This window comes from Hemicordylus capensis, chromosome 1 (assembly GCF_027244095.1).
Source record: "Hemicordylus capensis ecotype Gifberg chromosome 1, rHemCap1.1.pri, whole genome shotgun sequence".
Lineage (NCBI taxonomy): Eukaryota > Metazoa > Chordata > Lepidosauria > Squamata > Cordylidae > Hemicordylus > Hemicordylus capensis.
The window spans coordinates 308,717,367-308,861,545 of record NC_069657.1 but is presented as its reverse complement, the minus strand read 5'-3'; the positions used below and the strand labels follow the sequence as shown (position 1 = coordinate 308,861,545).

Genomic DNA, 144,179 nt, shown 5'->3' with positions numbered 1-144,179 from the left:
CCTCTTCCCCTCCTGCCTCTCAGAAGAAGGTGAGGAGATGGGGGGAAAGGGCACAACTTCACTTTTTGATCCAGGGCCCATTCCAACCTCACTGCACCCCTGGCAGTGGAAATATGGGCTGTACATATTATGCAATGAGAGCCTTCTGTGCACATGTTCAGCCAATGATTGGAAGTCAGGCATGCAGAAGGCCAGGGTCTACCATTATGATCTCCTCTACATGTCAGAAAAAGAGAGATAATATCTGTACAGAGCTTCTTCAAACCTGTTCAGGAGCCTGTGTAGTAATGCTTTCTGAGGTTTAGAGTGCCTATAAATCCACTAAGCAGCAAAGGGTTGCAATTAGTCTGGTCCTATGTGGTCCTAGACTGACATATAAAACATAGCTTTCAACTGACAGAAACTTGGCACTCACTATTGAGATTCCAAAGTCAGCCTAGGCATGCAGATACTTACAGTTAAGGATGTAGACTCTCAAACTGAGCTCTTCTGTGCAATGCCAAGGAGGTGTCTTTCAGATATATGCCAGAGAAGCATATGCTATATCTCCCATTAATATGGAATCATTTTCATGTTTATGGCACATTTAATGTGTAAAAATATGTATAAGGGCACTGCAGCTCCTGGCCATTATGTCAGATAGGGAGGGGGCCCATGCATGCCTCCTGTAGGATAATCCAGTCACCTCACTCGCTGACTGTAGACTATTTCTACTCCGAGTATAGGTAAAAACCGGTTGCTTACTTGTAACTGATGTTCTTCGAGTGGCCATCCGTGCATGCAGTCACCCATGAGCTCTGCAGCTGTGTGCAAAGCCTCATTCAGAACTTCCTGGAGCTCAGCCTGAAGAATGTTGGGATGAGCCAAGCCTTTATGGAGAGCACCTGCCCAAATGGATGTGCCCACAACTCTTTCCTCAGTGGAATGCCAAGAAAGCAAATCAAAAGAGAAAGTCACTGCAGAAGGGAGAAGAGAGCAGGGGCATAGCTGTAATTGTGTGGACATGTCCCAAAAGAACACAATCTGCATACTTGCGAGGAGCCGCCGAGGGCCTTTCTCTTGTTGCCTCCTGTGGTTGGAAGAGAGCACATGGCAATGCTCTCTTCCACTGCCAGGGGGGGGGCAGCACTAGCCCCTCCACCCTGCCCCCTGCCTTGCCACCATTTCCTGTTTCCTGTCTCCTGCTTGTAGCCTTCTTTACCATGATCTTGCAATAGATCCCTGCTAACTGGGCAAAGAGGCACCTTTTAACGTGGTGATTCTCTTTATTTAGCAGGGGGAGAGTAACTGGCCCTATTCACCCCAGCACAGTACCTCCAGTGACTGTCGCTGGTGTCTATCTTATGTTTCTTTTTAGATTGTGAGCCCTTTGGGGACAGGGATCCATCTTATTGATGTATTATTTCTCTGTGTAAGACACCCTGAGCCATATTTGGAAGGGTGGTATAGAAATTGAATACATAATAATAAATAAATAATAAATAATAGTTGCCTCAGAACCCATTGGGGGAAATGGGTATTATAGTAATGTGCTGGCTGGGAACCTATCAATACTGAATGGCTCTCCAAAATAAATTTCCTAACTTCAGAATAAGTAAATCTTGTCCCTAACCATTTCTCTGCTCACCATGGGCAAGCTAGAATTTTTGTTGGGCAAGTAGTGTTGGAATGTTGTTTTTTAACCTTTTCATAGCTTCAGCAGCACCAGGATGTGCTCAGAACATTCTCAGTGGCCAGCTGCTGCCAGTTGCTTTTTGGTAATGGGGTGGGATCTGGATTGATGCCATAAACAATCTAACACATCACAGGGTCATTTCCTGCTTCATTCTAGACTCAATAAACATGGTGACCAGCAGCAGAGCTCTTTTTAAAAAGTCTATAATGAGGCAGGGAATTATTCAGAAGTATGGTGCACGAGCAGTTCCTGCCTAATTCTAGATTTTTTTTAAAAAAAGATTCCAACTACCAGCATTTGGCCACTGGGAATGTTCTCAGTACATCCAGATGCTGTTGAAGTCCCTGCTGCCTGTAGTGGTGCACAGAAAAGGTAACACACACCACACAAACACACACACTACAGAACAGCTAAGCAAATCTGGGGGCAAGGGGATTACTGGTGGGGGCAGTTAGTATCAAGGCTGGAAGAAGCAGTATAATTTTGTCTTGACTCTTGCTTTTCAAAGTATTACCCCTGTAAATCCCTTTTAAACTTCTAGGAGTTTTCACTTTTAAGCAGACAGACATCTTAATTGCTCCTGTTATTGATGTTTTTATGGATATAACCTTACCTCACACATCTGAGGGAGATTGTGTAAAACTTTGTCCAGATTAAAAGAACATGAAGAATTCTTAAAAACAGGGTCAAATCTCAAGTTTCTCACTGACAGCCAAAGGTAGGCCTATTTCATTCTGAATGTAATCATTGAATTGGAGTGATATTCTTCTTTCTTTCACATCAGGAATATAATTTGTAGTGAATAAAATCTGATGTAGTTTTAAATGTCTAAAAGGGCTTGTCTTCCTGCAATATTCTGTTAATGAGCTAAGAGGTCAAAAGGAGGTGCTTAGCTAAGTATTAGTTCATTTGCATTTTGCCCAAGGCTGTGAAAATAATTTCTTGTGGGTCTACAGGACAATTAATCATTTAAGCATGTGAAGAGCTTTACATGTACTGCTACAGAAATGCTATTAGTTATGCATAGTCCAGGGGTGTAGCAGGGGAGAGGGGGCCCCTGTTCATCCCTCTTCCCAGCAGCCCCTCAGAGTGAGGGAGAGAATGAAGGAAATAGGGAGGGGTGGAGCTGGGGGGCCCTCAGGAGCTAAGGTGGGGGCTGGGTTCTTTGAACCCATCTGCTCAGTTATAGCTACAGCCGTGGCACAGTCCCTTCTCCTCACATTGACTGAAGAGGCTCAGTCTAGAGTGATTGCTGGGTAGGGGAAGAGAGTGGAAAGCACTTTCATTTGGATTGCCAGAGTCACAAAAGGTTTTGGGATCCATAGAAGTCTTTCCCCAATATTTTTCAAATGCTAGAACTAAGAACTAAGTTGCTATGAGGCTAGCACAGCCTATCTTTGTGCCTGCTTCTCCACACAAATAATATCTGCTCAAGCTTTCTATTTGTAACTGATTATTACAAAAATACAGCTTACATATATAATGTGCTTCAAAGGAAACTAATCCTCTAGCAAGTTTCCTGTACTTCGCATCACACTGGGAAGGTGGAGCTCAAAACAATTTGGAGTAGTTTGAGAATACATTTTTTCCATTTTGCAAAATCAGTGATTTAAAGCACACCTCCATTTGAATTGTTGTATACAATTATTAAATTCAAATTACTTTTAGATTGCCTTAAAAATGAAAAGTTCTTTAAATACAGCTGAAGGACATGGCCCTCTGCTCTTCCTCCAAGATGTCTGCGGGGAGAGTGGGCTTAGCCTGCTTGCCCTGCAGATGATCAAATGTATAGCCCTGGCCAGCCGGATCAGCCACCCACATGACTGTCGCCTCCATCGCGGAACCAGGGGGGCTGCGAGGATCAGGGGCCACGCGATCCCTGCAAGTCCAAGGATACCCCCGATACTGGGAGGCTGCTTGTAGTTTCCCAGTCAGGGGTCTACTTGTGTGTTGCTGCACGCCGCAGCATTACACGAGCCGGAAGATGAGGTTAACGGAGCGCCCACTCCATTAACCTCATTTAAGGGAAGGCTGTTTTAGGTGGGCTAGCTACCTTGGGAGCACTGGGCTCATCTGCGAACCCAGTGGTTCCCACAATCACTGGAAAGTGTTCTAAGCTCCCTTAGCCCTCTTTCCAGTGGTGGTGGGAATAGCCTCAACACATCTGAGCCAGCCTCACTCACCACACAGTTTGGATGTGCCTATTTACATCTTGCTCCACCTCCATGCCTTTCCATTTCCACTAATGGCGTAGGAGTGGTTCATCCAACCACCTGTCACATACGATGTATTTGAATCACAAATGATCCACTAACACTGCATGAGCTGAACAACATTTTGCAGGCATAGTGGGGAAGCGTGAGTTTGACAGATCCTCCCTTCCTCCTGCAGCCATCTGTGCCTCCTGGAAATATGATGCTGAAGATTCTGCAGTGTTCAGAGATATATTTTCAGGAGGCTGAAGAAAAAAAGAAGCTTGGGGAAAATCCCCATCATAGGGCATTCACATAATGGCAAATGCAACATTAGTTTGGATGTCAGCCATCATTTATAACCATTCAGTCAAATTTTACCTGGCTTTATTATTCTTCAAGAGTCAATTATGTATTTATTTATGTATTTATTTTAGTCTATGTCAATGAGCTTGAGCTGCTGACAAAAAAATCACCTACTGTACTCTGTTTTGATATTTTGTGCAGACAAATGTGTGACTTGGCAAGTGTCTCTCTCTCTGTGTGTATCATGAGCATTCATTAAATGATTCAAAATTTGCATCTCAAGCTGTGTGACTGATCACTTTAGTCACACAGTATTGTTTTAAATCCCCAGTGAGATTAACTGAATGTTACAAACAGGAATAGAGCCTGACAAATTAATTTTGGCTTGAGCCGGAAGATATGGAAAGCAGATCCTTAATTGCCACTTCAGCTTTTGAGAAGATAACCATCCTAGTACCTCAGTGCTTTCTGGGAATCGGATGAAAGGAAGTGTATTGGTCGGTGGGAGAAGGCTGGCAAAGAGGCAGACCTCAAAGATACCTTCAGTATATTTTTCTCCACATAAAAACTCAAAAAGGAGAAGAATTTACATTGCTAGTCTAAATTAGAACACAATATAAAATCATTTGTCAAGGATTCTTCCAGACAGTTAGTAATAATAGTAATAAAACTGTGCTGCAGTTATTTGTAATGCAAAAAACAAAACAAAACTGTTTTAGTATAGACTTTTTATTTATATAGATGATCTATTCTAAGAGCATTCTTTGTCGTGTCACACACTTGCTTTTACTACATTGTGGCCAACAGTTTCCAATGGGTTGTTGTTGCCTGGAGTTTATCAGCTGTCCTATCCACCTTTTCAATTCCAGTTTTTGGAAATAGGCAATTTTGTGTTATCATAAATAAGGTGACAGAAGCAAATTAATAGAAAGCTCTTTTGAGACCAATGACAGGACAACTGCCCCTCTGCCCCTAAAACATGGGCTAAAATTAGTAAAAGAAGATTACAAAGTGGGGGTTAATTTAGTCCTTTTTGTTGGGATTTTCTACAGACATTAAGGCTATTCTCACACGCACAGCAAAAATCGGGCTACAGAAGCCCAGCATGGTTTTTGCTGCATGCAAGAACCTCCGAGAGCCATGCAGCTCCCAGAAGTGGCTTGGCGGCAAGCCTGCCTAAATACCCACCCTTTTAAATGAGATTAATGGAGCAAATGCTCTATTAGCCCCATTTTCCTGGTCATGTGTTTGCCATGGCTGTTTGCAGCCTTGGCGGGCACACTCGGGGAGGGGAGAGGGGAATCCCACCACTCGTGCGGTGCATTACTGAGCGTCCAGGAGCACCTGAGCAAAGCTGTCACTCGTCTGAGCAGGAGATCTGCCTGCCCAGGGAGAAGGTGCCAATTGTCTGCGGGGAGGTAAGTACTTTCGGACTTCCTCCCCACAAAACAGGGTTGCCCTTCCCACATACATCAGCTACGTCCATTTCTAGAGGCGAATGACCTTAAAACAGTGGTATATATGCTGGTAACCTCCAGGCTTGACTACTGTAATGCGCTCTATGTGGGGCTGCCTTTGTACGTAGTCTGGAAACTACAATTGGTACAGAATGCAGCAGCCAGATAGGTCTCTTGGACCACATGACACAGGTTCTAAAAGAACTACACTGGCTGCTATGTTTCCGTATGAAATACAAAGTGCTGGTTAGTACCTATAAAGCCCTTAATGGCTTGGTTCCAGGCAAGAGAGCACCTCCTTTGTCATAATCCCTGCTGCCTGTTATGAGCTTCTGAAGAGGTCTGGTTACGGTTGCCACCGGCTCATTTGGTGGCGACCCAGGACCGGGCTTTCTCTGTGGCTGCCCCAAGGTTTTGGAATAAACTTCCTGCTGAAATAAGAGCATCTCCTTCTCTGTTTATTTTCAGGAAGAACCACAAGACCTTCCGGTTCTCTCAGGCTTTTAATTAGAATTCATTTTAATAATTTTTTTAACTTGTTTTAATAATTTTATTATATTGTTCGTATTGTCATGTATTTAAATTTGTGACTTTTAAATATTTTAAATTTTGTACACCGCCTAGAGATATGCATATCAGGCAGTATAAAAATATGATAAATAAATAAATAATAAAAATGATCATGGGAAGAGCTTCATTGTCTCAGTTCTTTATACAGAGCCTGCTTCTCTATTGAATGTAGTGGCTTGGGGATGGAGTCACAGTTTCTTTGTCTGCTCCTCACTTGTTGCCTTGAATTCAAACTGAGAGGTTCTCCCTCTCAGAAACTTTTAGGCCCCATACACATCTAATGCCAAAACAAAATTAAATGGGGAAGAGGCTGGAATTCCTGTGTGTCAAAACACATGGAACCGCTGTTTTGTGCCCAAAGTGACCTGCAGTTTCTCTCGCCAAGCTCCAATTTGAACCTTCAATTTGTAGTGAGTTTCACTGCTCCAACCCTGAGGTTTGGGGGCAGCAGCATTACGTCTGAACAGTAATGCCACCATGGTTTTGTGCTGTTTCTGGTACCAGCATCATAGCGAGGGTGACCCAGACCTGCCCAGGAATGCACCCGCTCCACGCCTGCCACACTTCTCAATGGCCGCCTCCCTGAGCACTTGCCCTGTCCCCGGTCTACAAGCTACTGAAGCCGTTGCCCAGCAACAGGGATGCCGCCACATCCCTTCCCAAGCTTTCAAGCCTGTCACAGAAAAGTCACATGGGTGGATGCCCACTTTGCACTGTGTGACTTGTTCCCCGCTTCTGGCAATCTGACATGAAGCGGGGGGCAAGACAGGCACTATCTGTTTTGCTCTCTGAAAATGAATCATTTTCATTTGAAATATAAAGAAGTATGCTCACAAGCACATGCAGTTGCAGTGGCACCATAAACCGGGCAACCCAATTAGATCGCAGCAAAGATAACACATGACAGGGCAATGATACCCAGTGTCAGGTTTAAATGGTAGCCCTATCCAGGAATTGATGGTTCAGCTCTATGTTTTGTACAATAAAGTTAGGGGGGACCAGCAGGATTTGGTGTCCCTGGACTGGTTTGGTGTCCCTGGACTGTTTAGACAGGCTCTGCCATCACAAGAGCATCTTTGATCACAGTGGACCAGACCCCAGGATCCTTTGCCCTCCCTCATATACACATTCCCTCCTGGGACATCCTCATGATCCCTTCCTGGAGTTACAGAAATATAGTGCCCCTTGGCCTTCCCCCATATGATTCAGGGTTAATAATAAGCAGAAGCTGCATGTTTCAGAGGAGTCACAATGTCTGGAGAACCTCTACCACCAGTTTCTTCTCTTTGCAAGGCAGGGGCAGGATGTGCAGGGAGGGCTGAATGCAGAGAGGTGAGTGGGACATGGCTGCTATTACCAGAAGGGACTCCTTTGGAGGAGGCAGGCTGGGCCTGAATGATCCAAATTCCATCATAAAGAGTAGATCACAGTGCCCAGCAGGGCAGCAGACTGGTGACATCATTGGCCCACACTGAGTATTGCTAACCATTCTTCTGACATGGAGCTTACCCCTTCCCTGCTACTGCCAAGCAATGTCCTCCAGTAATGGCAGAGACGCCTCCCCGTGATACTGCTTAGTGGTAGTGGCTGGGCAGCTTATTGAGCCTCTTCACCACAGTGAATGCACTGCCACTGCTGCAAGGATTCTATGAAAAGCTGCATCTCCACAATGGCAGGTGAGACCAGAGGATTTCCGCCTGATAAGGGATTTGTCCACGCTTAACTAAGCAAAATCTGAAGGCAAAATTCAGCATCATTATTATTTAAAATATTTAAGATGTTTTAGCTCCAGCTCCTGTCAGCTCTTCTCCTCGAAGGCGGAATGCTCCTTCCACTCTTGTTCGGGAGTATTCACAATCCATTTTTCTTTAGAGGAAACAACAGCATGACCATTCCTATCTATCACAACAAGATTATCTGTGTCTCATTCCTTTCTCTCCACCTCTACCTGCTAGTTCATTGTGGGTGGAAGAAATATTGTGCTAACAGGATTTGTGAGAGTATTATGGTGCTTGGGGCACGTGTTGCTAGATGGTGTGGGGAAACCCTCCACTGAACCGATTTCATAGGATTCTCTTGGGAGAATAAATGAAACAGTGTTAATAGATCTGCTACAGAGTACTTGGCTAGGACACTCCAACTATACTTTTGAATTAACAAGGGGCATCAGCTTGACTTTGGAGCAGCAGTCAATCAATCTTTGGTCTGGAAATGATGAAGAGGTGTATATGCAGTCTGTTTGTTTGTCTATCTATCTATCTATCTATCTATCTATCTATCTATCTATCTATCTAGACCCTATCTAGACTATTATCTAGACCCATTTCAAACTGGTTTTTGGGTGGGCTATGGGGTGGAGACTGCCTTGGTCGGCCTGATGGATGATCTCCAATTGGGAATTGACAGAGGAAGTGTGACTCTGTTGGTCCTTTTGGATCTCTCGGCGGCTTTCAATACTATCGACCATAGTATCCTTCTGGAATGTCTGAGGGGGTTGGGGGTGGGAGGCACTGTTTTACAGAGGTTCCGCTCCTACCTCTCAGACAGATTCCAGATGGTGTCGATTGAAGATTGTTGCTCTTAAAAATCTGAGCTTAAGTACGGTGTCCCTCAAGGCTCCGTAATTTCCCCAATGCTTTTTAATATTTACATGAAACCGCTGGGAGAGATCATCAGGGGATTTGGAGCTGGGTGTTACCAGTATGCTGATGACACCCAGATCTACTTCTTTATGTCAGCTTCTTCAGGAGCTGGCATATCCTCCCTAAATGCCTGCCTGGAAGCAGTAATGGGCTGGATGAGGGAGAATAAACTGAAGCTGAATCCAGATAAGACGGAGGTACTTATTGTGCGGGGTCAGAACTCCAGAGACTATTTTGATCTACCTATTATAGATGGGGTCACACTTCCCCAAAAGGAACAGCTTTGCAGTCTGGGAGTACTTCTGGATTCACACCTCTCCCTGGTTTCTCAGGTTGAGGCAGTGGTCAGGGGTGCTTTCTATCAGCTCCGGCTGATATGCCAGCTGCACCTGTTTCTCAAGATCAATGACCTCAAAACAGTGATACATTTGTTGGTAACCTCCAGACTTGACTTCTGTAATGCGCTCTACATGGGGCTGCCTTTGTATGTAGTCCGGAAACTTCAGTTGGTTGAGAATGCAGCAGCCAGGTTGGTCTCTGGGTCATCTCGGAGAGACCACGTTACACCTCTGCTGATGGAGTTACACTGGCTGCCTATAGGTTTCCGGGCAAAATACAAAGTGCTAGTTATAACTTATAAAGCCTTAAATGGCTTAGGCCCCAGGTATCTGAGAGAACGTCTTCTTCACTATGAGCTGCACCGTCCATTGCTGTCATCTCTGGAGGTCCGTCTCCAGTTGCCGCCAGTTCGTCTGGTGGCCGCATGGAGACGGGCCTTCTTAGTTGCTGCCCCAGGACCATGGAATGCGCTCCCTATTGCGATATGGTCCTCCCCATCAATTTTTTTAAAATTGACAATTTTTAAAAAAATATTTTAAAACCCATCTTTTTACTCAGGCCTTTTCAGCTCCTTAATAATGTATAGGTTTTAATTCTGTGATTGATTTTTAAATTGTTAGTTTTAAATCATTAGTTTTTAATTGTTTTTATGTCTTTTTACATGTGTTTTAACTGTTCTATCATTGTGAACCGCCCAGAGACACGTTTGTGGGGTGGTATAAAAGTGTAACAAATAAATAAATAATAAATAATATCTATCTATCTATCTATCTATCTATCTATCTATCTATCTATCTATCTATCTATCTAATATTTCTATACTACCTGATACAGAGATCTCTAGACAGTGTGCAAAATTAAAAGAACAAATTTAAAACAATGTAAGACAGTGAAAATTCACAAAACAAGTAAAAACCTCTGTAGATAAAAACATATTAAAAATTAAAAATTTCAGTTAAATGCCTGGGAAAACAGGTACATCTCTGGGGTCTTCCTAAAAACAAGCAGAAAAGGAGATGCTCTTATTCCAGAGCCCTGGGTCAGTTACAGAAGAGGCCAGATCAGCTTAAGGCTTGCTGCAGAAGGGGCTAAAATGCAGGCTTGAAGGGGGAAGAGAAGTGGGCAGGGAGATTTAGAGGGGCAGGAGGTTAGTATTACTCATTAGGGATGTGCATGAATAAGTTTGGGGGTGGTCTTTAGGGCACAGGGAGGGTGCTCTTACCTCCTCCACCACCACATTTTCCCCTCCAGTGCTCTCCCCAAAATCACTGCTACAGGGCTGCAGCATACCTCCTTGCAGCCCCGGTCAGCATCCTACTGGAAGTGGCTTACATGCATGCACGTGCATTTGGAGAGAGCGCTGGAGGGGAAAATGTGGTGGGGAAGGTAAGAGCACCCTCCCTGTGCCTTAAAGAAAAAACCTACCTCCAAACCGTCTCAAACACTGGACATACAAACTGGTTTGGTGGTCCGACCATAAAAGGACTGCTGAACCGGTTAGTGCACATCCCTGCTACTGATCCTGATCTGGTGGTGCATCTGGTGCACTTTTAGATGGGTAGTGGAGCAGATTTCCTCACAGGGAGAAGGCAGCAGAAAAGCAGGAAGAAGGAAGAGCAAGTGGCGTAGAGCTACCACTCGCAAACTTGAGAACCAGTATGGTGTAAATCCAGGCAGAGCAGTGTGCTGGTCCCAATGCAGGCTCCAGAATAGATTCCAGTACAAGTTCTGAGTGCATGTGTTTAGATCTGAGGTACAAGTAGGCAAATTCATGCCCTGGAGCCATGCACAGGTCATGCGGCCTTGCTGGAGGGGATGAAATTTAGGCTGAACAAAGAACTCAATGTTTGCATGAACTGATCAACTTGGGTGTAAACTCATTGAACAAAATAAATGGCTTGGGTGAAGGGTATGTGGAAGTTTGAATGGGTGACTTATCTGAGAACTGGGATGTCTCTCCAGATGGAGAGATAATTTTTTCTTAAGTCTTAACGACTTCACTCCTTTGTCTTCACCAGCTCATTAGGTTGAGGACAGTGGGGTGGCTATCTGAGTTACTGCAAAGGAGAGTTATCTCTGGCAGGAGGGAGTTAACTCTTCCCTCTGAGAGTATGTTTTCAACCTGAGGTCTACTTTGCTAGCTTTTCCTTCTCTTTCAAGGTCAAAGAGAGGTTGTGAAGATGATTCCCTTCAGTCCTTTTGTTATGGTGACCTAGGGCTGCACTGCCCCATGCTTTGCTTGTGCTAAGTGACTGAATTGCTTAGTTTGCCATTTGTGGACATGTGCAGAGTTCACGAGCCCATAAGCTCAGGTATCCCCAAAATGGAAGCTGTAGTCCCACAGTTCCAGATCATATAGAGGGGTGCTGTTTGCAGCTCCAAGATAAGCTGTTTTGGCAACAAAAGAAACTGTAAAACATTGGAGAAAACAAATAAAACAAATTTGCTGTGGTATAACTTTTAATATTTTTAGTTCCCTCCGATATTATTTATTTATTATGCATTTATTTAACATATTTATATACCACCCAAAACGCAAGTCTCTGGGCAGTTTACAACAAAACAATACCAATAACAAATAAAAAGGTTAAACCGTTACAATAATTTAAAATTTAAAGCAACGTTAAGACTATTTAAACAAGCAACATACTATTAAAACAATGAGGCGGGTCTCACAATCAGTGAGACCTGCTTTGTCCAGGATAGCGGGGAGAGCCCTGCCGTGACGGAGCTGGCGGGGGCTTGGGAGTTCAGGGGCCGCGTGGCCCCTGGAAGCTCCAGCACGCCCTGCACAAGGGCACAGGGCATGCTGGAGAGACCCCCCAAGCCGGGAAGTTGCTTTTGAGCCGGGAGCCGCGCCGCGGCAACTCACGAGCAAAAAAACTGGGTTTGTGGAGCGCTCGCTCCACAAACCCAGTTTAAGGGGAGGGTTACTTGAGCGGGTTATCCGCTCAGGAACCACGAAGGCTCGCAGCCGAGCCCGGTGATTCCCATGGTATGCAAAAGTTGGGCTAGACTCCCTTAGTCTGATGTTTGCAGACCGTGTGAATAGCCTCAATATTTGATTAAAAGCCTGGGTGAACAAATGTGTCTTGATTGCCTTTTAAAAAATTGTAAGATATTAAAGTATTAGCCCAAACACTAAATTAAGCACGTGATGGGAACATGGACCTGTCTTGTACTGTGATTAAGAAGAGAGACAGAGGTGGGATTCAGTGGGTTAGTTCAGCCCTGTAGTTAAGAGATGATATGCCCCTCAGGAGGCAATTTACCTTTGCTTCAAAAGTTTATGTCTTCTGTTAAAAACAGATAAGTCAGAAGCCTTTTAATAAAAATGCTTTCCTTGAAAGACAGGGGCTTATATGTGGCTTTGAAACATAACATGTAACCTTTTGGAAAATTAAAGACTGAAGAACATATACATCTTGCCAGTCTAATACAATCAGAAACAGGGGAGGGAGAGATTCCCCCTCTTATTTCTGCAGAGTCAACATGTATTATGGGTGACATGTGAGCACCAGCAAGCCAGATCTCCCACCATTTCCTCCCCAGTAATGTGCAGTTGAAAAAATTAACAACTTGACATCATAGGAATGTTTCTCCTGCTCTTCCTCAATTTATTTCACTGCTTGCTGCTTGCGGGAATCAGGAAAATATTAGTACAATTAGGTAACATCACGGCAGGTTACTGTGGAGGTGTGGCAGGAGGGGGGGAAACACAGATGACATGTAGTCTGGGTTTTAGAGAAAAGGCAGTGCTCCCTTATGTTTTTTATTCCCCTCTCAGTTTAATATCCCATGCATGAGATAATAAATGGGCCTATGGTAATATATCAAGCATGAGATAATAGAGTGCAATGTAATGCATTCAAATGAGTTATTTAACATTACACAGTGGAATTCTAAGTCTATTTTTGTTTCTGTGGCATCAAGATAACTTGGAACTGTGCACAACTTTCCTGTTACTGCACCTTCTGATAGCAGAATTCAATGTCCCTAGATAAGCAAAATTTAAAAATGACCCACCCAAAAGTTGTCTTAGCTGTTTTTACATAACATGGAAATATTTGGCTTTGTTCTCTTGGAATTTACAATGCTGCATCAAAACATAAGTTACTATTAGAACAGCAACCAGGTTATTTCCTTATTGATAATAGGATGGCAAACATTGTGAAGGATGTAGGCACAGTCAATGCTCTTCCAGAAACATAGCGTATACTTGAACAGTATATTGCTGGCCCACATGGCACACTGAGGCTCAGCCCATACATTTCCTAAGCAGCAATAGGAACATAGGCTATATCCCATATTGCTCTCTTTCAACATATTGTTATGTGATTGAACAGATCTGTTCAAACAGATCTGTTCAAACCTTCCCCCTTAGGTGATTCCTGGTCATCTGACAAAGAAATGCTAATATTTCTGAATGGCTGAGAAGGAAGATGTGTGTGTGTCAGGGGCGTATCTATGGTGGGGCAGGCAGGGCATGTGCCCCGGGAGCCACTTGAAGGGGGGGGCGCCATAATGGCCACCAAACACAAAATGGCTACTGTGCATGCTCAAATGGCCTCTGTGAGGCCTGGCATGGCCTAGGGCCTCACAGAGACCATTTGAGCATGCACGGTGGCCATTTTGTTTTCAGTTGCCATTTTTTAAAAACAAAATTTATTTTTAAAAATGGCCACCATGCATGCTCAAATGGTCCCTGAGAGGCCCTAGAGGCCAACAGGGGGAGGGGGAACCTTTGCAGAACCCCATGGCCTTTGTGTAATATAATATAAGTGTAAAATGTAACATAATATGTCACTGTACACATATTTAGTTTGGCAGTATGTACAGAGAATCAGGGCTTGTGAATACTGAGCTGAAGCTCATGAGCTAGGATTGTATTCATTTGCTCTTACTTTGATTCTTGTGATAAACGAGTTAAATGTGTTGTCTCAATAATATGGCTATTAATGGTGAGTTTGCCTTTGAATCAATGTGATATCCTTAGTATTAAAGCCCACTGGGAGTTTCTTGCTCTCTTTCTCTCATTTTAAGTGTCTTTCTGAAATACTAGAATATATTCCAAGCAGTGACACAGTTTACTCTGCATATCCTTTAATTATTTTCAGAGTATCTGGGAAAAGTCAAATCCTCCATTTATTTTTAAAACTTATGTAATAGTGATGCTACAATGCATAGTAGAGAATTAGACAGGCACTTCTGTTTAGTTTTCCAAGTACACCTCCACATAGTATTTGGGTATTTCATGAGCCCCAGAATACTGAAATTTGTAGTTTTCCAGCATTTTTTGGTCTGGCTACATCCACTGCTAAATAGTTTTTGAAATATTAAAAGATTAATGAGCTTGACTTGTATTTTTCAGCTGATATTATGGTAACATTATCTGAAAGATGGGTGTCAGATGTTTGGACAGGGGGCGCAATTTCAGTGCTTGCCCTAGGCACTATTTTCCCTAGATGCGCCTCTGTTTGGAGTACATAGAATATTACATAGAATTACATAGTAGATAGAATATTACCGGACTACTTTACAAGACATTCTGTCCTATAGACCTATGCCAAGTTAGATATGCCTCTGGGGTCTCTCTCTCTCTCTCTCTCTCTCTCTCTCTCTCTCTCTCTCTCTGTGTGTGTGTGTGTGTAAGAAGAAAATAAGCAAGTTGGAACAGACAAGCAAGGCCCCTGCATCTACATTACATCTGATAATAAAAGGTCTATGACCTCCTGATTTTAGTCTGACCTAAAGAAGTTTTGAGTCTTGATTGCTGAAAGTTTTATAGGACACTGGATGTTTCTGTCAAGCACACAAAGGTTATTGTCTGTTATGATCAAAGTTTGCTTCAAGCTGGAAGTCTCTTCAAAGATCTTTTTGTTTGCTGATGAGAGATTGCTCCAGCTCTCCTTTCAAAAGTTATTGCCCGATATGGAAGTGGTGAAGCTACTATTGAGAGATGAGACACTGACAGGGAAACGACTGAGCTTAGAAGTTGCTACTGATAAATTAATTAGGATTATTAGGAAAGATGATTTTCTCAACTTTTGAACTATGTTTTAATTTAAATTTGCCAGTGCCACTACAGTTGCTTAAGGGTGTGTTAATGAACCAACAGTATATCTTAATCATTGTTCATTGGGTTGATTGTTTCTTGCAAATTCATATGTACTATATAATTTGATATGTAGCTCAAATGTTGACTCATGTTCAAACCAGGTCATAAGCCTGGAAAATAATGGAAATGTCTCCAATGTAACCCTTTTTCTGCAAATTGTAAATTGTAAATTGTTTTAACTTTTTTAATGTTTTTAGTACCTTTTAAAATCTATCTATCGCTCCCCAGTCTCTATGGCATGTATATGTGAATGTGTATGCATCTAAATTTTAGCAATCTCTATTTTATATATGCCTGTATTGGGCAGGGTTTTATATTGGGTTTTATTGGGTTTTAAATATTATTATTTGATGATGATGATGATGATGATTTAATATTATTTAATTATTATTATTTGTTTGTTTTATTGGTTATAAACTGCCTAGGGCTATTGGATTAGACGGTACAGAAATATAATACAATAAGTAAGTGTAAGCCTCTGATATCACTGACCAAATTCATCTGCTATCAGAAGTCTTTTTCTGAACATCTGTCTCTAGCCCTCTTCAAGCATAATTAGAGAGCTAGATGAATGTGGGCTTGTCCTATGTGTGCTCATTATAATGCTGATCCCAACAGCCTGCCCTTTCCCATTTTCACTGACCCTTTTGGGTAACCATCCAAGAAACTTGGATGAATTATTCAGGATGTCGAGCTGGATTTCTGCTGATTTCTGCTCTTTCAGCCCCCAGACAAAAAGTGCCACATTTCTGGGTGGTGGCAGTGGCAGTGGCAGCAGCAGGAGGAACAGTGCTGCAAGTGCTGCTGTTCTCTCCATCAGCTGCCATTTATTTCTTACAGACTACAGTGAGTATCATTCACAGGACCTACTGTGGTCACATTATTAGTATTATTATTGGTAGAGGGAGAGAACAGAAGTAAACCTTCTCCACTGTAAGCTGTTCATCCAAGTTTTTGACACTCTCACAAAACTACAGGGTTTCATTCCACCATGGAACCCCATTGCAGTGTCCATCTGTTCATCAAGATTATATTTAGTGAATATATTTCAGCAGCATAACTTCACTAAAATATGTGTACGAGGTTTCCATGTATGGGGTCCTAGATTTGTGTGTACAGCTGTGTGCAAGCTGGCTCCCTATACATCATCAAATGAATACACATAGGTCAGAAGGAGCATCTTCCACTATGATGTCATTTCTTCCTCCATGCATTTATTTAGCCCTTAGACATCTTCTTAAGAGGGCTTATGCCTCCCATTTGTAAGAGGGGAACACTGTGGCTAACTTGAGCAATTTAGAGGGCCTCACATATCAAGAATGTACCTGTGTTCTTTTTTTTGACAATTGCAAACTGCAAAAACAAAAGCACAGGTTGTAGTTTGCATGAAGATCACTGGATCCAGATGGGAAGATGTTCATGCAAACAACTTGCCATATGTAGTAGCATCCCTCTGTGTGTGTGTATAAAGCAATTTGCATGTATTATGAATCATCTATAAGTGTTTTCTATATGGAAATTAGGAAATTGCTGTTTAGCTTATGACAAGAACAATTACAGATGCTCCTTGCAAGATGCTTCTTGACACCCCTCAATGTGTCATGTGATTCCACCCCTCTTGCTCACCACAAAGATGGTGTTTGTCTTAAGAGATAAATGTTGTACTCAGGGAAAGATGATCCTTTTTGTTATTAGAAATGTTGGTGCCCCAGAAGCGAATCTCCCACAGGGAGAATCTGTCCTTGTGATGAGCAGGGAGGCGGGCTTATGCGATGTGTCAGCATGGGGTGGGACTTACAATTAGCATTTGTAACTGTGGACACCATGCATAGTTACAGAACAGGACTAGTAATGCACATAATACATCCCATTGCAAAAAAAATCAGTATTCCAGATCATATTGTAGAATTCTGATGTTCAGGGGGCAGGGGGAAGTCTATCAAAATAATAATATGCACACAGACCTAAAATGAATAAAACACAAGATTTTCAAACCAGCTGGCAGATACTATTAAGTCAGTATATAGGGTCATTTTTCTTCAGTCATAATCAAATGTTGGAGAATAATGTAAAACTGCTACTGATTAATTGACAGTAAAGACATACTTCCAAGACAAACTCCAGGTCAGGAACAGAAATGCCTTCCTCTCACCAACAGTTGATTTCCAAACAAGTTTATGCTTTAGGAAGCTTCAACAAAACATTTAAAATATGATATTTAAATAAAGGCTTTGGAGAGGTGTTTGTGTGTTTGTGTGTGTGTGTGTGTGTGAATTGCATACTCAGGAAAATGCTAATACACCATTCCAAAAGGTCAAATACACATGATAGGAATATATGAGTTGAGGGATTCCCCAATAGACCACTCAACTGAACAAAGTAGACTTACTCCACTAAAGTGCTGGTAATTATTTCAATTAAAAAAAAATAACAGCCAAGGAAATATTAAATCAGTTGCCAAGTCTAATGTTTGCTTTCCAACTAGATAGGCTTATTTTGAAAGGAAAAGGAAAAGAGTTCTACTCATTTTGAAGAGATTACATTTTTACAGAGGGTGGGCAATCGTTTTATAGCACATACAGTTCAGCACCTGCTGTGTGGGTAAATCCTCTGGAATTTAGCATAATCATACCAATGACCTATTTACCAGCTACCACCAAGTGAAAGAGCTCACTTTGAGTTGGTCTTGATCCTGTGTGGAGCTCAACATGACCACCCTAAACTTAAGCACCACCTATAAAAAGAAGTGATCTGTGCTAGTGCATAGGAGGAGGTTTAGAACATGTACCAGTTGGATTACAGAAGTACTCTCATTTTATCAGTGTATATCGTTGTGAGCCAATCCAATCTTTGCACCCCATAGAAAGATGAAACTCCCACGTCATTGCTATGAAGTCCAATTGTGAACCAGCATGGAAGGCATTATTATGCTATTTCCATTTGCATAAGGAAAAATAATCCACTATTGCATTTTTTACCTGATCTCTCCAGAGAGAGAGAGAGAGAGAGAGAGAGAGAGAGAGAGAGAGCATGTGCAAAAGAGCACTGTCCTCCTGCCCATGAACCGGTGAGAGGATACTGAGTGTGTGCCTAATCTGGTGAGTGAACAGTTTATGTTGCCTGTTTCTGGACACAAAAGGTATGTCCATATGCAAAACATATTTTTGTTGGATTGTTTCATTTACTGCCATGCAGATAACACAGTGTTGTTACTTTATATCACTGTGAATGCAAGAAATCATGTGTGTGTGCACGCACACACACACACACAAAATTGTAATTTAGAATTAGATACTATGGTTTTTGAAGGAGAAGCACACCATTCACTTGTTTTATCTTTATATGTCCTGACTTCTGGCTCCTTATGCAAGAAAGGTTTTTGTTTTTAAACAGATGCACTTATACTAGCTGACATCCCAAGGACATGTGCATGTTAGTAGTGTCTGCAGGGAGACAGCGGGAGCCTTGTGCACTTCCCCCAGTCCTCTTGCTCCTGCACAAGAGGGCCAATACTTCCAAGCCCTGCCCGTGCTCTGGAAGCATTCTGGAAATATGTCACTGACCCCCCCCCCCCCGCAACAGCGCAAGCACAAGAGGACTGGGGACAGTTGCATGAGAACTCCCATTGCATCCCTGCAGACCCTACTAACATGCACACTTAGTTAGTCATGATATCAGCCCTTGTGAGCAAGGGTAACAGCTCTCGCAGACACCTTAAGTAATATTTTGAACTCTGAGAAAGGCAGTCCGCATTGGTTCCATTCCATTACATACTCTTTATCAGCTACCCCCTCCCATTCGCCAACATGCTTCCAAACACAACCTGGACCCAGTTGTTTAGGTAGGAATAATTATCCTGCCACCTTCCCTAGTAAAAACCTTATGTGGCTACTGGAGAGACAGACCACGAGGGAGTCTACAGTTAGCTTAATCCTGGCTCAAGGAGAAAATGATGGGGAAGTTTTTCTTCTATAGCTCCCAAAGGCTGGCAGCTGCTGTGAGGTCACAGGATACCATGCAGTCATTTTAAACTATTTAAAATGTCCCCATTGTCATGGATGGATCAACAACTGGTAGAACTTACAGCCACAACTCACCTCTGCAGGGATGGAGGACCTATTAGATTGTTCCGCCCGAGGAGGTTATTGGATCCAACAAGGTTCCCAGAAGCCTTGGAAGTGTTTAGGGTAGGCTCTGCTAGTAATTCTGTCAGTACTCTAGTGCAAACATGGAATAATGAACTCACTAAGGCAGCAGACACAATCGCTCCTAAGCGTCCTCTCCAACCTGTTTTAAAGACAGCCCCGTGGTATCTGGATGAACTACAGGAGCTAAAGAAGTGAGGTAGATGACTAGAGTGAAAGTGGAGGAAGACTCAGTGTGAGTCTGATCAGGCACAACACAGAGCACATTTGAAGAGCTATGCAAATAAGCAGTTATTTTCTGCCCACATTACTTCCACAAATTCACGTCCAGCTGAGTTGTCTAGGGTTGTGAGGGGGCTAGTATGTACCCCATAAGAACATAACAACAGCCCTGCTGGATCAGGCACAAGGCCCATCTAGTCCAGCGTCCTGTTTCACACAGTTGCCCACAAGAAGCCTCTGGGGAGCCCACAGGCAAAAGGTATGTGCATGCCTTCTCTCCCACCATTGCACCCCTCCCTCTTGAATTTAAATTTAGAACCATTGGTTACCTGCTGTAACATTTTAAATGACTTTTTTGCAGATAAAATCTCTCAGATTCAGGCTAAACTGGATTACACAGTTCCTGCAGGGTCTGTTGTGGAGGTGTCCAGCAACTTCTCTTATGGGGTTAGATCAGATCATTTTCAGTTTGTGACTCCTGAGGGTGGACAAACTGCTTCGAACTGTGCGCCCTACAACCTGTTCTCTCGACCTTTGCCCAGCTTGGCTGATTTCATCTGGTAATGTCTGGTAAATATTATAAATGCTTCTCAGAGGGAGGGCAGGATTCCTCCTTTTTAAAGGAGGCTATTGAAGAAACCTGCATTGGATCCCTCGGAGTTAGCTAATTACACACCTGTTCCTAATCTCCCATGTTTGGGCAAGGTGATTGAGCAGGTGGTGGCCTCTCAGCTCCAGGCAGTTTTGGATGATGCCAGAATATCTGGACCCACTTCAAGCTGGCTTTCCTGTGGGCTATGGGGTTGAGATTGCCTTGGTCAGTCTGATGGATGGCTATCGACAGAGGGAGTGTGACTCTGCTGATCCTTTTGGATCTCTCTGCAGCTTTTCGAGGTGGGATTGGGAGGCACTGTTTTGCAGTGGTTCCATTCCTACCTCTCTGATAGATTCCAGATGGTGTCGCTTGGAGACTGTTGTTCTGCAAAGCAAGAACTAAAGTGTGGAGTTTCACAAGGCTCCATACTGTCTCCAACCCTCTTTCACATCTACATGAAAACGCTGGGAGAGATCATCAGGAGGTTTGGTGCAGGGTGTTATCAATATGCTGATGACGCACACAGCTTTACTTCTCCATCTCGACCTCATCAGGAAATAGCATATTTTCCCTTAATGCCTGCCTGGAGGCAGTAATGGGCTGGTTGAAGGATAACAAACTGAAGTTGAATCCAAATAAGTCGGAGGTACTGATGGTGGGGTCTTGGGACCTGAGAGATGATTTAGATCTGCCTGTTCTGCATGGGGTTACACTCCCCCTGAAAGATCAGGTTGTTGATTGGGAGTGCTCCTGGACACAAAGCTCTCCCTGGTTTCTCAGGTTGAGGCAGTGGCCAGAAGCTCTTTTTATCAGTTTTGGCTGATACATCAGCTACATCTATTTCTGGAGGTAAATGACCTTAAAACAATGGTACATATGCTGGTAACCTCCAGGCTCAACTAATATAATGTGCTCTATATAGGGCTGCCTTTGTACATAGTCCAGAAACCATAATTGGTACAGAATGCGGTAGCCAGATTGGTCTCTGGGACAACATGAAGGGACCACATAACACTGGTTCTAAAAGAACTGCACTGGCTGCCAATATGTTTCCGGGCAAAATACAAAGTGCAGGTTATCACCTATAAAGCCCTTACTGGCTTGGGCCTAGGGTTTTTAAGAGTGTCTTTTTCTCATGAACGCTGCCGCATGTTACAATCTTCTGGAGAGGTCTGGTTATGGTTGCCACTGGTTTGTCTGGTGGCAAGCCGGGACTGAGTTTTTTCTGTGGCTGCCCCAGGGATTTGGAATATGCTCCCCACTGAAATAAGAGCATCTTCCTCTCTGTTTGTTTTTAGGAAGGCCCTCAAACCTCACCTGTTTTTACAGGCTTTTAATTAAAATTAATTTTAATAATTTGTTTTAATAACTTGTATGCTATTGTTTTTATTGTGTTTTGTAGATTTTAATCTGTGATTTTCATATTGTTTTTAAATTCTGTACATCATCTAGAGATGCATATATCAGGCAGTAAACAAACCAATCCTACTTTGTAAAGATGGAAAAGGTTGTAATTTGGTTAAGCTAAATCATAGGGATGGAACCTACACAATTCTTCATCTTAGGCACAAATACAGTTACACAGGGAGGGAGGGAGGTGTGTGTGTGTGTGTGTGTGAGAGAGAGAGAGAGAGAGAGAGAGAGAGAGAGGGTGGGTGCGTGGGGTAGGTGGGAGAATATATATAACTAGCTGGGCCAGGCGCAGAGCACCTGCACATCTAGTTCTCGGCTCCTCGTTATCAGCCCTCCCCTCGAATGTTTTTCCCCCTCTGATCAGCCACTTGGCCAACCACTTTTCAGCCACTGGCTCCCCCCCCCCCACTTTCTTCCGCACTGGCCACCGCTTTCTTCACCGCACCCCAACTTTCCCCGGCACTGCTTTCTTCACCCGCCTGGCGGCCTTCTTCTTTACCCACCCCTCACCGCCACTGCCTTCTCGCTTTCCCCAGCCAGCACCACTCTCTTGCCCGTCTGCCCATTTCTGCCTGTTCTCTTTTCCCCCCAGCAGCTCACTCGGGAACTCTCATGAGAGCTGCCATGCATGGGATTAGCAATGGGTACATTTAAGAGAAAAAATAATAGACAGATAGCTAGTTTATGAATATAATCTGCCTATATGAAGGACCCTATGACATGAAGGACTCTTTCACGCTTATACTCTGCTCTTGGAAGGCGTCCCTGCCTAGTTTTCAATAGTCCCCCAGCCCCAGCTCATGTGCCCATTCTACCCCATTCCTGGAGGCCCCCCCCCCAGCAACCCTTAGGAGCAGCTTTTTGGAGTTCAGGAGGCCATTGTGAGAATGAGGAGGGTATCAGAAGGTTCCTTTGTATGAGTTTCCTTATGCAGATGTAGAAGCCATCTATACATGCCATATATCACTTCTGTCTTGGAAATATGATTTTTTGATGCAAGCACATGGCATCTGGCAATAATACATATTATTCCAAAACAGCACTCTAAACTTTTAAAACATATTCATCTAGACAACAGCCTCACAGGGACCATCTCAATATTTTTTCTCTCTTTTTTCTGACAAACAGAGTGAGCACAAGGGAATTAAATGTTCTGTAATTATTTTAGTACTAGAATCAAAATGTTGGTCTTTCATTTTGCTTTCCAGCCATTGGTCTTACATTTGCTTTCAAATCCGCCAACAAGCATAAGCAATTTGTTTCTAGAGATCTATACTGCCTGCTTTAGGTCATTCTTTTAACTCTGCTTAGGAAAGCTGTAAATAGAACCATATTCTCCTTAAGATAGTATCTATGTTTTACTTTGCTTATATAACTTTAATAAGTTTTCATGCAGGAAAGCCAAGAAGTGGACTGCTGAACAGTGATGGATCACCAGACGGAGTGTAAACCACTCTACCCCCTGATGTGAATATAAATAGCAGGCTGCACCCCCAAAACTGCCAGACAGCATGCAACATTTCTCTGATTATAAGACAGGTTTATCTGTGGATTATCATGGAACCTAAGGACTGCTTTCTATATTATGTTTTTATATATGCAGGCTCACACTTGTATATTACAACATGTCTATTTTGTAATGAGATTATAGTCATGCAAGTGTGTTTTTGGCCATCCAAAAGCAGAATTGGAAGAGTGCACTGCACCTGGATCAAACACATCGTCTGATACTGAGGCACAATATCCTTTCCCTAAGGTTATCATACCTAACGTTTGTTAAAACCATTTGCATTTTACATTCAATGTTCTTAAATAGCCCAATGCTGGCATGATGGCGGCGGCCGGGGGACCCTTTAGAAGACGGAATACTAACAACCATGTCAATATAATATAAGACAATATACACTGCAGTGGAGATAATATGACACTATACACTGCAATGGAGTTAGATCTTGATTACAAAGTGAACCTTGTAGCAACACTTGGCTGAAGACATTTTACCCTCCACCCCCACCCCACCCCTCATGGGGTAAATTATCATTCCAAACTGATAATGTTAAAAATGTCAACTTATTACTCCATTTTCCCTCAAGGGCAGAAGGACTTCTTTCTTCATGGCAGCCTTTCAAATTGCCCCCTTGACTAGCAATTTAAATATATTACTCCTTGACATTCCCTCAAGGGTAGTACAAAACAGTTGGTTTCCTTATTCTTTATGAGCACCTTTCAGAGACTTCAACAATACGGTGCAGTATTATTTCCCCACAAAACTGAAATAAACTTGCCCATTTAATTCAAAATTTCCTCATAAAATGTACATTGCAGGCCACTTATTTTTGCTTCTGCTGTCTAGTTTTCCTGAAAAGAGAGCAAGTAGCAATAAAGCTGCCCCTACCTGTTTCACATTCCCTGTAAGGCTCCTTTACTGAAAATATTCCAACTTTCTCTCCTTGTGTAGTAAATGTTTCAATGCATGGGAGAGGTTAGTTTACCACTCCTACTGATAGGCGAATTCCAACTACTGCTGGTTTTTTATGTTGTTCAAAATCACAAATTATGAGCCAAAGAAAACTTTATATTGAATATTGCATGCATATATATCAATGATGCCACTTTCCATGACATTTTAATAGGGTAATTTAGATAGCAACAATTTTCTTATTGTAGCACAAACATAACATTCTCTTTCCCATTAGAAAATGCATCCATCGTCATATCCTTCAGTAAACACATACCAAGCAATCAGCACAATTAGTAAATGTACTAGTTTGCCACAGCAGGCACCATTCTGATTTGGGATGTCTTAGTGTATTGGGTACCATCCTAGTGTATAGGGTATGTCCTAGAAGGAACCCGATGGTTATTTCCAGAAATACACTAGAACAGGGGTAGGTAACATGTGGCTCTCCAGATGTTGCCAAACTACAACTCCCATCATCCCCAGCTGTAAAAAATTGTGGCTGGGGGTGACAGAAGTTGTAGTTCATCGGCATCTGAAGAATCACACACTGCCTAGCCCAGTCTTAGTGTATTTCTGGAAATAACCATCAGGTCATTTCTTCCATAGGGACCTGCTTTCTTCCATAGCAGTCTTTTGCATTGGATTTATCTTTTCCTTTCCTTTTCTATTTTTGGTATCATGTGTATTTTATAATATTTTTTCATTTTTAGAAAAAAATATTGCTTTAATATTTCATATGGAATCTCGGCCTTAGGAGCAAAGCCCAGATTCTATGTTCATATGTGGTAACAAAACCCAAACAAATCGTCATCAGCAATAAAGTTTGTTTCATTTTGTTTCCTGTCTCATTCTTTTAATCTATATAGAGCAACAAGAAATGTTTAGTTATTTTATGAATGAATGAATGAATGTCATCATTGTTTATTAATCTCATTCCATAAGCCTGAGGCCTCTTCCCATATAAAAAAACAACAATGGGCAATATGGACTATATGCAGCCAGCACACTGGATAAGGAAGCAGTCATGGTGAGAGCACACCTGCTGTGATGTGAATGGAGGATGTCCCAATGCACTCCTGACTTGTCCCTTTATGATATGAGGGAGCTGTACATCTGAAACAGCTCCCTCACAGGATAAAAGGACATGTTGGGAGCCATTGGGATGTTCTCTGCTGATGTCACAATGGGCACACTCTTGGTACAACCCCTTTCTTATGACATGTGTCAGGATGCATATCACTCATACTGGCTCGGTTTAAAACTGTTAACATCCAAAATCAGCAACAGCTTCTTAGGAACACTATCAGAGATAATCAGAACATCAAACATATAAGGACAGAAAGAACAGCCCTGCTGGATCAGACCCAAGGCTCATCCAGTCCACCATCCTGTTTCACACAGCAGCTCACTAGATGCCTGAGAAACCTACAGGCAAGAGGTAAGGACAGGAGCACCATTAAGCATGGACCTGGGGGCCCAGGTCTGTGTGCCCACACCCCTAGGGGGCCCCATGGTTTTCCCCAAGGGAAAAGAGGGTACCTTTTATATTTCTGGAATGGCTTAAATTTGGCACAGAAGTACAACAGGTTATCAGGACTGTGTGTATTGGTTTTGAAGCAGACTAGTCAACCTGTTGATTTTTAAAGATTTTTTGATATATATTTTTAAATGAAACTTCAAAAAAGTCAAAGTTCTATAAGTGGCTTGTTTCATGGCAGAAAATTACAAAATACCTCTGAAGGCCCCCCAACCCACACCTGGAACATCATTCCACACCCATGTGAAGGAATCTGCCCTTTGCCTTCATAAGAAAAGTGCAACATCCCCCAATTTTAACCAACCCTTTACATTTCCAGAATGATTGTGCTCGGAGTTCTGAAATTGGGTACATATGTAGTCCAAGATTGCAGGACTCTGTGTATTTTTAATTTCAAGGAAATTGGTAAATCCTGTGATTTTTAATGGATTTTTCTCTACTGCAGTAAACAACAACAACAAATATTTATATACCACTTTTCAACAAAAGTTCCCAAAGTGGTTTACACAGAGAAATAATAAAATAAATAAATAAGATGGATCCTTGTCCCCAAAGGGCTCACAATCCAAAAAGAAACATGAGATAGACACCAGCAATAGTCACTGGAAAGAGCTGCCAGAAAAAGTTATTTATGTCTATAGAGTACCTCATAAATGGTGAAATATATATATACAGAAAGGATAATATAAGGAAATACACCACAACTTCAAACTAGCAACATCTCCTCAGCTAGTTCCCAAACCTTTTGCCTTAATGTGAGCCTTGTACTACAGTACACACAGTTAAGACTGCTTTGGTTCAGAGATACAAAACTGTACATCCAGAAGACTGTGTGAATTAAAATTGCCATATTTCTAAAGTTTACAGACCTGCTCTCAGAGCAATTTTTTTCCAGCTCAGATTTCTTAATAAATTCAAATGTGCACCCATGGAAGTTAATACCCATTCTTATATCACTCTTCACTTCTGAAAAATCCAACAAAGATAGTATGAGATGTCTTTATGCAGCCTCCTCAACTAACTAAGGAAAACTGATTAACGCATCTGCACTCCCCAAGGTAGTAATGTTCATTATTTTGTTTTTATATGAAACTATTCCCATAATTGAACTGGAATACAAGGCAAATGATTTTTTTTTTTAAAATAACAAACCCGATTATAGTGCTCATTCTATACAGAAACTGTAACGACTCTAAAGCCTCCATAATCATACAGACTTATTAATTCATAGACATACATTATTAGAATGGGAAGCTGAAGTGAAGAGCATGGAGCTTGGGGAATAACAGAAAACAGATTTGTTAAAAGGAGCTCAAATAAGGAATAAGCCCATCCATTGTACAGTGACATAGCCAGTTTGGAGTAAAATGGGTTTGAGAAGTAGGATCAGGCCCAGCTCTTTTTCTGCTAGTGCCTTAGTACTTCTAATTGCTAATGCAACATAACCCTCTAATCCTGCTTTGTAGATATATCTAAAGCTGCTTGTGATATTTTTAGAACCTGTTTAATGAGTGGGGTCAGATATACAAAAGATGAAATGTCAATACAATAGCCAAGTGAAGAGGGAAGGGGTATTTTTAGGGCTGCACTAGTCATTCAAGCGGGATCAATTTCATGTTAGAAAACAGGATTTGTGGGAACTTGTGTTTCCCAAATGGTCCTCAGCTTACCTTTTCATGTTGGTTCACTACTTTTCATAATCCAAATTCACTGCATCTTTGGCACCATTTTTAAAATTTCAAATTAACCTTTTGTCTTCCTAGTAACCATGATTTTGTCACATTGCAAATCAGATCATTCTTACTTTAAATTAACCCTCACTCTGGATTAGCTTTGGTTTCCCTCTCAGTGAGGTCATCAGATTGGCTGAAGTATGAGAGCAAATGCTATCTGAAAGTGTGTCAGGGTGTGTTCTTGCTGAGTGAATACTGTTAGCTCCTTTTCCAGGTCTTGCTTCCTAGATCATAGACTTTTCATGTGGAAAGAAAATATTTGAAAAGTGCACTCCCTTGTTTCAGCTTACTGTAGTGTTTGCATGCTTCACAAGCTGCCAAGCATCTATTTACCCAGCAAATCTTCAAAGCACTATATATATATTTTTTTGCCCATAGTTACAAGTTTAAGAATTAATACACAAAGAAATCCAACCAATTTTTCACATCAACCTCCATTGGCTGGATGCCACATATATGTATCACAAAATGGGGGTAGAGTCATTTGTTCTTATATTCTCTGAATCTATTTGTGTTACTATCTGAGCATATTTATTTTAGATATTGGCTTTTCTGTAGCACCCAGCAGAATTCCTGGAAGATAAAGAAAGGAGAAGCCAAACTTATTACAGCAGCGACATACTTGGAAATTCAGGGGCGAAACCTGTGCTCCTCTCATAGATGAGATCAAATGGAGGCATCCATGTTGAACCATTCTGTAAAGACTCACCAGCATATAAGTGCTACTGAAATCAATGACACATATAGGTACATAGCTGTGCAGATGACTATCACCTGAATTTGCAAAAAGGAGGGGCCATTCATACGACCTACGAGGCAGGTGGGCAGGGGGAAGGCTTCTCAAACCTTGCTTCCTCCCTCAAATGATTATCCTGTGTTTCGTGGGAGTGCGGAGCACACTTCCACAAAATCCATGCTGTTCCATGCAGCACGGAGCAGAGTGGATCGCTCTGGGGTCAAGACTCATTATCCTGGCACTGGGTACCCCACAGTGCAGTGGGGGATTCCTCCAGGGGACAGGTGCTCTAGGCCCCCATCTCTCTGTCAGCGTGAACTGCAAGTACCTCACCCTGACACATGAAACCGGCAACCGGGTTAAGGGCACATTTGCACCCTTAGCCTCGGCTAAGAGCTGGGCTTTGGTGCTGGGTTTGGCGCCGCAGTACCACCGGGATCCTCACGGATCCAGCTGGTTCTCACAGGCATCCAAACCCGGGCTCGGCTGCTTGCGAGGACAGCCTCAGAGTACAAAATAGGAGGGAGGGTGAACAGCTCTTTTTCAACAGGGAAGGAGAGGAATAAATGGCCACGGATTCAGTCATCAGAATGTTTAAAAAATAAAAGAAAACCAGCCTTCGATGTTTTAGCTTAGATTATGAAATCATAATTTAATATGGAATAATATATTTTGTCACTGTAGGCATGTTCATAAACCTCAACTCTTCAGCTCATTCTTTTTCATATCAAGTGTTTAGATCGCCCAGTAGTACTGAAATATTTAAAAATGTGATTGTGCTGGCTTTTCTGTCATCGCTGATGCTGCTGGTAAAAAGAACCAGGCAACTGTAAACATGCATTAAAATAATATCTGTATTTTTAAAAAAAATACATGCGTATTCTTCTTTTTGTATATTTTTGCTTCAGAATATTTTTGCTCTGCACAAGAAAGAAGACGAGCGAGCTTAGCAAAGGGGTAAAGAACAGATTGGTCAGAGAGGCTCATAGTCAAGAGCAGACAGGGTCCAAAGGGCATCCCTGAATTCTGCACTTCTCCAGGCATGCCTGTATAGGATGGGTGTAATGGGAGATAACCCAAGGGGCATGAAAATTGCTAGGGATCAGTAAGCAGAGACAAAAAGTAGAAATATCACACGTGATCATTTTAACATAGACATAACATTACAAATAAAAGAGACAAGAATTTTTTTTAAAGGAACAAAGAGAGTGGGACAAGCGGGAACTCTCTCAGAACAAGCAGTTTGGACATTTTCATGAGATATCATCATGTCAGCCATATCATTCAACCTTTGTATTTTTTTTGTTTTACGAAGAATAAAAATATCACCCACCACTTTGTTTTGCACTTTATACACTTGACGTTCTGTTCTTGTCTTGAGAAACCTAATTGGAGAGTTTAAGAAACCCAATTCTAATTGGTCTTAAATTGGAACGAAAACCATCGCATAAAATTACCACAGTGCTGTTAATTGCATCTAGGGAATTAGTTCAGCTGAGCATTAGTATTCAATCCCCTTCAGACATCCATTGCAACCGAATTTGAATTATTTTTGTCTAACATAAATAAGTAGGCACTCGGCCTAACTTCACTGCCAAATTCTTAAACCTGCGCTACTGAATTAGCAGTCAGGTCACATTTGTACTTAATTTCAACATTAAAAACAGAAAATATTCTAAAAACAGCAATTCCTTCAACTGCTGTTGAAAGACAACCAAACGAAAACAGTGAATTTTTGTCTTTTGAATGTCATGATCCTGATTAGGGGGATGGGTTAAGGGACTTGCAGAAGTTATCAGATAAAGGTTTCATGTAGATTGCTCTGTGGCAAATCTCAAATGCCTTGCAGCAAATTCCAGTAATACTCTGAACTTCCAAGAGACTTCCTGCTTTTCCCCAGGCAGAGAATTCTAGCTGCTCCTATTTGGATCCAGACAAGGTTGTAAGAAAATTCTCCTCCACACTTCTTCTCCCCCAGCTTTTTTCAAAATTCAAGAATGGGAGTGGGGAAGAGGAGGAGGGGGAAGAGGAGGAAGAGGAGACGGGCAGCGGCAACAGCATAGCATAGTGGTTAGAGCAGGCATCCCCAAACTGCGGCCCTCCAGATGTTGCTGAACTACAACTTCCAGCATACCCAGCCACAAAAAATTGTCTCTAGGGATGCTGGGAGTTGTAGTTCAGCAACATCTGGAGGGCCGCAGTTTGGGGATGCCTGGGTTAGAGTGTTGGACTAGGACCAGGAAGACTGAGTTCGAATCCCCATTCAACCATGAAACACACTGGGTGACTCTGGGCCAGTCATGTATCTCTCAGCCTAACCTACTTCACAGGGTAGTTCTGAGGATAAAGATAACCATGTACACCGCTCTGAGCTCCTTGGCAGAAGAGTGGGATATATAAGAATAGAAGAGTGGTATATAAGAAACAAAGAAACAGATGAGGTAACAGGGAGTGGAGTGACCAGAGGAAAGTGGAGATCAGGAGGGGATTGGGGCAAAATCAGCACACAGAGGGCTCCATGCAATGCAGTGCTAGGGCTGTGAGTAGCAACACACCCAGGCACCAGGAGGCCTTGGGCCAGACATAAGTTCAATGACAATTTTGGAGTGTGGAGTTGATTGTCAACCTGTAGAAATGTTACCTATGGGGAGCATAAATAGAACCATTACACTTTCATTCTGCAAGTGAAGACAGACTCACTGTTAAAGGGGAAAATAGCAATAATCATCAGACTTGGATTTCTTTTATGCATATTTCATGCATATTAATCCATGTTCTTTTCTTTCTATAATGCACAAACTTCCATGTAATTTTGCCTCACATAATATCCATGAAATATATTAGCTCATGAAGAGCTGGTTCTCACAATCAGGCAATGTAAGTTATGCTGCTGAAAGTCAGGAAGTGGAGGTGCACACACTTCCGTGAAAGATGGTGTAAAATGGTAGTGTGCCAGCTCCAGTGTCGGCTGAGTTCTATGCCCTGCCAGGCATTCATCCATGATCTGCACCATAGACTGGATCTCAGATAGCTGACTGCAGTTGAATGTCCAGAGGGGTGCAGAACCCAGCTGACACTGGAGCTGGCACACAACTTTACTGGCTTTCATGAGAGCACACATGCCTCGACCTCCCAGCTTTCAGTGGCATAACTTATATTGCCCGATCACAAGATCATAACTATGCACAAGGTCCTGATCCAGCAAGAGAGCTCCATTCACAGAAGCAAACTTCTCTCTAGACTCCAGCTTTTGATCAGCAGAGCAACAACCATCCATTTCACACGGGAGTCCCCACATGTTTCCCCTCAAGGACCAATGAATGAAAAGCCAATGAATTCTGGAACATACGTAGAAAGATGCCTTATACTGAGTCAGATCATGGTCTGTGTAGCTCAGTATTGTCTACACAGACTGGAAGCAGCTTCTCCAAGCAGGAGTCTCTCTCAGCCCTGTCTTGGAGATGCCAGGGAGGGAACTTGGAACCTTCTGCATGCAAGCAGACTGGTGCTCTTCCCAGAGCAGACCCATCCCCTGAGGGGAATATCCTACAATGTTCACACATGTCTCCAGGGTGTAACTATAATTGGGCAAGAGGAGACAGTTGTCTAGAGGCCCACAGCCTTGAGGGGCCCCCCCAGAGGCAAGTCACATGACTGACTCCCCCAGCCATGCACTTGCCCGAGCTTCCTTCAGTTGTATTCATCCTCCGAAATTGATGTGAGTGTTAAGACCTGGAGCTACCAGAACAGCATGTCTTTCTCTAGTACCATTAAATGACTTGCATCGTTCACAATTTAAAAATAATTTAGTATGATGTTCTATTGTGGCTCATAGATTATAGGTAGGTAGGTAGGTAGGTAGGTAGGTAGATAGATAGATAGATAGATAGATAGATAGATAGATAGATATGCTTTTTGTTACCACTATTCAGCCTCATTTAAGATTTATTTACTTCATGAGCTGAGTTTCAGTGTGGGGGGGAGCCTTTTAAAATCTTGTATCTGGGCCCACTCCAACCTTGCTACGCCCCTGCATGTCTCTCATTCAATTCATGTCTCCTATTCAATTCTGCCCAGAACAGGAAAGAAATATCTTGGAAGAAACATTATGTAAGAGATGTGACCCAAGGTAGCTTAGCAAATTTGTACAGAATGAGCATTTCGCAGCAGCTGCTAATCCTCTATATGAGTGCAACCCACAGTCCAATCTTTGTTAAACAATTAAAAACACACACATTGAGAGAGAGAGAGAGAGAGAGAGAGAGAGAGAGAGAGATGGCACTGACAGTGGTAAACATTTTCAGACAACAGAACTAATCTGATACAACCTTCCATTTGATTCTTCATGTCCATTCACTTGCCCTGTCCTGCTAGAACCCTGGACCAGTTCTGTTGTGTGAAAATGTTTGCCACTGTCAGTGCCATCTCTCACAACGTGTGTGCTTTGAATGGTTTATTAAAGATTGGACTGTTGGTTGCACTCACATAGAGGATTAGCAGCTGCTGGGAAATGCTCCTTCTGTACAAATTTGCTGAGCTGTAACCTACCGTGGGCCCTTCTAGAAGAAAGCCAATCATAATACAGCTTAACCGGATTCTTGGCAGATTTTATACACATAACACTGCAGTGCACATTACTAAAAATGTGCAGAAAAAGAAAGAAAATTGTGAGAATGGCACTGTACCACTTGGTGAAAGATCCAATAGTTCCTCTGTATTAGGAGTTATCAACCTTAGGAGAAGGCCATTGTGTCTGGGGATGATGGGAATTATAGTCCAACCATATCTGGGGACACAAGTTTGGGAATCCTGGTTCTATACCATTGAAAAGACATAATGATAACCCTGCACAAGGAACATGAAATGTGTAGATAATTAATGGAAGGAACAAGGTGTCTGCTGGCCCTGCTCCTGACTTCTACGGATTCATTAGGGCTTCTACACTACATGAGCAGGGTCTGTGCAGAAGACCTAATCAGTGCATAGAGGTCAGAAGTGGGGCCAACAGGAATGATCCCACACTCTTTCAACCCACTGATTCACTACACATTTAATTTTGTCTTCACAGGACTTATCCAGTCATTAGAAGCAGAATCTCATATTTCACATAAGAGTTCTTTAATATTGCCTGATTTAAAATTCCCTTGCAATCTTCATGTGAACAAAAATTAAAATGAGAGGTGCTATGAATAAAGTGACTTGCCAGGCCTGAATTTGTGTGCTTTGTGAATTATTCACAATTGCAACTGTTAATCCTGGAGAAACAGAGCCGAAACCAGGCTCTATAATGTTCCAAGGCCCCCATTCCCTTGATTTCCTCTCGCCCATCTCTACTTCTATGCCAGCAATCCCCAAGTAGTTGATGTTTGCCGCTTCCCCAGCAGTGCAGCCACTTCAGAAGGTTCCCTTGTAGAATCTGCAACATGAGACAGGAAAGTTGTTTAAAGGACCGTCACTGGGGTGGGGGAAGGAATGCAAAGTTGAGCCTACCTTCCCCCCAGATGAACATCAGCCTTCTGTGTGGTGCACAGCTTGCATGCCCATACAATCCACACCGCTCTGGAGGCCAGGAAAATGAAGCCCAGCTTCCAGATACCCATTAATGCACCGCACAAGGAGTGTGGTGTATTGAGGGATTTCCCTTCAAGCCAGGTGCTCTAGGCACCTGTCTCTGTGTCACACATGGCCCAGGTAAAAGCCCAAGGGAAACCCCCAGGCTACCCAGGGAAGCAGCACCAGGATCTGGCTTCATCCCAGCGCTTCACATGAGCAGCCCTACCCAGGTACAACCTGTGAACGGCCTAAGGGAGTGGTGGAGTGATGCCAAACAAGTTTGCAATGGACTCATACGATGGATTTTCACGACTTGTAATACATTTTTTTAATGAGTCACGTGCCTTCGCTCTGAAACCATTACTCTGTTAATCAGTAATAATTACCCCACCCCACCCCAGTTAATGTCCTGCTTTTTGAACCTGTCTCTACACCTTTAGTGTAGGGAAATGCTTGACTAACAAGCAGAAGGTTGCCGGTTCGAATCCCCGCTGGTACTATATCAGGCAGCAATATAGGAAGATGCTGAAAGGCATCATCTCATACTGCACGGGAGGAGGCAGTGGTAAACCCTTCCTGTATTCTACCAAAGACAACCATAGGGCTCTGTGGGAGCCAGGATTTGAAATCGACTTGATGGCACACTTTACTTTTACCTTTGAACCTGTATACGATTGGCATTCATCAGACCAAGCTGGTGAGGCCAGTAGCCACTGTTGTTACCCGCACAGGGCTTGATTACTTTAAGACTTCTTTGGTTTTGATGAGAAACTATCCTTCCTCCTTGAGAGCTGCATTTCAGTTCTTTCCCTCTGTTGCTGGGAATGAGAAGGGCTTCCCAATTCCAATCTTTGAATTTGCATGTTCTCACTTCTAGCAGGAATTCACAATGTCACTTACTGGCATCAGGCTTTATGTCTGTTTGGGAATGCAACGGAGGCATCAGCAGAATGGCTGAGAGCTGCTCATGCTTTACGAGTTTCTCTCCTCAGTAGTGTGGAGGAGGAGGATACACCCCCAATGAAATAGGTGTTTGCTCGAAGGCAGCAATTGTCAGCCCTCTGCTGATACCTCCACCAAACCTCCACAATCAACAGCCAGTCAAGGTAGGGCATCAAGACTCATGATGACAATGCACTGCTCAGGTAACGCATTGCTGCACAGCTACCTGCACACAAAACATCCCAAGTGGTGAGAGAATACATGCATGCCAGAACATTATGAGTCAACGTAAAAAAATCTGGAGAAGTGACACCACCACCCCACCAATCAAAGAGCCCACTCATAATTGGTGGTCCAGTTACAATTCAAGCTGAGGGGGATATGTACATCACTACTAGTGGTGTGCCCGAACCGGTCCGGCGGCCATTCCAAAGAATGGCCGAACTGCCGGACCGGTCCGGCCCTGCCTGGTCCGGGTCCGGGTGGGGGGTATGCCCTTAAGGGCGGGAGGGCTTGCTTAGCCCTCCCGCCTCCTTGCCCCCGCCAGCGCCCGTATTTCCTAGTATAGGGGCGCTGGAAACCAGCCGCCCCCCCCCCGCCGCTGCCGCCGCGGCGAAAAAACTCCCCATGCCAGCCCTCCCTCCCTCCCAGCTAGCTGGCCGCCCGCCCGCCCTCCCGCCCGCTCGCTCACCGTTCACCGGATAGAAAACGAGAGGAGCTCCGGCACAGAGCTCCTCTCGTTTAGAAGGCCTCCCGCAGAATGGTGTTTTGCGCGCGTGCGCATGCGCGCGCCGCAAAGCACGCCGTTCGCCGGAGGCCCGGTCTACCCGCCGGGAAAGGGCCGGGTAGACCAGGCCTCCGATCGCTGGGTAGACCGGGCCTCCGATCGCCGGAGGACCGGTCTACCCAGCGATCGGAGGCCCGGTCTACCTGGCCCTTTCCCGGCGGGTAGACCGGGCCTCCGATCACTGGGTAGACCGGGCCTCCGGCGATCGGAGGCCCGGTCTACCCGCCGGGAAAGGGCCGGGTAGACCGGGCCGCCGATCGCTGGGTAGACCGGGCCTCCGGCGATCGGAGGCCCGGTCTACCCGCCAGGAAAGGGCCGGGTAGACCGGGCCTCCGATCGCTGGGTAGACCGGGCCTCCGGCGATCGGAGGCCCGGTCTACCCGCCAGGAAAGGGCCGGGTAGACCAGGCCTCCGATCGCTGGGTAGACCGGGCCTCCAGCGATCGGAGGCCCGGTCTACCCAGCGATTGGAGGCCCGGTCTACCCGGCCCTTTCCCGGCGGGTAGACCGGGCCTCCGGTGAACGGCGTGCTTTGCGGTGCGCGCATGCGCGTGCGCGTAAAACCCCATTCTGCGGGAGGCCTTCTAAACGAGAGGAGCTCTGTGCTGGAGCTCCTCTCGTTTTCTATCCAGGGAACGGTGAGCGAGCGGGCGGGAGGGCGGGCGGGCGGCCAGCTAGCTGGGAGGGAGGGAGGGCTGGCATGGGGAGTTCTTTCGCCGCGGCGGCGGCGGGGGGGGGGGCGGCTGGTTTCCAGCGCCCCTATACTAGGAAATACTGGCGCTGACGGGGGCAAGGAGGCGGGAGGGCTAAGCAAGCCCTCCCCGCCCTAAAAACAAGGCCCCCCTTCGGTGCCGGTCCGGACTTCTCCGGACCGTGCACATCACTAATCACTACTGAATAGGGAATTGGGATGGAGCAGTTTGCAGACTTGGGCACAGGAGTTATACTTCCATTCAGATCAGGCTATACAGTACAGAATGGAACAGAGAGGTCCCTGTATAACATAACTCAAGTATCATTGTTAGCTGGCTACTGATTTGTAAGACAGTCAATTAACCTTCATTAAAAAGGAATTGATAGCAAACAAACAACAACAATGGTATGGTCCTAAAATGTGTAAAATATTTGTTATAAGTCCTCTTAAGGGATTTTCCACTACCTCCAAGCATACACAGACAAAGACAGTATATCACCTCTACTCAGATGAAATTACTTCAGAAAGTACACAGAACTGGCTCATATTTTTTTCTCGGCTAGCTGTTCTAGAGCTCACTGAGCATAGGCGTAACTGGTGGGGGCAGGGGGGGCACGTGCCCAGGGCGCCATTGAGGTGGGGGCGCCATACCAGTCCCTGCCACCCCCACCCCATTGCCCACCTGCCCAGCCCCAGGGCCCCTCAGCCACTTGCCTCCAGCTCCGGCTGATCAGCAAAGAGGCCTAGGATCGGCAAGGCCTGCAAACTGCAGAGCTCTTCTTCTCTCCCCGCCTCTCAGCTGATCGGCGGGTGGGCGGGGCTTCCAGAGAGGCCTCCGAGTAGGCCTCTCTGAAGCCTGAACTCAAGTAGGCCCCAAGCAAGGAAGCAAGGAGGAAGCAGGCAGCAGACCCTCTGCCCAGACCAGACCATCCAGAACAGCCATTGCTAGGTAGGCTGTGAATTCCTTTTTGGGGTTACCCCCATATATAGGGATCTGCTTGCCATAGGGCTTTGATATGGGGGGGTGGGGCGAGACTGAGAAGTCTCTGAATATTTAATTTAAAACAGACTGGAAAATGTGCTGGCTTTAAAAACAAAAACTATCTAAAAAGGCCTATAAGGGGCTTGTTTCATGTCAGAAAATTACAAACACTTCTGGAACAAGTATATATTATTTATTTTCATTCATTCATTCATTCATAAATGCACTTATGTTCAAGTTGTTTTGCAATCCAGAAGGTCTGAGTGAGAACTGTGAAGCATGTGTTGTGATTTTATTTTATTTTATTTTATTTTTCATGTGTGTGAACTGCTCCCCAATAACTTGCAGGGACTTCAGGGTAAATCTGGCCAACATGTGAATGCAGCACCTCTATTCCAGAGGAGATGTGTGTTAAAGGGCTTTAAAAGCCTGGTGTGAAAAGACTCCTGGAATCAAACTTGACTGAATTTGTTCAGAATTCTGAGAAAAGAAACATAGGCTCACCCTGCATGGTTGAAAGTATCATTTGCTAATCTGCAACAAGGGTTCCATTTTAATAATTAGCATTGCTAATGTGTTCTAGGCATTAAAAGTAGCACAAATATATAGTACTCAATGTATATCACTATATACTGTGAAGTGTGCATGCGTGTATTCAGTGAAATGTATTTCCAGGTAGCATACTTATTTTGAAACATCAGACTTAAATCCTTGGGGGCCTGGGGTGTGTGGAGGCCCTGGACTTTGAGGGTCTGGGGGCCCATTTTGAAATCCTGTCTCTGGACCCATTCCAACCTTGCTATGCCCCTGGCGGAATAGTTACATATGTATTGATCACTACACATGGGTTTCTGCACAGCACCTGCACAGAAGAAACTTCCATGTAGAAAATGTGTCTCTTGTAAATTGACCCTGAATTTTCCATCCATGACTGCGATATCTGAGAGTTAGGGTCAATAATAAAAGAACAGCACACTGCTTGTGACAGGAAGGGGCAAATTACAATGATTTCTTAGTTTGGCAGGGGCTGGTTTTGGCCCTGGCAGAACTTGGCTGTCTGCTCCTGTTGCAAATTCCTCTGTCTAGTGTGGCAAACTAATGTATCCTCCTCCCTCTTGGTGTCAAAGTAAGCACTAGTGTGGTGACACATCATGAGCCAACAGTCATCATAAGACAAAGGCTGGCAGGAATCATTCACTGGTTTATAGACACCCCACCACCACCACCACCACCACCTTCTTCTTCCCCTATTTTGCTAGTGGCTATTTGGGCAGGTGATCTTCTAGGACAAAGTCATGTTTTTTAAAGAATGAGAGGAAACAGAGAAAATGACAGTTGGAATCCTTGCATAACTCCTGACTGTTGTTCTAAGTCTTTTACAGAGATGGCTCATGTTTTCAGGTTTTGATCAACAACCATGTCTAGATGGTACAGTGTTCCCTTTAACGGGGATTTCCAGATATTGCTAACTACAAGTCCCATCATTCCTGCTTGAACAGTGGCGCAATTTCAGTGCTTGCCCTAGGTGCCATTTTCCCTAGTTACGCCTCTGAATACCTGTCTTGTCTTTTCGATTTTGGGACACAAAACCTATTACTATGTTTAAAAGCATTTATTTTCTGGCCATGAGGACTGCAAACTTAGGCTGTTGGTATGCAAGACATTTCTTTAAAATATATATTTCTAAATAGCCTTGTAGCCTCATGTTTCCTTTTTCCTGTCCCAGTATACTTGCACGGATGCAGCCCACAACCCACATTTGACTATGACTGTGACACATTTCCATATTTCCGGGGGTGGCGGGGGGTGCGCGGTGGGGGGGGCACAATTTCAGTGCTTGCCCCGGGCGCCGTTTTCCCTAGTTACGCCTCTGTCACTGAGCCAGGGGCGTAACTACCATTAGGCAAGGGGAGGCAGCTGCCTGGGGGCCCCCATGCCTTGAGGGGCCCCCCAGAGGCAAGTCACATGTGAAGTGAGTGTGTGTGTATCAGCGAGGGGCCCATTTTAAAATTTTGTCTCTGGGCCCACTCCAGCCTCGTTACGCCCCTGCACTGAGCTTAAGACATACTATTAAATAAAAAAGAAGCTGAGATGAAATGTGAAGCCACTCACTGAATACTGGCAATGGGATTAAACAGAGGGTTTCAGAGGAGACATACTAATCACATTCAGCTTTTTCAAAATGGCAAAGAAAACAGTTAATAGTGCATGACCATTACTGAACAAAGAGGTACAGAGAACATTTTGCAAATGTAAGGAGCCTTTTAAAGAGAAAACTGCCAGGAATAAACACTTCAGAATCATCCTCATGAATGTGAATGAGGTCGTGTGGTCTTGAACTATGATGTTCAAAAACAGCAAAATGTTCAGAGAACATTTGAGCACACAAAAGCCCTGCTCATGAAACTGAAAAGGAGATACTGAACATGTGGTGGAACGCACTATCCTTTCATGAGTTCATCTATTTCCTGACTGGCTGCATGATGAAGGCTAGAGAATAACTGGAGAATATTTGCTAGCTGAGCAAAGAGGCACCTTTTCAAAGTGATGAGTCTCTATATTTAGCAGGGGGAGAGTTACAAGCCCTCTCCACCCCCAGAACAGTACCTCCAGTGACAGTTGCTGGTGTCTAGCTTATGTTTCTTTTAGAATGTGAGCCCTCTGGGGATAGGGATCCATCTTATTTATTTGTTATTTATCTCTGTAAACTGCCCTGAGCCATATTTGGAAGGGCAGTATAGAAATTGAATTATTATTGCTTGTTTACACAGTCAGACAGGTGTTATTGATTGGTTTGTTTTATTCAGACATCGAGTCCTTCCCAAGGACCTGGGATGGCTGAATTTTATTGTCAATGTTGTTGCTGTTGTTATCGATATCGTCGCAGAATATAGGCTGTTCCCAGTAAAGCTGCTTTTTGTAATTGGCTGATGGTGATTTCTGTGGCCCCTATGGTGTTGAGGTGCCCTTCAAGGTCTTTTGGAACTGCACCCAGGGCGCCAATGACCACTGGGATTATTTTGGTCTTCTTCTGCCACAGCCTTTCAATTTCAATTTGTAGATCTTCGTATTTTGTGATTTTTTTCTATTTCTTTTTCTTCTATTCTGCTATCCCCTGGTATTGCTATGTTGATTATTTTGACTTGTTTTTCTTTCTTCTCGACTACAGTTATATCTGGTGTATTGTGTGGCAGATGTTTGTCTGTTTGTAGTCGGAAGTCCCATAATATTTTTACATCTTCATTTTCAACAACTTTTTCAATTTTATGGTCCCACCAATGTTTGGCTACAGGTAGCTTGTATTTTTTTCAGATGTTCCAGTGTATCATCCCTGCTACTTTGTCATGCCTTTGTTTGTAGTCAGTCTGTGCGATCTTTTTACAACAGCTGATTAGGTGGTCCACGGTTTCATCTGCTTCTTTACAAAGGCGGCACTTGCTGTTTGTGGTGGATTTTTCGACTTTTGCTCTTATTGCATTTGTTCTTAGTGCCTGTTCTTGTGCAGCCAGTATTAAACCCTCTGTTTCTTTCTTCAAGTTGCCATTCTTAAGCCATTGCCAGGTCTTGGTGATGTCTGATTTCCCACTTATATTGTGCAAATATTGACCATGCAGGGGCTTATTTCTCCATTTTTCTGCTCGGTTCTTGACTTGTTCTTTCTTGTAGGCCTGCTTTGTTTCATTGGTGTTGAACAGTTTCTCGTAATTGACCATTTTAAGTGCATCTTCTTCACTGTCCTTTATATATTCTTCAAGGCCTCTTTTCTCCTCCTCTACTGTTTGATGGACTTGCAGCAATTCTCTTCCACCTGAGCTGCGAGGGAGGTAGAGCCTATCTACATCACTGCGGGGTTGCAGAGCATGATTGATGGTCATGATTTTCCTGGTCTTATGATCTAGCGTCTCTAGCTCTGCCTGGGTCCAGTCTATTATTCCTGCAGTGTATCTGATAACAGGTATAGCCCAGGTGTTTATGGCTTGTATGGTGTTCCCGCCATTGAGTTTGGACTTGAGGATTTTTCTAACTCTCCTGATGTATTCACTTCCAATTTTTCTTTTAACTTCAGTGTGTGCAATGTTATCAGCCTGGAGAATGCCCAAGTATTTGTAAGGTTCTTTCTCTTCCAGGTTCTTGATCTTGCTTCCATTGGGCAGTTCTATTCCTTCTGTTTTTCTTATTTTTCCTCTGTTCATTATTAATGCAGCACACTTGTCTAGTCCAAACTCCATTGCTATATCGCTACTGAATCTACGGACAGTGTTTAGCAGTGATTCGATTTCTGACAGATATCTTGCGGGGAAAAGATCCATATTAGTTCTTATAGTTTTATAAAACTCTGGAAGCACAGCCCAGTTTTCTTGGATCTCAGTATCAACAAAGCATTGTCTCACCACTCTTTTCGCATTCACTAGACCCAGTTCCAGCAGTTGAGTTGGGTCTAAGCCTAGAGAGGTGAGTTTCGTACTTACTGTAACACACCATAATGACTGGGGGCTAACTGAGAAAAACTCAGGAATTAAACCAACTGGACGCAGATGTATTTTCAACCAGAAATAAATAATCAGAAGCCAGGCCCGAGATTCAATTTTTATAAAGCCAGCCTCTGTCCTTAAAGTCACATTTGCTGTACATTTTGGCGTGCCAAATAAATTCCTCAAGAACCCTGATTGGGTTCTTTCCAAAGTGTCAAACCTTGAGTATGGACCTAGTTGTATGCCATACAATAATTGCGGAATGACCTTTGCAGTAAAGAGCTTTAAGGCAGCTGGTATGAAGCCTGCACCCTGAGTTCTAAAAAATCTTAAAATTGCTGCTGTGCTGCGTTTTGCCGATTCTGTGACCATGCTTATATGTGCTGATTTCCCAGCATTATGTTGAAAAATTACCTCCAAATATTTTATTTGATTTACCTGTTCTAATCGGTGTCCATCTAGCATCCATACAAATTTTTTTACTTTGTTGGTGAAACACATAATTTTAGATTTATCATAATTAATCTGTAGATGCTCGTCTCTGCAGTAAAGTGCTAAGGCATCTAACGCTCTTTTGAGCCCAACCCTGGTTTGAGATAGAATCACCGCATCATCGGCATACATCAGGATTGGGACTTTCTTGTTAGCTAGTTTTGGTGGATGAGTGTCAGATGTCTGCAAACACTTTATCAAGTCGTTAATATAAAGATTGAACAAGTAAGGGGCCAACACACACCCTTGTCGCACCCCTTTCCTAATGGGTACTGGATTTGTAAGATTACCAGCATGGTCCAAATGCACTCTTAAAAAAGAATTCTCATGCATTTTGATGAGCAAGAGTAGAAGCCTTCGGTCCATAGAAGTAGCCGCCAATTTAGACCAAAGACGGCCTCTAGGAACTGTGTCAAAAGCCATCTTAAGGTCTATAAAAGCGGCGAACAGAGGTCGCTTATTCCTTTTGACCTGTTTGTCCACAAGATGTTGTAATATTAGACATTTGTCTAATCCAGATATGTTAGTTTCAAATCCTGCCTGCTCATCCTCAATAATGCACTCCTGCTCCATCCAAGCACATAGTTTGACACATAAGTGCTTGGCATAAAGTTTACTTATAATGTTTAAGAGCCTTATTGGTCTATAATTAAAGGGATCATCCCTTCTGCCTTTCTTATGGATGGGGACCACGAAGCCAGGTGATTTGATTTTCTAATCTAATCTTCCATTTAGGTGATGAACAAATTTCTTTTTTTACAGGTCCATTGATCTTATATCCGAGCTCTTGTGTTGTTATTATTGCTGCACTGTACATTAGTTGGTTTGTTTCTTGCAAATTATTGGTTGTTTTTTTCTGCAAGTGCAGCATCTACATCTTTTAATGCATGAGCAAATTGGTATTAATAATAATAATAATAATAATTCCCCCCAGTGAGGCACTACCTTGGCATGGTTGTGGGGCTTGTGTGCTCTGATGAAGGTGAGAGCTATGCCAGAGGTCCAACCATACTGGACAGGTCTCACCAGAGGAGCCAGACAAAGAGTGCCTCTCCCATCAACAATATGGTGAGACGTAACTTTAATAAATCTATAACGGATCGGTCATCGCCCGGGTCAACAATGACCGCGCCAGATGCGATAGTCCCTGGACATCTGGTGGCAAGTGGGCAACAGGACTCAGGATCTTCAGTTGAGCAGCCAGGGCTGGAGACAGCAAAGTTACTGGAAGAAACGTCGCTTAACCGAAAAAAATATACGAAAAATGCCAACAAGGAAATAATGATCTGCTATTACAAGTCTAGTCCAACTAGAAGAGGCTATTTAAATAGAATGTACCAAATTTGGAAAGAGAAGCATCCAGACACAGAAATAACAGAACAAAGGCTAGCAGACCAGAGAAGATTCATAATAAGAAATAAAGTATTCACAGGAGTTGAGCTGGAAGAACTGCAAAGAGCAACACAGGCTCAAGATATGGTTGAAGAATTATCACCAATTGAAGAAGTTGCTCAGGCGCAGGTGGAGGAGGTGTTGGAAATCGAGGATGCCACTGTTGCTGAACTGTTTCAAAATCAAAACCAGGCCACCTCCCCTTTGCCTTCACCTCAAAAACCCAAATGCCATTTAACAGAAAAGCAACAAGAACTAAAGCAAAAAATAACTGAGCACATGAACCAAACAACCACCAGGGTTCGACTTCCAGCTCTAAAAACAGTTGCCAAAAAACAACTTGCTCAGGCATTAAAAGATGTCAATGCTGCACTTGCAAAAATAACAACCAATAATTTGCAAGAAACAAACCAACTAATGTACAGTGCAGCAACAATAACAACACAAGAGCTCGGATATAAGATCAATGGACCTGTCAAAAAAGAAAGCAGTACATCACCTAAATGGAAGATTAGATTAGAAAATAAAATCTCCAGGCTTAGATCAGATGCTAGTAAATTGAAAGATATGAAAGACAAGAAGCTGAAGAAGGAAAACACCAAACATTATCTGATCCAAAAATACCACCTAGATTCAAGGAAAATTAGAGAAGTCCTGGAAATAATAAAGCAGCTAATAACAGCAGTGTCAAAGAAGATTAGCAGATATGAAGCCAGAATTACACAACACAGGCAGAATCTCCAATTCCAGTCGAATCAGAGACGTTTCTACAAAAGCATAGAAGGAGAAACTACAAGAAACGTTGAAACACCAAATAAAGAAGAAACAGTGCAATTCTGGGGGAAATTATGGGACAATCCAATAGATTATAATAAAAAAGCAGGCTGGATTAAAGAGGTCAAAAAATGTAACCAACAAATGCAAGATCTAATAATAACACCAGAATTAATAAGTGAAAGAGCAAAGAAAATTAAAAATTGGACTGCGCCAGGCAACGATGAACTGCATGGCTTCTGGCTTATACACCTAACAAGCCTTCATAAACAACTATCAAAACAGTTCAATCACATTATGAAAGGCGGTGATATTGAGCAATGGCTAACAACTGGGAAAACTCATCTCATCATGAAAGACCCAGCAAAAGGTGCAGTTCCAAGTAATTCTAGACCGATCACCTGCCGGCCAACCATGTTCAAATTATTAACTGGAATAATAGCAGATGAAGTGATGCAACACTTATTAACTAACAAACAGCTTCCAGTTGAACAGAACGAAAATTGCCCAAATACCAAAGGCACAAAAGACCAGCTGCTGATTGACAAAATGATTTTAGAAATTTGCAAGAGAAGAAAAACAAATCTAAGTGTTGCATGGATTGACTACAAGAAAGCCTTCAACTCATTGCCTCACACAATACTAAAATGTTTAGAAACAACTGGTGTCAGCAAAAACATTCAGATATTTATTTAAAAAGCAATGAGCATGTGGAGTACACAGTTAACAATCAATGGCGAGGCACTTGGACAGGTTAGCATTAGAAGAGGCATTTTCCAAGGGGACTCACTATCCCCTCTGTTGTTTGTAATCGCCATGACCCCACTTTCCCAAATACTGAACAAAACAGGCCTCGGATACCAAACATCTAAAACATCAAGTAAAATCAACCATCTGCTGTACATGGACGATCTGAAGTTGTATGGAAAGTCCCATTCAAAAATCAAAACACTGCTAACCACTGTCTGTATATTCAGTAGCGATATAGCAATAGAGTTTGGACTAGACAAGTGTGCTGCATTAAAAATGAATAGAGGAAAAATAAGAAAAACAGAAGGAATAGAACTGCCCAATGGAAGCAAGATCAAGAACCTGGAAGACAAAGAACATTACAAATACTTGGACATTTTCCAGGCTGATAACATCATACACACTGAAGTTAAAAGAAAAATTGGAAGTGAATACATCAGGAGAGTTAGAAAAATCCTCAAGTCCAAACTCAATGGCAGGAACACCATACAAGCCATAAACACCTGGGCTATACTGTATCTATTACCAGATACACTGCAGGAATCATAGACTGGACCCAGGCAGAGCTCGAGATGCTAGATCATAAGACCAGGAAAATAATGACCATCAATCATGCTCTGCACCCCCACAGTGATGTAGATAGGCTATATTTCCCTTGCAGCTCAGGTGGAAGAGGAATGCTGCAAGTCCATCAAACAGTAGAGGAGGAGAAAAGAGGCCTTGAAGAATATATAAAGGACAGTGAGGAAGATGCACTTCAAATGGTCAAGAACGAGAAACTATTCAACACCAATGAAACAAAGCAGGCCTACAAGAAAGAACAAGTCAAGAACCGAGCAGAAAAATGGAAAAATAAGCTACTGCATGGTCAATATTTGCACAATATAACTGGGAAATCAGACATCACCAAGACCTGGCAATGGCTTAAGAATGGCAACTTGAAGAAAGAAACAGAGGGTTTAATACTGGCTGCACAAGAACAAGCACTAAGAACAAATGCAATAAGAGCAAAAGTCGAACAACCAACAACAAACAGCAGGTGCTGCCTTTGTAAAGAAGCAGATGAAACCATGGACCACCTAATCAGCTGTGGTAAAAAGATTGCATAGACTGACTACAAACAAAGGCATGACAAGGTCGCAGGGATGATTACACTGGAACATCTGAAAAAAATACAAGCTACCTGTAGCCAAACATTGGTGGGACCATAAAATTGAAACAGTGGTAGAAAATGAAGATGCAAAAATATTATGGGACTTAACGACTACAAACAGACAAACATCTGCCACACAATACACCAGATATAACTGTAGTTGAGAAGAAAGAAAAACAAGTCATAATAATCAACATAGCAATACCAGGGGATAGCAGAATAGAAGAAAAAGAAATAGAAAAAAATCACAAAATACGAAGATCTACAAATTGAAATTGAAAGGCTGTGGCAGAAGAAGACCCAAATAATCCCAGTGGTCATTGGCGCCCTGGGTGCAGTTCCAAAACAACTTAAAGAGCACCTCAGCATCATAGGGGCCACAGAAATCACCATCAGCCAATTACAAAAAGCAGCTTTACTGGGAACAGCCTATATTCTGTGACAATATCTATAATAATAACAGCAACAACATTGATAATAAAATTCAGCCATCCCAGGTCCTTGGGAAGGACTCGATGTTTGGATAGAACAAACCAGTCAATAACACCTGTCTGACTGTGTAAACAACAACAACAACAATAATAATACCAATACTCAAAAAGCAAAATTTTGAGGAGATGCACTTCTGTTCTACATTTGAGCAAGCATGGTTTAGGACTCAATATCTGATAAATCCTGTCCTTTTGGTAGCAGTCCTATTTTCTCCACTTTTTCAAAACGTTAAAGTATCTCAGCACCCCACCCCGGTTCTCTACCTATGCCATGCCAAGCCAGGCCTTCTCCACCCCCAATCCCATTTCACTGGCACTCATATCACAATAGTCTTTCCCCTGGCTGTGTCACTGGCAACCTCCCAAATCCCCAAAGGAAAGAGCGGGGCAGTGGCGGGGGGGAGTGGGGAATCCCAGACCTGAGGAAAGGCACAGCTGCCCCCAGGCTGTCTAAGAGAGAGACTGTAAGGAATTAGCAGCATGTGTGGTGTTCACACTGGTCACAACAGCAAGAAGAGAAGAGAAAAAGGGAAGAAACTCAGGACACAAAAGCAGACAGACATGATGCAGGACAGGAGGTGGTTAAGACTGGCTGCCGCTGCAGCATCCTGAGTTTCTGTCCACTGGTGCAGATGCCCAACCTTTCCCTTCCCACCCCGGGGTTTGCAGGTTCTTCTTCATTCTTCCTCTTTTGTTTCTAAAAGGCAGATTGAAAATTAAGGAAGAGACATCGCAGGACATGTAAATATGGTAGTACAAGAAGGAAATTATAAGGCATAAACTAACACAGCATCAACAGACCACTTCTCCCAACAAGCATCTCGAGAATCATTTGCTAGTTCACACTGAACAGGCTTGTGGTGGTACAATTATATTATAAGTCATAAAAATTACTCATATCAAGTCTAGCAAAGCACCAGAAGTTTCCTCCAAATCCCTGGAGTGGAAAAGACTAGATCCATCCACATCATCTGACCTCCCTGGAAGAAGTGTGTGAAGGAGAAGACAGCTATTACACACTACGCAGCTAGGGTGGCCCACCAAATGCCTCAACATTAGCCTGGTATATAAACATACTGGCTGTGTGCACACATAATGTGAAACCATGATTGGTTTAGTTAAGCTATGGTTTTGCATTACACCTGAACCTAAGCCTGCCACAAACCCTGGTGGTTTCTTTTGGGCCAGCAACCTAGGATCTGAAACCATGGCTTGAAGCTGGTTTTCCCTGCTAACTGATCAAAGAGACTTTAAAAGTGGTGCTTATCTTATATTTAGCAGGGTGAGAGCAACTGACTCTATCCAACATCAGCATAGCATCCCTCCAGTGGTTGTTGCTGGTGTCTACCTTATGTTTCTTTTTAGATTGTGAGCCCTTTGGGGACAGTTAGCATAAATTGTGTCTTGGAAACTACTACTACTACTACTGATATTTTATCATCTTATTTATGTATTATTTATTTTTCTATGTAAACTGCTTTGAGAATATTATTGAAGAGTGGTATAGAATTATCAGTAGTACTGGTAGTAGTTTCCAAGACACGGTTTATGCTAACTGTGGTTTTCTGTTATGTCTGGATTCACAGACCATTGACAAACCCTCATTATGGCCATTGCTGTGCCTCAAGAGGATGCTATATTGTGCAAACAAGAGTTGTGCTATTTCAAGTGTTTGTTGCACTAGGGAGATGGGAGTAAATGTATGAAGCTGGATTCTGAACAGATGGGAGACAAGCAGCTCTAAACTGTGGCTTGCTTGAGTGGATTGGGAAGCTGAAACCATGTGTGGGTTCTTAACTATGGTTTGCACACATAAAGCATGGTTTCACTTCAGACACTAAGATAATGCACACACCCTAAACATACCAGGCCACCAGAAATATGCTGAAACAGCATATATTAGATACAGCACATCAACAAGATCTTGGACTAGTCTTGAACAGATTACGTTATGGAGATTTACTCATTGTTTGTGCTCAGCTGATTGTTTCTTTATGGTGACTGATCGCTGTCAAGTCCACGTCGTCAAGTCGGTGTCGACTCTTAGTGACCACATAGATAGATTTACGCTAGAATTGCCTAAATACTGAAGACTGTTCTCTATGGCCAGATTTAATGTGCTCCCATCGGCACTTTTGGATGGCAGGTTTAATGAAATGCCATACAACAAACATGTCTGCCCCTGTGGTGCAGGAAGGGTAGAGACAGTAGGACATGTGTTGTTATACAGCAGCTTCTACAACTAACTTCACAGTTAACGAATTCACGAATTAACCCATTTCTCTCACAGTTGCCAAGCTGTTCAGAATAATTTTGTGCGTCCTTTTTAGAATCAGATATGCACCCAGTGATTGCTTCCTCAGTGGCAAAATTTTGCACTATGGCTAGCAGAGTGTGTCAAGAATTAACAAAGGACTCCTCCAATCTATAATTGGGTGAACTGAGCAACAATAAACTACTGAATGTAATTGGTCTCTGTGCACATTCTGTTTCAATTGATTATATTTCATTCTAACATTATTTCTTAGATGTAAGTGCTTTATTGTTACGCTGCTGTTACATATTATACTTTTGTTACAGATTATTTATATTCCCTACTGTTACATCACATCCAGTGTGATATTACCACTATGTTATGTTACATCTGCTCAAAGATCATAATAAAGGACTTACTTACTTCGCTGGCTCAGGGAAAGGCAGGGGCCATCCTGCCTTCTCCCACACAATCCAAACCGCTCTTGGGTTTGCCAGCACTGCACACGTGCATTGCCAGTGTGCAATGGCCGAGAGAGTGGGAGGAAAACAGACTGCAGCCTCCTGCATCCCACAATGAGTGTGGTGCACTGGGGGATTCCTCCACAAGCCAGGCACTGTAGATGCCTGGCTCTGGGTCTGCTTGGGCTGCCGGCAGGGCGGGGGCGGGAGGATTCCCAGACTAGTCAGTGAGGCAATGCTGGGATCAGCCACAATCCCAGCACTCCACATGAGCAGCGCTACCCTGGGAGGGCAGTGTAAGCCCAGTAAGTTGCTGGCCTGCTCATATGAACAGCCTCACTATGTTTGAGTCTGGTCACAAAACAAGTCCACCAATTTTCAATTTTAAAACCCTGCAAATGTTTCAACGACACCAAGAAGGCTATCACCATTAAATTGCAGCAGCTGGGCAGTCTGTCCCTACGGTAAGCAGCACTAATTCCTTTAACATGAAGGAATAAAAAAAATATTTGTCTTTCCCCCCCTATGACTGATTCTCAGTAAGAGACACTGCATTCCACAGATTAGGCTATCACAACTGAGGTACAAAGTAATCTACAGTCAGACTTTGATAACAAGCAGCACGTTATATAATTTAATTTAAATTGTCAATCAAGAGCCAATTCTTTCCTTTTGAATTTAACATTCCCATTAGATTCTACAAAGAAATTGAGTCCAGAGGCCGCTTGAAACTGCCTGCCTCTGTGTAGCCTCTGCTTCAAATAACAAGCCATTTCATGTGCCGCAGCAGCTGGCCCTGTAGCCTCATCCTGCATAGCCTCTGCATTGTCCCAACACCCCATCCAATTCACCATACTGATTGTTCCCCATCCTGTGGCTCCTGCAATGCAGCCAATGGCCTTCGGTGGTCTGGAAACAAACTGGTTTTCATACATGAAACTGTCTGTTGTTAGACTCTGTTGATCGATTTTAGTGAAACATTTATTTTATTTTATTTATTTATTATTACACTTGTATACCACCCCAAACTTGTGTCTCTGGGCGGTTCACAATGATAAAACAGTTAAAAATACATATAAAAACACATAAAAGCAATTAAAAACTAACAATTTAAAAATCAATCACAGAATTAACCTATACATTATCAAGAAGCTGAAAAAGCCTTAGTAAAAAGATGGGTTTTTAAAAGTTTTTTTTTAAATTGTCAAAGATGGGGAGGATCATATCTCAATAGGGAGTGCATTCCATAGTCCCAGGGCAGCAACCAAGAAGGCCCGTCTCCGTGTGGCCACCAGACGAACTGGCGGCAACTGGAGACGGACCTCCAGAGATGACCGCAATGGACGGTGGGGCTCATAATGAAGAAGACGTTCTCTCAAATACCCAGGGCCTAAGCTGTTTAGGACTTTATAAGTTATAACTAGCACTTTGGATTTTGCCCGAAACCTGTAGGCAGCCTGTGTAACTCCATCAGCAGAGGTGTAATGTGGTCTCTCCGAGATGACCCAGAGACCAACCTGGCTGCCTCATTCTCAACCAACTGAAGTTTCCGAACTATGTACAAAGTTAGCCCCACATAGAGCGCATTACAGAAGTCAATTCTGGAGGTTACCAACAAATGTATCACTGTTTTGAGGTCATTGATTTCGAGAAACAGGTGCAGCTGGCATATCAGCCAGAGCTGATAGAAAGCACCCCTGGCCACCGCCTCAACCTGAGAAACCAGGGAGAGGTGTGAATTCAGAAGTACTCCCAGACTGCAAAGCTGTTCCTTTTGGGGAAGTGTGACCCCATCTAGAACAGGTAGATCAAAATAGTCTCTGGGGTTCTGACCCCGCACAATAAGTACCTCCGTCTTATCTGGATTCAGCTTCAGTTTATTCTCCCTCATCCAGCCCATTACTGCTTCCAGGCAGGCAGCTCCTGAAGAAGTTGACATAGAGAAGTAGATCTGGGTGTCATGAGTGTACTGGTAACACCCAGCTCCATATCCCCTGATGATCTCTCCCAGCAGTTTCATATAGATGTTAAAAAGCACTGGAGAAAGTATGGGGCCTTGAGGGACACCATACTTAAGCTCAGATTTTTAAGAGCAACAATCTCCAATCGACACCATCTGGAATCTGTCCTAGAGGTAGGAGCAGAACCTATGTAAAACAGTGCCTCCCACCCACAACACCCTCAGACATTCCAGAAGGATACTATGGTGGATAGTATCAAAAGCCGCCGAGAGATCCAAAAGGACCAACAGAGTCACACTTCCTCAGTCAATTCCCAATTGGAGATCATCCATCAGGCCAACCAAGGGAGTCTCCACCCCATAGCCCACCCCAAAGCCAGTCTGAAACGGGTCTAGATAATCAGTTTCATCCAAGACTGTCTGGAGCTGGGAGGCCACCACCCTCTCAATTACCTTGCCCAGGCATGGGAGTTTGGAAACAGGCCTCCCATGCCGATGGAGGGAGCTTCCAGCTATTGTTGAACAACAGCCTCCAGCTGTTGTTGAACTAGAACACAATGGCTGGGGAAGATGGAAGCTGTAGTTCAGCAAAAGCTGGAGGGACAAGTTTGCCTACCTCAGTTTTAGAACATTGCACCATGACATTGTATCAGGACAGATTTCCACAGTGAGTGAAACAATCCTTAACATGTTTCACTAAAATGAATCAACTGACTCCCACCCCTGTTCTAGAAGGAGACACCCGACCTTTCTGATAACCCAGATTTGTAGCAAAAGTAGTCAGCTCTTTGCCAACACACATTCACAAACAAATAGGCAGGTAGCACCACACGGCATCACATGCACATAGATGCAAGAAGGTAAGACACATCTGTTATTTTTGATATAGGAACAGCCTTCTGTGATTATCTTTCACATAGGCAGTAGCGCCATCAAGCATGCTCATGGAATCCATAATAGCAGCTGCCAAATGGAGAGGAACAAGAGAAGAGCTAGCCACATAAACCAATAATTTGGGATGCAGTATTGCTTACAGCCTAAATCAATGACAACATTCACCAATGCTTTTGGTTATTCTCATTGTATCATACTGAAATTTTACCTGAATATTTTAAGAATATGCTATTATGATGTTTTTATGATTTCATATATTTATTAGACAAATCCTGAGTCATTTCTCACCTACCATGCTGAATGCAGCAACAGGGGCTCAGCTAGTGGTTTGTGTACATGGAATATGAATTCTTACATGATTTGACTGCAACTTCTGACTCATCATCAAGCAAAATGTAGCCCCTAAGCTGTATATGGTAGTCTTCTTGACAACTCTAGGAGGGTCTTAGAGTTGAGCCTCGACATTAGAGGCTCGAGCAAATAGTTTATCAAGCCTCTGGTGGGCTGTCAAACATGGCCAGTGTGCAGCAGCATTCAGATCAGGGTCATAGCTAAAACGGAACAGGGGCCCGGGGTGGAAAGGCCAGGGCCTTTCCCTGGGCCCATGAGGTGGGTGGTGGGTGGAATCTATTGGCTGGCAAACAATCTGCTCTTCACACTTCTCTCTCATCTCCCTGACTCAGTGGCAAGCTGCTGGCTCTTGACTAGAGTGTGGAGAGTGCGTGACATTGCTTGTATAGGAATGAGAGAAAGGGCATGTTTTTCACCAGGTCATCTGTATAGTTCTTCGGCAATAAAGACATGGGTCTGGAGGGAGGGAGAGAAAAAGCAGCAGGGAACCCAGTGACCCATCTTCATGTCTTGTCCCAGGGCCCACTTCAATCTTGTTATGCTCCTGATTCAGATTACTAAATTGCAAATGTTCAGGCTTATGAGTTCTGAACAAAAACAGAAACCCTTTATACATCCTGTTGTTTTCAAGTGGAACTAGATCAGGCCTGCTTAACTTTGGGCCCCCAGCTATTTTTGGACTACAGCTCCCATAATCCCCAGCCAATAGCCAATGGCCAGGGATTGTGGGAGTTGTAGGCTAACATCTGCAGGAAGACCGAACTTGAGCAACCCTGAACTAGATACTTATTTCACTGTGGAAAAAAATATTCAGGAATGAAATCTTGCTACGATGTTCTCTGAATAGCATCCCTCCCTCTTCTCCTTCTCATCTATCCTTTACTGAAGACTGCCACATGATCTGTTAATCAAATGTTAGTACAGCCCCATAGGGAAGGGTACAGATGCATCGGCTAAACTGCATTCTTCCACTTTTTAACAAGATCATTAAAGTTTACATGGAATTGTGAAAAATTCATGTCAATATGAGAATAATCATTTGTATGCTTTCAGTTATCCTCTGCTGAAAAAGAGGCATACAGCATATTTAACTATATTTCCTTCACTATCTTTTGGGCCAGACAGATATACTTAGGAGGGTTCAGAGTCAGAAACTCCCCTTGTTTCCGCAGGGAGAAAAACCAATTACAAGCAATTATAAAATCTCTGGGCCTTTCAGAGGGAGAAAAATCCCCTGCCCCCACCCCACATTGACTTTCTTTAGAAAGCCAGGCAGATTTCCATTTGCAGACAATATGTGAGAAATTCTGTTCTTAGGACATGCATAATTAAGAAATGAAGTCTGAGATCTGGAGAACCTACTTAATAATTTCACTTAGTTCAAAGATCTGAAGGCAGTGCTTCAAAACCACACAGTTGCAAGTCTGCAAGGAATAGAGTGTTTGCATAGCAATTTTTTAAGCAGACCAACAAACCAGTTCCTATCTGTTTATCAGCATCACTGTTCCATTTAATAGCACCACAATGACAAAAGTCCGTCTTCAAAACAACAAATGTTTTAACATCTTTGCTAGGGCTGTGTGGAGCTTTGTGGGGTAATTTGATTCAGAGGAGTTTCAGCCCAATTCAGCCACTGAAGCTTTGATTCCAAACCAAATGAGCAGTGCCAGTTCAATCCAAATTTAAGTAACCATGGCAAAAACAGGCCAATTTGTTTCCAAAGCGATGGTCACTTCAGCCACCTTGCCATCCTCTCTTACCACATCTTGCCATCCTCTTTCAATCCCTCCAGGGACTAACTAGGCATGGGCAGAAGGCATGCTGGCTCTTTTCATTCAAATATAGTGAGGTAGCAGCATTTTCTGTGGCATCATTTTCAAATGTCTCCAAAGTCCCGTCCCCCCCACCACAATCTGGGGCAAGGTAAAGAGTTGAGTTGAAGGGGACTGCGTCATACAGTGCTCATACCTATACTGCCTAGACTTGCACCAAATTAATATTAATGCCTTCTCTCCAGGAAACTTTAATGACAGGGAGTTGGGGATTTCAAACAAAGAGGCGATTCGCACGATCACCAAAAAGCAGGCTAAGGGAGACTAGCCCACTTTTTGGTGATTGTGTGCTGTCATGGGGGCCATGCGGCTCCTGGCAGCAAACCGCCAAAACCACCTCTCCCCTTAGCTGAGGTTAATGGAGTGAGTGTTCTGTTAACCTTGGCATTCTGCTCATGTGTCACCATGGAGCGCGGCGACACACAAGTAGACCCCCGACCAGGAGGCTGCAAGCAGCCTCCCAGGCTTGGGGGGGTCTCTCCGGGATCTCTCCAGGATCTCTTCAGGGCTCTCTCCCTGCACTTGCATGGGGCATCCTCGAACTTCCCCGCTGCCCCCGCTGGCTCCATGACAGAGCCGGCAGTCGTATGGGTGGCCGATCCGGCTGCCCAGGGCTACAGGCTTGCTCGTCTGCAGGGAGAGCGGGCTAAGCCCACTCTCTCGACCTAACCCCATCTGGCGAGTCTCACTGATCGTGAGACTCACCTCAAAGAGTTCTTAGCACCCTTACAAAAAATTACAATTCCTAGTATTATTAGGTGCGAGCTATGACAGTTAAATTGGTATAAAACCAATCTATATTTCTAGTGTTCTTAGAGTCAAGATTTCACAAGCTTACAGTCAAGCTCTGGACTGGATCAAGATTTCAAACCAATCGCTCGATAGTCTTAGTCATTCCAGGGTTAGGATTTTACATTTTTAAATGTGTGATCAAGCAGAAGTTGTAGAACAGTCGTAATGGTGATTTTGCTACAAAGAGTTCCACTCAGGGTTGTGATCCAGACTTATTGTTTTTGATATTGCAATCTGATTGGTGCTAATGGAGAATACTCCATTATTTCCCAGTACTAAACATGAGGAGGCTATGCAGTCTCTCGGGTTCAGTGCCACATGGGGGGAATTATGCTCAGCATAATTATCTATGCTCAGCTACTTGAAAGTGCATTAAATAGTAGCTCAAGGAGATGACTGCAATTAGTGTCAGCCATTAATGAGCAGTTTGGCAGAGGTTCGATTTGGCTTTAATGGCAAGAGGCGTGCATAGATTGAGTTTAACAAATGGCTGGTATTCCAAAGGCTGTTATATTAAAACATCTATGTCCAATGCCAATAATTACAAAACCCAAACAATGGGTGGTGCTATTCAAATTGATGGATTTAAATGTCTTGCTAGCTTAGGATTGCTAACTAGGGACTTTTATAGAGAACGTGCAACTATTTAGGGGACCAAATCTCACACACACACACACACACACACACACACACACACACAATTTATTGTGGTGTCCGAAGTTCTGGAGAGCAGAAGGAACATTTTGTTCATTCAGAACACTTTGCTTTCATGAGCAGCTTCTCCTCCTCTGCCACCCTCCTCTGCTGGCAGCCTACTGACCATCCAATGAGAAAGCCAGAGTGGTGGTTCTGCTTCAGTGGCAGGTTACAGAGCTGAATGATGCAGGAGCACAGATAGGTGGGCCTGGAAGGTGCAGCTTGCTTCCTTCATGTGGTGGTGAGAAGTTAGAAGTCAGCTAACTAACTTTATTCAGTTAGCTTACCCCTGATAACTGAGAATAAGGCACCTTTTAAAGTGGTGAATCTCTTCTTTTTATCATGGGGAGAGCAACTGGCTCTATCCAACCCGAGCACAACATCCTTTCAGTGGCTGCTGCTGCTGCCACAATGTCTCCTCCCCAGTGCTCGCAATTGCAAATCACTCAGAGCAGACCATACCCAACACAGCTGTCAAACTCCCCATCATTTAGCCTTGCAAAAGTGTGAGTTTTGAAAAAAGCAGAATTACTGGCAATGGCCCCTCCACACATCGTGGGAGAAGCGGCAGGGCATACTGGAAAGCTCGGTATTTAAAAAAAAAAAAAAAAGAAGCTGCCGCTAATAGAGCATGTTTTTACCTTGGACATAATTTGGGCCAAGCTAGAATGCATAGCAGTAATTCAGGGAAAAGCAGAATTGGGTGTGTACTGGTCCCTGATAGCTCACAGGGACTTTGAGGTTAATTCAGCTGATATTTGAACTCACACCCTCCATTCTGGAGGGGATGTGAGCTAAAAGCCATGTCTGTAAAAGTCCCAGGAGGTAAATTTACAGTTAAGAAGTAGGGGTCTTGAGAACTCTGAGCTAGACAACAGACTAAGCAGACATACAGCTCATCTGATCATTAGCTTCACAGTGGTGAGCTGCATTTATTCTCAAATCATCTGATTTTTTTTATCAAAATATGCATCTATAATAGCAATAGACATATGCACATTTTATGTAAAGTGGAGACTTTCTGGAGAAAAGTGTCCTCTATTTTCACTTTTTTGGAGATGGATATTGACATTTTTCATAGGGACCTGGCAACCCTGTGCTAGCTGTACAATAGGGAGGACTTCATGTCCATTGCCTTATTTTATTTTTTATTTATTGTTAAATGTATATACCGCCTTTCATTAAAACCAAAATCCAATCCAACTAGGGCATTGCAAAAGTCTCTGTAGACTCTCAAAGGTGCCTTTTTGTATTTCCCTACATTTGGGTTTGTTGTAGCTGGGGAATCATGATTTTCAAAGTGTGCTGCCACAATATCATCTGAGGGTGAAATCCAAAATGGATTGTGAGGAGCTGAAATTCAAAACGGATTGGGAGGAGCTCCAAAAGGATCTCTCCAGACTGGGGGAGTGGGCGACAAAATGGCAAATGCGGTTCACTGTTAGCAAATGTAAGGTGATGCACATTGGGACAAAAAAACCCAGCTTCAAGTATATGCTGATGGGATCTGAGCTGTCAGTGACTGACCTGGAGAGGGATCTTGCGATCATGGTGGACAGCTCGTTGAAAGTGTCAGCTCTGTGTGTGGCAGCTGTGAAAAAGGCCACTTCCATGCTAGGGATCATTAGGAAGGGGATTGAAAATAAAACTGCTAATATTATAATGCCCTTATACAAAACTATGGTGTACCCACACCTGAAGTACTGTGTACAATTCTGGTCACCACATCTTTAAAAGGCCATTGTAGAATTGGAAAAGGTACAGAAGAGGGCAACCAAGATAATCGGGGCCTAGAGCACCTTTCTTATGAGGCAAGACTACAACACCTGGGGCTTTTTAGTTTAGAAAAAAGACAACTGCAGGGAGACATGATAGAGGTCTATAAAATCATGCATGATGTGGAGAAAGTGGAGAGAGAGAAATTCTTTTCCCTCTCACACAACACTAGAACCAGGGATCACTCCATGAAATTGATTGCCAGGAGGTCTAGGACCAACAAACAGAAGTATTGTTTCACACAACGTGTGATCCATTTGTGGAACTCTCTGCCACAGAATGTGGTGACAGCCAACAACCTGGATGGCTTTAAGAGGGGTTTGGATAACTTCAAGGAGGAGAGGTCTATCAATGGCTACTAGTCAGAGGGCTACAGGCCACTTCCAGCCTCAAAGTTTTAATTCAAACCACCCTGAGCCTTTTGGAAGGGCGGTATAAAAGTTTTAATAATTAATAAATAAACAAACAAATAAATAAAGGCAGGATGCCTCTGAGTACAGTTGCGGGGGAGTAACAGCAGGAGAGCGGGCACGTCCTCAACTCCTGCCTGTGGCTTCCAGCGGCATCTGGTGGGCCACTGTGCGAAACAGGATGCTGAACTAGATGGGCCTTGGGCCTGATCCAGCAGGGCTGTTCTTATGTTATGTTCTAATCCCAAGGTGGTTTATGGGGTGCATAAGACCCCAAACAAGCAATACATGGATAAAAGGGAGGCACTGAAGGGCATTCCATTAGGAGAGACATTTATTCCAGCTGCGTTTACAAGTTGATAAAATATTCCTAATGTATCCCTATTTGGTTAAATGTATTTCCAAGCTATCATTCATCTGTCTCTGAGGGATAATATCACAATCCAGCACATGCAGAACAAGGATAGTTCATTGTAGTGGATTTAAGCCCAACCTTTGTCTCAAAGCAAGCCCACATGGGGGAAAGAAACATGCTGAACCATTCCCTGCATGATTGCTCAACAAAGGCTGTTCCTTTTAAAAACTTAAACTGCTTCCTTAGTTGCTGATTCTCTGCCACCACACCCTAATTGTTACTGCACCCCCCCCCCCAGATTTTGGTGAATGTCCAGGGAGACCGTCCTTCCTTTTTCTAAGGGAAAAGTCCAAAAACCCTTCCACATGCAACCTACACGTGATGAGCACACTTGGTACAGTGAGTTGCTGAGCAATCAAACTTGAGACATGTTTGCACCCTTTTTCCTGAGTTAAAAATCCATTCAGATGAATGTAAAATACAAAGAACAAAAAGAGAAAACTTTATTCAAAATGCTACAGACTGCTTCAGTCTGAGGCTTCCTCAGTTTTTAGTTACAGGGGAAAGGAACACTCAGTAACTACAAGAATACTTCAAAAAGCACCCTCAGATGATATTGGGGTGGCACACTGAAAATCATTGTTCCCCAGCTGCAACAAATCCAAATGTAGGGAAATACAAAAAGCACCTTTGAGAGTCTACAGAGACTTTTGCAATGCCCTATTTGGAAAGGGGAGCTGGTTCATTTTTCCTTGGCTTAGTTAAATTACAGAAAAAAACACAATAGAACAATTTGTAAGGATCTGCAAAGCACAAAAAGAAAGGCAATCTAACACACTCTAACTATAAACTATTTCCTGGCTAAGCCTTTCCGAAGCCAAAACCCTGGCTTCCTTCCCCCTTGAAACACACCCCAAACTCCAGGAGAGATTTCAAGCTTTCTGCAATCCTGTCTCTCAAGGACCTGCAGATGTCCTTCCATGAGAGAATTCTTCAGACTAGCTTATGACAATGAGGCAGCAAATGCTCCCTTGCTCCTCCTTGCTAAGCCTTCTGCCCGTCCAATCTCATCACCCTCTTAGCTCCTTCTGAGAACAAAGACACGCTTCTCTTCCTGCTGCATGGCTCTCAAGCCCACCGTGTGCTGAGTGGCTGTTCCCTAGCCTGTCAGAACAGGGTTCACTTCCGGTTCAGTCTTTAGGGTAAGGGAAGGCTGATTGCTACAGTTATATTTCAGCAGTATTCACAATGTGCCTGGTACAAATTGCTAATCATTTTCAGATCTTTACAATGAACAGGGGTAGCCTCACTACATTTGCAAAGGTGGTAAAGCTTTACTAAGGGAAATATTCATAAGGCTCTTACTAAGGGAAATACTAAGGGAAATATTCATAAGGCTCCCAACCTTAACAATTTCCATTTTGCAACTCAGACTAAAAGTAGGCATTTTGGTCAGTGTGCATTTCAAAATGGCCATGCCATGGATACTTTCCATTGTTCTTGCTGTAATGCCAGATTAGGAAACGTCACATGTTCCACCTTTTTTTGCTGTTATGGAGCAGGGAGAGAACACAAAACATAGTGACATCACTCAACATGCTTCCTAGCTAGACATTACAGCAAGAGAACACAGCTTCCATTTTGGGTGCCAAACATGCCTTTTGAGCCTCAGTCTACTGCACTGAATTATTTTTAGCGATTTAGGAGGCCAGCTGTTAATTCCTCTTGTCTTTCAGATAAGTGGAGAAGTGCAACCTGGGATACTAATAAGAATACTGGCCGCTGAATAGGGAATTCCAGCACCAGGTATTTCTTTGAAATTTCTACCGCTGTGGAATTCCAGGACCCGGTAGATGATAGAGGACAGAATGTACAATGAACCACTTGGCAGCCAGCCATGAGTGTAGAATAAAAGGCTAATCTTATTTAACCTCTTATTCTACACTCATGGCTGGCTGTCAAGTTAATTCAATCTGGTTCATTGTACATTCTATTCTCTGTCATCAACCAGGTACTGGAATTTCACAGCATACAAAGACTCTGGACACAGCTGCTGGCACAAGGATTGCAAGGTCATTTAAGTCAGATTGGGTCTCTTAAAACTCAAGGTCTGCACAAACATATTAACATCACCCATCCAGTGTGCCCTCTAACAGGGATTCCCCGATGTGGTGTTGTTTTTTAATTTGACATATTTTTATACCGCCCGATACTTATGTTGACTACAACTCCCAGAATCCCCAGCTGCAATGGCTTTTGCTTGGGGATTCTGGGAGTTGTAGTCAACATCTGGGAATCCCTGTTAGAGGGAACACTGCACCCATCATCATTTTCCATCAGTGAAGAGGCCCATGGTAAGGCAGGTCTCATGAACAAGACAATCTGTTTTGTAGGGTAGGCTTGGGGGCACAGCTGTCTCAGTAGTCTACACTGGTTTGAAGAAATCCCATAATTTCTTATTATTTACATCAAAATGTTCAGGCAGGGAAGCAGGAGAAGGTGACAGCAGTCATGTTCCAGAAGGCTCCAGTGTCTGAGAGGTGGCTGCTGTAGGTAGTCGCTGCCGGGGTCAGATAGCAGTTGCAGTCAGGGAGTCCCTCTAAAGCCTACAAACACACTGTAGCCCAGAGAACCCTCTGACTTGCAGCGATGGCTGAGCTCATGAAGCAGCCATCCAGAGGACTGATGGTCCCTGGTAGCTCCTGACACTAGGCCAGTGACAAACTGAGACATTGTTCCACCATTGGCCAGAACTCACATAAGCCCTTAAGTAATGCTGTAGCTTCTCACTCTAGACCAGTGCTATTTGGTGAGGGACACAGCCCTAATTTGTAGCCTCACACTCCAGGATCACTGGATAATGTTCTTTTGCCAGCTTGGACAGGGTGTCATTGGGGAATGAAGAGTCTCATCTTAGGCTTTTGATGAGTAGGTGACTTGTTTTGCCTCTTTAAGACAGATCATAATCAATGGCCTTAGGTGCAGAACTGGGTACCAGGGCTCCATTCTGGGACTATTCACTCTCAGACATGAATTTCAAGGAACCAATGCAGCCTATGGCAGTCTCCTCCTGATTCTTAACTGCAGAGGGCCCCTTTGCATCTGCATAAGTGTCAAAGGGCTGGACCAGGGGCGGAGCCACCATTGGGCAAATGGGTTCAAAGAACCCAGGCCACCACCAATAGGGGCCATGCCTCATGGCCCCAACACCCCCTCAGTGTCTGACATCAGCCATGTGGAGAGTTATTTAACTCCCAAATGGGGCCACATGCCACGCGGAACAAAACTGGGCTGCACTGCATTGGCAGCGTGGGCTGGAGCGACTCTCCCTGCATTTAAAGGAAGGGAGAACCATTCCTGGCCTCGCTGCCAATGCAGCAGGGTCGATCTCCCTCCCAAACGGAGCCATGCAGCCCTGTTTGGGAGGGAAATCAGCCCGCGCTGCATTGGCAGCATGGCTGAAATGGCTCTCCCTGCCTTTAAAGGCAGGGAGAGTCACTCCGGCCCACGCTGCTCAATGCAGCATGGGCTGATCTGCTTTCCAAATGGGGCCACATGGCCCCATTTGGGAGGGAGACCGCGCCCCCGCGTCTGATGTCAGACATGGGAGCATGGCTAGCCAGGCCCCTGCGTCTGACGTCAGACACGGGGGCGGGGCCACGGGCTGCGGTGGCGTCCAAACACAGGCCGCTGCCAGCCTCGCTCCGCGGCTGGGCTGGACAGGCTCTTTTAAGACTCCAAGGGGCCTGGGGGCAGAGTGTTCATTTAAGGCCTCCTCTTCCTTCTCACTACTCTGTGTCAAGGTCATTTTTTTGTGATCTGGAGGGGAAAAATAGATGTGCATATCCCTTCAAAAACCATCAATATTTGACATCAGAATCTAATGCAGCACTAAGCTGAGATTTCACGTTTCAAAAATGGAAAGACAATGAAATACTATCTGATTCGCTTGCAAAGTACAGCACCCTTCTGCACATGGGATCCTCTTCTTTATGTTTCTTCAACTATTGAAACAAATGCAAAGGTAAATTCTCTGGCTGAGTTGGTAATTATTCCTTGATGCTTTGGCTGTACTGAAGCCTCCATCACCAACCCTCCCGCAGTTATCAGCCAAGCTATTAGCCTGCCTTGGGATCCTGAGGAGAGGAGGAGGAAAGATGCCAATAGTTGATAACATTTGCTGGTCAAATGACAATAAAAGCAGGTGCTGGCACTAAAGCCAGTGGCCAGTAAATAGAGTGTGGGGCGATGCCAAAGTACTTAAGTTATTACTAGTCCTGGAATTACATTTCCACAAACTAGTTACTGCCTTGGAAGGAAAAGGATCTGATCATTTCAGACACTGAAATATAGTTCTGTAACACCAATATAGCCGCCTTCACAGTGAGGTTTGGGACAATTGTCTCTCTTAGTAAAAGAGAGAATAAAGGTAGCAAGCTAAGTTATCACCCAGACCTAAGTAAAAGAGTCTGGGTGATTACTTAGCTTGCTACCTTTGTTCATTTCATTTCATACTACATCATCACTGTACAAAGGATGACAGACAACATCGTAAGAAGTCAGGAATTATGAATGCTTAGTAGAGATTGAATGGGGATATCAGGTAGTGGTGGAGGAAGAGATAAGAGAAGGAGAGGGCGGTTCAGGAAAGACTCTATTTAAAAAGTGTGCAGTGAGGTATTTTTGACAGACGACAAGGTGGCTCGCATGCGTCCATAATCAGGAGTGCTCAAGCATAAGAAGCAGCAACAGGCGAATACAAAAGTGGCAAGAAGGGCAGAAAAGTATCTTTTGCGAAGTGAAGGAGTAAGGAGGAGACCAAGGGGAAACATGATGGGAGGAGATATTATTAGAAACAGAGAGGTGAAAAACTTTAAATTGTAAGGACTTGCAGATTGAAGATGACATATAAGACATGTCCAGAATAAACAGCTGATTATATACGTATTTTAAAGCACGTGCGAACGTACATGCACAGACACCATGGAATAGGTATGGAAATCAACCTGCACTGTAACCTGCAATGCTATCTTTACTGCCAGACTGCCAATTTGAATGCAAATATCACTTTAGCTTGCCAGCCCTGTAACAGGGATGATTACCAGATGGAGCTCTCCACTACATGTTGAGATATTCACATGTTGCTTCTCTTATTTATTGATCAGACTATGGCCACTCTTCTTGTTGGTTCTCTAAAGACCTGACTATTTCATCTGTATATTGATTAGACCTTTGCTAACCATATAAGCTAAAAAATATGCTTACCAGAAACTCATCTTCTTTGAATGGTCATTTGTACAGTAACATCTCCTTGCCATCACTTGCGCTCATTGTATGGGCAAGCTAGGAGCCTTCTGAGCCGATCCATCCTTACTGATATTTCATCTTGAGAAGGTCATCCTCTGGTCAGATGTTTTCTTACAGCCTATATCATTTTCACCGTCCACCTGGCACAAGATCTCCCTTTCAATATTATTTCCTTCACTGACCATCGCAAACACACACTCCAGTCACTAGATATCCATGGTGTCCTGTCCTCCTATGCTCATAGGACTGCCTCCTTCCAACACACTCTGCATTTCTTCATTTTCTATTCTGGTCCCTACAAGGGCTTGTGGGTCTCATCACCCCAATGCCTCTGGAGATGGATTTCCTTGATCATCAAACTGCCATTGTGCAATGCTAGATTCTACCTGAGTCCATTCTCAACAAGTTATGGTTTTGACAGAAGTGTTCCTATCCCTGAACTCTGATGAGATTCCACTGGGCTCAGCCATCTACCTTTGTTTGCTGTTTTGCCCTAGATGCCATGTTTCGTTAGGGCATGTCTCTGGTCAGGGACATATTTTGAGTCTAGCAGAGGGCTTCCAGAGTGCTGGGAGAGGTTCAGAGTAATTGCACACTGGCACATGAGTGCCCATACTTTGAAAGCATGGGAGATAATGCTGTGTGTGCGCTTATGTTTGAGGCATACACACAGCATTAGTCAGGATATCAGTCACTGCATTAATATGTAATATGCCCCACTTTTAAATGTGCAAAGCTGGACCATTTACTCTTGAATATACTTTTCCACAAAGGGGTTTTTTCTTATGCCGTTTTTCTTATGCCGTTTCCCAAATCTTACTTCTCATGTATTCATATAGTACTTCCTTTATCTGCAGTAATTCTAGAACAAGTTTTCACTGTGGAAGCCTTCTGGAATGAAAGATATTGACAGACAGGCTCTTCATATCCTTGTAGAAAAACCTTACTGAGCAAATCACCCTGTTTCTGGACTTGGAGACAACAACCTGCCCTTAATTCTATTTGTCACATGCAATCATTCATAGAAAATGAAGAAAAATGTCCCCTTTCATGGTACTTTCTATTAAGAAAGCACATTTCTATTCTAGACATGTAAGCCATAGAACAGTGAAATAATACTAAGACTAGTGTGGATCAGGATACATAAGAAATTCAAAATCTTTGTGAACATGTTTAGGAGTGGAACTGTAGAACACTTTTGAGCTAGGAGTTAAATAGACCTGACATATTCAAAGAAAAGCCTGGTAATGGGAGTAAATTATGTTGAGTAAATCATATACTATTGCACTGACAGTCTGAGGTCTGGAATAAATGTCTGCCTTAAAAATATTCAGAGCAACGAAGCAGAATCAATAGCTCAACTTCTTCGCAGAGTCAATAAGGACATAAAATCTCACCTCTATGTCCAGGCAGAGAATCTGAAACAAAGTCCACAAAAATCCTTGAAACATTTGGCTTTGCACAAGGTGAACATACTTGAGTCCTGATATCTGATTGGACTTCTGGGCCCTTATTTATTACCCCTATTTATTCATAGCACTAGTGCTTGCAAAACTCAGCTTGAAGAGAGCCCTGTAACAGAAGGCATTGTCAGGTACCTCACCAAAGTGAAATGTTAGCTTCCTGGTCATGAGATATTTGCATGAATCAACCCCCATATAAGGGAGCATATCTCAGGAGGATGCATAACAAGTAGATAGTGTGGGTTCTTCATGAATGCAACCTACAAATTATTTTTATTTTATATATATATATATATATATATATATATATATATATATATATATATATATATACACACACACACACACACACACACACACACACACACATATATATATATATTCAGATATAGAGGAAATAATTCCAATATTATATTTAGAAGCCTATATCATTTTTTAAAAAAACATTTATATCCCACTCTTCCTCCAAAGAGCTCAGAGCAGTGAGCTCTGAGGTCGGTGAGGTCGGTAATATTGGAATTAATAGAATCACTCTTGTAAAACTGAAGAAAATATTGGGAAAATATTTTCTGGGGGAAAATCAGAACACAAAATATGTTGGAAATACAAAATGGCATCCACAGGTTGCTTTCAGCAGTTAGAGCAAGTTATTTTCCCGATCATGGTTTGAAAAATGGCTGCCATCTTCTGCCATCTGCCTGCCTGCCAAGCATTCATTAATTCATTCATTCATTTAACCAATCTAATGTATTTAAACAATTTAAAAAGCAAGTGGTGGATTCTTGATGTGACATCACTTCCTTTGAGTCTTAGATGTGGCATCACTTTTTTGCCATGATTTTCTGATCTTAGTACAATTTTGGCATTAGAAAAATCATTAAAAATCAATGGATGGATTGGTTTGCTTAAAATTACATACATAGAGTATATCATCCTGTACTACATGTGCTCAGAGCTCTCTGATTATCCATTCCCCATTCTCAGATTTTTTTAAAAAAAATCCCGTAGATGTCTAGGGGAATATTTCCAATCATCAGATTAAAATGTGATCTATAAAGAACGTAAGTTCAGCTTCCTGTTGAGATATATTAGTGAAATTTGTTTTATCTTGATTGGATACATAATGAAAATGTGTACACATTATTGAGATCAGTGTAGGACAGAGGGGCACAACTTTGGCCCTCCATCTGATGTTGGACTACAATTCCCATCATCCGATTCTAAAAGATCTACACTGGCTAACAGTAGGTTTCCAGGCAAAATACAAAATGCTGGTTATTACCTATAAAGCCCTTAATGGCTTGGGCCCATGGTATTTAAGAGAACGCCTTCTTCATTATGAACTCTGCCGCCTATTAAGATCTTCAAGGGAGGTTCTTCTGAGGATGCCGCCAGTTCGTCTGGTGATGACTCAAAGGAGAGCCTTCTCTGTAGTTGCCCCAGAGCTGTGGAACGCACTTCCTGCTGAGATTAGAGCTGCTCCATCCCTGTTGGCTTTTAGGAAGCAGCTGAAGACTCATCTCTTCAGCCAAGTATTTTAGTTAGTTGGTGTTTTTATGAATATTTTAATCTGGGTTTTATATGTTTTAACTGTTAAATTCTTGGTTTGTTTTGTTCTTGGTGTGTTTTATGCTGTATACCTCCTAGAGACTTCAGTAGTGGACGATCTACAAGCTTATTAAATAAATAAATAATCAATCAATCAATCAATCAATCAATCAATCCCAAGCTGCTGTGGTCAATGTTAGGGATAGCTGGAGTTGTAGTCCAACATCTGCAGGGAGGCTGAAGTCCTGGTACAGCACAATTTATTTTAAGAGGGTTATCTCTGTTAGTCAGTGGCAGCAAAAATGACAAAGAGTCATTTGTAAGGCAAAGTCATCTTTCAAAGATGACTTTCATCTCTCAAAGAGTCATCTCAAAGTCTAACAAATTTAGGAACATAGGAAGCTGCCTTATACCGAGTCAGACCACTGGTCCATCTAGCTCAGCCAGGGGCGTAGCAAGGTTGGAGTGGGCCCAGAGACAAGATTTTAAAATGCCCCCCCCCCCGATGCTCAGCTCATGAAGTAAAGAAATCCTAAACTATTTTTTAAAAGGTTTTGTAAATTGTGGATGATGCAAGTCATTTAATGGTACTAGACATGCTGTTCTGGTAGCTCCAGGTCTTAACACTCACATCAGTTTCAGAAAATGAATACAACTGAAGGAAGCCTGGGGGTGGGGGGTTGTGCGGCTGGGAGAGTCAGTCATGTGACTTGCCTCTGGGGGGGCCATGGCAGTGGGCCCCCAGACAACTCTCTCCCCTTGCCCTATTATAGTTACGCCCCTGAGCTCAGCATTGTCTACACTGACTGGCAGTGGCCTTTCCAAGGTTGCAGGCAGGAGTCTCTCTCAGTCTTAGCTTGGAGATGCCAGGGAAGGAACTAGGAACCTTCTGCATGCAGATGCTCTTCCTAGAGCAGCCCCATCCCCTAAGAGGAATATTTTATGGTACTCACACATGTAGTAGTCTCCCATTCCAATGCAAAGCAGTGTGGACCCTGCTTAGCAAAGGGGACAATTCATGCTTGCTACCACAAGACCAGCTCTTATTGTAGCATATGTTTTCATGGACTTTCAGAGCTTTCAGAGTCCATCTTGTCAGATGAACCACATGATGTGGAACATTAGGCATGATGGTTGAGGTAGGACTGGAACTGAAATCTAGCTAAAGGAAATTCGAAGGAGAATTTCCATGTTCCATCAAGGGGAAATATGAGATAACTGGCTGAACCCGCACAGAGCATCTGTACGACGGTAGTTCACTTCCTTTTTGGGGTTAGTTGGGAGAATTTGTTTGGCTGGTCCTCCCACAGCTCTCTCACTCGCTTTGTCCTCCCCACAACAGCTCTCTTGCTCGCTCTGCTCCCCCACACCGCCTCTCTCGCTTGCTCTGTCTCCCCCCCCGCACCTCTCTCGCTTGCTCTGTCTCTCCCCCCCACGCCTCTCTCGCTCTCTCTGTCTCTCCCCCGTGCCCCTCTCGCTCACACTGTCGCTCCCCGCACGCCTCTCTCGCTCGTGCTGTTGCTCCCCGTGTGCCTCTCTCACTCACGCTGTCGCTCCCCGTGCGCCTCTCTCACTCGCGCTGTCGCTCCCCCGCACGCCTCTCTCGCTTGCGCTGTCGCTCCCCGCGCGCCTCTCTCGCTCGCGCTGTCGCTCCCCTGTGCCTCTCTCGCTCGCGCTGTCTCTCCCCCACCTCTTTCGCTCGCGCTGTCTCTCCCCCCCACACCTCCCTCGCTCGCGCTGTCTCTCCCCCCGTGCCTCTCTTGCTCGCGCTCTCTCTCCCCCACGCGCCTCTCTCACTCGCGCTGTCTCTCTCCCTCGCTCTGTCTCCTCCCCCGTGCCTCTCTCGCTCGCTCTGTCTCCCCCTCCCCGTGCGCCTCTCTTGCTCGCTCTGTCTCTCCCCCATGCCTCTCTCGCTCTCTGTCTCTCCCCCGCGCACCTCTCTCGCTTGCTCTGTCTCCCCCTCCCCACGCGCCTATCTTGCTCGCTCTGTCTCCCCCTCCCCGCGCGCCTCTCTCGCTCGCTCTGTTTCTCCCCCCATGCCTCTTTCGCTCGCTCTGTCTCTCCCCCCGCGCGCCTCTCTCGCTCACTCTGTCTCTCCCCCCTGCGCACCTCTCTCGCTCACTCTGTCTCCCCCGCCACCTGCCTCTCTCAATCGCTAGAGTCTGCGGCCACCACTGGTCGCCAGGCCAGGCCCGCCAGCGTGGGCCGGCCAATACATAGGAACATAGGAAACTGCCATATACTGAGTCAGACCATTGGTCTATCTAGCTCAGTATTGACTTCACAGACTGGCAGCAGCTTCTCCAAGCTTGCAGGCAGGAATCTCTCTCAGCCCTATCTTGAAGAAGCCAGAGAGGGAACTTGGAACCTAGATGCTCTTCCCAGAGCGGCTCCATCCCCTAAGGGGAGTATCTTGCAGTGCTCACACATCAAGTCTCCCATTCATATGCAACCAGGGCAGACCCTGCTTAGCTATGGGGACAAGTCATGCTTGCTACCACAAGACCAGCTCTCCACAAGACCAATTCTCCTACTCCCCTCCCCCCAAGCCTTCTGCCTCAGTCCCCTCCCCCCCAAGCCTTCTGCCCCAGCTTGCTCCCTCCTACGTTTCCCCCCCTTCTCTCTCTCTTTTTCTCTCTCTCATTCGTGCTCCCCCCCCCCCGCCTCCGCTTTTTAGCCTGCTTGTGTTTTCCCTGCTGGCCATTGCCGCATCCTCCTTCCTCCAGTCCCTGGTGTCGGGCCGCCAAGCGTTCAGCCAGCAACTTCCTGCAGCCCTCCCTCTAGAGAGCATCTTCCGAAGCGGCCAACTGTTTGTCTCTGCCCAGCCAGGCTCCCCCGCTTTCTCTCCCCTCCCTTCTGCCCCAGTCCGTTCAGTTCTCCTCTCCACTTGCCCGCTTTCCTTCCTTTCTTTTCCTCCCCAAACGGCCACTTCCCTAAGTGGCCAACCAGCCAATCCGGCGCCTCCGCTGCCCAGCCAATCCGCTGTGTTGCCGGGACGCATCCCCACAGAGGCACATCTACGAGAATTAATATAATAGATTTTCTTGGAATTTTCACATCCCTGCTACTGACACTATGGGGAAGCAACAGCCATACAAGTAGCATGTGAATATATCTGCGGATACATGTACATATGCCTATTGCACAATTCACTGTCCTTCAAAAATAATATCCAAGTAACATCTAGAAATGCCGTTGTATTCTGAATGTCGTGTACTTTTCTAGAAAATGTGAAGTGGGAGATGGTGGCTTTATAATGCTCTGCACCATGCACAATAAATTATGAGAAAATTGATCTATTGTTTGCATCTACTGGTGTGCTCAGACATTAACGTGCCTAGCTAGAGAGGTGTCAAGTACCTCTTTAAGGACATGGTGTAAGGCGGAGGGCACCTAGCATAACAGAACAAGGACAAAGCAAGTGGTGCTTGGCTTCTTAACAGGAAGAATATGTCTACCCTTAGTCAATTTACAGTGTGGAGTGTTAAATATTGTTGAACCATGTGGAGTGTTGAACACTCAAAAATTTAGAACTGGAAGCATTAGCTTAAGCAATATAGTGGATATTTTAACAGAAAATATTATCCTTGAGAAAGACTCTGACTAAGAGTTGCAAAATCAGCCAGGTAACATAATTTCAGTATGTATAATGTACCAAAAAACACTGTGAGAAGTAAACCAGCTGTTATGTGGATATTCTGTAGTTGGACCTCTTTTTCCTTTTCGAATAGCTGCTGCAAGGGGTGTAGGGCATGGCATGTTTCTCCATGGCTAATCACAAATTTAAGGAGGCAGTTTAAGTCAGGGAACTGGTGTAGGGGCAGAGGGCTAACCCACCTGTACTGTAGCCCTGATCGACATTATGACCCCTGTGGTTTCATTTTGAAAAGAAACATAACGTGCAGAGTTCCAATTATGGAATTTCTGTGTAATATCTAGCTTAATACTCAGGTGCCCTTTTGCAGTTTCTTTCACTGTATGGGAGTTGCTTGCCCATTAGAAGCTCTTATACAGCTGGGATAAGGTTTAAATCTATCACATTTTAATTATGCCCTTCTTTCAAATGACTCAGGGCAGGGTACACGATCCCACCCCATTTTATCCTTCCAGCAACCTGGTAAGTCAGATTAGACTGCGAATGTGACTGGCTCAAGGTCACCCAATTAGTTTCATGGCTGAGTGAGAATTTGATCCTGGGTCTCCCAAGTTCTAGTCTGACACTCCAACCACTACACCACATGGACCCAACCATAGGTAGGAGGTCATTTCCAAGGAAAGAGGGATCACATGTCAATGGTAGAGCATATGCTTTGCTCGCAGAATGCCCCAGGTTGAATCCCTGACATCTCTAGCTAAAAAAATCTCAGTTTACTGGTCTGAGAAGACCCTTTGTCTGAAACTTGGAGAGCTGCTGCCTGTCAGATGGAACTGATACCCGTGTCCCACATGACTGGATCATTTCAACATTCTCCCGGTCACATGGGAGCTGCTCATAGATGAGTGGTTCCCATCCCATATGGGTAGGAGAAGGCTTAGAGCACGATCATGTCAGTGGTTAAAGCATGGCTGAGTGGGTATAATGATAACTAATCTTCATGAAGTGAGCTTGACTATGCACTCTTATACAAGATCATATTTTTAAGTGTGTCTATATATGAGTTATACAAAAAGTACTAGACCTGTGCACGTCCAAAAATATCAGATCAGATCCAATCCAATAAGTATCAGAATCGGTTTTACACCTAACCTGTGTAATTTGAAGTTCCATCTGTAGGCAATGAGATGCTCTGGCAAAAACCGACTTTGCAGAATGGGAGCAACCATCATCAGAAAAACTACAAACATTTTTCTTTTAAGCCCCCCTACCCCGAAAAAACTAAAACCAAACAATTAGATGGCAAATTATGAATGTGTTGCAACAGAAAAAGTTTGAATAGGTTCTTTTGTATCCAAAATGCACAATAAAATCCTGCTCACATCTACTAACAGCCTCTTAGGCTTCCTCTCACATCTACTAACATCCTCTCATAAAATAAATTAATTGTTTAGCCAACAGTATTGTCTGTCTTTTCTAGCATATTGAAGGAAGGCACTGCACTCAATACCAGGGCAATCTTCTTTCTGTCTATAAGGCAATAACTGCTGGAAACAAAATGACATTTGATCAATTCCAAATGATCAGAGAAAATTCTGGATGTTGAGGGTACACAACCCTATTGATTCTGGTGAAAACCGGAGAATCCAGAAGGCCTAGGGAAAAGCTCTTGAGCTTGCTTATTCAGCTGATTATTAGAACCAACCGAATCATGGTATGCAAGAATGAAAGCGGGGGGAGGTTACATTTCCAAATAAAACAGATCCACTTGGCTGTGCTGCTAGTGATGGATAATCCTCGACTCCCTTCCTGGTTTAGATTAGGAAAGGCGATTATCATGAGCAGTGTTGAAGGACATTAAAAGTGTTATTTGTTTGATAATTCTATGTATATTCATAATTGCTGTCCTCTGCTGAGCGCTCAACTTCTCCCATGAGCCTTCAGCATCCCCTAAGGTCACAAACCCTTTCACCTGGCTGCAGCTATAATTCCTTGCCTGGTAACAGCAGTGGCTGGGCTCCAGCAGTAGCAGAGGCTGAGAGGCTCCTCACAGAGGAGGAGTGCCAGCCCCCTCTGCCCCTTTAAGACTTCCACTCTCCGGGTGAGAGGTGGAGCTTGGGGTGGGGGGCAGGGGTTTAGTCTGGGCTCAGAGCCACTTAAAGGCGCTATCTGCCTCTTACTGATGTTATCAGCTAGCTCCCTTGAACCTTCCTAAGGGCCTGCGGCCTGGCCTGGCCTTGCATTACAGGCAGCCCAGGACAGGACAATCACAAGACCAGTGGCATCACTATCCATTGCAATGGTAACAGCATAACAAGGATCCAATTACAGTATCGCCAGCAGTAGCAGCAGCAGCAAAGAGAGGAACAGAAAGTAACTGTGAAGAAATATTAAGCAGTAGACTTATTGTATAGGCAATGGCATACTGCTAGACTAGACCAGATGTGACCTACCAGGCTGAACATATGGAGCCCACTAAGAATCGCAGCCCACTACAGGTTCTACAAGCCTCCTGGTTTTTCTGCCTGCCCCAGACTTGGTGAGTCACCCATCATACAAGCCTCTTTAGACCAGAGCTGCACAACTTCAGCACTCCAACTGTTTTTGGACTACAATTTCCAACACCCCCAGCCACAGAGACTCCCCATCTCTGAAAACTTTTAAAAAGTCTTTGAAGACACATTTTTTTTCACCCAAGCTTTTTAACTAGACAGTGATTTTGAATTTGTTTGAAGGTTTTTATTTCTGTTTTGACTTGTTTTATGTGGTTGTAAACTGCCCAGATACAGAAGTTTGGGGCAGTGTAAAAATATGATCGATCAATCAATCATTGTCAGGGATTATGGGAGTTGTAGTCCAACATCTACAAGAGGGCTGAAGTTGTGAGATATTGTAATATCTCTCTTGGATTTGAATGGCAAGATTCTAAAAAGACAAGATTCTAAAAAGACAAAAATGGTAGTATGGTCTAGGAGACACTGTGGCAATTAGAATGAGCAAGATCAGAAAATGGTCACTGGATCAACAGAAGCAACCTCACACTGCAAAAAATGAGAATATTACGTTTATTTTGCTTCATAGCTTGTCCTATTCAAGGACTTGAAGAGTGGATAATGAATATTTTAGGAGTTAGGGGAATAAAGGAATAAAACTGGCACCACTTTATTATAAAGAAGAGAAAGAGAGAGATGGCTGTGCACGTTTGTTGAAGAAATATGGCTGGAATGAGAGAGGTAAAAAGATATTAAGTGCTCTTGAACTGTATTTTTCGTTGCTATTACATAATATAGAACCTTGTGGTGCGACAGATATCCCTTTCAAGGCTGTATAAGAAAGCATAATAGCTGCGATTACAAGAAAATGTACATTGAATTAATTCAACCAACATATGTTTGCTAAAGCCATAATTAGATGTTGAAGTATTTGACAGTTCTTTGAAGCCTGAACACTCAGCTGAATATAGCTGTAATAAAAATGTAAACTGTAATTTTATGGAGTTACTAGATAGCAACCCACCTGCTTAGGCAAGGAAGTGTTGTGCCACCTCAACACTTTATACAATTTGCCCAAAGTGCAAATTCCTTCCAGGAAGCAATGTACATCTAAAATAATATTTTTTTCAAAAGGCACATTGTCAAAACCATCTTAATAAAATCTGCATTCCTGTGCAGAAGTTCTAAGAGTGCCTGAAGGCTTCAAAGAGCTTCTTTAAGCACTTTTTAAATTTGATCATTTTGTTTCTGTTGATTCACTGCATTAAAAACAAAAACAAACACACCCCTCTAACTTTTAAAACCATAAAGCTGTAGTAATCTGGAGCATTACTGTATGCCAAGGAAAAAGATAATTTGCAAAAATCTTATACTATTCAATTCGAAATGTTTCTACTGTTATAATCAGCCCTGTCTCTGGGTTTGTGGAGGCCCACAGCAGAGTGCCCTCTGTGGGCTCCCATAAGGTTCGTGGGGGGCTTTCCTTGGCATTGTTGGAAAAGTTGAGTGTGGTTTTTCCACTGCCTGTAGCAGCAGCAGAAAAACCTCTTCTCCATGCCCCTCTTATTTTCTCTCTCTGGGTATCATTGGACTAAATGGAGCATGAAAGAATTGAGCTCCATTGCCTCTTCATATCTCCCATCTCTCGGCCATGAAGGTAATAACTCAAAATGGTGCTCAAAAGATACTACCACCAGCAAGATATGAACTCCCAATTAGGGAAGTGCAAACCAGTTCAGGGGGGCGGGGGTTCGGTTCGGGAGTTCAACGGTTCGGTGTCAAACTGAAAAACACCCCCTGAAGTTTGAGGGGTTCATGATCTTAAAATTCTTCTTTAAATTTTTTAACTTTTTATTTCCCTTGGGGGAGTTTCTGGAAGGGGGAGTCCACGGAGGATCCTCCTCCCCTGCCAGCTTTCTAAATCACCCCCTTGTTCGGTTCGGGTGTTCTTTGGCCAGTTTTTGGCCTTCACCTGGCAGCCCGGCGGCATTGTGGGGGGCTGGGCATCTGCGCACATGGATAAGGAAGAAGTGCTCAGAAAGAGAGGGGTTGGGTGGATGAAAGAAAGAAAGAAGAATAGAAGAAGGCATTCAGTGGCGTATCGGGGGGGGAACGGTGGCCAGGGCAAGCTCTGGCCCTGAAATGGCCCTGCGCCTGTGCAGTTGGGAAGCGACGCCGAGCCAGACGGCAGGCCTCGGCGTCGCTCTGCCTGCACTCCTTGGCGGGCGATCCGCCGCCGCTCGGGCCTCTACATCGCTGCCAGCCACCAGCCACCGCCGCACTCAGCAGGCGACCCGCCACCGCCGCCTGCCACCACTGAATCGCCGCTGCACGCACGCTGCCACACTCGGTGGGCGATCTGGGGGAGCGGGGATGCCACTTTTTGGTGCCCCCCATGTGACCCCCCGGGGTGGCGCCCAGGGCACGCGCCCTGCCTGCTCCCCCTATCGTTACACCCCTGAAGGCATTATAAGGAAACTCTGGAAGAAGCAGGGGATAGTGATGTGCACGAAACCAGCTGACCCAGTTCGGTTTGAGTCTGGACTGGACTCGAACCCTTCCAACCCCACCCCCCCAGTCCAGTCCGGTCCAGGGGTATTTGTGATTTAAAAAAAAAAAAAAACCTTTAGCACCTTTGGGGGGCTTCCTCTAGGCCATGGGGGGTCCATGGATGTTCCCCTTCCCCCTGCTGGCCTCAGTCATCACCACTGCAGCCCATTCGGCTGCTTTTTTCGGGCCTCCGTATTTTGGCACAGCAGCCATTTTGTCTGCTGCTGCGTATGTGCAAATGGCCTCTGCAAGGCCTGGCATAGCCCAGGGCCTCACAGAGGCCATTTGTGCAGGTACGGTGGCCTTTTTAAAAAAAGAACTTTGCGGACCCCCCTCCCCCTGAGGCCTAGAGGAAGTCCCCTGAAGGGGCCAAAGGTTAAAAACATATATATATTATTTTTTAATATATAATTCATGAACCCCCCCCCTGAACAGTTGGGGGGGGGTCGACTCGAAGCCAGACTGAACGGGGTGGTTCTGTCCGACCTCAAGCCTTCGAACCGAACTGGCTCAACGTCAATCCTTCGAACATCGAGCCAGTTCCACACATCCCTAGCAGGGGACTGGAGTAAAGGAGGGAGCAGGGAGGCTTGAGAGAAAGAGGGGAGCAGCTTGGAGATAACCTAGAGAAGGAAAAAAGGGTTTGGATGAGGGCTGGAGGAGGAGGAAAGATCTTCTCCAGGCACAAAGGAAGGAAGGAAGGAAGGAGAGGGAGAAAGGTGACACATAAAACCAAAAGCTTTCCCATCATTTAATTTGTCATGTTTGACAGCCCTTCAGGTAGGTAGGTAGGTAGGTAGATAATCTGCTACTTGAGATTTTTTAAAAATATATTCTTTATTAAGAAATGTTCCAGAGTAAATGGAATGACAGAAAATGATGTGTGAATTATATGTATGTTTTAAAGGGTGTTTCTAAGTGATATGATAAAGCTGACAGGCATTAATCATATCAAATAATGCAAAGGCCACCCACCAAACATCTTTAGTGATTTATAAAATACTAGCAATATTTACCAATAAATGACTTTTTAAAACTACATATATTCGTATGCCCAGAAAACAGCAACAGGAGGGGGGAAAACAAAACAAAACAAATCACACACACACACACACAACCCCAAACAGATGGAAAAGGGTGGGGAAGATACTCTTTCACTTGCCTGTGAAAGCACACCATCTTTGGAGCAGACCAAAAAGGGGACCACATCTCAAGAAGTGTATATTGTCTTTTTAAAAGTTGGTCAGCTGCCCTCATTGCTGGAGATTCCAACAGTGGTCAGGCTGCAACCCAGAGGTGTTGCAGTTTTCTGAAATTTATTTATTTATTTATTCATTCATTCATTCATTCATTCATTTATTTATTTGGTATACTGCCCAAAAGGCAAGTCTCTGGGTGGTTTACAACAAAACAATAAAAACAACCAATAAAAAGCTTAAAACATTACAACAATTAAAATGTAAAACACTAGAACAATTAAAAACACAATTAAAACAATATCTAATTAAAGGCCTGGGTGAACAAATGTGTCTTGATTGCCTTTTTAACAGTTGTAAGTGATAGGGAGGCTCTTATTTCAGCAGGAAGTGTGTTCCAAAGCCTTGGGGCAGCAACGGACAAGGCCCATCCCCAAGTAGCCACTAGAGCCAGTGGCAACTGCAGACAAACAGCTCCAGATAATCTCAATGGGCAGTGTGTTTCATAGCAAAGAGGATGTTCTCTTAAATACCCAGGGCCCAAGATGTTTAGAGCTTTATAGGTTATAACCAAAACCTTGTACTCTGCCTGGAAACTGGGAGCCCTGAGGGACACCATAAGGAAGTTCAGTTGTTGAAGAACAACAGTCCCCAAGGGACAGCATCTGGAATCTGCCCAAGAGGTCAGAGTGGAACCACTACAAAGCAGTGCTTCCTACTCCCAACCGCCCCGCCACTGCTCCTGACTCTGGGGAGGGTTGGTGGGAGGGATGACAGATGAGGCGGCCGGAGCCTTCCCACCGCGCCTGTCTGGCTACTAGAAAATGGAGGCCAGTTTGGTAAGCAAATCTGTAGTGGGCTTGGATGGAAAGAAAGAGGACGGGATGGGATGGGAGCAAGAAGCAAGAGAGCCTGTCATCGTCAGTCCCACGTCATTCTCTTGCAATTGCACACCTCATTACAGAAATGCAGTTACGAGTCTCTTTAGCAGTTCTCATGGGAAATCATCAGTGGGGCGAACAGCTGGCCAGGAGTCTTGCTGGAGTGGTAGATAGGCTCCTTGTGAAAGCTTTTTTGTCGTGCTACCCCTTCAGCACCTCCTCACCACTTTGATGTACTAAGAATGTTCTTGGTTAGGGAAAAGGTAGGTTTATCCAGTTCTGTCCCTGCCCATTTTGTGGGCAGTGGTGGGGCATGTGTGAGGCAGCAGCAGGGCAGATGCGGGGTAGTGGCAGGGCTTTGGGGAGGCTTCCCAAAACATTTGGAGCCCCCACTGGATGCAGGAGGCCACGGACCGAATCCCCAAGGTCCGTGGCTAAGAGTGCCTCTGGTGAGCCAGCCGGAGGACAATTTGTTATGGGGCTGCTAACACAGTTTATTAATGATTAATAATAATTATAATTATTAATAAGGAAACCAGAGCTCTTCCCACCCACTCTTTCCCTGTCCTGCCATCTGTCCTCCTCCCTGCTGTGTGGCACATCTGCAGAAACTGGGGATGAATGAAGACCTTTGGCTCAATGGAATGATTGCCATTCTAGGTGGCCAGATTTGGCTTTTAAAAAGCCAAATTCTGGCTTACGGCCCATTTGACCCACGAGTATACCCCTTAGGTTCTGGCAATGCCATTATGTGAACTAAGGTGGGTGAAGGGGCTGTTGTCACCTGCACATCTGGCCATTGTTCCTGCAACACCAAATGGATTGCTAGCACAACCTGATAAAATCTAAGCTATTGTATTTTCTGGTAGAAACATACACCACATTGACAGAAATGCCACACTGAGGGCAAAAGACTGAATTAAAACAACAACAACCCAGAAATGCTACATCAGTGTAAATATCACAGCTATACGACGCTATTGATTCCCTGCAGGAGGAGGGGGAGAAGGAGGCTGGGATTTGTAGCCACAGGCAGTGGGGGCGCAGGCAGGCATAACCACAAGCAGGTGTGCCACGGCCATGTGCGTGCCAATGCTGATCGGGGCTGCAGGAAGGAATGCTGCAGCCCCACGCCTCTCCTTCAAACTCGAAAGCTGTTGCGGGGGGAGCAGCAGGGAGGGAGCAAACAGGAAGGGAGCGCCTTACATGTTCTTTGAAGGCAACCCCACCCACACGCTCTCCGAGGGAGTTCACAAACTGTTCTGCCAAATGGCACCTTTTCTCCCGGCCAAACTGAAAAAACCAGCAGAAATCCTGCATCGGAGTAAACACCGCAGGGGGCAAAAATTAACTTTTAAAACCGTATCCGCCGTTGCCTTTCTACCAGAAATTACGGTATGTTTTTTATGACCATGAGGCCATACCTGTTTAAAAGGTAACAAATACTGCAGTATCTAGATCTGATGTCCATCCTACATTGAGCTTAGATTATATCAGGTTTACTTAGACACTTTTGATTTAAGCTTCAGAAAAAATGGAGTGTTGATTTCTTTCTGCAGAAGTGATAAGTTTGTTGAAATATGATAGCTTTATAATTTCTGTAGAATTTTGTTGTTGTTGTTGTTGTTGTTTTTAGTCTTTACTTTACATGCCCTTGAAAACAAAGACAGACGTTGAGACAGAAAAAAACAATTTCTCACTGTAATGGTAACATAAACCATCATAAAACAGGCTAGACATAATTATGGACTAAACAGAACTCCATCAAGCAGAAAATAGCTGCAGCAATCTGTGATACTCGGGCTCACACTTTAATATTTCTTTCCTGCCCTGACAATCTTCTCCTTGTCTTCACCTCAAAAGGCCACTCACAATTATAGTTCTGTCTGCTTGTCTCTATTATCAAATCTGAATGAACTTAAGGAGAGACATTTTAGCACATCATTTTCTACCTTGGGTTGTTGCTTTGCAGTTTGGCTTAGATAAGGCCCTCTTTATGTAGTCAGGGTTGCAGATGTTGCTAACTGTCAAGATTACAAGAATTGCTGAAATACCATGCAAACATGTTGCACATACTTTTGATTCACACACAGTTACCTTCTCCACAATTATGTGGTGAGAGCAATTATGTGGTGAGAGCTTGGCACTACTACAGGAAGAAACTGGCCCACAGGATGGCAAGGAGTGGCTGAAAAGCAGACACAGTTCTTGGATTCTGAGGAAATCTTAGTTATGTATATAATTATGTAACACAATTAGAAATTATGTTGCATGTGAATACAGGAGCCAGCACACAAGTACATGTTTTTGTATGAATGAATGTACATGTACATGCGTTAATTTAAAAGCGAGCCTGAAAAAGGGGCCCCATTAAATGCAGGATATAGGCAGGAAGTGTACTTCTGTAGCCTGTACATGCATTGAACACCATGTGTGAATAACTGTATGGCCACACAGCTCTGCACATGTTCACTGTACACTGATTGTACATGTGTTGAACGTAACAGATCAACAGAGCTTTTATTTCCATCAAATGTAATTCAGAGATTGTCTTCTGAACTGAAGTAAAAGAATAAAAAAGGCTTGAGTGTTTCTTATTTGTTCTCAAGATATATTTGCATGTTGTTTCAATGTTGCACTAAGACGAGAGGTGGGTATGATCAGACTGGAAACCTGTTACTGGAGGAATATTATTTTATTTTCCAGGTTATGGGGAGGGCATCCGTCACGTGAGGGTTTGTCAGGCTCCGCATGCTCCGAGACAGGGCCAATCAGAAAAGAGCAAGTCCTCTATCCCCTCAGCAACTCCCTTAGAGACCCAGTTCTGGTCCTGTCTAGCTCTGAGAACAGTCGTGCTTCTGTGAGATACTGTCTTTTCTCTTGTCTTATATTCTCTGTGTGCAAGGGGAGGAGAGGAGTTGCTCGTTCTTTCGGGTCTTTTTGTTTTCGCTGCCTTGCTGTTCTTGTTTGCTTATCTACCCTCAGCTCCTTGTTTATTGATCTCTTCGCCCCCCCCCCCTTCTACTCCCTTGATCTTTTCTTCTGTTGTTTGTGCCCGTTTTTTGACTTTCTCGAGGAGTGAGGCTATGGAACTTTCACAAACGGGCGATATGCTCAAGGGCTCTTTGTCTGAAGGTCCTTTATCAGACGCCCCTGCGCCTGCTCCTCGTTGCTCCAAAGCTGTGTCTGCGGGAGCTTCGGCCCCGGTAGAGGTGGCATTGAAGGGAGCTTCAGCCCCGCTTGTGCCTCTGAGTGGGAAAATGCCTGAAAGTTTGGTGAGGGCTGAGATGAATAGTTCGGAGCCTGCCCCCGCTGCGGTTATGCGCCCGGGAGAAAGAGAAGAGAGTTTGCCACCAGCTGCTCTGGCAGCTACCAAATCGGGCTCAAAAGCCCTTAAAAAGACCAAACATTCTAAGGATGGCTCTAAGTTAAAAAAGAAAAAGAAAAAGCAGGAAGCAAACTCGGCGCCTTTAAGTGAACGCTTGCAGCTGCAAGTGGTTAGGGCGCAGCAGCCGGAACAGCCGCTTCCCGCCTTTCCCACCGAAAGCGACCGCGCCATTTTGGGAGCGCTGGAGCTCCGCGATCCAGTGCGCCCTTTACCTTCCATTTCGACTGCAGGGGACTCCACTCTTGTAGGGGTGTTGCCGGTGCGATCTGAGGTTATGGCTGCCCCTTCGGGGGGTTTTCAAGCTCCCGGACTCTGTCTGACTGGCGCAACGGTCTCAGAGGCGGCAAGTATAAAGGGGCCCAATGGGGAGCAGTTATCATTCAAAGAGTTGGAATGGCTGTGCAATTTTGTGAAAAATCAGTGTTTGGCGGTGGTTTCTCCCCTACTGGGCCAGTTACCGGCCTCTGGAGTTTCAGGAATGCCTTCACACGGTCCCCCCGTTGCTACCAATGTAGTGGCCCCAAGTGCGGGAGCTAGCTGCAGGTCTAGGCGACCTTCCTTTTCATCTTCCCCAGACTCTAGCCCTGCCAGACATCAGGTTCCACTGGGAGAGCGTGTCTGGTTTGCTAGGCGCTATAAAAGGCATTTTAGAAGGGACCAGGTTGAGTCCTCCCCTTCTGTAGATGTTCCTCCCAGCTCCAAAAGGCAACGTGTTAGTGGGGATCATGAGTCTGCCCCGTCCACCAGGGCTTTCAACGCTAGTATGTTCCCACCAGTTGTTCCCCCGGGGGTTCCCTCTACTCAGACTCCCCTGACTGTGTCTTCACTCCCTGTGCATTCTAATAGTCTGCCACAGGCCCCTAATCTGGTTCTCCCTAGGGATTCTTCTTCGGGTTCCGATAGGGAGGAAGGGGAACTCTCTGATGAGCACACGCCCGCTGAGAAGCCTACTACTGCTAGGCTGTTTTCCACTGCTGAATCTGAAATTTTGCTTTCCAAGGCTAAGAGGGTTATTAAAGATGTTTCTAAGGAAGGGGATGGGCCAACTGCTTCTGGTTTGGACCAGGATGTGTTTCCATCCACCTCTTCTGCCCCTGCCACCGTACCGTTTCCCTCCTTGTTCAGGGATGTTATGTTAGCAGAATGGGCCACCCCTGTTTCAGCCAAACCAGTTTTCCAGTACCCTAAGAAACTGTATACTCTGCCTCCTGATGTTATGGCCATGTTAGCTTTTCCTGCTGTAGATGCTCCCGTGGCGCAATTGGTGTCTGGATCCTTGGTGAATAGAGAAGGGGAAGAGTTTTTGAAGTCACCAGAAGAAAAGAAGACTGATCACCTGCTGCGCAAAATCCACGATGCTTCTTCCACAGTGATTAGGGCTGCGGCTACAAACTCCATCTTCGCCAGGGCTACTATTTTGTGGACTAAGGAATTGGCTAACCTGGTGCCCCCTGAGAACCTTAAACTGCGGCAAGGTTTGAACAAAATTGCCAGGGCTTCCGCCCTTATGGCTGACTCTAGTTTAGATTGTCTTCAGCATGCTTCCAGATCTATGGCAGCTAACGTAGCAGTAAGAAGGGGGCTTTGGTTAAAACATTGGAGAGTTGACACTAAATCTAAGGCCTCCTTGGGTGCCACCCCTTTCAAGGGAATCAAGCTTTTTGGGGAATCCCTCGAACCTGTGTTAGTGGAAACCCACGACAAGAAAAAGGCTATGCCTGGTGGTCGATCGGACAATAGACGGTCCTTTCGGGGCGGTACTCAAGGTTTTCAGAATTCCTTTCGTCCTTACCGGTCCTTTACCCGGTTTAATTCCCCAGGTTTCCGAGATGGATTCAGAGACCGTGAGTTCCGTGGCAGTCAGAACAGATCTAACTGGTGACACTCCTGGATCTCCAGGAATAGAGGAGCTGGAAGAGGCAGAGCTGGAGGATTCCCCTCCAATCAGTCAAAATTCAACCGTAAGCAATGACTCTCTGCCCGTGGGTGGAAGGCTGGTTTCCTTTGCCGGGACCTGGTTCACATCCACTTCAGATCGTTGGGTAAGACAAACAGTGGCTCAGGGGTACCTTATAGATTTCTGGGCAACTCCCCCCGATTTCTTCTTCGAAACCCCTCTGTCCACTTGCACAGCGAAGCGGAATTTGATGGAGGTTGCCATCTGCCACCTCCTAGAGATACAGGCCATAGAGGTCATTCCTGGAACGGAGAATCCCGGAGGGGTGTTCTCACGTCTGTTGCTGGTCCCCAAAAAGGACGATTCCTGGCGCGCTATCCTGGACTTGAAGCGTTTGAATCGTTTCGTTCGGAAAAGATCCTTCCGGATGGAATCGTTCAGATCGATCAAGACCTCCGTCCTCCCCGGGGACTGGCTGGCATCTCTCGACTTGTCAGAGGCATACTTGCATGTCCCCATTCACCCTCATTCTCGACGGTTCCTCCGTTTTGCTTACAACCGCAAATTCTACCAATACAGGGCTCTTCCATTTGGCCTGTCCTCGGCCCCACAGGTCTTCACGAAGTTAATGGTGGTGGTCATCGTGAGGATCCGGCGAGAGGGCATCCATTCCTACCTGTACCTGGACGATGTGATGATTCGGTCGGAGTCCACCCCCCAGGCAAGGAAGGATGTGAGGCGTGTGGTCCAGTTAATAGAACAACATGGATTCCTCATAAACAAGGTCAAGAGTCATCTGAGTCCTCCCAGGTTTTGATCCACCTGGGAGTACTTTTCAATACTGTGTCTGCCACAGTAAGTCTACCAAAGGAACGCCTAGAGAAAATGCGCACTGCCATCACGCCTTGCCTCCACAGGAAGAGGGCCTCCCTTTCGCATTTGGCTCACATCCTAGGTCTAATGATATCTTGCCTGGACTGTGTACCGTGGGCCAGATGGCACTCCAGGCCCCTGAAGTGGCTTTTTCTCCCGCATCAGGACTCCATCATGGAGAAGCGCCCATTATGGATCAAGATCTCCCCGGTGGTCAGGAAATCCCTTCTGTGGTGGCTCTCACCGGCCACGGAGCAGGGAGTTTCTCTACAAACACCAGAGAAGGTTGTGGTCACCACGGACGCGAGTCTCTTCGGCTGGGGTACTCACTGTCTCAATCTTCATGCCCAGGGCGTTTGGGAACAGAGCGATCTGACTCACAACATAAATTGGTTGGAGTTGAAGGTGATCAGGCTGGCACTACAGAGTTTCCAACACCTTCTACAGAATCAGCATGTACTCGTCCGCACGGACAATGTCACAGCAAAAGCGCATATAAACCACTAGGGGGGTACACGCTCAAGATCCTTGATGCAGGAAACGGATCTCTGTTTCCTATGGGCAGAACAGCATCTACAGTCTCTCTCAGCAGAATACCTTTCGGGGGTCTCCAACCTACAGGCGGACTGGCTAAGTCGACAGTCTCTGGACCAAGCAGAATGGGCTCTTCACCCGGAGGTGTTCGAGATGATAACGGAAAGATGGGGCGTTCCATTGGTGGACCTGTTTGCCTCTCTTCCCAATCGCAAGGTACCCAGGTTCTTTTCGAGACACCAGTGTCAGTAAGTGGAGCAGATAGATGCTCTAGTGGCCCGTTGGCCCCCGGGCCTCCTGTACACTTTTCCTCCTCTCCCTATTCTAGCTTCCACTATCAGGAAACTCAGATCCGAGCGGGCAGAGATCATTCTGGTGGCCCCCTTTTGGCCACGGAGGCCCTGGTTTTCGGACTTCCTACATCTGTCGATCCGACCCCCGTTCCCACTTCCTCTGAGGATGGACCTTCTACAGCAAGGACCTGTATGCCACCTGGAACCAGAATGGCTGCAATTCGGCAAGGTCTAGACAAGAAGGGTTATTCTAAAAAAGTCCAAGACACTATCATGGCCTCCATACAGGAATCCACCTCACGTATCTACCAGATCACCTGGTCTACTTTCTGTTCTTGGGCTAGGCCCCTTAACATAGTTCCATTACAAGCAGGCGTTCTGGAGATTTTAGAATTCCTTCAGAAAGGGGTTGAAAAAGGTTTGCAACATAGTACCTTGAGGCGCCAGATATCTGCCTTGTCCTCAGTTTTGGACATCTCGGCTCCAGGGTCTCGGGGTCTTCACCCGGACATTCAGAGGTTCCTTAGGGGAGCTAAGGATTTGGGTCCCCCTCCGGTTCGGCGTTTTACTTCTTGGGACTTAAATAAGGTATTGAATGCCTTAACTTGGGCCCCTTTCGAACCTCTTCGGTCTGTCTCTGTCAAATTACTTTCCTTCAAAGTTCTTTTTCTGGTTGCCATCACTTCTACTAGGCGGGTTTCGGAACTGGCGGCTCTCTCCGTCAGGGATGAGCTCTGCATTTTTCAGGAAGATTCCGTTATCATGAAGCTGGATCCCACCTTCATGCCGAAAGTAAATTCCATGTTCCATAGATCTCAGGCTGTTGTCCTTCCTTCTTTTTGTCTGGACCCTCAGCATCCTAAGGAGAATGTCTGGCATACCTTAGATGTCCGCAGGGCCCTTCGTCTCTACATTAGCCACACTAGGGACTGGCACAGGTCTGATTCGCTTTTTGTGTCCTTTCACCCTACTAGTCTGGGCTTTAAAGCGTCCAAGGTCACCTTAGCCAGGTGGATTAAAGCTACCATTTCCCTGGCATATGAGTCTCTAGGTTTGCCAGTGCCTTCAGGTATCACTGCTCACTCTACCAGGAGTGCCTCTACTTCCGCGGCTTTCTCTGCTAGGGTCCCTATTGAGGAAATTTGCAAGGCTGCTACTTGGGCTTTTCCTTCACCTTTCATTAAGCATTACAAAATTCCGTCTTTTTATGAGTCTCAGGCAGCTGTGGGGCGTACCGTCCTGCAAAAGGTGGTCTAAACATCCGCTGCCCTCCCGTTTGTTGGCCTGGGTATGTCCCTCACATGACGGATGTCCTCCCCATAACCTGGAAAAAGAAACATTGGTAGACTTACCGTGAAGGGTTCTTTTTCAGGTATGGGGAGGGCATCCGGCCCTCCCGCGGATGTGGGAGAGGGACTCTGGGGTGGCGGTGCAACTCCTAGGGTGTTTTAGCCTGAATATATATATATATATATATATATATATACATACACACACACACATATATATATATATAAAAACATTTCTATACCGCCTTTCGTTAAAAGAAAACCCCAAGGCGGTTTACAAAAATCAAAACATACAATAAAAGCAGTAAAAACATCAAGCAATAAAAACATCAAGCTAAAAACATATAAACAAGCATAAAAACATGACAACAGATAACAGATAAAAACAGAGAAGCCGCAGTAAAAAAGATCATGTAAAAGCCTGGGTAAAAAGCCAAGTCTTTAAAAAATTTCTAAAAGCCGTGATGGAGTCTGAGGAACAAATGGCCACTGGGAGAGCATTCCAGAGTCTAGGGGCAGCAACAGAGAAGGCCCTGTCCCGAGTGCACGAAAGCCGGGCCTCCCTCATTGTCAGCACCCGGAGCAGGGCCCCCTCAGATGTCCTTGTCAAGCGGGCAGCAACCCTTGGGAGCAGGCGGTCCCTCAAATACCCCGGGCCCAAACCATTAAGGGCTTTAAAGGTCAAAACCAGCACCTTGAATTGGACCCGGAAACGAACCGGCAGCCAGTGCAGCTCTTTCAAAATGGGGGTGATATGTTCCCAACGGGCAGCTCCAGATAACATCCTCGCTGCCGCGTTTTGCACTAGCTGCAGTTTCCGGATATTCTTCAAGGGCAGCCCCACGTAGAGCGCGTTACAGTAATCCAACCGCGACGTGACTAAGGCGTGGGTAACCGTGGCCAGATCTGCCTTCTCGAGAAAGGGATGCAGCTGGCGCACTAGCTGAAGCCGTGCAAAGGCACCCCTGGCCACTGCCTCCACCTGAGCTTCCAAAAGCAGAGCCGGGTCCAGTAGTACCCCCAAGCTGCGTACTTGCTCCTTCAAGGGGAGTGCAACCCCATCCAGAATCGGTAAAATCTCCTCATCCCGATTGGCTCTCCTACTGACCAACAGTACCTCCGTCTTATCCGGATTCAATTTCAGTTTATTAGCCCACATCCACCCCATCACGGTCTCCAGCCCCCGATTCAGGGCATCCACCGCCTCCCTAGGATCAGATGACAAGGAGAGATAGAGCTGAGTGTCATCCGCATACTGCTGACAACTCAGTCCAAATCCCCGGATGACCTCTCCCAGCGGCTTCATGTAGATGTTAAACAGCATGGGGGACAAGACCGATCCCTGCGGGACCCCACAGGCCAACGGCCACGGGGCCGAGCAGTAGTCCCCCAGCACCACCTTCTGGACCCTCCCCTCAAGAAAGGACCGGAACCACTGCAACGCAGTGCCTCCGATTCCCATACTCGAGAGGTGGCCCAGAAGGATACCATGGTCGATGGTATCGAACGCCGCCGAGAGGTCCAGCAGAACCAACAGGGACGCACTCCCCCTGTCTAGTTCCCAGCATAGGTCATCCACTAGAGCGACCAAGGCAGTCTCAGTCCCATACCCGGGGCGGAAGCCAGATTGAAAAGGGTCCAGATAATCCGTATCATCCAAGACCCTCTGCAGCTGGGACGCCACCACACGCTCCATCACCTTGCCCAAGAAGGGAAGGTTAGACACAGGTCTATAGTTGTCCAGGTTGGAGGGATCAAGGGAGGGCTTTTTTAATAGAGGTCTTACCACCGCCTCCTTAAGGCACGATGGCATCCTGCCCTCCCTTAATGAAGCATTAATGATCACCTCCAGCCACTTGCCTGTCCCCTCCCTGGCAGCTTTTATTAGCCATGAAGGGCAAGGGTCAAGAGCGCACGAAGTCGCCCGCACACTGCCCAGGATCTTGTCCACATCCTCAGGCCGCACCGACTGAAAAGAATCCAAAACAACGGGACCAGATGGTACCAGAGGCATGTCTGCCGGAACTGCCAAAACTCTCGAGTCCAGGTCAGCACGGATGCAAGCGACTTTATCTGCAAAGCGACAGGCAAACCGATCACAAAGAGCCATAGATGACTCCTCCCCCATTGTCCGGGGGGATGTGTGGAGCAATGTTTTCACCACACGAAACAGCTCTGTTTGCCTGCACTGAGCAGACGCAATGGAGGCGGAGAAAAAACGTTTCTTCGCCGCCCCACCGCCACGGCGTAGTCCCTAAAATGGGTTCTAGCCCGTGTTCGATCGGATTCGTGACGACTCTTCCTCCAGCGTCGCTCCAGCCGTCGTCCGAGTTGCTTCATTGCCCTAAGCTCCAAGGAAAACCAAGGAGCAGAACGGGCTCCACCAAGCCGGAGAGGGCGCTTGGGGGCAACCGTGTCAACAGCCCGGGCCATTTCTCCATTCCAGAGATCAACCAAGGCCTCGACAGGGTCACCAGCTCTGGACACTGGAAACTCCCCGAGGGCCGTCTGAAATCCAAGCGGATCCATAAGCCTCCGGGGGCGGACCATCTTAATCGGCCCACCACCCCTGCAGAGGGCAGACGGAGCAGTCAAACTAAACCCCACCAGGTGATGATCTGTCCATGACAAGGGAGTGGTCTCAAATTCCCCCACCTCCAGATCATTTATTTCCCGGTCGGCAAAAACCAGATCCAGAGTGTGTCCTGCCACGTGGGTAGGGCCCGATACCAATTGAGACAGGCCCATGGTTGCCATGGAGGCCATGAAATCCTGAGCCGCACCCACTAGGGGGGCCTCGGCGTGGACATTGAAATCCCCAAAACAATAAGCCTGGGGGAACCCAAAGCCACCTCCGAGACCACCCCCGCCAGCTCAGGTAGGAAGACTGAAGTGCAGCGGGGTGGTCGGTACACCAGCAGAATCCCCAGCCTATCTCGGAGGCCCACCCTCAAGGACAAACACTCGAAATTCTTAGATTGCCTGACCGGGCACCTGGAAACGGGACGAGTCTCACAAAAGAGGACTGCAACGCCTCCTCCCCGACCCTCGAGGCGGGGCTGCTGCACGATCTGGAAACCTGGAGGACAAAGCTGAGAGAGACCGACCCCGCCCAGCGCATCCAACCAGGTCTCCGTCACACATACCAGGTCAGCACGCTCATCCACAATCAGATCGTGGATGAGAGATGTTTTTGCGTTAACTGACCTGGCATTCAGCAGCAGCACCCTAATCCTCGAAGGAGTGTTCCCAGAGCTCCCTAGACTATCCACTCTAATTCTGCCTTCGGGGTTTTTTCCAGCCCCCTTTTTTCTTGAATTCATTCTGACCTTCCTTTTCCATTCCTTCTATTGTTATAACAAGTTATGAGTTTTTTCTCGCAACAAGTTAGGTGTCCTTCTCAGCTTCTCCACACTACATGACCAGAACTGGGTCTCTAAGGGAGTTGCTGAGGGGATAGAGGACTTGCTCTTTTCTGATTGGCCCTGTCTCGGAGCATGCGGAGCCTGACAAACCCTCACGTGACGGATGCCCTACCCATACCTGAAAAAGAACCCTTCACGGTAAGTCTACCAATGTTTCTTTTTGGTTAAAATTCATCTTTTCTTGTGTAGGACTGCCCCCCCTTATTAAGACTGATTGTTTTAGATTCAAGTGGAAGACCCAAATTATTGATAAATTGGCTCATTATGGTTTCTCGCAGGATGAGATCATCAAAATGGGGTATGATCGAGCCAAGATCGAGATCAAAGTATCATGGATATGGAACTACAGGAAGAGGCTGCTTCCTTGCCTAAGAATGTCTTCTTGGGGGATCAAATGCTTAACATTAAACCAGCTAGCTATTTGAGTCTAATTACTTTTCCTAAATTTAGACATGCTGCCATCTACTGTCATGGAGGGAAGATTTAAAGGCATCCCTCTCTCTGCTCGATTTTGCCCCTGTGGGTCTGGTCAAGTGGAGACAAGTGTGCACGCTATCTTATATTGCAACTTTTATAGGGATGCCCGCTTAAGATTAGTATCCCCTTTGCTGCAACGTTTTCCTGGGCACGTGGATGACTTCTATCTGAAGTATTTACTGTCCAGTCTTGATGATGAGCTAATTAACAAAATGGCTAGGTACTGTTATATCATTTGTAACATCCGTTTAGGTTTTCAGTAATGTTTTGGGTTTTTTTCTTTTCTTCCTGCGACTCTTGTTTTATGATTGTAATGGAGGGTGCTCTGTTCCTTTTGGTTACCAGCAAGATCTGTCTGGAGCTTCCCATAACCGTCTTAGGTTTAATCTGTTAATATTGCGTCGCAATTTGTGTGATTTACTTCGTTGAGTTTCTGTAAGTATGTATGTTTATGTATGTATGTTTTATTATGTATCGGTCTATGACTGCAATAAAGTATCTGTTCTGTTCTGCATGTTGTTTATCCTCTGATTTTCCAACCCAAATCAGTAAGCGTACTTAGACATTAGTACAACTTCTAAAGTTCCCTGCTTTTCTGCCAGTGAATACATGAGAAATACTTTTATTTTAATAAAGAAAAAGAAAGAAAGAAAATTGCTCACCTTTTCCTTATTATGAATTGTAAATTTGGAGCTGAAGGCTAAAGAAATATAATAGATGGTGAAGGAAAAATGGCTTGAACTGGACTTTTAAGGTTTAGTTAAGTACAGTATATTGCTTAGATCTTAACCCAGCAGGTAAGTATTTTGACTGGCAAAGTAAAGAGGAAAAAATCCTTGTGTGATATTTAGAATACAAATGAGGAATTCAAATGAGGAACTAGGAGGAATTCAAAGCAGTGAACACAAAGCCAAAAGGAAACAAAAAGCAAATGTGTTCCTCGGGGTGGGGGGAAAGTGTGAGTATGCCAAAAATACTTACATCACTGGTTATAATGTTTTTAATTTAGGCTCTAATTTAATCATAGCTCAGTTCTAATATTCAGCTTTGAGAAGAAGCTCTTCTTGTACCCACAAGATATAAAAGTTAATGTGGGGGTGGGGTGGGGGGGAGATAGAAGAGACTGAGACTAAGTTGCATTTCCATCTAGAAAGTGTTAACAATAATTACAATTGTCAGATAAATGGAAATTGCACTACACTGAGCCTCACAGTAATGGCAGAGGGCTTAAGGAAGTTAATGTGAATGCCATGCAATCGTTTGTGACAATGCAAGAGATGGAATTCCTCACAGCTATAGAAAATGTGAGTAAAGCTTGTCACATAATCTCCCAATTCATTAAGAATATAAACATGGTTGAATAGAGGTTAACAAAGTTCAAATGCATATTAACCAACTGTCATTACTCTCTATTTCTACTGCATCTTGCTAGGCCCAGGAGCTAAATGTTCTCTTCTCAGTTGGAGTGCATGGTCAGCCAATGTCAAAGTGCCCCTTCCACATGTAACACTCAGGGCAATTGCCTTCATTGCCCTCACCAAAGACCTGGCTGGAGACCAAACAGCTAACTACCCTCTGAAATGGCCTTTTGGGGGTGGGTGGGTGGTATGCACGCACATGCACATGCAAAGGATCTGGAGGAAGTGGCTGACATGCCTAACGTATCCTTTTAATTTCAATGGAACTACTTTGAGTAATTTTCCTCATCATGTCAGCCACTGTCTATGAAAATTCTCCCAAAATGTTCCTTGGGAAAAATTCAGAAAGAATTTCAGTTTCTTCTTGCAAGAACCCAGAAAACCTTGCAATTCAGAGAGACTTTCCACTGTGGAAAACTTTCTCCATATCCCTAGAGGGGACACTAAGACAGCAAGCTTTCCTGTCTTAAAGAAGGATGTAGGTCCCCTTCACATTTATCCTGGCTGCACCCATGCCAGTTATGCTCCATGTATTTTGATCTCTAGGACTTGACCAGAGTTGCACTGGGGGAGACTACTCATTTCATCGAAGTTTTTTTCTGGTCATTTCAGAAGAAGAATTGAGACACAGCTGCTATCATCCCACAAGGTGAATAGGGGCATTGCCTAAATCCTATTCTTTTCATCACTAAAACCCAGAAAACACAATTTTCTAAACTTATAAAATAAAATTCAAGGTTGTTCACAGTGTTATTTCATTTTCACATTATACTCTATTACCATACAATACCATACAGGTCAATTCTGCTCCACTGAAATAAGTTATAGGCTTGTACTAAATGTTCTATTAGTAGAACACATGAGTCTAATTAAAAGGAATCTGTATCACTTCCTATAAATTAATTTGTTTTGTTCCCTACTAGGATAGAAATATCCCGAAACAGCATACATGATGTAGTGTATCATGAATATATACAAAAGTATTTCAGAACAAGAGCATTAGTTAAATAAAATTCTGAGTTCTAATAAAATTAATCCAATGCTACATCAACATGGAAAAGCAAAAGCTTGTACTAAATGTTCTATTAGTAGAGCACATGAGTCGAATTAAAAGGAATCTGTATCATTTCCTATAAATTAATTTGTTTTGTTCCCTACTAGGATAGAAATATCCCAAAACAGCATACATGATGTAGTGTCTCATGAATATATACAAAAGTATTTCAGAACAAGAGCATTAGTGAAATAAAATTCTGAGTTCTAATAAAATTAATCCAATGCTACAACAACATGGAAAAGCAAAAACCAAAGAAGGAAATAATCACTAATCCTTCATATAATATTAGAAAATAAAATTGCTTTCTCCACTGCATGAAATAATTAAAGAGACATGTCTCTCCTTAATTTTCCAAATCTACATTGAATATAATTATATCAGTGTTGAGATACACAATTCAGTTTTTGTTTAAAAGCTTTTATGATTGGAAACTCAGAATGAACTCAATAACAAACACACAAACATACAACAACAAGAAGAAAACCAAAGCAGTCACACAGCAGGGTGCTGTATTTGATGGACAAAAATTAATTCTCAGTTTAGATGTAATTAAAAGCACTTTAAGGATATCCTCCTTTTGTGCAAGGCATTTCACACAATGTTAAATAAAGGGATTTGAAAGGACAAGATATGGGTGGCTTGACAAGCCTGTAAACATCAAGCTGATCTCAGAGTTTCTGATCAAAGAGGAGAAGAATGACTTGATGTGCCAGTGGTGTCTTTTTACAATGTTCTTAAAGCCACTGTAGGAAAATACAGTACTGGGAGTAACTCCTACATTAATTTAGGAAAGGATTTTTTAAAAAAATCTATCCCTTGGTCTCAGACTACCCAAGAGTAGCGATGTGTGAACCAGCTTGAGATTGAGCTGGTTTGCCATTGAACCAGGCCTGTTCAATGGCTCACCCTCGAGCCAAACAAGGCCTGATTCAGTTTAACTTGATTTTGAGCCAAACTCCGCAGGCCGCTCAGGGCTTCTAAAACAACATTTTTTAAAGAAAACTTGCTGCCTGGTCCAGCAGCCTCTAGGGAGGTGCTGCTTCATGGGGGGGTCTCCAACAGCTCCCGCTCCCCCCACTGGCCTCCCCCCCAGTCTTTATAAAGCCTGTTCGGCCCATTTACGGACCTTTTCAGTCCTCTCCCTGCGCACAGCGGCCATTTTGAAGGCTACCGTGCATGCACACTGGCCATTTGCATGCCCGGATTACACTGGCCATTTGTGTGCCCTAAAAAGACTGGGGGAGGCCGGTGGTGGGAAGTGGGAACCATTGCAGACCCCCTGTGGCCATGGCAGCAGTGGGGTAAGGGATGCTGCCAGACTCAGTGATAAGTTTTCTTTTTAAAAAATAAAATAAAATTATCCCACCTTTTTGAGCTGGGCCCAAACTGGTTCAGCCTCAAGCCGAACTGGGGCCCGGCTCTATGTGCACAGAACCAAACTGGGCCTGGTTCAGTTTGATTCAAACCAAACAAGGCTTCCTGGTTCCATGCACACCCCTACCCAAGTGGAGGAACAGTAATCTATTTCATCAAACTGGCTCTGAATTTAAATGTACTGTATTTACCAATGCTTATTGCAGGGAAGTTTTGGTGAGATTAAACTGAGGCATCTCCAATAAAAGATAGAAAGTAAATTAATTAATTATGCAGCATTCATTATTAGGTGTGTCCATTTGGTATGGTGGCAAATGAGGATTACAGTTTTTGTAATTTTACTTTAAACAAACATTTTTTACCAGAAGACCATCTAAAAATAAACAATTAGGAGGTTGGCTAAAAAGGTGTGCTTGGCATTATGTCTCCAACAGATCAGTTTACGTTTTCAGCAGAATCAGAAGGGGATGCTCTCAGATGACCAAAGTGGAATTTGTAACTTGACATTTAAAAGTATATATAGTTTGGAACAGTTATTACTTTGCAAAAAAATGAAAATGGCAGAAAGACACAGGTATTATTTTGGAGTCTCCATCTGTGTTCCATGGAAACAATGTTGCAGGCAGCTTGTTCCCCCAGTTCTTCCTTTTGCCTGTTCTGAGAATCATGGCTTGCCATTAGAAGCACCCCAGCATAGGCACGCATTTGATGCCACAGAGATTTGGTCTTGAACTGGATCAGGGAGTCTGGTCATACAATCTTGACCAATGGTTCCCAACCAAGGTTCCTCCAGATGTTGCTGAACTACAACTCCCATAAATTGTAGCTGGGGGTGATGGGAGTTGTAGTTCAGCAACATCTGGAGGAACCCTGGTTGGGAACCACTGGTCTAGACCATTGGAAAGTCCATCTGAAAATGGGAGGCTCCTCGCTGTTGAGTCGGGTGTGTCCTAGAGGAAACATGAGTTCCTGATGGACAAAAGAAATGTGAATGTGCTGAAGCCATCCAAGGCCACAGTAGGCTTTAACCTATTCAGACATCCTGGACTGCAGTCAAGGCCAGGGCAGGAACTTGAAGATAAATATGCAGATTACAAACAATAGTTCTTTGTCCTAGCTGTCATCTGAATGAACACCACTAGTGCACACCTCTTCTTCCAAGACCCTGGAACCTGGGCTTTAAATTAAGACTTGCCCTGCCTTTAGGGACTTAACACTAGACAAATCTATAAAAGGTGCTGTCTTCCCCAGCCATGTGTTGTGATCACTTGCGAGGTAGCAAGGCCTGCAAGTAGGACAACCAGTTATTCCCAGCCCAGACTGGTTACTTCCTAGAAAAGCATGCCCTAGCCCTTAAAATTGGGGGGTGAGGCATTGAATGTTATCCAGTCTCATACTGCAGAAGTAAAATGAGTATTACACAGACAAGGATTAATTCCTGGGGAACTTCTAAAGACATGGCATCACACCTAGAATTAATAAATGCCACTGAAGTATTATGAATTCATAAGTTATTTGTGGATTGTTGCCTATGAAAGGGAAGGTGGGAGGCTGTGGCCACCACAGTCGATCATTTCTTCACAAGGAACAGAAGACTGAAGTGTGCATATCAGCACTGAAGAGTTATTAATTAGAAAGTCCTCATTATCTACATTGTCATTCTGCACAGGTAGCCCTGAGAAGAGTCACCACATGCAAATAAAGAGTGGAATGGGCATTGATTTCCGTGGAGAGCATCTTTTAAAAGACAGAAAGAAAAGGCTTACAGCAACATGACTGTGGGAGGGCCAGACATTCTGGGACTGATGGGTATCTTGATTGTGACTGGCAAGTATGAAGGATTTCGCACGGAATGCAGGCCTTCCATTCTGTATTTACATAGAGAAACCCTGTGCAGGAATGCCATCATTCCTGGCCAACCACTGGAATGTTGAAGACAGAAACTAAAGGATTATGGACATAGAAATCTGCCTTATACTGAAGGAGACGTTTGGTCCATCTAGCCTAATATTGCCTACTTTGAATGGCAGCACCTCCCCATGGCATCAGGCAGAAAGAGGTCTTTCCCCTCACCACTGTCCTGCTACTTTTCTAACTGGAAATGCCAGCGATTGAATCTGGGACTTCCTGCATGCAAAGCATGTCTTCTGCCTCTGAGCCACAGTATGGCTCCTCCTCTTAGCATGCGCGTGGGAATTAGGCAGACACCTACATACTATTAGAGGGAAGTCTTCACCACTGATTTCTAGTCATCCAATCTAGAGGTTTCACAGCAGTCATTGTCATAGACACAGCAGCCTTTCGAAAACACAAACACTCAGAGGGCTTGTACCTTTACAACGGAAAGATGTCTAGAGCAGCGAACCTCTTGGGGACCACCAGATGCTTCAAAATTGGTGGAATCTGATCACATACACTCTGTAATTACAAAAGCAATGGACTAAATGAGCCAGTGCCAAGATACTACACTGTAAAAACAAAGTCTGAATGAAGATGGCAAATGAAATATTCAAAGAACCCCTCAGGCAACCATTTAGTTCAAGATCAAGGTAAAAGCAAAAACAAGCAGTTCACCTTGTTTCTCCAATGCTGTACAAAAGACTACCACCAGGGATAGAAGGAGCCTGCAGAAGGAGTCTGCAAGCAAACATTTTGCTCCAAGGGGTCCTGTGAACATAGTCCCAGGATCTATGGGATGATGCTGAGGGATCTATAGCCTAGTAGATGGACTGCTGTGAATGCACTTAGGAAAGGCATAGGGTCGATAACTGTATTTAAATTTCCTTATATGATCAAGATAACCAAGTACATATTAGAACGATTATTAAAAATGAGCACAGATGATGCCATTTTTTCCCATATGAAACATTTGTATTGCATTGCTAAAGAGGATATGTATATGAAGAATAATATTTGCATGGTTACATGAACGACATGCACATTTAGCCTTACTATAATTCCTATAAGCATGCATTTGTGCATATAGTATTGTTCAGAAATTATTTAGGGAATATTTTTTCTAAAAGTTATTAGAAAACCTTAGAAGATATTTTCTAAGTTTGGGGGACAGCCATTGCATGAGAGGTAGTCTTCATTCTTGCATGAGAGGTAGTCATCCATTATCATGCTACTGTTCTGCCCCTCTTTTCCTGCAGCCAAGATATAGTAAGGTCTAACAGAAATAATCAGGAAAGTTTTTCCTCTTCTCTGTCTCTAGAAGTGAATGATTAATCAGGAAACAGGACATCTAAGGCTTCCTCAATCTTAGTCTCACATTGGAAGCTAGGCAGAAATGAATCAAGGAAAATGTCCAGGTAGCCCTGAAGTTCTGTACCACCACATGATCAACCAACTTCCCCAGAAAGGGAGGTTTGACACAGGCCTGTAGGTGGCAGATCTTCTCCTGATAACATTGTTTAGACTAGGACTGTCATCATAATTTACTTTAAACAGGACTGCAATTTTCCCCACCTAGAGAATTGGCTGACATTCCACAGTTCTCCACCAGACCCCTGTTGCAGACATCTAAAACAACGCTCACAATGTGCAAGACTGCTCTTTCACAAACAGTAACATTGCACAATTGCACTTCCACAGTGCTACGGCCATTATTTCCAATGGCTGTAGTGCTGCAGAAATGCAATGGCATGATATTACAGATTAGCACAAGAGTGCTCATGTATAGGGGTGGATCTATCATTGTGCAGTCATGTAGTCAACATACAGGCTGCCAAGTGCCCTGTATGGGGAGGGGGTGCTGAGGGGAGTTGCCACAGGCCCCACCATTCATTGCAGCTCCCTCTCACCCACCCCGCCATTTGTCACTTGGGGTCTCTGCTGCCCAACCTCCCTCCTGCCACTGGCCTCCATGACCCCACTAAAAACTGCCACTGCATCCAGCTCCCAGACCTTTGCCAATTGTAGTGCAGTATAATGACTGGAGATATGCAAATTGATTTGGATACAAATCGATTTGTACCTGAATCTAGCTGATTCGGGTGATTCAGAGACAAAATGAATCACCCCTGTGGCCCATTGGCTAGATTCAGGTACAAATCGAATTGCGGCTGATTTGATTCGAATTGATTCGGGTTTCGGATCTGTCTTATTAATTTCCCCAGATAACCAGCTTTCATTTTTTTAAAGACACTAAACCCCAAAGCCACTAAACCTTTAACAATTCACCAAAAATCAGCCCTTTGCCCAATCCCTCTGCAATTTGGGTGGTAGCCTCTACCCATTAGGCCCTTAACTTAAACTGAGTAGTACCCCACTGCCTTGCGGGTGGGAGTGGGGTGTAGTTGTCACATGGCAGTTGACAGTTGGTGCTGTCGAAAAGACAGTCAAAATGAATAGAAGAAATGAAGGTGTGTAATGAATCCTCATAAGAATTCATTGAGTGGAAGTTATTATACACCAAAGAATCCGACCACTTGAAAAATAGTGACCACACATGTTGCTCCATAACTCCACTTCTATAAGGGCTAGAGCTTAGCTTTTTTAAAAAAATGAAAGCTGGGAATCTGGGGAAATTAATAGGACAGATCCGAAACCCGAATCGAGTCAAATCGAATCAGCCGCGATTCGGATCCGAATCAAATCTGGGGTGATTCGGATGGGTTAGATTCAGATCCAAATTGAATTGGGGCAGTTTCAATTTGGATACAAATCAAAAAACAGAAAATCCGAATTGCACACACCTAATAATGACATAACCACCTCACACCTGTTATCCCAGGGATAAGAGGAGTTGGGCAGTCATCAGACAATGGCTAGAGCGATGCTGGAGGAAGACACATAACTAACCTGACTGAACAGGGGCTATGGCCCATTTTAGGGACTTCTTCATTATAGGGGCAGCGAAGAAAAGTTTTTTTCTCCATCTCCATTGTGTCTGCTCAGTGTAGGCCAGTGGAGCTGTTTTGTGAGGGAAAGTCACTGCTTCATGTGTGATGGGGGAAGAATTAGCAGCAGCGCAATGTGGCAAGTTGTCACTTGGAAGATGAAGTCGCTGGCATTTCTGCTTATTTGGACTTCAGGAGTTTGGCAGTTCCATCCAATCCACCATCCTGTTTCATACAGTGGCCCACCAGATGCCCCTGAGAAGCCCACAGGCAAGAGGCATGCTATCCCTCTTGCTGTTGCTCCCCTGCAACTGGTATTTAGAGGCACCTCACCTCTGAGGCTGGAGGTAGACTATAACCACCAGACTAGTAGCCATTGATAGACCAGTCCTCCATGAAATTGTTGAAGCCCCTTTTAAAGCCATCCAAACTTGTAGCCATCACCACATCCTGTGGCAGAGAATTCCATAGATCAATTATGCACTGTGTAAAAAAAAAGTACTCCCTTTTGTTGGTCCTAAATTTCCCAACTTTCAGTTTCATAGGGTGTTCTAATGTTGTGAGAGAAGGAGAAAAATTTATCTCTGTCCATTCTCTCTACTCCATGCATAATTTAATACACCTCTCTCATGTCTTCCCATAGTCGGCGCTTTTCCAACTAAAAAGCAACAGATATTGTAGCCTTGCCTCAGAAAGAAAGTGCTCCATGCTGCTAATAATTTCAGTTGCCCTCTTCTGCACCTTTTCCAATTCTACAATGTTCTTCTTAAGATACAGTGACCATAACTGCACACAATACTCCAAATGTGGCCACATCATAGATTTGTATAAGGGCATTATAATATAAGCCGTTTTATTTTCAACTCCCTTTCCCAATGATTCCTAGCATGGAATTTGCCTTTTTCACACTGCTGCACACTTTCAACAAGCTGTCCACCACAACCCCAAGATCTCTTTCCTGGTCAGTTTTGGACAGCTCAGACTCCATCAGCGTATATGTGAAGTTTGGGGGTTTTGCCCCAATATGCATCACTTTACACTTGCTTACATTGAGCTGCATTTGCCATTTTGTCACCCGATCCCCCAGTTTGGAGAGATCCGTTTGGAGCTCCTAACAATCTGCTTTGGATTTCATTACCCTGAATAGTATATTTGTTTGTTCATTTGTTTAACCTATTTTTATGCCACACAAAACCTATGTCTCTGGGCGGTTTACAACATAAAACGGAAAAGTTAAAACATGAGTTAAAAAAAAAATGACAACAAAAATTTAAAAACTAGTTAAAATAAATGACAGCAAAAAGTTAAAACGTTACAACAATTTAAAATTTTAAAACAATATTTTGAAACAATGTTAAAACTATTAAAACAGTATTTAATTAAAAGCCTGGGTGAACCAATGTGTCTTTAAAGATTTTTTAAAAATTGTCAGAGACTCTTATTTCAGCAGGGAGTGAGTTCCAAAGCTTTGGGCAGCAGGGGAGAAGGCCTGTCCCCGAGTAACCACCAGATGAGCCAGTGGCAACTGCAGACGGTTTAGTGTCAGCTGCAAATCTGGTCACTCCACAGCTCACCCCAACTTCTAGAGTATTTATGAGCAAATTAAAGAGCACTGGTCGCAGTACAGATCCCTGGAGGGGACACCACTTCTTACTTCCCATTTATTCCTACCCTCTGTTTCCTGTTCTTCAACCAGTTAGTTATCCACACATAAACCTGTCCCTTTATCCCATGGCTGTTAAGCTTACTCAAGAGTGGAGAACTTTGTCAATAGCATTTTGGAAGTCCAAGTGATCCATGACAACTGGATCACCTTTATCCATATGCCTGTTGACACTCTCAAAGAACTCCAAAGAGTTAGTGAGGCAAGAATTTCCCTTGCAGAAGCCATGCTGGTTCTCCTTCACAAGGCCAGTTCTTCTATATGCTTAACAATTTTGTCCTTAAGTATGCTTTCCATCAATCTACCTGGCACATAAATTAAGCTAACTGGCCTGTAATTTCCAGGATCCCCACTGGATCCGTTTTTGAAAATCAGAGTTACATTAGGTACTTTCCAGTCCTCTGGTACAGCGCCTGATTGTAGGGACAAGTTGCATGTTTTTGCTAGAAGGTAAGTAATTTCACATTTGAGTTTCTTCAGAACTCTTGGGTGGATGCCATCTGGCCCTAACAATTTGTTAATTTTTAGTTTTTCAAGACAGTTTAGAACACTCTCTCTCATCACCTCAAATTGGCCCAGTCCTTCAGCTTCCAAGACTGAGAAGCTCAGTTCTGGAGCAGGTATATGGTCAGTATCCTCCTCCATGAAGAAAGATGAAAAGAACTCATTCATCTTCTCCTTTTCCTCCTTAATAATCCCTTTCATGCCCTCTTCATCTAAGGGTCCAACCACCTCCCTGGCAGGTTTTCTGCTTTTGTTATTCCCCTTGACACTTCTAGCTATACACCCTTCAAACTCTCTTTGTGCATCCTTTATTGTCTTCTTGGAATTCTTTTACCAGAGTTTATGCTTCTTTCTGTTCTCTTCATTTGGGCAGGACTTCCATTTTCTGAAGGAAGTAGAAACTCCACTCTGAACCAAAGGTTTTGATTGGAGTTTGGGGAGGGAAACCATGGGTCCCTTTCCACTGCCAACTCCATTTCTCCAAATTCAGAGGTGTAGGTAAGGTGAAAAGAACTCATTCATCTTCTCCTTTTTCTCTTTAATAATCCCTTTCATGCCCTTCAGGTGAAAGGACCTCTGATTTCCTGTTACATCTGCATTCAGCCAGCGGAGAGGGTCCTAGCTCCACTGAAGGAAGCTATTATTCGACCACTCCTAAAGAAACTCAATCTGGACCCAGAGGATGTTAACAACTGTGTTCATTGCCAATAGTCCCTTCCTGGGCAAGATGCTTGAGTAAGTTGTGGCTGCCCAGCTCCAGACACTCTTGGAAGAAACAGATTATCTAGATCCATTTCAATCGGGCTTCAGGCCTGGCTTTTGAACATAAATTGTTTTGGTCGCCCTGTGGAATGACCTATGCAGAGAGAAAGAGACAGCAAAGTGCAACACTGTTAATTCTCATTGATCTTTCAGTGGCTTTCACTACTGTTGATGATGGTATCCTTTTGGATAGGATGGCCAAGTTGAGTGTGGGAGAGGCACAACTTGGAGGTGGTTCCACTCCTATCTTGAGGCCTGTTTCCAAAAGGTGGTGCTGGGGAATTACTGCTCAACCCCTTGGCATTTATGCTTTGGGGTTCTGCAGGATTCCCTTCTTTCCCCTATGCTGTTTAACATCGATATGAAACCACTGGGAAAGGTTATCCAGAGATTTGGCCTGAGGTGTCATAGGTATGTGGATGACACTCAATTGTATCTCTTTTTCATCAGATGCAAGTGAGGCAGTGACTGTCCTGTGTTGCTAGCATTTATTCTGGCTTATACTTGAGACTGCAGGCAAATGGGTCTCATTTTCTACATGCTCAGGAGTCTCATGAGCGCTCCGTTTGTTTGCATAATGGGGAACAGTAACTCAGTAGGCAGTGGGACAATTACCCCTAGATTTAGCAGCTGCAAAAGTGCCAAATTGAAAGGGAGCTCACCTTGCGCCTTCCCCATGCTGAGATACCTGAGTAGACTCCCAACGTTAACTCACAACAGTTGACTCTCCATTCAAGGTCCCTCTACACAATTGACCCTCCTTTTGTTTACCTCCCCTTCCATAGATGCATCAAATGAGCTAAAAGCCAATTATCTCAGCAGGGAAGTTAGATAAGGCTCCATGAATGTGCATTCCCTTCTTATCAAAAGAAGGCTAGAGTTGGCATATAACTCAGAGATGTACCCATTAAAACGCTGATTAGTTTACTAGGTGTTTCTGACTGAAAAGAGTTCCCATGTTTGCACGTTCAGCCACTCCATTTGCATCATCCTATTCACGCATTGTGTTGTAGTGCAGCAGAAAACAATGGGATCTTTTGAGATTCACAAACTGCCCTAGTCGAGAAAGGTCGATTGGAATTTCCCCTCATTTGGGGCTTTATCTGCCCCTTGATTCTTGAGCCAGGGTGCTCCCCTTGGTCTCCAGTGCTACCCACTTGGTTACCGGTTGCCACCTTGTGGAGTCACCTGTTACTTGGATGCTGCTGCAGACACTTGCTATACCACTTAGCTGTGTTTTGCTCTGCAGGCCACCCATGCTTCCAGGCCCTAGATGGTTCCCTTGCCAGATCCGATCTGCACAGTCCTCCTCGTGTTGCTACCACCTGGAACTGACTTCACAAGAACAGAAGCCCTTTGGATGCATCCCTGCTATCTAACTCCCTTGATTCTTCGCTGCTACGTGCTGCTCATTGGTGCACTCCTGAGGAGAGAGGCCCTTCGGTTGCTCCCTGCCATGAGGGTCCAACCACTATTAAAGGAAGAACCAAGGTTGTATGATAATTGTTGCACCCCAATCTGGGCTCCCTTTATCCCTGTCTCTTCTCTCTTACATCTAAGAGCCTGTTTCTCTGAGCCTCCTTTTCCTGGCTAGCCTAGAATCTACTTCTCCTTTTCATCTTCAGGTAATGGCACTCATTCTCTAAATGCCTGCCTGAAGGCAGTAATGGGCTGGATGAGGGATAACAAATTGAAGCTGAATCCAAGCAAGACGGAGGTGCTCATTGTGGGGGCTCGGAATCTGAGGGGTGAGTTAGAACTTCCTGTGCTGGATGGGGTTACACTCCCCCAGAAGGAGCAGGTGCACAGCTTGGGAGTACTCCTGGACCCAGGCCTCACCCTGGTATCTCAGGTGGAGGCCATGGCCAGGAGTGCTTTCTATCAGCTTCAGCTGATTCGACAGCTGCGCCCATTCCTCGAAGAGGATGACCTCAAAACAGTGGTGCATCAGCTGGTAACCTCCCGGCTTGGCTACTGCAATGCGTTCTACGTGAGGCTGCCTTTGTATGTAGTCCAGAAACTTCAGTTAGTTCAGAATGTGGCAGCCAGATTGGTCTCTGGGGCAACCCGGAGAGACCATATGATGCCTGTTTTGAAACAGTTACATTGGCTGCCGATATGTTTCCAGGAAAAATACAAAGTGCTGGTTATTACCTTTAAAGCTCTGAACGGCTTGGGTCCGAGATATCTTAGAGAGCGCCTTCTTTTATATGATCCCCACCGCACGTTAAGGTCATCTGGGATGGTCCATCTCCAGTTACCACTGGTTCATTTGGTGGTGACTCAGAGGCGGGCCTTCTCTATAGCTGCTCCTCGGCTGTGGAATGCACTCCCAGCAGAAATTCGCAATCTTAATTCCTTACTGACCTTCAAGAGAGCCCTTAAAACCCATCCGTTTGGCCTGGCCTTTCAGGGTTCTTAATTAGTTTTAATTGTTTTAATGTTAACCTGGTTTTCGGGCTTTAATTGTTTTGATAATTTAATTGTTTTTTAAGATGTTTTTAAATTGGTGTTTATATTTGTATTTCTGTTTTAATTGTTTTTAATGATTTCTGTTTTTTAATTGTAAACCGCCCTGAGCCAGCTCGGAAGGGCGGTATAAAAATAGAATAAATAAATTAATAATGATAATGATAATAACAATAATAATAAGACTGTGTAAACAAGAATTAATAATAATAATAATTAAAAATAAGCTCCTTTAACTTGAACATTAAGCTAAATTTCCTCTTAGCAGTTGTATGGTTAATCTTGCAACATATTTTTAGTAATAAAATTGCTTTTAGTAACTCTCTTATTCCATTGTACCCCTTACCCTCAAATATAACCTTCTCTGTTTTTTAACATCTCTCTCTCAGTCAGTCATTTTCCTGTAACCAACATTTTGCATTAAATTTATTCTGATGTGGAAATGCTCCACTCTGAGCTAATTTCCCCAAATAAAGCCTGAACACAATTTTGGGCTGTTTACCAATTGAATCAGTGCCTAGATGCAGTAATGGACTTGATGAGGGTGAACAAGTTGAGACTCAGTTCAGACAAGACAGAAGTACTCCTGGTTGTTGGTTCCTCTGCCTGAGTGAATGATGTTCAGCTGCACAGACACCACATGCTTTATCACCTTGCTTTAAATGGGAAGATTTGCAACAGGCCGGTTTGAAACAGGAAGATTTGAAACAGGATCTTGGATGATACAGATTAACTAGACCCTTTTCAATCTGGCTTTCAATCTGGGTTTGGGACTGAACCTACCCTGGTCACCCTAGTGCATGACCTATGCCATAATAGACAGGGGGAGTGTGTTGGTTCTGCTGGACCTCTCAGTGGCATTCAATACCATCGACCATGGTATCCTTCTGGACCACTTCTCAATTATAGGGATTTGGAGTGGTGAATTGGGGTGGTTCTGATCCTTTCTTGGGGAGAGGTTCCAGAAGGTGGTGCTGGGGGACATCTGCTTGACTCCTTGACCGCTGGCCAATGGTGTCCCACAAGGCTCAGTATGGTCCCCAATGCTATTTAACATCTACATGAAACTGCTGGGAGAGGTCATCCAGAGGTCTGGACTGAAGTGTCATCAATATGCAGATGATTCTCAGCTCTACCGTTCCAAGACACCAGATCCTAGGGAAACAGTGGATGTACTGAACTGGGTACTGGAGGCGGTGATGAGCTGCATATGGGCTAGCAAACTGAGGTTAAATCCAGGCAAGACGGAAGTGCTGTTAGTCAGTATAAAAGCCAATTGGGATAGGGTGATTGAACCAGCTCTGGACAGGGTTGTACACCCCTTGAAAGAGCAAGTGCACAGCTTGGGGGTGTTGCTGGACCCGGCTCTGTTTCTGGATGCTCAGGTGGAGGCGATGGCCAGGGGTGCCTTTGCACAGCTTCAGCTAGTGTGTTAGCTGCATCCCTTTCTTGAGAAGGCAGATCTGACCACAGTTACCCATGCTTTAGTCACGTCGCAGCTGGATTACTACAATGTGCTTTACGTGGAACTGCCCTTGAAGAATATTTGGAGACTTCCAATGGTGCAGAATGCTGCTGCCGGGGTTCTCTCTGGAACTGTTCGGTCAGAGCATATTATACCTATTTTGAAAGAGCTGCACTGGCTGCCAATTTGTTTCCAGATCCAATTCAAGGTGCTGGTTATTATCTTTAAAGCCCTTAATGATTTGGGTCCTGGATACCTGAAGGACCGCCTGCTCCCAAGGGTTACTTGTTGCACAACAAGGTTGTCAGAACGGCCTTTGCTCTGCATGTCAATGTTGAGAGAAGCTAAATTGTGCACACAGGACAGGGCCTTCTCTATTGCTGTCTCCAGGCTCTGGAATGCATTCCCAGTGAATGTCTGCTCTTTGACATCTGTGACTGCTTTTAAGAAACAACTAAAGAACTTTTTATTTGTTCAGGCTTTTACCCTTTAGGGGCTGCCGGGTCTCTCAGCTTTCCTGCTTCTGTGTGTCTTATCTGGGGGGGGGTGTTGTATTTTGTGGTTTTTTACTGTTTAACGTTTTAAATGTTTTAGGTAGTTTTATTGTATTTTAACATTTGTAAACCACCTTGGAATGTCTTATGAAAGGTGGTATAAAAAGTGAACAATAAAACAAACAAACAAACAAACAAAACCACATTGCAGCCAGCAAAAGGCAGGACAGTGGCCACAGTGATGGTGGCTATCAGAGCCATGGAAGTTGGCAGAGTCCACTGCTGGAGAAAGGGGGCAGTTGGGGGGGATGGGGAGCCATGGCAGCTGTAAGGCAGTGGCAACAACCTGCCAAAAAAAATGGACGCAGGTTGCCACCAGCATCACTATGCCACTGCTCTGGTGTAACACTGAGGACTGCATAGGCAATTAAGAACCACTCAGGTCACTCTGAGTGAAATGTCAGCCATTATCTATACAGTGTCTTAGATAATTCTGAAGGAACATCAGGGGCTGTAGTGCATATGGGTACCTAAAAAACTAAAACACATAATCAAGAGGTCCTGGATCCAGATTTATAGTGCTATGTAGGAGGTTGAAATCTAGAACCTTCAGAGTAATGTTTTCAGAAATGCTACCTATTCACATGGTAGAGTAATGTTGAGAAGAAGGGCTTGATTTGTTAAACACTAATGAATATATGGAGGCAAGGAGAGCCTACAAAAATTTCTATTTGAATACAGATTCCTGGTGCCATTAAAAGCTGCCAGGTGCTGATGAAGAGCACATGCTTTGGGACAGCTTATTATGTAAGGAGAATGGTCTACAAATTCTGTGCCCTCACAACAAGGATAGAAGTTGACGATGAGGACACAGAAACTGAATGGAAAGTAAAAAAGAGTCACATCAGATATACTATACACCAGGGGTTCTCAGCCATTTAAAATAAGTGTACCTCTTCTGTTGCAAACCTTCAGCTCATAGAGATGGTGTGTATGGCAGTATAGAAATGTAATAAATAAATTTGTTAGAAAAATTAATAAATAGTAAAGGCTTTTAAAGGGGCTTTTAATAAATAATAATAAGGGCTTTAGAAAAAAAGAGCCCTTAGGAAAAGATAGATGGTGGATGAGGCAGAACTCTCCATGATGCTTCTTCGGTACTACACCCAAAGGTGAAATGTGCAAATTGGGCAGCAGCAAGGACTCACTGGGTCCCAAAACTCTGCCCAGAGACACCTCCTTCCAGATTTTCTTAAGCACAACCTCCTCCTTGCTCTGGACAGATCTTAAATTCCCAGCATTATGTGCACCCTTGGCAGATGGCATGGAATACCGAACCCATTGTAAATAGGCTGCTTTCTCCCATGGGGGATAATCTCTTAACTACTCTGGCAGCATGGCCAGCTTAATGGCCCCTTTTCCTGTAGCAGCAGGGGCAGGGCCACCACCTCCCTTTCTGCCAGTCCCAGGATCCCTCTTCCCACCCCTGAATCTCCACATCTTGGGGCTATTTGAACTGGGATGCTTGACCCCGCAGAAGCCACAGTCATGGCAGAATCTGCAGGGAGAGCACACGCACCACCCCCCACTATTAAATTCCCAGCACACCAGCTGGGTTTGAACCAACTGGTGGGCAGCCCCAGAAGGGGAGGATGCTGCTGAAGCAGGGGACTGACTATCCACCCTCTCACCTGGCATGGGCCGGGAAAGTATCATGATCAGCAGCCAGAGCTCCTGGTGCTGTTTGTCACATGTGATGGCCAGCTCCAATGCGGCTCGCATCCTGAACAACTGGTCATATCTAAGCCAGGAATTGCCCGCGAGATCCCTGTAGCCACAATGTACAATATAAACATATTTAACTAGCACTGGCCCACGGACAGGTTGGACCTGCATCACTACCCCCATGAAGATTGTATATGCAGAAAGCCAGTTATCCCAATTGTGGTTAATGGGTCTTAGTCCCTTGCCTGCTCCCCTTCTTTGGGTCCCATCTCAGGCTCTTGTGATAAAAGCTGGAATATGTCTACATAGTCCCCTCACCAGCTTCGCTCCTTGTTGGCGGGGAGCAGGTGATTCCCTCAGTGGCAAGGAAACCCCACCAGGAGGATAGCTCTCTGAACTAGGTGTAGGGGGCAAGACTGTCTGACTAGTGCCAACTGTACTAGGCCAACCGCCTTGGGTGAGCAAGCCCATGCCCTGCCATACTTGTGCACAACCACCCCACGGGGTGCCTGGGAGTCCTGCATAACCACCCTGCCAGCCCAAACCAGGGGAAAGGGCACCCTGCTGTCCAAATGCTGAAGCCTGAAAAGAAGAAGGGGGGAAGTCATAAGTGCCCATGGGCCAGGGCCACAAAGCAGTATTCATCTCGCCTGAACCTGGGTCCAATGGAGTATTAGTATCAGGTGCTGGCACTGGCGTACTTGGTTCACTCGGCTCCGTTAGATCTACTTGGGCTGCAGGAGGTGCTGGCACAGGCATGGGCACGGTGCCCTGATCTTCCAATCTGGCCAAGCGATCAAGGAGAGCGATTGCATCAATGCAGCTTTTTTCGCTGAGAATCCCACTTGGGGTGGTAAAGAACACCAGAGGGGCCCCCTTTATCTTTGTCTGGCTGAGGTTCTGCTTCGCCTTTTCTAGTGCTTCCAGATGTGCAATAAGGACACACACTGTGGCCATGTCCTGCTCATCATCAGAGGAGGAAAGCTGGGGATGGGGCTGTGAGGCCAGATGGGCCTGCCCCCTTTCTTACCAGTTGCTTTCTTAGGTGGCATACTCAATACAAAATCCAGCAATAAACAGGGGGAGGTGGGTCTGGCCAGCCAAGCACAGCCAAATGAGGATGAGGCCGCACTGCCCTAGTGTATGACACAGCAATTGCCAACTGATGAGGGTCCCCACTCAGCAAGTCCACCAATGGCTGCCCAAAACCTTGCAAGTCCCCCAGAAACCAGCAAAAAAGATGCTGCTGCCTCTATGTCACTGCGAGCAGTCTGAGCCGGTCCATAAGGCACTGCTGCTGCTGCAGGCTCCTGCTCACACAGAGGCTCTCTTGTCCAGAGCAGCAACTGTGTGGTCTCAACAGGTTGCTGCTTGAAAGTGGGCTGAACGAGAAGGCAGGCAGGCCCGCCGAGGACTCACACAAGCCCCGCCCATACTAACCCCTCAGCCAATAGGCTGCAGGAGCAAGCCTCATGCTTCATTTGAACTGAGGCTGGAGCAAAGGAGCCACGCCCCGAACGGGTCGGAGTGAGTGGCTGTATTGTTTATATGCTAATGCTAAAAGCCTGAAAGGTAAAATGGAATAATTAATTAGAGTACCTAGTACAAAAAGCTTTTACAAAAAGTTTTGTTTTTATTGTTTTTATTATGCTGTAAACCGTCCTTAGCCATTTTGGAAGGGCGATATACAAATCAAATCAATCAATCAATAATAAAAAGCACACACAGAGAGTGCTTTGAACAGAAAGAAAACATATATTGAACATATTAGACACCTTGAAAAACAATGCAAATCAGTGGGATAGCGATATCCCTAGATCGTAAACCTACAGAAAGGGCAAAGTAGGTCATATCATTCTAAGTCTGTTGACAGTGGCTGACATGATTGGTTGACATGACGCACAGAATTACAGAGCTGTAACATGATGCCCCAATGAGATTCAGAAGCAGCAGGTGCTAAAATAGCATTTCTGCAGGTTTCCCTATTGTTGCAAATGGGGGGAAACTGCTTCTGCATCTTCTGCTTCTGAACAGCATTGGGGCTTGCTTAGGAATCTGCAGCAGTCCTGGGGTGCAGCATCGCGGTCCATAAAGCTGCATATCATGTCATGCAAAAAACAAATAAAAATGAAATAGGGTTTGTTGGAAGAGGTGTTGCTCTGCACCAAGAAAGGCATGCCAATGCATATAATGTGATGACTAAATGTATTTTATTCTATTCAGTTGTGCAAGGGGTGTCTCCTAGTCTGGGTGATTCTCCCCTCCCTCTTCATCCCTCTATGTTTCTGGGCTCCCCAGTCTCCAGGAGAAACTTTTGGGGAAGATCGGAGGCCTGATGTTTGGAGGAGGAAGAGGCGGAGGCTTTCGCTTATGGGGAACCTTGAGATCATTTAAAACCAAAATGAACATTAATATTTCAGAATTTTTTCTTTTTTAAAAAAACTTATCTCAATACACGCTTTTTGAAGACATCACTGTGCCTTTCATTTTTGTTGAAAAATTGACAATTTAAGCCTAGGTGCCTCACAGAGCTATATGACTTCAGAAAGCAGCACTATCAGTGTGCACAGCACAATGCTACTGAACTGGAAAACATTAGTTTCTTTACACTCCAGTATAATTCCTTACAGTTTTGTCATACCAATTGTAATGCTCAGAGGAAATAATGATACTGAAGCTATATGCACTAACACAATTCACAATTACTTAATTATTCATAAAATAAAATAAAAAATCACAATTAACCTCACAGAGAAAGATCTTAATTTAAAGCATCTCTATTTAGTATTTAAACCTTATATGTTTAATATGGGGACATTTTGCAGCTAAGTCTTCCATGCTGTTGTTTAATTTCCCTTTCAAACGGGAAAGTGAACTCCTTTTCCCAAATGAATATAATGCATTTTAATAAATGGAACAGAGCACAGTTAACTCACCTTCCAGCAATCAGAATTCATTATAACAGTTTATGGTTCTATAATTTTAATGCACTTTGTTTTGGTTCATTGACAATAACTTCCATAAATATTACTATTGTTTTGAATTTAATGAACCCAATAGATGTTATCCTATTACAGAGGCAATTTCAAACTATTACATTCTGTATTTTATTATTCAAACACAGACACCCTTCCACTATCTCTCCCCATTTTAAAAACAATCAAATTGCTAGATACAGTACTCTAGCTATTTTACAATGTGAAAGTTCTTCTGAAAATAATTTACATACATAGAATTGTTTGTTTTATGGCAATGTTGAACTGAGGTTTAAAATGTCATAGGAAAGGAAGGGTGGTGCTGTCGAGGCATTGCCGACTCCTGGCAACCACAGAGCCATGTGGTTTGCTTGGTAGAATACAGGAGGGGTTTACCATTGCCTTGTCCCGCATAGTATGAGATGATGCCTTTCATCATCTTCCTATATCATTGCTGTCCGATATAGGGGTTTCCCATATTCTGGGAAGCATACCAGCAGGGATTCGAACCAACAGCCTCCTGCTCTCTAGGCAGGTTGCTTCCCCACTGCGCCATTACAAAGTGTACCATCAAGTCAATTTTGATTCCTGGCTCCCACAGATCCCTGTGGTTTTCTCTTGGTAGAATACAGGAGGGGTTTACCATTGCCTCCTGCGCAGTATGAGATGATGCCTTTCAGCATCTTCCTGTATTGCTGCTGCCCAATATAGATGTTTCCCATAGTCTGGGAAACAAACCAGAAACCTTCTGCTTATTAGTCAAGCATTTCTTCACTGTGCCACTTAAGGCTGGTGTGCCATTAGGTGGCTTTAAATGTCATAGACCTCTAGTATATAACTGAGGATGTAAAAAGGGATTCTTAGAAGGTCAGCTCTCACAACTTCGCAGCAATGAAAACTGTCGAGTTTTTGTCTGAAAAGTGAAGAGCTCTTTCCAAGGAGTGGGTGACAAAATGGCAAATGCAGTTCAATGTAGGCAAGTGTAAAGCGATGCATTTTGAGGCAAACCCCCCCCCCCAAACTTCACATATGAGCTGATGGAGTCTGAGTTGCTGGCAATTGACCAAGAGAGAGACCTTAGGGACGTGGTGGACAGCTCATTAAAAGGGCTGACTCAGTTTGCAGCAGCTGTGAAAAAGGCAAATTCCATGTTCAGAATCATTAGGAAGGGGACTGAAAATAAAAATGTTAATATTATAATGCCCTTATACAAATTATTATTATTATTATTATTATTTACATTTATATCCCGCTCTTCCTCCAAGGAGCCCAGAGCGGTGTACTACATACTTGAGTTTCTTTTTCACAACAACCCTGTGAAGTAGGTTAGGCTGAGAGAGAAGTGACTGGCCCAGAGTCACCAGCTAGTTTCATGGCTGAATGGGGATTTGAACTCGGGTCTCCCCGGTCCTAGTCCAGAACTCTAGCCACTACACCACACTCGCTCTATGGTGTGGCTACATTTGGAGTACTGTGTACAGTTTTGGTCACCATATCCTAAGGAGGACATTGTGGAACTGGAAAAGGTGCAGAAAAAAGGCAACCAAGATGATCAGGGGCTTGGAGCACCTTCCTTATGAGGCAAGGCTACAGCATCTGTGGCTTTTTAGTTTGGAAAAGAGGAGACTACGGACAAACATGATAGAAGTTTAGAAAATTATGCAGGAAGTGTAGAGAGTGATTATTTTTTTTCTCTCACACACACACAACACTAGAACTAGGAGTCATCTAGGAGGAGGCAGGAGGTTGGTATTCTCTCCGATGGGACTGACCCCACTGATGCTGGAAGATAGCTTCCAATCATGGTGGAAGACAGCTGTCAAAGAAAAGCTCCCTTTTTATGGCTTTTCTCTAGAAGCGCTGCAATCCATGGGCTATGAACAAGCAAAAAAAGGCTTTAAAGCTAAGAATATTAGATATGGAATGTCAACAGGAGATAAGTAGGGCCCCAAAATGACTCAAAATATGGAGACTTGCCATTAGCACCAAGCCAGCTGATTTCTTCCAAACCCTAATAACCCCTAAATATCATAGAACATTTGTGCTGGCTCACTTTGATGTATTGCTTTCAGTGGTTTTATATGGTAGATATGGTGGGATTTCTTATTCTGAACCCTACTGTCTATATGATACGCAGGCCGTAGAGGATATGGGTCATGTTTTATTATACTGTGATTTTTATAGGGACTCGCATGAGTCATTAATTTTACCTCTGATTAAGGACATACCAAGCAGTATAGATGAAGCATATATTTCATTTCCTCTTGTCAGACATCAAGCCACTGTTGCTTACAATGTGGCTAAGTTCTGTTTAATAGCAATGAATATACAACAGCATCTAATAACTAATGTAGTGGAGTAATTTACTATGTCACTGTATATTTGTAAAGCTACAGTGGTCCCTCGACTTATGAAGATAATCCGATCCGAACGCACGTTTGTAGGTCGGAATTTTCGTAAGTCGAAAAGCGCATCCACGGAGGTCCGGAACACTCGTAAGTCGAGGAAACTGCATCTAAAAATTCGTAGGTCGAGGAAGCCGCATCTAAACTGGCAACGACTTCCGGTATTTTTTGTCGTTCGTATGTCGAAACATTCGGATGTCGAGTGCTTCGTAAGTCGAGGGACCACTGTATGTAGTTGCTAGATTGTTGTATGGGCCTGACATTGGTTGTTTTGTTTTTAAATGCTTCTGTACTGGTCAAAGTCTGTAATAAAGTTTATCTATCTATCTAGGAGGAGTCAGTCTGCATGATAAAACTTGGAGACCTAACATACTAAGGACATAAGAACATGAATACATAAGAACAACCCTGCTGGTTCAGGCCCAAGGCCCATCTAGTCCAGCATCCTGTTTCACACAGTGGCCCACCAGTTGTGGTCATTCATATGACCACAACTTCTGGAGCTAGGGCTAGGGAGGGTTGTGGGACGGGCAGGAGCTTTCCTATCTTCCCCCACATGATCCTCACTGCTCCCTGTCTCGCCACATGCACACATGACTAGCACACAAGCGCTCCTGGAGCAGTGAGGGGGATGGAGGAAACCCAGCTGCATTCTCCAATATCCCACAATGCACTGTGCGAGGAGCGCAATGCATTGGGGGAGTTCCATGCTGTTGGGCCGCTCCTTCGACCTGGCTCTATGGAAGCTCAAGTGGTGAGGTAGGAGTGCATGCCCCCCCCACCTCACTTTTAGCATGAATACACAACCTGCACTACCTGACAGAGGAATGCCGGGAACCAGACTGATCCTGGCAGTTCTCATGACTAGCCCTACTCGGGTAGGGCAGTGCTAGCCAATATAGGGCTGGTTGTGAGAACAATTTCATGATCTTCCTTGACTCCTGAAGTAGGCCCCAAGGATCTAGTAGTTCAAGTTAGTTAGTTTCTTTATTATATTTTGTTTAAAGTGTGGCCTTGTAACTTATCTCTCTCCCATTCCTTTCAAACCCAGGCCCTTACCCATTTCCTAAAATAAACCACCTTTTGATTTAGTAACTGCTCATCTGTGTCTAGTGTGTCTAATTCTAAAATTCCCCACTGCCTATTTTTTGCGGCACACTGGTGTGTGGGGGAGTAGCTCTGTGGCTAGCCATCCTACTCTGTCAGGAGGGCCGTTAGAGGGGCCTTCTCAGTTGTCATGCCCTGCTTAAGAAATACTCTCCTCAGAGACACTCACATGGACTTGTAACACGTTTGGAACCAGGCAATGACTTTTTAATTTGCCAAGACTTTCCAGGATAGTTGGCTTTTAAAGCAGGGTTTCTTAACCTTGGGCCCGCAGATGTTGTTGGACTACAACTCTCATCACCCCCAGACATGACCTTTGTGGCTGAGGATGATGGGAATTGTAGTCCAACAACATCTGGGGGCCCAAGGTTAAGAAACCCTGTTTTAAAGGAATGGTGATGGTTTTGCTAAACTTGAGTATTTTGGTATGGGGATTTCTTTTGCTTTTGTGGTTCTAACTTAGGAACATAGGAAGGTGCCTTCTACTGAGCCAGACTGTGTTGCCTCAGCAGCTTGGTATGCATGCAAGTAGCAAGCCAGGTTAATATTGTTAGACTTCCAGTTGGTGTATGTAACTCTAGAAGAATGACTTAGTCTATGTTATTAGATGAACCAGAAACAAGCAGACAACAGCTAGAATAGCCTATTTAGAATCAATATATTGAGAATAGCATAGTAGGGCTGTCTCAGTCTGAGACCCAATAAAGTACTGGCTCCTCCTTTGCTTGGGCCTTTTGCCTTCTCCCTGCTGATCCTATCAGTAGCAGAAAAGGGCCCTCTCTGAAAAGAAGGGAGAGTCCTTCGATCCTCACCTGAACCTGGCTGGTCTTTTTACCTAATGGGTTTAATGTCCAAGTATCACCAATCTGAATGAATGAATTCCGAGAAAACAGCATCTGTGATATGTGAGTTACCCTTTGCATGTTAGACGATAAAGAGGATTTAACCTTGAATATTATCTCATTTGAGTAAACATCATGAAATCATCTGATGTTCAGAACACAGACCATCAGTATTTTCTACACAGACTGGCAGCGGCTTCCCCTAGGTTAAAGGCATAAATCTCTCTCAGCCCTATCTTGTAGATGTGAGGGAGGGAACTTTGAACCTTCTGCATGCAAGAGCAACCCCATCCCTTAAGTAGGGGTGTGCACAAACCAGCCACCGCGATGGGGGAAAGGTCTGGAAAGGGCCAAAGAATGTATGAACCCGGTGATTTTTGCCACAAGGAAGGCTGGGGGGGGGACCTCCACTGACCTCCCCCCATGGCCTTGGAGAAGCCCCCTGAAGGGATATATATATATATATATATATATATATATATATATATATACACACACACACACACACACACACACACACACACACCCTGTTCGCCCCCTGTTCAGACCACAGACTGAACCCCCGGCTGTTCGGGGGTGGTGGTTCATGAATCAATTTTTATATATATATTAAAAAAAATTGACTCGTGAACCACCACCCCCGAACAGCCGGGGGTTCAGTCTGTGGTCTGAACAGGGGGTGGTCTCCCATTCATATACAAACCAGGATGACCCTGCTTAGTAAAGGGGACAATTCATGCTTGCTACCAGAAGACCAGCTCTCTTCCTGTAACATTTCATTATAACTTTTAACCTTCAACCTGAGACATGATTTTTTACTCATGAGTAGGACCTCCTACTCCAAAGTAACCCCATTGGTTATACTGGTTGCCTCCCAACTATTCCAAACAAAAAAACCTACAATCTATATATATAATTCCCTAAGGTGTACCCGTGGCAATTCCCATGAGAGTTTGCGAGCAGAAGCACCATGGTGATTGGGCAGTGGAGTTTCCATATGCAGATAAGGGGGAGGAGCCTGTGGCACCGTGATGATTGGGCAGTGGAGATTCCAAATGAAGATAGGGAGGAGGAGTCAGTAATGGTTAAGGTCAGTTGGAATGCAACTGTTACTGGTCAGAAGATGTTCTTGATTCTAGAGGAGAGGAATCTTCTATAGAAGACTAGTGGGCAGGGGTCTGTGAAGAGAGGGGTCGTGAGAGAGTAAAGAGCACATTCAGAAGAAGGAGACTGCCACTGTATGAATTCGATGAGGAAACAAGATGAACAAGATCTGTTAGCTCAGGCAGGTAGGGAGGAAGGGGAAAAGAGAGAAAAAAGAAGGGAGGGGAAGAAAGACAGAGGCGGAAAGCGAGTGGAGGAGAGAAAAAGAAAGAAAAAGAAGGGAGGGGAAGAGAGAAAGTCGGAAGGGCAGGGGACAGGCCCGAACATTTCAGCAGCCTGAGGGGAATGAACAGCCATGGCTGTGGTGGCAGCAAGGAAGCGCCCGGTCAACTGCTGCTGCTGTTTGGGGCTACTGAAGCCATTGGCAGAGGGAGGCACGCAGGCAAGGGATGGGCCCAGGCCTGTCAGTGGCCTGAGGGGAATGAGCAGCCATGGCGGTGGCAGCAGTGAGGAAGGGCCTAGTCAACCGCTGCTGCTGCTCCTGTGGGAAGGAGCAGGAGCGGGGCTTGGGTGAGGATAGGGAGGTCTCTGGGGATAAGGGGCTGCAGGTTGGCCAATAGGCACCAGCAGCAATGCAGCAGCTGCAACTAAGAGGGGTGAGGGAGGTGGAGTAAAGGGATGGAGGAGTGACCAAGAGAGGTGAGGGGGACGGAAGCAACGGGATAGAGGAGGAGGAGCAAGAGTGCAGCTCAGGTGAGAGTGGAGAGATCTCTGAAGTGAGGAGGGCTGTGGCAGTGGGTGAGGGGAGCCATCAAGTACTAGTGTGCAGATGCTCTGCACGGGTTAAGTTAGTATGTAATATTTCACTTTAGGGGAGTGCAGTGGTGACTGCCACACCCAGCTAGCTGCCCTGTGTGACAGAAGGACTCATTGAGAACGTGAGTTGTTGGTTAAGAAAAATGAACATTTCAAACTCTAAACTAACGAGAATCCATGCTTCAACATCTCGGTTCTCAGCATTTCAGCTGAAAGGACACACTGTGACTGACCTAAAGGCAATAATCACAGGTCTGGGAGCTGGCCAAGTGCATTCTACAATCTCCTGCAATCATCACACCTTTTGTTGGGTTGCTTGTCCGCAATCTTTGGGCACAAACTTCTCATATACATACAAAATCTATGTCTTCTGCCCATCCAAGCCAAACACAAATGGCAATGGTTCCATTTGTGGATGTGGTTGCCTCTCTGGGGGTATGTTTGGTTTGTTGTGTCTCATAGTGCCTACATACAGGTGAAACTCGGAAAATTAGAATATCGTGCAAAAGTCCATTAATTTCAGTAATGCAAATTAAAAGGTGAAACTGATATATGAGACAGACGCATTACATGCAAAGCGAGATAAGTCAAGCCTTAATTTGTTATAATTGTGATGATCATGGCGTACAGCTCATGAGAACCCCAAATCCACAATCCCAGAAAATTAGAATATTACATGGAACCAAGAAGACAAGGATTGAAGAACAGAACAATATCGGACCTCTGAAAAGTATAAGCATGCATATGTATTCAGTACTTGGTTTGGGCCCCTTTTGCAGCAATTACTGCCTCAATGCGGCGTGGCATGGATGCTATCAGCCTGTGGCACTGATGAAGTATTATGGAAGACCAGGATGCTTCATTAGCGGCCTTCAGCAATTCTGCATTGTTTGGTCTCATGTCTCTCATCCTTCTCTTGGCAATGCCCCATAGATTCTCTATGGGGTCAGGTCAGGCGGGTTTGCTGGCCAATCAAGCACAGTACACTGTATACTTTTCAGAGGTCCGATATTGTTCTATTCTTCAATCCTTGTCTTCTTGGTTCCATGTAATATTCTAATTTTCTGAGATTGTGGATTTGGGGTTTTCATGAGCTGTACGCCATGATCATCACAATTATAACAAATTAAGGCTTGACTTATCTCGCTTTGCATATAATGCATCTGTCTCATATATCAGTTTCACCTTTTAATTTGCATTACTGAAATTAATGGACTTTTGCACGATATTCTAATTTTCCGAGTTTCACCTGTAGGTCAAGTCTTTGCTCAGGAGAGCCTCTGCCAGTGGTACACTGGGAAAATAGTTGCTATCCCCCACCACAATCTCCTGGTGGCAGGTTCCGATGAACATAGCTCTACACAAGCAATGCCATCAGGGATGGTTTTTCTCACAATAGATGCACATGGGAATGGGATAAAAATCACCCCACTGTAGGGAGTCCATTCATTTTAGGGTAGATTTCTACCCTGCATCATATTTTTATTAACAACAGAAATATCATAACTTGAGAGGGGACATATGAGGAGATATATGGACATATCTCTATATCTGGATATATTGTATCCAGGAAGGATAAAATGTGATTGTAAATCCATCTTTCAGCATGGTCATACATTCAGTTAAAAACCTGATCTAAGAACATAAAAAACCACATTTCGGTCTTTTGCACATTCACTCCAGCAGGGGTGGGGAAAGCTCAAAAGCACTTTAAGTGGTCAATATAAAATTGATCCAAGTCATTAAGATATACTTGAGTTATACTTGAGGAGTGCTAAACAAGGTTTGTAAACTTATAAAAACTTAACTTCCATAAGGAGTTTAAGAGTTCTTCCCATTACATCTTTTTTAAACAAAACAAAACAACAACACCCAATTGCTGTATTCTTATTGCTCTTTGATGTTATAGGTGTTCAAATAGTCTTTATTATGCACTTTTAAAATACTCCGAAGCATATTTATCTGGAAGGTTATAGAGATAATTACACATTGTGAATGCTGTGTATGAATATAATGATAATTATATGCCTACATAGGTTTTCCACTGAGTGAGAATAAAAAAATTCCTGTTAATTGCACAGTATCTAGTCTTAATTTGCAAAGGCAAGACAGATACAGATATGCAGGTGTACGAACATTTTCCTGGTCACACTGCATATCCCCTATGGTGACATTTCAGCAGCACTGATTTTCATAGAGACCTGTCGCATCTACAGAAACACTTTGTTGTGTTACATGTTTGAAACAAATAAAAGCAATTGCTCCATTAGAATGATGCTGAAAGTTGGAATTTTTCCCCCTCACATACCCAATGCTGAACAAATTCACTCATCTAAAATGTAAACTTCAAATTAAATTCACATTCTAGTTAGTGACATGAGGAGGATCAGCAGCACAGTTGTCTCATTTGATTAAAAATAAATTTCCATTGAGTGAAATGCACAGGTTTAAGCTGATGACTGATGTACTAAAAATCAAAGGCCACATCTTTCCCCTTGGCTTCCATGGCACAAAGCAAAGTATATGTCTAACTTGCCCATAGATGTCAATGACGCTTAAAAGTGTTTAATGTTAGCTTTGCTGTACCCTAGTGTATACAGTCCAAAGCTTGATAATATATTTAACTGATTTTGGCTGCCCCATAATTTATTTTATGGCTGCTTTCTGTCCCATGAAGGAATTTGGCCCCTAGGGGAGGCAACTCAATATCGCAGGGGCTTGAGGCAGACATCTCCAAACATATACACACACAGTCATTCCAGTTCAAAGCTTTATTGTAGCCACAGTGGTGCTGTAACATAGGAAACATAGGTAGCTGCCATATACTAAGTCAGACCATTGGTCCATCTAGCTCAGTATTGTCTACACAGACTGGCAGCGGCTTCTCCAAGGTTGCAGGCAGGAATCTCTCTCAGCCCTATCTTGGAGATGCCAGAGAGGAACCTTCTTGGAACCTTCTGCTCTTCCCAGAGTGGCTCCATCCCCAAGGGGAATATCTTACAGCGCTCACACATCAAGTCTCCCTTTCATATGCAACCAGGGTGGACCTGGTTCTGCTCCATTCTGCCTCTGGCCTTGGGCCTCTGCCTAGACAGGAATACCAGGTCCTGCCTCCCTGGTGCAGCTCCACCCCTGCCTTCCTGCAGGTGAGACATCAGAGCTCCTGCTGGTCTTGGTTCCTGTGACCCTCCCTGCTTCAGATACCTCATCGAACCCACTGAGAAATTTCATGGCTGTCACAATTCTGCTACCACAGGTATTGGCTTTGTTCATCCTGGGCCCCTGCAGCATGTGTCCTAATAGTTTTTCTGGGTGCTCCGGATGTCTGTTTGCCCCCACCCCACCACCACTGCAAGCTTTGTTTTGAGAATGGAGGAAGCTGGGGGCACCCGCGAGACTGGATTTTTTAATTCCATTCCACCGTGTGCTGCCTGTTATCACCTCTTCAATTTACAGGGCCCCCATGCTACAGCCTGCCTCCCCCATCCCCCCCCCGGGCATGCTCCCCCACGGCTACTGCTGCGCATCAACTTCAGCTTGTCTGTGTCTTCCGGAAGAGTGCTCCACTGGGGACAAGGCAGACATTCTATTCCCCAGTGCAGCACTTGTCTCCTCCAGTTTCTCTTTGGGGAGGAGACAGGTCCCAAAAAAAACAGTGGAGAAGCAGCAGTGGCAGGTGGATGATGCACATGACAGACAGAAAGGGGGAGTTTGGCTCAGCTGCCAGGAATCTGCTGCTGCCACTTGCCAAGTTGGTTGGTGCCGCTGCTGGTGGTACCTTAAATGGCACTGCTTTCTCCTTGTCTCTTCTGGGAAATCCCCTTCTCTTTCTCTGAGTTGGGCTGCAGAACTCTGTGTTTCTCCTCCGTCCTGATCTCCCTCACTTCCGTTTTGGTAGGAGGAGGACACATGGGAGATATTAACTCTGCTTTGAGAGGACTTTATGCCTCTCCCCCACCCCCGCCACCCCACCCTTTAGATTCTGCCAGGAGTCCCTAGAAGAATCTAGAAGAAATGTAGATAGTTTGTCTCAATTCATGATTTCAAAGAGTTAATATTTCTGAGTTCAAATTCATTCTGGAAAAGTCCTATGAATCCTTACTCAGAAGTAAGTCTCACTGTGTTCAATGGGCCTCACTCCCTAGTCACTGAGTTTAGATTAATATTTCAAAATCAGCCACTTGATTAATCCAGTGTATATATTTGGTAAAGTAAGGGCTTTTAAATCAATTAATCTAACCAACTACATGCTACAGCCCCAGTAAGTACTCTCAAAACTAAATTCCTAAGTTAGATTCAGTTTTCTAACACATTTTATTTATGTTGTTTCCTCTATTTTGATGGATTGAAATGAGCTTTGCTGCCACAAAATCAACACTAACGGTGCACAAGGGGGTGGAAGTTGGAGCCTGAGCCAGGACCTGTGTGTCCCAGATCTTTTTCACGATACAAGATTAGAGGAGTGTATACTTTTTCATGTCAATAATAAAAGCAGATCACTAAATGAAAGTGGTTAGTATGGAAATCCATATTGCTACTATCAAATACAATACAGGTGACCAAGCAGCAGGACTACATTGCAGTCACCCGGCACTATGGATAAAATTCTCTGCACAATTCGAGATTGGAATAGACTCATGATTATTTTATTGTAATACCTTAGTTTAACCAGGTAATGGGATGTTAATCTCAGCAGAGATTAAAAATATCACGCAACGGGTGTTCATTTCAGGAGATATTGCACTTTCAGTTTCAAATAAAACTGCAGCTAAACTGCAGATACTTTGGATTCAACATGACCCAGGAGTGTACCAGTTGCTAGCGCTAGTTTTCTTAACAGCTTTAGTTATGTGATAAGTGTGGTACATCACCAGGAGTAAGAGAATGGCACCACAGGCCACACCTCTGCTTTGAACTTCTGCTAAGAAAAAGAGCCAACAACTAACTTGGCCACCAAAGACAGAAGAAAGAGCTAACTTGGCCACCAAAAACAGTCCTACTAACAAAGAAAGAGCTAACTTGGCCACCAAAGACAGTCCTACTAGTAACGACTTACATTTCAGAAGGCGCTATATTATTCCAGCAATGTTGGGCGGCACTTTTGAAACTAACTATGGTTGTTTTTATTGTTACAAATAAGCGTTAGCTTTCATGGGCAACGACTCACTTCATCAGCTGCTGAAATGGAACTGGGGGAAGCACAGTAGAAAGCATATAGAATGTAAACACACTAAAGAGGGACAGGGATAAAATATCTTAAGTTGAGTCTTTATAGCCCCGCCCCCTGTGTCAGATGTCAGTGTCTGACACCATTGCAGAGGGTGTAGTATAGCTCACAAATGGGGTCACGCGGCCCCATTTGCGAGAAAAATCAGCCAGCACCGTGTTCTCAGTGCAGCCAGAGCAGTTCTCCCTGCCTTTTAAAGGCAGGGAGTGTCACTCTGGCCATGACGCAAATGCGGCGCTGGTTGATTTTTCTCACAGACAGGTCCATGCGGCCCTGTTTGCGAGCTAAACCACCGCCTCCCCCCCCTCGGCTGGCGTCAGATGCAGTGGGTGTGGTGTGAGGCGTGGTCGCTGAAGGGCATGCAGTGGTGGCTCTGCCCCTGACACTAGCCTGGAATGCAAGCTCCAGACTTAGCACAACTACTTAGTGCAACAGATTGGCGCTCACACAACATCCCTCTGCAAGCGGTTAGTTGCTCAGGGCAATCCCTGTCCATTTTTTTTTTAAAGGTATGTGGTGACACCAAGCCTGAAGAAATCCATCTCATGTTTATTTTTAAAACTAATCTGCTTTTTAATAATCCTTGACAGAATGAAAGGGTTTTACTTACAAAATGCAGTACAAAGTGTACCTAATATAAGAAGCAAGAAGAAGATGTTCTATAACTTTTCAAAGGTGGCACTATGTCAAATTGATCTGTGTGAGGGCTATTCCAATCTCACATTTCTATTTGCATGATTTTTTTTAATACGCCAATAATTTCCCTCCTGTCTCTTTTTGAAATCTCTGGAGAGATTTCATAAAAGCAGGACACTATAACAGAACGGGTTATTTCCTTCCATGACCTGAGGCTGCCCATTTAGAAAATAGTGCTCTGAGAACCCTGCCAAGAGAGCAAACTGAGTAAGATGGTCATGAACAAATTCCAGCTGGCAGAGGCTTACAATGTGCAATGGATAGACTTGGAATGGATACCTGGGTGCTTGCTCAGCCATGAAGGCTGAGAGACCTACTGGGAGACCTTGGGCCAGTCAGTACCTCTAGAACTAACTTACCTCAAAGGACTGTTTTAAGGATAAAATCAGATGATCCCATATGCACTGCACTGAACTCCTTGGAGAAATGGTGGGAAATACAAGCCTGCCCTGATGTTCCTTGCAACTCCACAACACAAATACATGGAACCTGGGACTGCACAGAGGCTACAGAGTCAACCAGAGAAGTCAGTGCAGAAGTCAGATGTGTGAAATCTCTATTACCTATTTCATCTGCATTACTTCTGAAACGGCACAGAGAAATCTGACTGGGTGGGAAGCACTGCGCTGTTGCTTTTTGTTCCCATTGTTGCTGCGGGTGACCTCGCTTCATCCCTTTGCATTTTTGCTGTAGTACAGAGCACAAGAGAGAGCATAAGATATACACTGGATTCTTCCAACATTGTTCTTGAATCCCTTAATATACAGGGGTGGTGGTTTATGCTTTGGATGGTTCACCTACTGTGTCAACTCGGCGCTTTCCAGATTACCCGCTATAACAGCGGTAAACTGCTTCTCCTTGGCAGGATTGTATCAAAAACGATCCCCAGAATCTCAACTCCTACAATGGGAAAATACAGCTACTTTTTTGTGACACACATGCTATGTTGTAGCACTAAATCGCAAAGATAAAATCCAAAATAAGACATCAGAAATGTGAATGCTACCTCGCTGTCAGTGCAGGGACTGCAGTGTCACAACACGGGGAGTACAGAAGCACGCTTAGTAGATACATAGTGGCACTGCTGTAGCCTTTAATCTGGAAAGCGCCCTGGTGAGAAGCTGTTACAAATGAAAAACTTTCAAACTGTCTCAAACACAATTCCTTTAAATGGAGTCAGGACCCTATTAAGTTGCAAGTCATCAGATGATGGGAAATCAATTTAAAAAAAAAACAAAAACATATTTTTATGCAGCCCAAAACTTACGTCTCTGGGTGGTTTACAACAAAGCAAAGAAACAACAGAATAAGTTAAAACATTAGTTAAAATAAATAATAGAAAAATTAAAACATTAATTAAAACAAAATAAATAATACAGAAAAAGTGAAAACATTACAACAATTTAAAATTTTACAACAATATTTTAAAACCATGTTAAAACTATTAAAACAATATTTAATTAAAAGCCTGTGTGAATAGATGCATTCAGGGAGTGCATTCCAAAGCTTCAGGGCAGCAGCGGAGAAGGCTCGTCCTCAAGTAGCCATCAAATGAACTGGTGGCAACTGCAGATGGACCTCTCCTGATGATCTTAATGGGCGGTGAGGTGGTTCATGACGAAGAAGACGTTCTCTTCTTATCCCAGACATTCAGTTGAGTTGCAAGTTATCAGATGGCGGGAAATCTTAGTGTGTTTGCTCTTATCATGTGTTTTAGACTTTATTGTTTAAATATTAAATGCAAGCTACTTACAAATGACTCTATTTGTGTACCTTTACAATGATTCTTCCTTTCAAATACAGTATTAGAACTTACAGAAAACCCATTTGCTTCTTGGATCTGAGCCTGTGTGAATTCAGATACTCTAACAATCTACCCAGTTAGATATGCCACCCCTGGCGATGACTGGGCCTTGCCATGTTATCACTGCAACCTCATACCCTCACTGTATATTCAAAATGGCAGTGCTCTGGGGGAAGATTCAAATCTGAAGGGCTGTCACATAAGAGAAAAATACTTTTTTCTCTGTTGTCAGGGCAGGACTAGACCCAATGGTCTGACATGACAAGGAAGCAGATTTAGGCTAGACTTTCAGAGGCATTTCCTAACAGTAAGGGCAACTGTCTGCTTTGTGAAGTGTTGGGGTCAGAGCTTTTCAAATAGAGGCTGGATGGCCATCAGACAGGGATGCTGTAGCATTTGCTTGTTGTGAGCATGGGGCTAGATTAGAAGACCTCCAAGGTCCCTTCCAGCTCCAAAATTCTATGATTCTAAGATGACGGCAACAACAGTTACATAGCAAGAGCTTCAGAGCCTTATGGAGACAGCAGAGGGTCCAGGCTATGCAATGCACTGGGGTGAGAATCGTATCTGGGATAAGACGCAAGGACAAAAGGGAAGGAAGCATTTTCCTCACAGAAATACAAACAGGATTCCCTGATATGCAAGCTCAAACCCTGTGTGTGGCCCTAGCCATCACTGCTTTTATTTATCGCATGAAAAGAGCAGCGCAGGTTGCTTTACATCATTGTAACTAGTCCTTAACTCATTTTCGATGGCTCATAAATAACAGAAGAAAAGTGAAGGGTAGTGGAAGGGATGCTATTCTGAGCACTCAAATGGCTGCACAGTGTGGTCTATCTCTCCAGAATCAAAACCTTAGATCTTAGCTAGCATCTCAAGTAAAGAAATCTTATCTTAATGAGAATGGTTTTCACTTTATAGAAATCCTTCTGAGAATCTCCTTCCTTGAGCTTTCCTTAGAATCACCACAGGTGTTTCTATTTGAGCATGACCTCTCACATTCATTTGGAATTGTGCTTTAAGTGAAATCTGATAGCAACATTCGTTTCAGGATTTTGTATGTGAATGCACAAAAGAAAACATGGTTGAAACATGTTAGGCAAGTTCATATTGTACAAAGACAGCTTTGACAAAGTTCCATCCATTGTTGTGCTGTACACTTTATGTGCACTAATGATGGAAGAATAATGGTTGCCTCTGCAGAAATTTGGGATGGGCCAGATTAAAATGAATCATTTTAAAATCATTTTAACAATATTGTAAAATAATTAGTCTTAATTGGATGGGGGGGGGCATATTGAATGGGGACCCTGTTGCACTCTTGCTCATATCATCAGAAGTATAATGGGCCTAGAGGCCTCACTGTCCACAATCCCTGCCACATAACCTTCCTGTGCATGAGCCGTTTGCCACACCCTTCTGTTTCTGGCACCTGGGAAGTTTGCAGTGGTTACTCCATTACGTCTAGATGCTGTCATTCTTGAAAGCTCTGGCTATTGGAACATCAAGAAAGAATCCAAATACCATATGCTAATATTTTAATATAGTAATAATAGTTAAACTGTATGGCTGAAAACTATACAGACTACATTAAATATAATAAATCCAAATCAATAAACAGTGAGGCTATTCACACGAGCATGAAAAACCTGGATAAAGGGAGCCCAGCCTGGTTTTGCACGCTTGTGTGAACTACTTGGATTGCACCTGATCCTGGTGGCTAAATGGCAGCAGACCCACCAAAGTAGACTCCTTCTAAAAAGAGGTTAAGGGAGCAAGCGCTTGATTGATTGATTGATTGATTAAGGGCCATCAAGTTGGTGTCAACTCTTAGCGACCACATAGATAGATAGATTCTCTACAGGATGATCTGTCTTCAACTTGGCCTTTAAGGTCTCTCAGTGGTACATTCATATTGATGGACATCGTAATCGAGTCCATCCACCTTGCAGCTGGTCTTACTCTTCTTCTCTTTCCTTCAACTTTTCCCAGCATTATGGGAAAGGGAGCTGGATATTTGCATAATGTGTCCAAAGTATGATAGTTTGAGCCTTGGTCATTTGTGCCTCAACTGAAAATTCTGGATTGATCTGTTCTATGATCCATGTGTTTGTTTTCCTGTCTGTCCATGGTATCCTCAAAAGTCTTCCCCAGCACCAAAGTTCAAAAGCGTCAATGCTTTTTCTATCTTGCTTCTTCAAAGTCCAGCTTTCGCATCCATAGAGTGTCCAGGGGGAAACTATTGTCCGAATGATTCTAATCTTTGCCGGTATAGACATGTCACGGCATCTAAATATCCTTTCCAGGGCCTTCATTACAACCCTACCAAGTGCTAGTCTGTGGCATATTTCTTCACGGCTGGATCCTTTACTGTTGATGGTCAATCCTAAAAGGCAGAAGCTATCCACCACGTCAATGTCTTCAGCATAGCGCAGGTTATTGTTGTTTCTTCCTCCAACTTTAAAGCCACACTCATCTTCTTCCAGTCCAGCTTTTCTTAGTATATGTTCAGCATATACCTACCTTGGATCCCCCATCTCTGACAGCTTTTAAAAAGCCTTTAAAGATGCATCTGTTCACCCAGGCTTTTGATTAATATTGTTTTAATGGTTTTAATGCTGTTTTAAAATATTATTTTAAAAAATGTTAAATTGTTGTAATGTTTTAAACTTTTTGTTTTTTGCCTTGTCTTATTCCCTGGCCGATCTGGAACCAGTCTGTTTCACCATGTTCTGTCTGGACAGTGGCTTTCTGTCCTGTGTATAGGTTTTTCATGAGAACAATGAGATGTTCTGGGATGCACATTCTCCTAAGGATATTCCACAACTTGACATGGTTGGTGCAATCGAAGGCTTTCCTGCAGTCAATAAAGCACATATTGACTTCTTTTTGGTATTCTTTGGCTTTCACAATTATCCAGCATGCATCAGCAATGATGTCTCTTGTTCCTCGGCCTTTTCTGAAACCAGCTTGAACATCCTGCATTTCCCATTCCACATAGGGCTCTAATCTGCATTGGACGATCCTGAGTATTATCTTTTGCTAGCATGTGAAATGAAGGATAGTGTGCAATGGTTTGCACAATCTATTCAGTCTCCTTTCTTTGGTATGGGTATGTAGCAGAGGCGTAACTAGGGAAAACGGCGCCCGGGGCAAGCACTGAAATGGCGCCCCCCCGCCCCCGACATACTACATTATACTTAGGTTTTTCCTCACAAGCAACAACCCTGTGGAGTTGGCCTGTATCTCAAACAACAGAATTATGATGCAATGATGATACACACTGATGAAGTTCACCTGATGATTATTTGGCTAAGGAGAACTAATGAATTCACTAGTCACAAGCAGAGAATCAAGGAAGCTGCTGTTCTTTAGAGGATCCACCAACTTGGACTGGTAATGAAAGAAAATTTCAGCAACACATTCAATCAGCCTCTGCAAGGTGAACTGCTTTTTTCAAAGTCTCTTTACAACTCCAATCACTTCAATTTCACAGGGTTGTTGTGAGAAGAAACTCAAATATGTAGTACACCACTCTGGGCTCCTTGGAGAAAGAGCGGGATATAAATGTGAAAATAAATAAATAAATAAATAATAAACTTCTAACCATTCTTTGGAAGCCTCCCTCTTTCTGCACGCTGCCAAGCACAAACTATAAATAGGCATCTCATTAAGATTTGGAGTCCTTTCCAGGCCTTTACAAAGCTCTCCTAGTATGGCAAACATGTGGGAATTAGTACCAATAAAAAAGGTGATTGAGTCAGAATGGGAGGTCCAGCACATACAAGAACAAGGGTATCAATAGGGTGAGCAAATGCAAATACATGCTTTGAGAATTTGACAAATAAATCTCTATATGGGGTAGAAAGTAAAGAGCTATTTCAAGCATTCTGTTTTGCAAAACTTGCCATCATTGTACAGTTTCCCAAATATCTGTTATTTGATTTATTGAAAACTCATCAGTCAGTCAGTTTTTAATTAATGCAAACTGGGAACAACAATAGGAGCTCTATTAAATGTACCTAGCCTACCAGTGATTTTTCCCCCAAAAGGGAATTTGAACTAATATATCAGAAAATGAGGAGCTATAAACATGATTAATAAGCATATTAGACTTTCCTTATCACATTTGTTGGCAGTTTTTATCTGGTCACAGCTGAAATTCCATGGAGAAATGGAATTTCAATTCTAAGCAATGTAGAACTGTATTTTGGTCATTTTCCAGTAGGAAAACAGACCTAAGTATATGATGATGGCACCTCTGTCTCTTGCATAGGAAGCTAGATCAACAGTTCATCATGAGTTTATCCTGAAAATGGTGCATTCAGATTCACAGTACTACAATAAATCTATGCTCGTGCTCTTTAATTATAGTTGAAGACTTAACATTTCAAAGAGGGGAATGGAGGAGGAGGCTTGGGAAAGAGAGTGAGCGCGCGGGGCGCAAGATAGAGAGAAGGAGGGAAATGGAGGCGACGGGAAAGAGAGAGCGAGAGAGTGAGATAGAGAGAAGGAGGGAAGTGGAGGAGATGGGAAAGAGAGAGCGAGAAGGAGGGAAGTGAAGGAGACTTGGGAAAGAGAGAGCGAGAAGGAGGGAAGTGAAGGAGACTTGGGAAAGAGAGAGCGAGAAGGAGGGAAGTGGAGGAGACTTGGGAAAGCGAGAGCGAGAAGGAGGGAAGTGGAGGAGACTTGGGAAAGAGAGAGCGAGAAAGTGAGATAGAGAGAAGGAGGGAAGTGGAGGAGACGGGAAAGAGAGAGCGAGTTAGAGAGAAGGAGGGAGCTCAATGGAGCCATTTCAGAAAGCCAAACTGGGGAAGGTTAGTCACCTATAGCAACCTGGCTGCAACATTCCACACCAATAGCAATTTCGAGCAGTTTCTGCCGCTGGAAACCCAAGCCCCTGGGTCACTCCATTTACCCGCCAATGAGAACAGCAAGGGGGAGGGCCAAAGAGTGCCTCGAGACTTCTAGGAGCAGTTATTGCAGTGCAGAGCCAAGAAGGAAGAACCTAGAGAGTGTCTAATCAGTTTTAAAACTCTCTTCTACGTCCTGCTCTGCCTGGCATTCACCAATAGCTGTACACACACACTACAGGAGTACCCCCCCCCCCAAAGCTCCCTAAGGCGCTGGGTCCTCACCCTACTGCCGCGCTCCGAGATTCTGTCTCCCCCACCCCCTTTGCCCACTTCAGTCATACTGCAGCTCCTCAATGGAAAGCCATATTGAGGCTGGAAAATGTGAGGGTGGGATTGAAGCGAAGGCGGGTAGTGCTCCTAAGGAGTAGCCTTTCTGCATGCTTATATATAGACTCGACTCACTCGAGATGAACTAAGGATCTCTGAGGCTCCGCCTCAGGATCCCTTTTCATGACCACAGGACTGTTCTGGAGCTTTGCGAAAATAAACAAGAATGAAGTACCTTTGAGTAATTTCGCAGAGCTTTCTAACCACATTCAGACGCCCCTCCTGTTGCCCATCTGCAATCTGGAGTGAAGGTTTTCGGAGGGAGCAGGGAAGGAAGGCACACGCTTAGCTGTAGCAACTTTCACATTAGAATGTAAGCCTTGCTTTTAATGGATACCACCACCACCCCTCCCCGCGCACCAAAACACACACGCCAGAAAACACCCATACAACCATTTTGCTTTTTCGTCTCAGCAGTTATGCTTAAGCTAGCGAACAATACTAATTACAACTCCAGGCAGGCGCCCACACCAAAAAACTGCTGTTTGTTTTACCTGCCTGTGAAATGAAAGCAACGAAGGTTGTTCAAGAGAGAGGGGAGGAAGGGAGACAGAGAAAGACAGCGTTTCAGTAGACTTTGCTTTGATGTGGCCAAACTATGCTCTCCCCACGGTTTTTTCTCTCCCTCCCGCCCTGCCTTTAATCGCTGACCTGGGGATGGTGGGGTGAGACAGGCAACAAGGAGATTAAAGGGATTTTTTTTTCCAAGCACAGAAACTGGAATAACAGCAGGGACGTTTAAATACCTGAAGGGTTTGTAGTGGCGGGAAACTGCCTGTGCACACAAAACGTGCTCTTTCTGCCACACTCCACAGCTTTGGGGCAATCTTGACGGGATTTAGAGGCTTCCTCCGTGGGTATGACGACGAAGACGAAGTCCACGTGGTGCAGGCAGCGGCGCCGGCGGGGCGGGGAGTGAGCGAGCATCAGCGGAGTGATATGTGATGAATGACGGTCCGTTGATGAGCTGATTTACCGAAGCAGCAAGCAGGCAGGCACTGCAAGTTTAGGCGCCCGCGCCGCGCCGCAATGGGGGGGGACCCGACCCGGGGAGGGGACTGCTCAATGCGTCCCACACTGCCTGCTGCGCCCCCCCCCCCAAATTTTTTCGAACAAAAAAAATTTTCCCCAGAAAGGCAGGGGCTTGGCGGGGGCACTTTTTGGCGCCCCCCCCCACGTGATGCAAAGAGTGGCGCCCGGGGCACGTGCCCCCCCTGCCCCCCCTATCGTTACGCCCCTGGTATGTAGACTGACCTCTTCCAATCTGTTGGCCACTGTGTCGTTCTCCAAATTTGCTGGCACAGTTTGGTTAGAGCCTTGACTGATTCTTCTTCTGTTGCCTGCCATATTTCTGTAGCTATTCCATCAATTCCTGTAGCCTTCTGACTTGGTAATGATGGGAGTGCTGATGTAACTTTGTGAGAAGAGCTCCTATATATATACACATCACAATAAAATTTTATAAAAGATTATTAATAAGATCTCATTGAAATCGCTTCTGTATGTCCGACTGGAAAGATCTGATCTGATCGTTCATTTCAAAAATGTCATGTTGTCGATAAGTGGGAGAAGTTTAGATAAATATTCCCATGTGGTCACAGCATCGCATTTTGATTGAAAGATGAAGTGTCAGATCATAGTTTTGCCAATATCAGATCAGTCTTGCACTTTTGACAAATACTTTTCGACTAGACTAAAAGACTCTCCACACTGCTTGTGTAGAGAGCCTAAAGAGGGTCCGCTCTCCCTGAAGATGAGCAGAAAGCTCTCCCTGGGTGGCCAGATCAGCCGCCCCAGACAATTACCGGCTCCACCATGGTGCTGGTTGGGGTGGTGGAGTTTGGGGTCCTCCTGGCCCTCGGAATTCCCAGAATGTCCCGCTCGTGTGCGTGGGGCATTCTGGGGAGCCCCCCAACAATGAGAGGCTTGTTTTAGCCTCCCCATCAGGAGTCTGCTCATGAGTCACTGTAGCACAGGGCCGCACTGCGGTGACACAATCTTCTGACCCAGTTTTCAGGTGCTCTCATGCCCAAAACCTGGGTTAAGCGGCGGGCTCCATAAGTGGGCTTTCTGCTGCTGGGAGCAGCGTGGCTCCCTTTGCTTCCCACTATTGGGAGGAATCAGGCTAGCCTTCCCTAGCCCGATTTTTGCTGATCATGGGAAACATTTCTAAGACTTCTTCAGTGGCAATAGTAAAACATTCTTACTTCTGCTAGTAGTCTCCAGTCCCAGCATGGGGATTAAACTGGCTCTAATTTCATCAAATATGCTCATGACACTTTCTGGGCTCAAAGTGGCCCCACAACAAGCTGTCCCAACCAGCACTGGGTAAATCAGGATTAGGAAAAATGAAGGGCATTATGGCAAACACCAAAATGAGCCCAGAGTGAGTTAGTGCTAAGCTCTGAAAGAGCCTGCACCCAAATTGCTCAACTTGACATGTCAACCACTACTGCGACATAGGCCTAGGAGACTGAATTGTTGACATTTGTCATTCAAGCCATCCCCTTTTGAATGTCCTGCCCCATCACTAATTTGCACTGATCTCTAAATAAGTTCCAGTGCTCACATAAAGGTAAAGGTAAAGTGTGCTGTCAAGTTGGTGTCAACTCCTAGTGACCACAGAGCCCTGTGGTTTTCTTTGGTAGAATACAGGAGGGGTTTACCATTGCCATCTCCCGTGCAGGATGAGATGATGCCTTTCAGCATCTTCCTATATCACTGCTGCACAATATAGGTCTTTCCCATAGTCTGGTAAACAGACTAGCAGGGATTCAAACCGGCAGCCTCTAGCTTGCTAGTCAAGTCATTTCCCCGCTGCGCCATTAGCTGGCTCACACAGACAGTCCAAATCTCGAGGAATACATGCCCCACCACTATCACCACCAAAAGAAAAAAGGTCATTAAAGGAAGGGGGCAGGAACATAGGGAATCAGAGACCCCAATACATATTGTCTTATTTCCACAATAATCACCCTATTTTTTCATAAGGGGAAAAATCAAATGAAAATACAGGTAACAGAGCCATGAAGCATAATAGTCTCTCTCTTTGCCAATTCAAAGGGTTAAAAAAAATGCATGCCAGACACTTGCTTAGAAGTACTTGTTTTGGTGTACATAGAATATTACATAGAATTACATAGTACATAGAATATTACCGGCCTACTTTACAAGACTTTCTGTCCTATAGACCTATGCCAAGGTATTCTAATCTATTTCTAAAGTCGATGTTTGCATGCAGATTTGAAGATGTCAGCTTGCAGGAAGGGAAGGGCAGGAGAGGATCTCTACCAACATCAGAGAGACCCCCTACACTGATAGAAGGACAGTGGGGTGTCTTCACCCGAAATCGCTGAAGATTCTGCAGTTGTTTATGCATGCTTTCATCAAGCTGCTTGAAATCCCAGTTAACAGAAGACAGTGTGCAGGTACAAGCTCATGGGCTTATTCGTCTTAGGACTGGTGCCAAGTTGAACACTCAATCCAGCACTGCTAGATGCAGTGGGGTGCCTGTGAGCTTGGATGGCCCAAGCTAAGCAACTACCATTCTCTTTAGGGCCAGAATCAGCTGACCAGACCACTGAGGACAGCAGCATGGGTGGATCCTCTGGATTCATCCACTAGGAAGACTGTAAGGAGGCCATTGCCATATATTGAGAGTGTTTTGGACATGACTCCACTTGGGGTTGTGTTGCACTGGAACTAGCAGTCAGGAGGACAAAGGGACTTTTTCCATGAGAGGATTTGGTCCAAGTCTCACTCCCTTATCCAGACTTCCTCCCCACTGCTCACAGATATATCACCAGCAGAATCTATTCACCTTTGGTTCACCTTTTGGCCAGCTGTCCAGAAGAAACAAGATGCAACTATTCTAGCCTCATTCTCTTCATGTAGATAAGGGGGGCGGAGGGAGAGTTGGGCAGCTAAGAAACCTCCCAGTGTAGCATTTCTTTCCTAGCCCAAATTCCAACATTCTGAGACCTTGCAAGAAGGCCTTTTCCTGCTTGGTTTAATATTGCATTAAATATTCAGACAAAGGCTGCTTACATAAACAGTGTTTGCTCCAGGCTGAGCTTCTAATGTAAAATTAAACTACAATAAATGACTGCAAAATGCTTGGTGGTTTTAATATGTCTGTCAACACAGGTTTACTAATAATTTTAGTAATATTACTAAACAGAAAGTAAAAAGAACAGGCAAAACAACACACTTTAAACTCACATAACAGAGGACTGGTTTACACGCTAAGGAGAATGCGGTGGGAATGAAGTGGCTGGCTGAATGGCTCAAACTATTTAAATCCCAGTGTTTAATGCTCCTCTATGTAAGAGAGAAAATCCCTGCAAACAGAAAGCTAGCATAGCAGGAGGAAAGTGCTAAAGAGACCAGCTGTTTGCCAGTAAAGCTGGTTTTCTATTTGCAGGAGGAAACAGAATTCTATTATGTGGAGGAGCATTCAGAAAGGTGATCATCCACCTGGGCGCTTTCCAGACTGCACGCTACCACAGTGTCACAACGTATCCCCTAAGTGTCCTTCCATACTGCCTGTGCCTTGACATCACACTCCTTGTGCTGTAAGCAAGGTGCGGTTCACATTTCTGATGCCTTCTTCTGTGTTTTATTGCTGTGTTACAGCCCTAAAACATCACATCTGCATTGCAAAAAAGAAGAAGCAGCAGCAGCAGCTGTTTTTGCCTGTTGTAGGAGGCAATGGATTTCAACTGCGGTTTGAAATTGGCACCACAAAACAGCGCAGTTTATACCACTTTTTGCAGTGTAGAGCTCTAACTCTCTCTGGAAGCCATCCTGCAGTCTGAAGAGATACAAGCTATTCTGTTGCCTCAGCACTCTACCACTTCATTCGATTGCATATATAAACCGAGCATGATAACAGAGATGCCAACCTTTTGTTCAGGCTCTGCTCCTGAAATAGAGTTGAAATGACAGAAAACGTCTGTATGCAGGCTACTCTTAGGGTCACACAAGGCAATACATGTACAGTACTGCATGTTTCGCTCTCGCCTCTCCCTCACCCCAGCAACAGCTGGAGGGGCCCATTCAGGAATGGGACCATGACATGGAGCTTGAACCATCTGCCTTTGCTGTCATTCTCCAGATTGGGCCCCCATAGCTACTCTTTAGGGCAAAAAGGCAAGGCGTGCCTGTGCCCAGCATGCCATAACTGTCTCATCTAATTTGACCTTTAGAGGCAGGAGAATTCTTCCAGAAAACCTGAGGTGACCCTTCCATGAGGTCAGGTGAGGTGGTTGCCTCAGACAGCAGATCATTGGGGTGCCAGCGAGGTGGCAATAGGCTCTCCTGCCCCTGCTTTAAGAAAGGGAAAGAGGGTGTGTACAAGCAGGGGGCAATATTTGCTACCCTGCCTCAGGGGCATAGAGTTCTTGAGCCGCCACTTCAGAAACCAGATGGGAATTCTAAGTGAATGAGTCCACCAGGTAACTGAATGAGAGTAGAGAGCTCAGTATGGGTAACCCCAAATTGCATAAGGCAAAAATAGCTCTTGGGAGGAAAAGGGAAGAAAACTGTCACACTGTTAATAGCACATGTCAAAGTGGGTCAGACTTGTAACTGAAGATCACATGTGAATCACACACTGGGTAACTGGAGCAGAAGCAGCAATTGTCATGAATGTGATAAATAGTTATTTGCAGGCAAATAGGAAAGATAAAATTATCTCATACATTTTCATTTACCTGTGAAAATTTAAAAGAGTGCATTCAAGGCTGAACAGCTACTAGTGATAGTCTCAATGGACCAAACATCTGTTCAAAGGTTACTTTAATTACTAGATTTATAAAATAAAACAAAACTGGTTACATATCAGACATTTCCCAGGCAAAGCAAATAGGACAACTGCATCAAGCCTGGTTTACTTTTGATTTCACGTCCTCAGCCATAGCAACAATGAGACGTTGCTACATAATGCACAATAAGGACTAATGGTGGGAAAGGGGAGTGAGTTTCTCATTTTACTGAATGAATGAAGACCCACAGCATTAATATGACTACATTATCCATTTAAAAAAAAATTTAAGACAAGCCATAGGGCTATTTAATGAAATTTTGAATCCACAATTGGTCACTATAAGCCTCAGCTGCCTAATTAAATATACACCAGTTTTGAGATCAAGATCACCCTTGGCTAAGAGATAAGGTATTATCCAGGACAGGTTAGTTGTTGTAGCTTTATTATATCAGGAATGGCCAAGCAGAGACTCACAAGCTGTTGTTGGACTACAACTCCCATCATCTCCAGCTGCAAGAAATAATCCAACAGCTGAAGACTCTCAGGCTGGCCATCTCTGTTTTATATATCACTTCTGAGTATTTATATATATCTCAGTAGACCTTACAACTACAGATTTTGTGTCCTGCAAGAATTGTGTGGACATGCTGATCGTATGAACTGGAGTCTCCATGTTTTGTGCGTGTGCGCGTGCACATACACATACACATATACATACACACATATATGGCTTGCTTTGTGGAAAATGCATTATCAAATGAACAGGTGGCTTGGATGAAGGAAGGAAATGAACTCCTGGATAATACTGAACAGTGTTATAATCTCCATGTTGTGATGGGGAATTGAAGCAAAGGAAATAATAATTTGCCTAAGGACACCAAGGGAATTCTGTACCAAACCTTTCTGTACTAAATTGAAGCCACAGGGGGGAGGGCTGATCAAAATGGGGATCATGTAATGAAGTTGGGACTTTGCCCCTGCTGTGGTCACATCTAGATTGTCCTCCTACAGCTATTTATCCTGGAGCAATGCTACCACCAAGGCCTCCTTCTCCCCATGATGCAGTCCCAATCCAGATCACTTCCCCCGTGACTACTGTTTCACACAAAATGTCAGCTCTAATGATGTGCTATTTGGCCCTTAGCCATTACACTGCACCAAGCAGCCAAAAGCAAATTCAGAGGTATGAAATATACATTAGATTTTATGTTATGCCCAGGATAACTTTCATTTGCCAACAGTTTTCTGACTGATGACTACAAATAGGTAGAGAGCACACCGATAAGTCAGACACAGATGAGAGGCATTTGGAACTGCAAAACAAAGCTTGCCAATAGAAAGCCATCTTAAAAAACCACATCATTCCTCCCCACAGTCAATGAGCTCCAAGAACAGTGAGCAGTCATGGCAAGGCAAGGCATACTATTAAAGAAATGTATGGATGTTTGCTTACAAGAAAATACTGCAACTTGTCATTTTTGCAACATATTTTATCTCACAATAGGCATAAAGGATGCTTAATAGTTAAGTATTGATGATAAAATCCAACTATTATTTACCTGATACATGCTTGGAAACTGGCTGGGCATGCCAGAGTGGTTTTCAATCACTGATTAGGCAACCATTCCTTCTCTCCAGACCAGAAGGATTTGATGGGGATTTCAAAGAAAGCTGGCAGGAAGCCATGAAAGAACAAACACACAGAAAAGAGGGGGAGGGTGGAGTTCAGTTCATTCCTGCATCCAAGTCACCTGTTCATCTGACAATCCATTTCCCATGAAGCAAGCCACATGTATATAAACAGGCTGGAGGCACCAGGTCCTACAATCAGTATGTCCACACATCCTTTTCCGGACACAAGGCCTGTTGTCAGCTCCACACAATCCTGCAGGCAACAGTGTATTAATTGGGCCATGGTGTCTTTTATTTAATATGTTTCTATATTCAATCAACATTTCCAAGTCGGTTTATATCTCTTCATTCTGTTGTCGTATCCAGATGCTATCACTTATTTGTCACCTTGTACTGCATTGTATAAGCAGAATGGTCTTTTAGATGCCAACAGCTCAGGACTTTATATAGTCACTTTTAAATAGGACTTTTAAATTGTTCTAACTAGAGAATTCAACACTGTTTAAGAGATTCCACACCTGTATCCTTATGAGACGTCCATAAAATGGCAACTGAGCATTATGGAGGAAGTGCAGGAAGTAAAAGATCCTCTCTGCTATGCTCCCAGGGAGCAGGGTTAAAAATAAGGTCTCATGGAAGGGAAGAAACAGAGTAGCTGCCATAGGAACATAGGAAGCTGCCTTATACCAAGTCAGACCCTTGGTCCATCTAGCTCAGTATTGTCTACACTGCTTGGCAGCAGCTCTCCAAGTTTCAGGCAAGAGTCATTCCCAGTCCTACATGAAGATGCCAGAGATTGAATCTGGGACCTTCTGCATCCAAACCGATGCTCCGCCACTGACCTTCAGCCCATCCCCTAAGGGGAATATTTTACAGCAGATAGCAATCCTATGGAGTCACCCATCCAAATGTAAACCAAGGTGAATCCTGCTTAGCAAAGGGAACAATTTACACTCATTGCCATAAGATTGGCTTTCCACCAAGCTCCCTGGGAGGATGGCAGGGAGGATGGCAGAGATTTTCTACTTCTGTAACAGCCATAGGCAGCTACCTGGTCCAGCTTGGAGCAGGCAGAAACATATGGCTAGCAAACCTAAGTGTAAGATCCTCTACTAATAAACAGAGCTAAGAAATAAAAGAGACCAGCCAAAAAACAGTCTTATTACTCCTGTTCCATTCAGCCACATTTGAGAGAATTTGCAATTATCACAGATCTCATTCATAGCCACCCTTTTTTGTCTGCAATTAGAGAGCCTTTTAAAAAAATTAAAAGGGTGATTAATCCAGAATACCTAATAACTACTGGACAGGCTTGAGAAACCTTTTCGTGGAATGAGGAAGGTTTTCTATAACATACTGGAGGCAGAAGTACGGCTTTGCTACTAAAGTTCTTCAATTGTGTTTCGCAGCTGTGTTTGGACTTGAAATGTAAGGAACAAAGGGGAACCAGATAGCTTTGTCAGCCCTAGCAGTGCTCTCCCACTCACCAAAAATGATGGCATAGATTAAATGGTGCACATGCCTTAGAAACCACTTCCAAAGGTACAGAAAATGGCTGAAGGAGAGTAATAGAGGTCAAGCCGATCAGGGCTTATGTCTATGGAGTTTGCTCCTGAGTTAATTAAGCTGTCAACATTGCATTCTGGGGGTTTAGCTGGCACCAATCCCATCAACTTCAATAAGGCTTGCACCAGAAGACTGCTGTGAGGATGGGACTTCCATTATTTAATTCAGAGCAGTTAACCCATATTAAACCTCTGAGGGGAACGCTGCTCTGGGTAGAGCTAAACCTTTCAAAATTAAAATTGACTGTGTTAGGGAAAGAGTTGCATTTAATTTAGAGAGGACACTGCTTCATTCTGTTTGCCAAGTTGAATCTAGTCCATGTTATGTGTTGCACATAAAGAAATATAGGTTAGTCAACTGGGGCGGGGATGGGGATGGGGGTGGAGATTAATTTGGATGAGTCCTCTGAAACAAGAGACACACTCCAGATAAACAAGTTTTTGTGTGGCTATTGCTACATGGTCGAATTAAAGGGCTTGAAAACTTTTTTTCCGTATTGGAGTAGTCAGGTCCCTCTCTGATGCTATATATGATAAAGATCGTATCCAGGTATAAGCAAGAAATTGCAATTCAGACTATTCCAGATAGTGATTAATTGACTCTGGTTCCATCTCCTTCTAAAGCCATTGCGGGGATGGAGGGGAGTAAAGACAGAGATAAAATAGTGGATTCACAGTGGGTTCTTTCTAACTTCCCAATGAAACTATCATCAGAAGATTATTGGGCTTAGAGGTTTCACCACCCCCCAATCCGCCCCCACACACCCCCTTACTGTACCACCATCTACCCCTTGAAAAGCTGCAGGCACTTTGCTAACTTTTCCCAGTCGGAGCTTAATACGATTAAAGGAATGGTAGCAAATCCAAGATCAATTCATTTTGAAATCAGTTCCATTACAGCAGAGCTTCGAGCTTTGTTTATGAGATCAAGACAGCATTATGGACATGATCTAGCTTCAGGGCTTCCTAACCTGTGGTCTTCCAGATGTTGCTGAACTATTACTTCCATCATCCCCATCCACAATATAGTGTAGCTAGGGATGATGGGAATTGTAGTTCAGCAGCATCTGGAGTACCACAGGTTAGGAAGCCCTCAGCTAGCCAAAGTTAAAAAAAAATGTTTAAATTCCCTATTTTTCAATGGCAGAGTTAATTACTCATGAAAATATATTGGATTTTAAAAGTGGTTAACTTTGGGTGGATACCCTAAAATCTGAATAAAGAAGACATTACCTGTACCATGGTGGGATATGAAGAATTCATTCAAATAGGTAAAGAGGTGTATTTATTATTGATTATGAGTACTGACCTAGAGCCCTTTTTATTTTTTATTTTTATTTCAAGACCGTTTTATTTCAAGACCTTACTTGCTCCATGTAGCTAGCATAAAACATCATCCTAATACACATTAAGATACAAGCAGGAGGGGCAGCTGTATAACATTAAGGGCTGGTTCACAAATCCATGTTTATCACTTGATGACTGCAAGATCTAGTGATGGCTTACGTTCGTGCAGGCTCATGATGCTTTACTGCCTGAAGCAGAACACCACATTAAGCCCCCTCCCTTCTCTTCCTCTTTTCCCCTGTTAAAATCAAACCCATAATTCCCTGCTTCTTTAAAATCTCTTCCCTTCTCTTCCCTATAAGAAAGAGAAGAGGAAAAGCAGTGACCATTTTGCCTTCCCTGATCTACAAGCCACCCAAGAGGGTGATGCTGGGTGGGCTGTTGTGCTACCCCTGAGAACTGGCCCACAATCTACCACCTAAAGCTGGCTGCTTCATGGTCAAGTCAGCCCTGGCTTGCATGTGTGAATGGTCCTCACAGAACATGGGCATCCACAGGACTTTTTTCAGGGAAGGAGCAAAGCCTGCATCCCTATACCTACTTACCTGGGAACATGCCCCATTGAATTCAATGGGACTGGCTCAATCTGAGGGGGAACTACCCCCTCTTGCCCCCCTCCCCCATTCAGCTGCCCATTTGGGGCAGATATCACATCGCAAGGACAACTAAAATGATGTGATTTTCAATGGAAAGCAAGTATACAGCTTGAGCACTCTACTGTATTCTACAATGTCCATTCAAGTTCAAACTTCTGCAGATCTTCAGAAGTCTCAGCTTGAGAGCTCTCTTGCTTTGTGAGAAAGGAAAAGTAATTGCATAGTGGATACCCAAAGCCCTGCTTCCATATGAAACCCTGTTCTAGTTGGAGCATGCATTCTTCATGGCTGTGAATCTATCAAGCTTACAGCAGACATGTATCCAGTCATGCAAGCAAAAGCAAGTGCTTTAGAACTAGCTTTCAAAAGTAATCTCTCAGGTTTGGCCATTTTTAATTGCATTTTCTATATTAAACAGAAAGCAGTGGTGTTTTGGAAGTGTTTTCCCCCTCCATGTCATAAAGACATAGGTAGGGAAGGAGAGAGAAAATACAATGGCCATGTATCTTTGTAATCTCTGAACAGGTCAATATGAACCTGATCCACAAAATCCTGGAGGCTAACTTAAAAGGTTCCTAGGTTTTGTACACCCAATTCATTGCTGACTTTTTAAGCATAACAGTCATGCATGCTCCTGGCAATTTTTCTTTATTTTCATAGCACTAATATTAACAATGTAAAGAAAAGCATTATAAAACAAAATCATAATATTTTCTTTAAATTTCACATTCCAAACCACTGCAAGCAAAATCCAGTTTTTCAAAGATTTATTGTACCATTGGCTGCCTTTAAGACATGATTTGATAGCTTGGTCATCAAAGCTATAACCCATATTCTAAAGAACTAATTTCCCAATCCTGATAATTCCACTCTCTTTCTGCAAATTGAGATCTTTGAAGCTGTTAATGGGCTTGTTATTAGTTCTACATCATTATCTTCAACCACTGTCTCAATATAACCTAAAGTCAGCCTGTCCTCAGGTAAGAGGTATCAGGTCATCTGGTGTATCAATTTTAGATGCGAAAGTTTTGTTATTGTATATTGTCAACAAAATTGTTGATTTGCATTAGTGTATCTTGTTTATTGTATCTCAGTCTGTCTGCACAACACCTCACTTTTCTCTCACCTTCTTCCCCTCCACTTTCATTATATATCCACCTTCCCTGTTATTTTGCTGCTTGCTAATATGTATAATTATTTTTAAAATTAAGATAAAAGGCTGGGAATCGTAGTTTGGTGAGAGTCTCAGTTACAAACTCCTGAACAGAATTACAGATCTTACAGATGACATTTTTCACTTCTGTTCTAACCTCCCCTTCCTGAGCACATATACTTTCCCCTCAGCCAACTGCCCCAGCTGATCCTGTGTTATAGAGCTCAGAGACAATAACAATATCAAATATATCCCAATGCCTAATGGCTCTGAGCATGAGCAAAGTATCTGTGATTAATTGTATGGAACCCTCGCCAACCTGGAACAAGAATTGCATCCATGGTCAGAGAATATTATTTCTAGTCAGAAGCACTTCTCATTTTAGAAATTAAGCACTGTTGAGAGGAGGAAAACCACATCTTAAATAGCCTTGGGAGCTAAAGATGTCTATATCTATAGCATCTTCTCAATCAGGGTCATGTCATTCCCACCCAATCAACCCTTTTGCAATGTGGAGAGTCAACCAACACTCACACCACTATGCTACCCAACATGGGAATGTTCTCCAGGCTCCAGCATCATTTGCTTCCATTAGCCTAAGGCATGGCTGCTCAACTTTAGACCTCCTGCAGACATTGGCCTACAGCTCCCATCATCCCTGGCCATTGACCGCTGTGGCTGAGGATTATTAATTATTATTAATATTACTTGTTTACACAGTCGGACAGGTGTTATTGACTGATTTGTTTTATCCAGTCATCGAGTCCTTCCCAAGGACCTGGGCTATGGCTGAATTTTATTATCAATGTTTTTGCTGTTATTATAGATATCTTTGCAGAATATAGGCTGTTCCCAGTAAAGATGCTTTTTGTAATTGACTGATGGTGATTTCTGTGGCCCCTATGGTGTTGAGGTGCTCTTCAAGTTGTTTTGGAATTGCACTTAGGGTGCCAATTACCACTGAGATGTTTTTGGTCTTCTTCTGCCACAGCCTTTCAATTTCAATTGGTAGATCTTTGTATTTTGTTTTTTATTTTTTTATTTTTTTCTTCTTCTATCCCCTGGTATTATTATTATTATTTTACACAGTCAGACAGGTGTTATTGACTGGTTTGTTTTATCCAGACATCGAGTCCTTCCCAAGGACCTGTGATGCCAGAATTTTATTTTCAATGTTGTTGCTGTTGTTATAGATATTGTCACAGAATATAGGCTGTTCCGAGTAAAGCTGCTTTTTGTAATTGGCTGATGGTGATTTCTGTGGCCCCTATGGTGTTGAGATGCTCTTCAAGATCTTTTGGAACTGCACCCAGGGCGCCAATTACCACTGGGATTATTTTGGTCTTTTTCTGCCACAGCCTTTCAATTTCAATTTGTAGATCTTTGTATTTGGTGATTTTTTCTATTTCTTTTTCTTCTATTCTGCTATCCCCTGGTATTGCTATGTTAATTATTTTGACTTGTTTTTCTTTCTTCTCGACTACAGTTATATCTGGTGTATTGCGTGGCAGATGTTTGTCTGTTTGTAGTCGGAAGTCCCATAATATTTTTACATCTTCATTTTCTACCACTTTTTCAATTTTATGGTCCCACCAATTTTTGGCTACAGGTAGCTTGTATTTTTTGCAGATGTTCCAGTGTATCATCCCTGCTACCTTGTCATGCCTTTGTTTGTAGTCAGTCTGTGCGATCTTTTTACGACAGCTGATTAGGTGGTCCATGGTTTCATCTGCTTCTTTACAAAGGCGGCACTTGCTGTTTGTTGTGGATTTTTCAACTTTTGCTCTTATTGCATTTGTTCTTAGTGCCTGTTCTTGTGCAGCCAGTATTAAACCCTCTGTTTCTTTCTTCAAGTTGCCATTCTTAAGCCATTGCCAGGTCTTGGTGATGTCTGATTTTCCACTTATACTGTGCAAATATTGACCATGCAGTGGCTTATTTTTCCATTTTTCTGCTCGGTTCTTGACTTGTTCTTTCTTGTAGGCCTGCTTTGTTTCACTAGTGTTGAATAGTTTCGCATTATTGACCATTTGAAGTGCATCTTCTTCACTGTCCTTGATATATTCTTCAAGGCCTCTTTTCTCCTCCTCTGCTGTTTGATGGACTTGCAGCATGCCTCTTCCACCTGAGCTGCGAGGGAGGTATAGCCAATCGACATCACTGTGGGGGTGCTGAGCATGATTGATGGTCATGATTTTCCTGGTCTTACGATCTAGCGTCTCTAGCTCTGCCTGGGTCCAGTCTATTATTCCTGCAGTGTATCTGATAACAGGTATAGCCCAGGTGTTTATGGCGTGTATGGTGTTCCTGCCATTGAGTTTGGACTTCAGGGTTTTTCTAAATCTCCTGATTATTTATTATTATATTATTATTAATTCAATTTCTATACCGCCCTTCCAAAAATGGCTCAGGGTGGTTCACACAGAGAAATAATATATAAATGAATGAATGAGACCCCTGTGTTTCAATATTGACTGGTACAGAAGATGGTATGAGGAGGAACTGTTATGCGAG

General features: G+C 44.1%; 1 long non-coding RNA gene across 1 annotated transcript; it reads left to right on the top strand.

Annotated features, from left to right (window-relative positions):
* The first annotated feature begins 36,993 nt into the window (after positions 1-36,993).
* LOC128345012 (uncharacterized) lies at positions 36,994-133,720 on the top strand. The gene is made up of 2 exons (XR_008316185.1): positions 36,994-37,065; positions 132,847-133,720. It is a non-coding gene; the product is annotated as an uncharacterized LOC128345012 (long non-coding RNA).
* Positions 133,721-144,179: the final 10,459 nt, after the last annotated feature.